A 112,915-nucleotide genomic window follows, 5' to 3' on the forward strand; every position below is an offset into this window, starting at 1 on the left:
CACAGGATCTGGTTGGGAGAAAGATTATGCCTAAGGAGCTGCTATACTTTGAGCTGCTTTCACACTGACTCCCTCTAGACCTGTTTCTGGCTCCTTGTTACCTGCAGAACCAGGACCAATCCCTTAGCCTGTCACCCAAAGCCTTCCCTCTGACCACCTGGCTTTGGGATCTCTTCCCAAAGCCTCCAGCTCCACAATCCACGTCTACCTTCATCCTGTCCCTCCTAAGTGAGCCACCCCCCCCCCTACTTCCCCCCTTCCCTCCATCTCACTTCCCACACCTCAGGCCTGGCTCAAACTGACAACCGCCACACAGATTGCTTACGCCCTTCCAGAACCCTGCCACCCAGAGGCGGATTAAGGTCAGTTGAGGCCCCAGGGGCAGAAGAAAATATTGAGCCCCTTAAAAAAGAGACAGGGAAAATAAAAATACATGTTAACCATATTTTTTAATAAATAAAAAATATTATGTACTATTAATGTTAAAATTGCACATATGAAACCAAACTTGGTGTCATTAGAAAAAAGTGTAAAGTTGGGGTTTTGCGGGGCCCTTCAGAAGTCGGGGCCCAGGACGCATGCCTGGTCCGCCTGCGTTAAATCGACCTCTGCTGCCACCTCCTATGTCCTGGGAGCCTCAGTGCTGAAGCCCTCAGCCAAAGCTCTTTGGACTCTCGCCATAGCTTGCTGGAGCAGTGGGCTGGGTGTGTGAGGCAAGACGGAAGAAACAGGACTTACTAAGCTTCTGCCGTGGTATGTGCCAGTGCTAGGCACTGAGCTGGGCATTTCACATACACTGCTTTTCTCATCTGGTCCTCACATGTCTCTGTGAGGCAGCACTGTAATTATTTCCATTCTATACATGAAGCAACAGACTAAAGGTCAGGTGACCTGCCGAGATCACACAGGGCTGGGACTTGAACCAGGTCAGGTTGCCTCTGGCACTGGCCCTTCCCCTCCGAGTCTGGCAACACAGCTCTGAACAGAAGGAACTCAGGTCCTGGCCTCGGGCAGCCATGTATTTAAATCTTGGGTTGGTCCCAACTCTGCCTCTTCTAGTTACAAGATTCCCTGAAAATTATCCAGCACTCAATTTCCTCGTCTGTGAAACAGGGAGAATTAAAGTGTGCATCTCACAGTCTTTGGGAAGCTGAAGGAGCTGGTGTGTGTAAAGTGCTGGACCAGCGCTCAGCACAGGGCACACTCAACATGGGCCCCCCACCCCACTGCACAGACGAGGGAGCGGGGAGCGGGGGGTGATGGGATGTGCCTGAGGACCCAAAGCAGAGGTCCAGCTGAGAGTCCTCTGCTTCTGTGTGGTGAGAGGTCGGGCCAGGACTGGATATGAGACCAGAGATGGGGAGAGAGGGGGTCTGCTGACAGGTCCTGGGGTCCTCTTCCCTGAGGACTGGAAAGAAGACTTCCCCCAGACCCTGCGGTACCCAGCCTGCGGGCCACAGTGGGCTGCTGGATATAAGGTGACCTGGGTGTCTGGGCAACATGGAATGATACTAGATGGCACGCACGTGTGTGCACATGTGAGTGGCTATCTACATGACTCTACAGGGTGCTACATAGCTTATACATATACACATCTTACATACATATACATATACATATCTTGCTAAGTTTGCAGTATAAAAAAAAACGCAAGGTTCTCAAGGTTCTCAGGACCCTGGCCCCATTTTGTTCCAAGGACTCAGGTGACTGAGGATCCCAGGAATACATCCAAAGGCGGCCCATTTCCCAGGGAACAAGACAACACCAGCAGAGAGAGGCACCAAGTTCACAGCTAAGGGCCTGCTGGTGGCTGGTGCCCTAAAACGAGGACAGCAACAGTTCGGCTCTAAGAACCCCACACATTGGCAACCCCACTCCTGCCAAGCCCAACGATCCCCCTCCCGTTCCCAGCCTTTTTCTGGCTTTTGCATTTGGGCTTTGCCTGCCTCCTCCCTTCTCTCCCTTAGTGCTATTAAAATAGTCTATAAAAGCAAGTGACCAAAAATCTATAGCTCTAAGAATATCTGGTTATTTTCTGCTCTTTTGTTTTCCTGGTGTGAGTTTTTTGTTTTTTAAATGATAATTATTATTGTTCTGGGTATATCCTAAATCACAGTTTAAACCTGAAGGAAGAAAGAAGGAAAGAAAAAAGAGAGGGAAGAGAGGGAGGGGCCCCAGCTTATAGATTAGATGGCAGTTTGGATCGCATTGGCTCAGGCCTGGTCCCAGGTTCCCTCTGGGAAGCAGCAGTCAGAGAGGGACCCCCAGAAGAGGCGGCTCTTGCCCCAAACAAAGAAAGAGGAGGTGGCAAAGACCCTGAGGAAGTCTTCCGAGGCAGAGTGACGTGCTGGCCGGGAGTGGTGGCACCACAGGGCCTCCCAGGGGGACCGAGGCCCCCGCTGCCCCCGCTGCAACCCCCAGCTCTGGGGAAGACTGGGAAGGCAGCCACAGACTCCCCAGAGGAGTGCGGGGAGGCCCTGTGGAGAGTCTGTGCCCCGTCCTGGGGTAGGGCTGGCTGAGAGGCCGAGATGAGCTTGAGGTCCTGGGTGAGGCGACCTGGGGTGAGGGGTGGCGTGCCCCGGCGCTGGGGAACCTGGGGTGGTGGGGGGCTGGATATAGATGGCAGGAGCAAGGAACCATGAGAGCCAGAAGCCCAGGGTGGGGCACTTGGGAAAGTTCTTGGGGGGCCTGGGCTGTGGCCAGGGGAGCTGAGACCCCCTCGAGGGGTAAAGGCTACAGGAGAAGCACCCCCAGAGGCCTCTGCCACTGATGGCCGCTCAGGCTGCCGTGGAAGTGTCTCCGGTGTGCTTGGTGGCCCAGGAGCCAGACCTGGGGACAGCTCCCCGGGAGGCTGGCCAAGCTGCCCTGGGCTGGACTCCGGGGACCTAGAGGAGGGTGGGGGCGGCAGGAAGTGCTCCAGGAGTCCCAGGCCACCCTGGGCCCCGGGCAGTGGGGACAGTGGCTGGTTGGCCTGTGGCGAGTGGGCACCCGGCTGTAGTGGGGTGAGCAGGGGTGAGTCGGAGGAGGACAGGGACCCGCCCAGCGTTTTGTGGAAGTGGCCGAATCCGGTGGCGGCAGCCGTGCCCGCGGATGGAGTGGGAACTGGAGAGGAGCCACCCCCAAACCCAGGCTGGGGGGATGAGATGCAGGACGGGAGGAGGGGGCTCAGTCCGGCCGGCGCGGAGAACCCGGCCAGCTGCTGGATGTGGAAGGAGGAGGAAGACGGTGTGTCCAGCTGGGACGGGCTGCTGGTGGGTGAGGCGGAACCCAGAGCGGAAGGGATCAGAGACTGCAGCCGCTTCAGGTGCCGCGGCGTGTGTCCGGCGCCGAGGCCGAGCGTGGGGCCCGGGGATGGACGGAAGATGGCTGCGGGCAGGCGCGGGTGGTGGGTGAGGGCGATGGCCACAGAGGTAGTGGCGGCGGCGGCCTGCAGCGGCGCCTGGATGAGCGGGGTCCAGATGACCGGCGTGGGTGCTGGCGTGGCAGCGGCAGCGGCCTGGGCGCGGTGCGCGCAGTGCGCCATCTCGCGGTCATGCTGCACGATCTGCTGGATGATCTCGTTCTCCTGGTAGTTGAACACACCTGAGTTGAGGTCATGCTGGACTTTGTGCAGGAGGATGGAGTTCTTCTTGCCTGGGCCACATAAGGACAGCAGGAGACTCAGGCTCAGGCCAGGCCAGAGCGAGGTAGGGGCAGCCCGCTGGCCTCCCGCCCGCCCGGCCTCTCACCGATGCGGTCCAGGCGGTCCAGTGCCACGGTCTCAAAGGCCCGCCGCATCATGGGGTACTCCTCCAGCACCTCGTTGAAGTTGTCCACGCTCAGCGAGTAGAGGCGGCAGTAGGTGTCGGCCCTCACACTGGCCGTGCGCCGGCCCCGCGTCAGCAGGCAGATCTCTGCTGGGACAGCAGGAGTCAGGGTCGCCTCCAAACGGCCTCCACCCCATTCTGACCTAGGTCCCCACTGCCTGGCTTATGTTTGACAGCTGTTCACCATGCATCCCATGCCACGCCACCTCCCCCCACCATCTTTGCGATCAGACCCCTATAGTGGGCTCATAGACACCCACCTCCAGGTAGCAGCCACAAAGGACCTAAAATGTTATCCTCGGTGTCTGTCCTGCCCACTAGCCTGTGTCCCCAGGGCCCCCTGGTTGCCTCACCTCCGAAGTAGGAGCCATCAGCCAGCTTGGTCTCCTTGTTGCCCTTGGTGAGCACGCTGACCACACCGTGCTGGATGAAATACATCTTCTTGCCGATGGTGCCCTCGCGGATGATGTAGTCGCCCGGCTGGAAGACCTCGAAGCGCAGCTTGGTCAGCATGGACGTCACGAAGTTGGGGTCCGCGTTGGCGAACAGTGGCATGGAGGCCACCAGCTTCCGGCAGTTAAAGTTGATGATCTCCTGCTTCCCCGACAGGGTGGGTTAGGGAAGAAGGAGGAGATGAGGGAGCCAGCAGGCAGAGGGCCCCGCTCACCCCCACTCGGCTGCCCCGCTCACCTCCCGCAGCGGCTCGCTGAGCTCCCCCAGGATGCTATCCTCGTCAAACATCTTGCCCTGGTAGCGGTGCTCGTAGTAGTCATGGATACGCTGTCTGGTGTCGGGCGGAAGCTTGTGGAAGGACATGTATTGCTCCACCTGCTTGTACTGAGTCCCAGGACAGAGGGAGAGGCCATCAGCCCCACCGCCCCGACTGGCACCACCTGGCCTTGTCCCTGCTGGTGACTAAAACTGGCACTGACCCCATGGGCCCACTTGCATGACCACGGCTCCTTGAGCTTGAGGTCCTCTGTGAGCATATGGCTGCACTGTGCCCCACACAATGGCTCTGATGGCCAGCCGCTGGGGTGGATGGAGAGCCCCTTCCAAGAAACCTATCTCCACCAAGTTCAATGCTATGGAGATGGCTGGGGATGACAAGGACAGTCCAAAACCCAGTTACAAGAGGCCAACTGACCAGGAAGTCAATAAAGTTTCCTCTAAACATGGACCTTTTCTGTGTTACGCCACGGACCAGAGAAGCCTCTCTAGCGTAATTTACCCTCTGGGTGGGAACTTTGGCTATAAGCATCAGGCCCCCTTTGAATGCAGAGCCTCTAAAGGCAGCCTATCCCCAAAGAGTGGGGATACAGTGCTGCTACAAGAGATGCTCACGCACAGCCAGGTGGTGATATAGCTTAACGTCTTCCAGCCCACTTAGTCTCTGTCTGCTCTAAGAAGTGCCCAGCTCAGGGGACAGTGACTTTCTGGCTGGCTATGGGGACAGGGACTGCCAGAACAGAGCTGTATTTTAGGGAACTCCCTGCTCATGGAGCACCCGTTAGGGTGGAAGGCAAGCTCTGGGGGCGGGGCAGGAGTCAAAAGGCTATTAAAGTGGTCTAGGCAGCAGCAGGGATGCAGGGGAGGTAACATGTCTATGAGAGATGTGTGGGTGAATTGTACATTGAAGAGCTATTAGGAAAAGGATAAAATAGCTTTCAAATGAAAAAGGCACAAGCAGCTTGACTGCTCGACGGTAGATCCTGATACTTTTCCTAAACTGTCCCTAACCATGGTCCCAGACTGAGCCTCCATCCTGGTCACACACTGTGAGCCCTAACCTCTGACCCTGGTCACCTACTGAGCCCTGACCCTGGTTACACACTGGGCTCATGCCCTGGTTACAGGCTGGGCCCTACTGCTGGTCTACACTGACCCCTTCCTCACCTGGCCTTTCAAGCCCTGGCCTTTATAACCTGACTCCTCCTTCCTTCTCCTCCCTCGTCCCTCACTCGGAACCTTATGTTCTAATGAGGCTGATTTCTCTACCACCTGTCTATACACCTCTGACCATGCTCATCAAGGTGGCTGGCCTAGACCTTTCTTCTACCTTCTTCCTCCTCTGCCTCCCCAGAAGGACCTTCCCACCCCACCAGGGCTCTTTAGGCTCTCCTGGGCTCTCCTCTAGGTGTCATAGGACCTGGGCCGCCATCTCTCCGTCACCCAATCAGGGGACAGCACCTGAGGCAGGCAATCAATCAATCAACACATACTGAGCCCTACTATGTGCTGGACCCTGAAACACAATGGGGAAGGTCAGACCTGGCTGGCTCCCATGGAGCCATGGCCAGTTAGGGAAGATGGATATTAAACATTTGGCTACATATGATTAACTAAATAATGGCAGAAATGTGAAGTGTGATGCAGAAGAACTGGAGGGTGCCACTGGGTCACATGATGGGTGGGGCTGACTGAGTCATGGAAGGCCTCATTGAGGAGGAGTCGTTTAGGCTGGGACATGGGGGAGGGGTCAGGTGAAAAGAAAGCAGAGTTCCAGGCTCGAGTCTGTGCCAAAGCCCTGAGGCAATGAGGCCTGGCAAGATTGGAACAGAGGGCTAGAGGAGGCCCAGGGCGTGTTCTGAGCATGAGCAGGGAAGGGCCTTCACACGCCAGGCTGAGAACACACTTTGCAGCTCATGTGCACCTAGGAGTAACGTGAAGGCTCTCAGCAGTGGTGTGGTCAGATCTGTATGTTCAAAATGCCAATGCTACTTGCTGTCTGAAGGACAGCGTGGAGGGCAGAAGGGAGCCCGCCTAACTAACAAACATCGAATGGCTTCCTCTGTGGGGTCGCTCCTCACAAGCTCCATGCTTCAACCCCCGTACTGTCCCCATTTTACACACAGAAATGTGATGTTCTGTGCCCATGCCCAATAGAAGCCTTGTCAGTGAAGAGCATATCAACGGGGCAACTGGTCTCAGAACCCAGGCAGCCTCACTCCACACAGCCTCCTGCTTAGGAGGACTCGGGCCAAGGCCAGCCGGGATGATGGGAAGGAAGGGAGGCATTAAGGACTGAGAGACCGGCAAGGATGGCTCCTAGTTTCTGGGCTGGGTACCTGTGCTCCTGTATCCACTAATGGGACAGGCAAGGTTGGAGGTATGGAGTCAAGAGGGTGAGGGGGATGGTTCTCATTTTGGACACACTGAGACTGAGGAGTCTAGGGAGGCATCAACTGGACAGTCCTTGGACTGAGAAGTTGGGGCTGGTGACAGCACTCGGATCCCACTGCACAGAGGTGGACATGGAGTACAGGGTGGAGGTAAGTAAACCAGTAACACCCAGGAAGACAACAGAGACAGAGAAGCAGAGAGCTGAGCCCCAAGCACAATGGTAATTGTCACGTGAAATGCCCAAGACTCCAAGCCAAGATGCGGACCCAGCAGGAACTACCAACGTTAGCCACGCAGATGGCACCAGTGAACTTGATTCTCTGGGCTGAGATACGGGTTCAGCACCCAGAAACAATGTGGGGGGTTTTTTTGTCTTTTTTTTTTTTTTTTTTTTTTTTACAGAGGCAGAGATAGACAGGGACAGACAGACGGAAACAGAGAGAGATGAGAAGCATCAATCATTAGTTTCTCATTGCGACTTCTTAGTTGTTCATTGATTGCTTTCTCATATGTGCCTTGACCGTGGGCCTTCAGAGTAACCCCTTGCTGGAGCCAGCGACCTTGGGTCCAAGCTGGTGAGCTTTTTGCTCAAACCAGATGAGCCCGCGCTCAAGCTGGCGACCTTGGGGTCTCGAACCTGGATCCTTCCGCATCCCAGTCCGACGCTCTATCTACTGCGCCACTGCCTGGTCAGGCTGTGGGGTTTTTATTTTAGAAAAATTTTAAAAAGGAATAAAAAGAGCCTGTGACAGAAAAGATAGCAGCTGAAGCCCGATGACAGTGGCAAGCTGGGCACACGGGGGCTGGCTGGGGCCCGCTGGCTGGGGGCCCGCTGGCCGGGGCCCGTGCTCCCTAGGGACCAACTGGCAGTTCTCCTGAGATAGTTCGGGCGGACCACAGCCTCGTACCCTACCTTCTCCTGGTACTGGCGTCGGGAGGAGTCCAGGGACTGGATGAGGGCAGTGGCATGGCCAATGAACATGGCGTAGCAAGTGGCACCCACAATCATGCTGAGCATGGTGAGCCAGACGTCGGACATGCCCACAGGTGCCTGCCGTCCGTACCCGATGCACAGCATGTGGCTCATGGCCTTGAACAGGGCATAGGAATACTGCTTTTCCCAGGAGCTGTTCTGTGGACAGGCACACAGATAGACAGAGAGTGGTGAGGTGGTAGTGAAGGCTCACGCTGCTGAGTTGGCATCTCACCAGCACCTAGGAAAAGCCCCCACCGCCTCCCACCCCTCAACCTCATTCCCAGCTGCTGAGCCCAGGGCTTCCCCCAGCCCCCGCTGGTGGCTGAAAGTGTAGGAGAGGGCAGGGAGGCCCACACTGGCGACCTGTGGTGACCGACTGAAGCCCCCACTTGGGCCCTTGTCCTGCAGTGGGGGGCAGGGGTCAGATAGGAAGCCCCAGCACAGGGATGGGAGCTGGCATGGCCCGTCTGACCTTTCACCCCCAAAGGGCAGCCTGGGCCTCCTGAACAGCTCCGGGCTGAGCCAACCTGCTGTCCCCCGCTTGCTGAAATAGCTCTACCCATCCCTACCCAAACAACTGCCCAGTGAAGCCCATTTCCCCACTGACCTCAGATATAAAAGCAGATATGCTTCCCCTGGGGGAACAAGCACTCAGACTGAGCCAGAAACACTGTCCTCATTTGGGTGAGTGAGAGCTAACAGGCTGCTCAGCCGCCTGCCTCTGTCCGGGCCTGTGGCCACCAGGTCCCCCTCCCCCGGCAAAGGTGGACTGTCTGGAACACACAATGCTCAGGGTTGAGAGAAGAGAGAGCTGGAGAGAGGCAACCATCTATTTTTGTCTCCAAAGCCAGTTGGTGTCTCAAGAAAGCCTCAGTGTGGGAACATTGGGCTTGGAAGGGCCATCACCCGAATTTAGTGCAAGGGTGAGCCTGTCATCCTCACACGGAAGAAACTGTCCCAGATGAGGGCCACCAGACGAACCCTAGTGCCAGCCACTTCCCCAGTGCCTCTCTGCTCACACAATGAATGTTAGCAATGATGTGGAACCCATCCTACCCCACAACCCACGGGACCCCTGCTCAGAGCCTCAAGCACTTCCAGGGTGACCAGGCTGTTCCCAGCGCCTGAAGGAAGGCACAGGGGTGGCATGCTATATTCAAGGTCACTGAAACTATCTTGGACAGAGCTGAGCTAGTATGGAGCTCAGTCCAAACTGAGGGGGGGGGGGCTGGGGACTGGGGGAGCAGGGGGGACCTCCAACTGCTTCCAGTCAGGGCTTCCAGCTTCCTGCTCAGCCCCTGGGGACCCGGGAATTCAATCCATACGGCTGATTAGTTTATACTTAGCTCATCAGAAGGCTGTTTTGTAAAGGCCTATTTGATGCTTAAAGATGGCTCAGGGTCTCTTTCACCTCTTTCAAAGCTGGCTTCTTCTGCCCTGGGGCCCTGGGGTCCTGCCTACAGTCCAAACTGACTGGGAGGAGAAGGAAGGAGCCAGGGGTTCCAAGACCCAGAGAGAAGTTCACAAGTCCAGAGGGGCCTCCATCCCTCCTGACGGCCACCCGGTCCATGGCGGCGAGGGGCTGTGGCTTTTCTAGCCCCACTTTCAACTTCTCCCACCCATATGTCTGGAAGGGTTCCAGTTCTATCCAGTCCTCCCTCCACACACAGGACCCCCACCTGTGACCAGGATGTGTGTATGTGGGGTGGGAGTGAAGGGGTGATAGGAGTATGGGGACAGCAAAGCTCTGTTTGGCCTTCGCTTTTAAAGGTGGGTCGGCCTGCTGAGCAGAGGCAGGAGGGCAGGAGCCAGCAGCCCAGCTCGGCCACACCTGAGAGCTCTGAGAAGCCTGGTCTTAGTCTTCCTGGGGGAATCAGGTCCAAATATCCAGGCCCCCAGCCGCAGTGAGGTTGCAGAGTGTGGCTACGTGCTCTGTGACAGACTGGTGCTGGGTAAAGCCATGTGCCTCAGGTGCCATGCTGGACCTGCAGGTCCGACATGTTGGCACTCAGGAGTTCCAAGTCATGGACCTGCTCTGCCCTCTGTGCCTCATGAGTCTGCTCCGCCCACACCGGGGTCCGGCAGGGCACTCACCACCATGTTGTTGATGGACACCCAGCAGTCGTTGGGAAAGTCCTGCAGCATGGGCACCAGGAACTGCAGGCAGCCGTCCCAGTGACAGAGCAGCAGCATCATGCCGATGAGGTTGACAATGCGCACCACAGCGCTCGCCAGGTCGTAGGTCATGTGGAATATCTGTCAGCAGAGGGGAAGACATAGCCCAGACAGGTGAGTGACCAGGATGGAGACAGCCTCTACTGGCCGGACCCTGCAGCTGCCTGTGGACCTGCTGGCACACAGGCAGCGGGGTGCCCATCCGCAGCAGGTCTGGGTTGGGATGGGGTGGGACAGTGGCAGGTCCTGGAAAAAACAGAACGCAGCGGCAGGGCCCCGGGGCAATGCCTCCAGGGGCCCATGCAGGTGTTGGGGGACCACCCCTCAGAAGTTCAGGGTCCCTTTCACTTCCTTTAAAGTCAGCTTCTCCCACCCTGGGGTCTGGGGATTTGCCTACACACCAAACTGAACTGACTGGGAGAAGAAGGAGGGAGCCTGAGGCTGGCCAGACCTAGAGAGAGAGCAGGCACCTGGAGCACCAGGCAACCCTGACGTGGGCAGAGAAACTGCTCTACCAGCTTGCTTGGGCTGGGAAGATGACAGGAAGAAGAGCCAGCCAGTCTGGGGCTCCTCAGAGGTCCACCTTCCGTGGTCACGCCAGGGGCGTGGTATTTCCTGGAAATACCAGACTCTTAGGACTCACCTAGGGCCAGTGGGCTCTGCCTGCGGCCGCCATGGAACTGCAAGGAACTGCCATGGAACACACAGGTTCCAAGTCCACACAGACCTTGATCCCAGCCCCCATTTCTAACCCGATTCCCAGCTGTGTGACTTTGAGAAAGTCTCCACACTTCTCTGATCATGTTACCTCCCCTGGAAAATGGTGATGAAAATTCTTACCTGAGTGGGTTGTCAACAGAATTAAATTATACACACAAAGTGCTTTGAACTGGATAGAGAAGTGTCCAACAAATTGCAAACCATTACTAACTGATGAGTTGCTAGCAGTAGCTCATCTCTATGATTAGTTAATAGGTATCAGTAGTAACGCTCTCCTGTACAGGGTAATAACGGCCAGCACTCCCAGCCGCAGCCCACTGCCACCTGCCATCTCTGTCCTGTGGCTCCAAATGAGAGGCTGAAGTAAATATGGCCAGACAAGGCCAAGGGTGGGCACATCCCAGCACCCACAGCCCACCTTCCTCCTCTCAGTACTGCCACTTGGTCCAGTTTCAGCAGGGAGCACCGTGGTGGCCAGGCAGTAAAGCGATGGAGAGATGGAAGGAAGTCTAGAGGGAGGTCTCTGGAAGTTCTGGCCTTGGCCCTGTCCTGTGACTTTGGATGGTGCCTCCACCCCTTGTTCTGGTCCCTCCATACTATTCCCAGGCAGAGTAACCTTCCTAGCAAGGGGCTCTGGGCCAAAATTACAGACTTGTCAAATGCTTGTTGGCTTAAAAAAGAGTGTAAGCCCATTTCAGATAGGGAAACTGAGGCCCAAAAAACAGATCCTAGATATTTCAATCCCCTTCTAGTGGTCTTCTAGCTGCAGCCCTGTAGCTGGTGGCAAGATATTCTGAAACTAGCAACCTCAGTTTCCCCTTCTGAAATGTGGGCTTAGCCTGGGCCCAGGTTTTGAACGACCAAAGATGAATACGACTTGTCCATCAATCACCCTTAGGGTTACACCCTCCCATGGCCGCCTTTGTGGCAGGACCCCGGATGTTCCAGCAGAAATGCAGTGATGTCTTTTCAGGATGAACTAGACCTTGGAATGGCTCAAGGAGGCTAGCAGCTCCAACTTGTCCTGTCACCCTCCATGGTTCCATGACAAAGGGATAATGACATCACACCTGAGGGTGGGCATGAGGTCCCACAGTCATTGTCTCACTTAAACCCAGCCAACTCTGCTGGATGTACTGTTATCTCATTTCACACCGAGGCTCAGAGAAGCAAAGCCCTTGCCCACAGTGACGGCGGCACTGGAGGCAGACCTGAACCTGGGCTGCCGGCAGATTCTCAGACTGGTCCAGTAAGAGCAGGGTGATTTTCACAGTTCCATTTTGCAAATAAAACAACATAAACCCAAAGTGGCTGGGCGATGTGGCCAGAGTCACACAGCAAGCTGGACACAGGGCCGGGTGGGACTCCTAGGTGTCTGGCCTCCACTGGCCCAATGCACAGTGTGATGCTTTAGGCAGAGCTCTGTGCCCTCCAGCCTGGCCCCCCTGGGGCACAGAAACCAGACCCGGGGCTGTCAGTGGGCTGGTTTCAGGCTAAGCTCACACATCTCAGGTTGAGGAGTGGTGTACACAAGAGCCCGGCAGGGCAGTTTGAGACTATAGCTAGGGCTCAGTACATCTAAGCATGACGCTGGTGTACCCGGCCATCCCTTGCTGCCAGCCATGCCCCAGGGCTTGGACCCTGAACCTGCAGGCTCCCTCAGTCTCCCCCCCTCAGTTCCACAGCAGCTCCTGAACACAGGCCCCAAGCTCTAGCTCTGAGAGAAGACCTCACTTCTACCTCTTCAGTACAAAGGTGAACATAACTCTATGACCTGGGGCAAGTCATGAACCTTTCAAAGTCTTGGTTTACCAGGATGTTGTTGGCTCCCCTCAGTGACATGGGACCAAACATGAGGAGGGCCAGTGACATGGGACCACCTAGTCTCAGAGATGGCCAGCCCCTGCCTCCACTTCTACCAGACCTCAACCTCCCTTCAACTAAGAGATGCTAGATACCTGCCCACCACTTCTCAGGGTGACATGACTAAGAAAGTGCTCTGTGCCCTGGATACATGCTTAGGCAGAGTCATTACTATTCCCTTCATTTCCCAGCCATTATGGGCTGAATGTTTATGTCTCTTCAAAATTCATATGAAACCCTAATCCCCAATGACAGTATTAGGAGGTGGGGCCTTTGAGAGGTGATTAGGTCATAAGGGTGGGGCCCTGTGAATGGGGTTAGTGCCCTTATAGGAGGAGCCACAACAGAGATGGTCTTACAAACCAGGAAGCAGGCTTTCACCAGAACCTGACCATGCTGGCCCCTGACCTCTCCCCTTCCGCCTTCCAGAGCCATGAGAAATAAACATTTGTTGTTTAAGACACCCTCCTCCCCTCCCCTGCCAGGCTGTGGTATTTTGTTATAAAAGCCTGAGCTGGCTACTAAAGGAACTAAAAGAAGACTTCGACTACTTTTAGAAAGCATCTCAGATGGCCACAGCCCCCAGTAACTGCTTTTCTTCTGTGCCACTATGAACCTGAACGACAGAGTATCCAAGTCGGCCTGTTTTTATGCAATGTATCCTTTTCTTTTTGTATCACCTGTGTTTCTCTTTTCTCTGTAACTAATGTTCCTTCCAAGATCGGATCCTTGTCTAAGTTTTCCTTTACTGTGCCCTCAGCAGTGACTCTGGCGCAGCACAGGGGACGGGCTCAGGAACTGAGAAGTGCTTAGTGACAGCAGTGGTGATGGGGAGGGTGGTGATCAGGCCACCGCAAGCATAGATTGTGACATCTGAAAAGGCCCCACTCTAGGCAGGAACAGCCCACAGGGGACCTGCCTTGGTCTTTGCTAGGAGAAAGGAGGTGCCTTTTTTGGCAGGCGGGCACAGACTCCTGTGCCCTACAGAGAGCGTGTTGGGGTGCTGCCTGGTATTGGGATGAAGGAGGCACGTGCTAGGAGGAGAAAGGAGGTGCCTTTTTTGGCAGGCGGGCACAGACTCCTGTGCCCTACAGAGAGCGTGTTGGGGTGCTGCCTGGTATTGGGATGAAGGAGGCACGTGCTAGGAGGAGTGCCCCTTGGAGGTAGGAGGCAGCTGGTGGGGGATGATGGGTGTCTGAGTGGTGGGGAGGGGTACCGTAGGTAGCTCTCAGGCACTCCAAAGCCAAACACACCAATACGGCAAGGTTATGCCATACAGAGAGTGCCATTCAGACCAGGAGGGGTGCCCCCGATGATGTGAACCCAGGCATGGTTGCTGAGAGCAAGGCTGATTGTTGCTGGGAGAGGTTGCTAATCACGTGTGTCCCACTGTGGGTTGCGCCCAAAGGCCACCTGCATGGTTGCCGCACTGTGCAAATATTTGCCTCGCTCTTTGTACTTCATTACAGCCCCTTTCTGTGATATTGGTTCTGACCACGGGGGCTGAGTACCTTCATTCCCAGGCCCCGCAAAGCTTGCTGGCTGAGCAGCCTGAGCAGCCCATTGTCCGTGGCCTGAATGGCCCTGGGAGGAGGCTCCACTCTCACCCCTTCTTCAGTGTTGTGACCACAGTGCCAAGACAGCAGTGGTTCCACTTTGGGTGAGTGCCTTCTCTGCTCCGAGCCTCAGTCTCCTCATCTGTATAATGGGTCAGTAATTGCCAGCTGTCTTTGGGATCAGGGGAGACACTGTCCACAGCTGGCACACAGTAGGTACCTAGCACCTGTTGTTTCCTTTCCTTTCCTCTCTTTCCCAGCCCTCAAAACAAAACGTTGATTCACAGTCCGGTGGAGAGCCCGAAACCTGGAGCTTCTGCCAGCTGCCTCTGGAGCTTGGGTTGAGTGCCCTCTTGGGGACTTGTTTTCTCCTCAGGGAAGAACAAACTTCTTCCTGTGTCTCGGGAACAAGGGGCCATGGGGAGGACAGCAATGCTAGCCCCAAGGGAGTGGCTGCCACCTGTGTATCTCAGGCACAGCCTGGAGGTGACTGAATGAAGGTGTCACACTGGGTCCCTTCCTGGAGCCTGTAGAGAGGGCCAGGTCTCCCAAGGCCCACACTTCTGTGCCTTCCAGAACCCCCAAATCTGAGAGCAATAGAGAAATTGAGGCCCACAGGGGAAGGAGGCTCATTAGGAGTCCCACAGTCCCTAGGCCTGGTGCCTACCTGCAGCCCTCCTCCCCACCGCTCTAGGCTGCTAAAGGAATCGAGGCTTCTGGGATGGGTCGCTGGGATTCTGGGCCCTGCAGGTGAACACCCCAAGGGGGATGACCAGGGTTTCTAACAATAGCCTCGGTGCCTGTAACAAGCTTGCACCTCAGAGGGAGGGAAGAGGCTTGGCTATGCGGGGAAGGATACTGACCCAGATCGCCCAGGAAGGAAGCAGGAGCCAGTATCCTCTGTAAGGCCACCTGCACCTGCCAAGATCTTCTACCTTCCCTGACTCCCAAGACCTGCAGCCAGTGCTTGGGAACTCTCAGACTGGGCTGGGCTGGGAGGCAGCAAAAGCCTAGGCTCAGAGGCCAGCATCTCAAGAGCTTCACCAGGGGGCCTCAGGCAAGCTGCTCCCTCTCCATATGAGGCTGACTCCCCAGCTCCCATCCAGCTGTGACAATGTCTTCAGGACCCAGTAAGGTGATCCTACCGAGGGAGGCTGGAGGAGGGACTAAGCCCCAGTGTCCAAGAACACCAGAGCATGTCTGACAGTAGGGGAAACTGAGGCCCAAACAAGGAAAGGCATTCACATAGGAAGTTGGAGAAGAGAGGGCAGGGTTTTTCCCACTAAACACCTCCGTCCCCAGGTCTCACGCAGACCTGGGGCCTTAAAGGGTCTTCCTACTGCTGCCTCAAGTCTCCCGGAGGCTAAGAGAAACCCTAGGGCTGCAGCAGGCCATTAAGGATTAGAAACAGGGTTCCTAGGGCAGCTAGGAAACCCCAACCTAATTGTAGGGGTCTAGTGGGAGCCCTTGGCTGGGGAGTGTGCCCGGCTGAAATCACACAAAGCAATTTCCTCCTCAGCTGGTAGGCCAGGAAGGGTGTATGTGAGGGCCAGGGAGTCATCCATCTGGCCTCCTGGGGTCTCCCTTCCTGCTCACAAGACTGGGTAGCCATGTCCAGTTTAGAGCCCTAGTCTGAGGTTCTCTGGAGCCTCCAAGTGCCCTAGGGAAAGCCCAGGGTCAGAGCCTACCTGACCAGTTCCTGCCCCCCCCCCCATAGCCACTGGCCTTTCTCAGCCCTGAGCTCAGACCCACCTCCCTCTGCCCCTAGATGTGCCCCAGGGACCTCAGACCCAACCTGTCCCACAGAATTTGTCACCCTTAACACCCTTCAACCTACTCTGTTGCCTACCTTCCCAGTTGCAGCTGAAAGCTGTCCCTAACAGAGGGACAATAACAGAATTAAACTCACCTTCCTTTCAGGCCCCCTGAACAAGAGGCACAAGGAACCTGGAGTCAGGAAGCCCAGGTCAACAACCCTGTCAGTGGCAGCCTCTGACCTCTGTTTCCTCACCTGACAAATGGGAATAATGAATCCCACCCTACTTGCTGTGCCAGCTAGGAGTGGGAACCAGTGAAATAATGGGTAAAAAGCATTTGAGAAAAGAAAATGCCTCGTACATGTATAGGGGATTACTAAAACAACTGGGAGAGGACAGCCTTTATTAAGTGGTTGTTGGCCCTGGCCAGCTGGTTCAGTGGGTAGAGCGTCAGCCCTAACGTAGGGATGTCCCTAGTTCAATTCCTGGTCAAGGCACACATGAGAAGCGGCCATCTGCTTCTCTCCCTACCTCTCCCCTTTTTCTCTCTTTTCCCCTCCCACAGCCAGTGGCTCAATTGGTTTGAACATTGACCTCAGGCCCTGAGGATAGCTTCACTGGTCCAAGGGCCTCAGGTGCTAAAGATAGCTCAGTTGATTCAAGCATTGACCTTAGATGGGGGTTGCCCGGTAGATCCCAGTCACGGTGCATATGGATATCTGTCTCACTATCTCCCCTCCTCTTACCTAAAATAAATAAATGAGTAAATAAATAAGTAAATAAATAAATGGCTTTTTGCACTAGACTTCTCAGAAAGGGTTTCACATCTATCATCTCATGTAAACCTCACAACAATGCAGTGAGGAAGGTCCTACTTACACTTACCCTGCACACAAGGGTCTGAGACTCATGAGAGGCAAGATGGCATCAAGGTCACACAGCAAGGCAGGGTGGAGTCAGCCTTTTAGTCCCCAGTGTGTCATTCTAGCTCCAAAGCGCTCACACACAGCACTATGCCAGGCAGGGACAGCCACACTGCTGGGGCCCCAGAGCACCAAGCAGGTTCTGCCCCAGCTCTGCAGGATATCTGCTGCACAGCCCTGGACAAGGCATTGCCCTTTCTCTGTCAACAGAAAGAATTTGAATGTTCCAAGCAAAAGAGAATTTCTGCCATGGAATGATTCTGCCAGGCTTGGTGTAGCATGTTTGTGGCATAGGTGGTCAGGACACCCCTGACCTGAATCTGCCAGTGCCCCAACCATCTGCATGGGCACTGCCAGCTAGGCTGCTGCTAGCAGTGGGAAGTGGCTTCGCATCCTGAGCCTGGAACTTCCGCCCAGTCCAGCAGAGATCCTGGAGACCAGGAGAGCAGCAACGCGGTTGTGAGCTGTGGCAGGGAAGGCACGTCTGTGGAAGCTTCTGGCCCCCTGGGTGGGCCATCACACAGAGCATGTCTCCCTCAACCCCCAATACCTCTTGGTTGGCCAGCCTGCTGCTGCTGCCAAGTGATGTAACTTGGGTGGTGGCAGATATAGACCCAAGGGCTTGGCCAGGTCACCTGCTGCTCTCAAATCCCAGCTGGTAGTCCTCATCTCCTCCCACCCCCAGCCCCCGGGCAACTGCATTCAGCTCATGGATGACGTTCAAATCGGTGTTGGCTTATTTATTTTTATTTTACAATTTACTATTTAGTTCCTGTAGCCCGTGTTCCACCTGGGGCCCTAGAACCCCTTCATACTTTGTGCACACAGTATAGGCCCCCAGTACTCTCAATCCCTGGAGCCAGGCGGCTGGACACCACCTGGTCCATTAGCACTGAGGGTAGGAAGGCCCCTGAACCAATAGCTGGAAGGTAAGGGGACATACACATTCTAACTCCTTTGCCCTGACTGGGGCACCTGTGAAGCATGGTATACGCTGTCCCCAAAGCTCCCCATGGGATAGGGCCCCGAGTCACCCTCCATGGGACTTTGCTTGGTATCCATCCTTGCTTACATTCCTTCCTTTCCTTTTCTCTCCCCTAATCCCTTATGAGATCTTCCTGGAAACACTTCTCCCTAGAAAAATCACTTATATGCAAATCCTTATCTCAACATCTGCTCCTGAAGAACCCAACCTAAGACAGTTGCCAATGAAATCTGCACATAAATCCAGATTCTGCTTCTCGTGACGAATCTGTAGATCTATCAACTGTGGGCCCATTCGTACTTGGCAACATGTAGCTAGAGCTGAGTAGAGATGACCTCATACAGATGGAAGTGTTCACCAGTTTTCCCCAGTCCACCACACTACCGACTGCCTTTCTACTGGCCCTATTCAACATTCACATTCCCTGCCTGGCCTCTACAGGGTTCTGAGTTTGCAACCTCTACAACATAGTACGGTGGTTACCCATGCAGGCTCTGGAGTCTATGTTCACCAGTTATTGATCCTGTGACCTTAATAAATCCCTTAATCTTTCTGCCTCTCAGTTTCTTCCTATAAAAAATGGTCCCTGCATGTACCTATATGGTACCTTCTATGGATGTTAGATACTCAAATAAAATACTGCCTAGAAAGTGATTTGCACAGTATCTAGAGCATAATATTAAAAATTACTAATGTTTGTCCTCTTGGAATAGGTATGCCTGCTATCACCTGACAGCCTACCTCCAACTATTTGAAATTACCTGCTGGCCCATTACTACCCCTGGGGAAAGACGCCTTTCCACCAAGAGGTTTGGTTCTCATCACTCACCTCTTCCCACTGGTGAATGTATCGAATGAGACGGGAGAGACGCAGGAGGCGCAGGAGGCTAAGGATCTTGGTGAAGCGGACGATGCGTAGGGCCCGGGCTGTCTTATAGACCTCTGAGTCAATGCGTGTCTCCACAATGAGGAAGATGTAGTCCACGGGGATGGAAGAGATAAAATCCACCACAAACCAGCTCTTGAGGTACTTCATCTTAATCCGCTGTGGGTCCAGGATGATCTCCGTGTTGTCTTCCACCACGATCCCTGTGCGGAAGTTGAGGACCAAGTCGATGAGGAAGAATGTGTCTGACACCACATTGAAGACAATCCAGGGTGTGGTGTTCTCATCCTTGAAGAAGGTGATGCCGACAGGGATGATAATGAGGTTCCCCACCATCAGCAGCAGCATGGTTAGGTCCCAGTAGAATCTGCCCAGACACAATAGGGGCAATAGGGGTCAGTTGCCAGGAGGAGAGAGAGAATGAGTCACAGACTGAGAAGGAAGCTCTGTGGGAGAGGGAGAGGAAAGTCTTAGGGGGTTCTGCGACACTGCAGAAGGGAGACACACAAGGACCAGGTCAAGACGTGGACACTGGCAGGGAAAGAGGCTCTTCCTTCACTAAGGGAACCCTCTGCCTGTCCCTCTGTGAGCTCCCTGACGACAGGCCTCCTCCCGGAATCCTCACGCCCCGGTGAGAGGCTGAAAAGCAAAGCAAACAACAGTGTCCAGAGAGAAGTATAGGGTTTTCTCAGCAGCAGAAGCAATTCACTCAGAACCACCCCAGGCTCAGGCCAGGCTGCTCCATCCTCCCTGAGAGGCAGCCGTGGCCTGAGACGTGGCTGGTAGGCAGACATGCCACAGAGCATGCCCAGAGAGTGGAGGAGGTCCAGACACCCAGCAGGCGGGAGGTGCAGGTTCCAGTCCTGGCATTGTCACTGATGCTATATGACCATCAGGCAGATGCCCTCCCTGCTCTGGGCCTCAGTTTCCCTACTGTGCATTGAGGTGTGAAGCCTCAACACTAAGCCTTAGAATTCTGGTCTGGCTCCCTGGGAGCGCCCTTTAGCCTATACTCTATGGTCAGAAAACGCCTGGCCATTACAGGTTTTCATTCTAGCATGGCTGGGGAGGGGCAATGATATGTTCAAAAGCAGGAAGCGTCAATGGGGCAATTTCAAGTAACAATGAGGTACCAACTCAATGCAGTGGAGTGAGACCAGATGGGGCTTCCAGCAACATTCTCCCTGAGTGAGGGAGGCAAAGCCTGAGAGGTTGAGCAGTGTGAGGAGGTAAGAGCCAACTCTCAGGTCTCCCACCGGGCCCACCAAGGCCCCTCTGCAGTGTGCAAACAGCGCAAACATGCACAGACCTGTCTAGAATGTATGAGCTATCATTCCAGGGAGCCAGCTCAAGTACCTGTCACCCCAGACTGGCCTCAGGACCAGAAACCCTTGCACTGCATTCACCTCTGTTATTAATTTAATCAGTTACACACTGATAGATGAAGATATTAGTCTTTATTAATAAAGAAATATGGGCAGAAATAAGCATGTCTTCTTTCAAGAGAAATGACCTTTCAGCCATCTTTAGTTCTCTGCTGCAGGGAATGGAGGGAGGGAGGAAGAAAGGGAAGAAGGGAGGAAGGGAGGGAAGGAGGGAAGGAGGAAGGAAGGAGGGGGACGACAAGGAGACGAGTTTTCCCTGAGTCTCCAGAGGACCCAACCACAACCTTGCATGAAGAGTTCCAAGTTTAAAAAAAAATTACTTCATAGCAAACTGCTTTCTTTGCCAGGCTCAAAATGGTGCTATGAATCAAGGAAAGGGCAGGGCCTGCTTCACGGAAGGTGGGCGAGACATCTGTCCTACATCAAACAGCTCAGGGCAGCATGGCTTCCAGAAAGGCCGCTCCCAACAGCTCCTTTGAGAGCCAAGCCCTTCGGGGTCTCCAGACAGGACTCCACATCAGAGACTCACTAGGCTAATGCTCCTCATCCTAAAGCTGGTGCCACAAGGCCAACTTCAGCTCCTTCCCTTCCACACAACCCTCGAGCCCTTTTCCAGCCCCAAGCCACCACCTAGGCCATCTGGGAGAACCCAACCTAGTACCTGAGAACCCACCCTGGCTATCATGCCGTACACAGAACACAGCATGTCCTACTGATGACTTGGGGGCCCCAGGTGAATGGTTTCAGCATCTAAGGGGTGTTCCTGAGCTGCATGCATGCTCTATGCAGCCTCACTCACCTCATTCAAAGAAAGCTGCAGGCACTTATTAAATGCCACACACAGGTATCCCCATTCACAGGCAGTGTGCAAACACCCCTCTATACACATGGCTGTCACTCTTTTACATTTAATCTCGTGGGGAAAACAAAACAAAACAAAAACATATACTGTGGCACAGAGAGGCCACTAAGGGTCCTGAGGTCCTTGGGAGATAAAGCTAATAATATGCCCAGGCTGGAGGAGTTTCTAAAATTAACAGAGTGGGCACAAGCAGCTGCGAGTGCTGCCCTTTCGGCAGGTGTCTACACTCTCCCAGCGCTAGTTCTCTCAATTATAGACCAAATTTGAGATGGTAATTAATAGGGGAGAAAATGTGTGCATTGAGAGGTATTCATAAAAACCAAACTACATGAGGCAAAAACACCCATATCCTTGCATTCTGACTAATTGTTCCAGTTGTGCATTTCTAGATGCTAAGGGGTATTTCTGGTGCCCGATCTGGATGGGGGTGGGAATACTGGAGTGCTCCTCCCCACAAACCACTATGCTGGACACCTCAGAGCTATTCAAAAGGCAGCATAGTAGGGAGGGAAAACAGAAGCACAGGCTCTCAGAGCCAGCCAACATGGGTTCAATTCCAGGTTCCGTCACTTACTAGCAAGTCACTTTAATATCTTCATGCCTCAGTTTCCTCATCTGCCAGATGGGCATAATAACAGTACCTTCCTAGCAGAATCACTACAAGGATTAATGTTTATAAAAAGCTCTGACTTATGCCTAGCTATATAATCAAATGAGTCAATAAGTAATTCAAAACTCGACAAACACAAGGCCCTGGCCAGTTAGTTCAGCTGGTTAAGAGCATCATGCTGAAATAACAAGGTGCGGGTTCTATCCCCAGTCAGGGCACACACAGGAAGCAACCAAAAAAATGCATGAAGGCCCTGGCCGGTTGGCTCAGTGGTAGAGTGTCAGCCTGGTGTGCAGGGGTCCCAGGTTCGATTCCCGGCCAGGGCACATAGGAGAAGCGCCCATCTGCTTCTCCACCCCTCCCCCTCTCCTTCCTCTCTGTCTCTCTCTTCCCCTCCCGCAGCAAGGCTCCATTGGAGCAAGGATGGCCCGGGCGCTGGGGATGGCTCCTTGGCCTCTGCCCCATGCGCTAGAGTGGCTCTGGTCGCAACAGAGCGACGCCCCGGAGGGGCAGAACATCGCCCCCTGGTGGGCAGAGCGTCGCCCCCTGGTGGGCGTGCCGGGTGTATCCCGGTCGGGCGCATGCGGGAGTCTGTCTGACTGTCTCTCCCTGTTTCCAGCTTCAGAAAGTTAAAAAAAATAAATAAATAAAATAAATAAATAAAAATGCATGAATGAGTGGAACAGCAAATGCTTCCCTTTCCCCCTCCCTTTCTCTCTCTCTGTCCTTCTAGAAATCAATAAAAATTAAGCCCTGGCCGGATAGCTTGGTTGGTTGGAAGCATTGTCAGAGCATTGTCCTGGAGCATGGAGGCTTCCAGGTCAATTCCGTGATCAGGGCACATACAGGAGCAGCTCGGTGTTCCTGTCTCTCTCCTCCTGACTTTCTCTCTCTCAAAAAAAGTCGACAAATACATAGAAAAAAGGTGAAAAGGAAGATCTATTTTTCAGGGAAGAGCCAAAGCAAAGCATCTACTAAGGGTGGTGTGGAAGGAATTCATAAAAATCTTGCAAGAGTCAGCAGTGGAAGCCCGTGATCACAACACTCTAAACAGTCAGATGACAGAACCTCTTCACTTAGCTGACAGATGCCCTGACCTCAGGGAGCTCAAGGCCCAGCAGGGGACAAGGCTTATCCACTAGACAAATTGGGCAGTAATGTAAGAAACCATCCCAGGTGGCAGCCCAGGCAGCTGAAAAGGCAGGCTTCTGGTGGCCCAGAAGGGTGAGGCCACAAGTGTTTCTGGAGGAGGTGAGAAGTTGGGCTTTGGCAACTGCCCTTGGTCTCACAGACTACCTTGCCTTCCTCTTTGCCAGACGGTTGCACGGGTTCCTGAAAGCAGAGCCCAGTCAAAGGGAAAAAAATTTAAAAAATAAAAAGACGTTCAGCACAACGGACAGCGCCTGGTGAGCCTGCCAGTTCTGCTATGCTGGTCCAAACAAAGAAAGCTGGCAACAACCTCCCCTTTGGCATCCTCAGCTATGTGGCCCCTCTTCTCCCCCAATCCTAGTAACCAGAGGCATCTCAAGTGATGCCTTTATGTCCCTGGGGATTTTCAGTGGGGATTCCTGGGTGACTGGAAAGTCTTTATTCCTAAAAACAACAACAACCAAACACTTCTTTCTGCTTACTTTGTGCTTGCCATGCATTACTTCATTGAACCCTTCACACTGTGGGCTCTGAGATGGCTGCTATTATCTGTCTCTCACAGATGATGATACTGAGGTTCAGAGAGGAGCAAGCATCTTCCCCAAGACAACACAGCTAGTGAGGAGCAGACCCAGGATTCAAAGAGGTCTGTGGGACCCCAGAGTCTGACCTCTTGGGATTTTTGGCACCTCCATGGGATTCAGGAAGGTGGACAAGCCTTTCTTTGCACCTTTGCATCATACTGGGGAGATGGTCTACCACAGCAGGTAAAGCCTCTGTCCCATAGACAGGAGAAAAGGTTGCAAAGAAGTTTCAAGAGGACCCATCCGGAGCCATATGAGGTACTTCCCAGGGTGGGAGAAGAAGATCCATCCGGAGCCATATGAGGTACTTCCCAGGGTGGGAGAAGAAGATCCATCCGGAGCCATATGAGGTACTTCCCAGGGTGGGAGAAGCAGCACACCTTTCAAGTATTCAAGTATCTGTCACCAGCAAGCAGTGGGGCGCAGATGTGCCCATCTTGCAGAAGGGAAAATTAAGGTCCACAAAGAAGGGAATGATAATATTTTCAAAGCCTCAAGCCAGATACACTCCCCTAGCTCCACACTGCCCCTAAAATCATTCATGAATAAATCCCACCATCCTGGGCATGCATCCACAGTAGCGGGTGTCCGGCTCTGGCAGGGAAGCAGTGGATAGCCATGCTCGGACACGGTGGAGTCAGCACATGTCTGAATTAGAGGCCTTGATCACTCCAAAGCCATATGACCCTCTCCCGCTACAGTGATCTCGAAGCTGAGAGGAAGTCCTAGCTAGCAAGACACCAGTTAGGCTCTGGAGGCCCTGTACCAGGTCCAGTCTCAAGGCCCCAGACCCATCCTCCCTCAATCTAAGACCTTACTTCCTACCTGGACCCACAGGTTCCCCATACAGGTAGGTGGCCTCTCAGCAGGAGAACATGGCCTACAGGCCAGCTTCAAAGGAGCAGGTCCCATGCACAGAAGGAATGGGGGACAGTAAAAAGTCCAACAGCCCTTTTACACTGACCCCTGGAACACTTTATGGTGTGATTTCAGAGGAAAGGCAAGGCCTCAAGGCAGCTGAGGGGACAGAAGATAAGTAGCTTCTGACTCTAAACTCAGAGCCTTGAGGACCAGACCAAAGTCCCTCTCCTTCCCTGCAGGCTTCCCTGGCTGGGCCAGAAGTGGGGTCCTGGAACGGGAGAGCCTCTTTCAGCCTCTTGTCCGCACATGCCATGTGCCTTCGAGCACATATACTTAGACACATGCACATGTACACACACACACACACGTACACACATGTACATACCTGCACACACATATACACACAGGGTGGGACAAAAGTAAGTTTACAGTTGTGAGGACGTGAAATACAGACTTTATTCTTGTATCATTACTAGTTATTATATTATTTTTCATACGAACAACTGTAAACCTACTTTGCCCACCTTGGACGCACACGCACAGACAACCCCAGGGACACGTTTTGTTCACATGCCCTCTTGTGGATTTTGCCCTCATACATGCACCCATTTTTATACAAGCATATGTTCTTGCACACCACTTGCATATGTTTCGACCCAAATGACATCCACTGGGAATCCCGTCAGCTGGAAGAAAGAGAACATCTCCCTTTTTTTTGTTGTTCTCTAAAGATTCATCTGAAGTGCTATGTTTTCTAGACCTCTCCAAACTGTCACCAACTGAGCCTGTGCCCAGTCTGAGCTCTGGTTTTGGATGTCCCAGATTGTCGCAGGCTCCGGGCCTTGTCCCATACACGCCTATGTCCCAGCAGTGTGGACTGAGGACCAGGGTCCCCACGCTCTCTCCCAGGTGACTGGCAGACCCAAGGTCCTCTTTTACCCACTTCAACTATGCCGATGGTTCCCACTTGGACCCCACTCCTAGCACCAGACCTGCACTACCACTGTCACCTGGAGGACCCAAGTCCACAGGTGCACTCAGCCACTTCCTCCCCAAAGCTGAATGGCAGAACAATCAATAACCCCAGCCCCAAATCTCGAATCTTCCTCAGCTTCTTTCTCTTTTCTTCCTCCCACCCCTGAAGGGCCCCCAAGCTGTGACCAAATCTTGCTGGCGCTTCTATGACAGCTCCTGTTAACAGCTGCTCTATCCCGGACTGGTTCCTCCCCATCCCCCACCCAGACCCTCTCCCCTGCCACCTACCTTTCTCTTTCCTCCAACTAACACGCTCTCTGGGTTTCCGTCCTGGACAGCACTGTGATCGCATCACCTCTGCTTGAACCCCTCTGGTGCACCTTCAATAATAACTACAGAAGAGGGTCTGAGCTCCTTAGTCGGGCATGCCTGACCCGCCTCTGTCTTCTCCCTCCTGCTGCTGCTTCTGCAGTATCCAGCTGGACACTGACCTCTCGTTCTACATCCATCCTGGCTTCTACTGAAGCACTCAGCCGCCTGAGCTTTCGTATTCTGAGATTGCTTCTCTCATCCAAGGCCTTGATCTGCTGCTTCCTCCTCCATAAAGTCTGCCCTACTGCCTGATGAGTCTCTGTTAGTGACTGTCACATCCTGCCCCTTCCATCCGGTATCCCTCCCAGCCTCCAGCAAACCAGTGAACCGAAGGATCCAGGAGAGTTCATGTCAGAGAAAGAAACGGGACCTGGGAGACTCTCCCTCCGTGTCTAATCTGCCCCGTCGTTCTCCAGGCCCCGCACAGGGGCGTGCCCACGGCGATCCTGGAGATGACGAGAATGGAGAAGTGCAGTGCAACACTTCTTGGGTGCCTGCTATATTTCAGGCACTAATCTGAGTCCCTTAAGTGAATTATCTCATGTAATCCTCATTAACCCCCCCCAAAAAAAAAAAAAACAAAATAAACCCTATGAGATAGATACTATGATTATGTCCACTTTACAGATGAGGAGACTGAGGTACAATTGAGAATTTTTTTTACATATGGTGGATCAAGATTTCAAACCCAAATAAGCCTGACTCCTTACTCTCACCTCTAACCACAGAAATATAAATCCAACCAAAAGCACTTTCTCTCACATGCTCACTGGGTGACTTCACAAACTCCATGGCTTCGTTATTTTGCTGGCTTTCAAACCAGACCTCTCTCCTAAGCTCCAGCCCATGTGTCCACTGCTGGCTACACATCGATGCTGGGATGTCTCATGGGAACCTCACTCTCAATATCTTGCGACAGAACTGAACAGCTTCTCCCACAAACTCATGTGGTCCCAGCAGGTGGTACCACCAGTCCTCCGACCTGGGAGTTATCCTCAGCCCAGCATCTTCCTCACCCATTAGCACTCAGTCAATGGGAACTAGTGAGTGTCATCAACTAACCACCCACAGTTTCCTAACTGGGCTACCAGCCCTCCCAGAACCCCACAGACCTGAGGGTTTGAGGTGGGGTCCACATCCTCTCTCTAAACCCTTCTCCACACCTGCCAAGCCCAAAGTTCTTCCACACTAAAATCCAAGTCCCTCACTGTCACCCCCAAGGCTCTCCCTGAGCCAGACTTGGCCTCCCTCTCCTGCCTTGACCCCTTACCACTCCCGCCCTCACTAAAAACTGCCAGAGCCCTGAACACACTGTGCTTTCATTGGCTGCTGGGTTGTCCTGCATACTGTCAGCTGCCTGCAGGTCTCCTCCCTCCTGGCCTGCCCCCACCCACTTGGTCAGAGGAGGTGTCACTTTTCCTAGGAAGCCTCCTATGGACCCTTGGGAAAGCTGGTGTGTGTGTGTGTGTGGGGGGGTGCCCGCATGTGTGCTGCCCCAGCACCACATCTACCACATTGTGATGGACGTGTGTGTGTGTGTGTCTGTCTGTCTTATGGTCACCTGACTCTGAACTTGGCACAGTGCCTTGGCACATGGCAGGTCCTAACAAAAGTGTAAATGAGTAGAGACACATGACTGAATGACGATGGCCTCAGAGGCAGAGGTGGCAGGGGAACCAGCAAAAGCTACACGGAATGGACAGCCCCGTGAGACCCCGACTTCTTCCCATGAGTCTTCCACAGGCCTCTGACCATCAAAGAGAAACGTAACCCATCCGGGCCCTCAAGACTCTGAGGTTTCCAGCAACATCTATCAGCAAACAGCCCCCACTTGGTGCTGGAGATTGTGGTGGGGAAGTCACAGAGCAGGAGGGGAGGCACTGGAAGGGGGCGGAGGTAGATGAACAAGAGGTGGGTCAGGAGAAGCAAGGACCGGGGCTCTGACAGAGTGGGAGGGGAGGGGCTAGGGAGGGAAGATTTTGGCCAAAGACTTCAGCTGAGGCCAAGACCGTGTTACCAACCTGATCACCACAGGCCCTGTTATAGGCATGCCCCTCAGTAGGGGCCTTAAGGATTCTTCCTTTTCTCAAAAAAGGCCAAGATGACGAGAATGGAGAAGTGCAGTGCACTTCGCCCCCTCTGGCGCCCTCACCCAGCAGACCCAGGACACATCTCACGCCCCCAGCCCTGCTGTGTGCGTGGTCCCCACAAGGAAAACTAATTTCTCTTCCTCATCTGAGATGGGGCTGGTTAAACTGTTAAATGGAGGGGCGGCTTAAAGACTGTTGCTGGGGTGGGGGCTGTCAAAAGGAAAACTAAAAAAAATGCTAAAGCATGGATGCCAATTATTGCTAGGTGGTGGGATGATGGGTGATTTGTGTTTTCCCCATCATACCTTTCTGTAATCTCTAAATTCCATAGTTTCTAAAAAAGGGGGATAAGGGAGGAGCAAATACTATCTTTATCATTAGAAAAATAAACCCACCTTTAACCAGTGACCCGTATCCCACACTGCAAAAAGCCCCCCAGCACATGTCAGGGAAGAGGTGGTGGGTCTGGAAAAAGCCCCATGTGACGGAGCAGACACAAGAAGGGTGACATCAGGACGGAAAGGTCAGGAGCACAGAACTTCTGGAGGAGGCCAGTGATGGAGAGAAGGGCAGGTGTGACTGGCAAAGAGGACCACGTGACTTGCCTGTAACCCACTGAGGACGCACACCTGTGGGGCACCTTACTCGCTTTCTCTCCCTCAACACATAAAAACTACTTCTGGCCTGACCAGGTGGTGGTGCAGTGGATAGAGCGTCGGACTGGGATGCAGAGGACCCAGGTTCGAGACCCCGAGGTCACCAGCTTGAGCATGGACTCATCTGGTTTGAGCAAAGCTCACCAGCTTGGACCCAAGGACCCAAGGTCGCTGGCTCGAGCAAGGGGTTACTCAGTCTGCTGAACACCCACAGTTAAGGCACATATAAGAAAGCAATCAAAGGCCCTGGCCGGTTGGCTCAGTGGTAGAGCATTGGCCTGGTGTGCAGGAGTCCCGGGTTTGATTCCCGGCCAGGGCACACAGGAGAAGCGCCCATCTGCTTCTCCACCCCTCCCCCTCTCCTTCCTCTCGGTCTCTCTCTTCCCCTCCCGCAGACAAGGCTCCATTGGAGCAAAGCTGGCCCGGGCGCTGAGGATGGCTCCATGGCCTCAGGTGCTAGAATGGCTCTGGTCCCAACAGAGCAACGCCCCAGATGGGCAGAGCATCGCCCTCTGGTGGGCATGCTGGGTGGATCCCGGTCAGGCGCATGCGGGAGTCTGTCTGACTGCCTCCTGGTTTCCAACTTCAGAAAAATACAAAAAAAAAAGAAAAGAAAAGAAAAAGAAAGCAATCAATGAACAACTAAGGTGTCGCAACATGCAAAGAAAAGCCAATGATTGATGCTTTTCATCTCTCCGTTCCTGTCTGTCTGTCCCTGTCTATCCCTCTCTCTGACTCTCTCTCTGTCTCTGAAAAAAAAAAGAAAAAGAAAAACTGCTTCTGGCCCCTAACCTGTCCAGCCCCCTATGTATCACTCTCTGAGGCAGAGCTGCTGCCCACCTCCCTCCCTACTCTCCACCCATCCGAAGGAACTGCTGCCAGCCTGGGGTTGGGGATGGAGTACTCAGGAATCCACCCTTCTTGGGCAGTTGGGGCTGGTATTGTAGCCCCCACCCCCACCCCGAGTAGAAATCTCCTACCCACACCTTTATGGGCCACTCTGGGCCCTCAGCTCTGACCTCTGAGGAATATACCCTCCACGCCTCCTACCACCTAGCTCTAGTCAGGCTTCCCCTGCACCTTCTCCCTGACACCAGGGTCTCCTCCCTTCCTCAAATGAAGGGCTCTTCCTCCCGCCCCCACATGGACACTCGGGCTCTATTTTTAACCCACCTCAAAACCTCTGAGTCAGAATCACAGGGTTCCCAGATAGTGGCTCGGTGCTCCCTCAGCCCGGGGCTGCCTCCAAAGAAGCTGATTCAGAGCGAAGGGCAGCCTTGAGTGGTTGGTTTATGGGTGGGCTGTGTGGTTTGGGATCTGTATTTTATAACTTTTCTACAATGATCAATGGCTTCAGGAACAGAATTTGTTTTTGTAGACCCAAGCAAAGATGTCCTCTGTATGCCTGCCTCTTCCACCTCCCTCTCAGTCCTTGCCTAAGGCTGAGTAGCCCCTCACCGCACAGTGAGGGCTAGTCTCAGCCCCTCCCCAGGGGCAAGGTGTGCCATCTGAGGGCTGCAAGGGACTGAGCTTCCAGTCTCCTTTGTGCGCTTTTGACCACACGGCACTTTACAAAGTACCTGGAACAGACTCAGGTTCACAGGTGCAGGGTGACTGCTAACAGGATCCCAGGTGATGCTGAGGTTGCTGGTCCAGGGACCAAGCTGTCGCCAGGCTACCACGAATGGTACGGTGGTCAGCCATTCTGGCAGGTGAACACTTGGCTATGCGGGCTAGGAGAAATCACTTCACCTCTCAGCCTGTTTTCCCCATGTGAAATAAGAGCATTAATCCCACCTCTTAGGATCCTGGAGAACTCCACAAGATGACGTTTAACATATGCTGCACAGTGTATAATATATTCATCCTCACTACTGGAAGCTGTCATCACCATCGTTCTTGTTTTCTGTAACCTGGCCTGAGGGCCACGGCGATCCTGAAGCGTGTGGACGGAATGCACCTCCAGGATTCCCTCCAGGAGTCCGCTGAGTGATGGGCAGGCCAACGCCACAGGGCAGCTGAAGATCCAGGCCAGCTCCAAGGCAGATGGGGCTCTAAGCCAGGGGGAGGGGAGGAGCTCAGTGGGCTGGGGACAGCCAGGGGAGACATGCAGTCAGGCTAGAGACCGTGCTTAAAGAGGAGCAGAGAACAGCTTGCCCTACTGGATGCTAGAGCCCCAAAGAGGAGGGGCCCTCAGTGTGTTCACTAGTGGAGAACATTCGTGTTGTGGTTACAGGAAGGGAGCCATTCTATAAAGCAGAAGGAATCGAGGCCAGGGGTGGGGTGGGGGGGGCGAGAGTCTTGGGTTCTTGTCCCATACCCATCTCTAAAATGCTGTGGGTTCATGAACAAGTCCTTGCCTCTCCCACCCCCTTCCTCACTTCCCCACTGGAACAGCGGGAGATGGAGCTAGGTCATCTCTAGAGACACAGCAACTCCAAGAGCATCACAGAGGTTGAAGAGGCCAGATAAAAGCTCGCTGAGGGAGCAGTGCCACATCTTAGAGAAGTCTGACACCAGGCCCTGACCCAAAGCTGGCGTGAAGAGAAGTCAGGGTCATCTCAAATGACAGATTGTGTAGTTCAGACTCTTCTGGGGACGTGGGGAGCCATGAAGGTCGCAGAGGCAGAGTTCCTTGGGGGAAGGGACCGTTATAGCACCTTTTCGATGGCACAGATGAATGCAGGCCTGGGCACAGGAACACCACGATATCAATCAACCTCTTGCCTCTCTGATGGGCTGCAACCTCTCTGGAGTCTGTGCACGACAGTCATGCCAATCTGCACAGCAAGAGCCATCTGGTGCACAGCACCTAGAGGCTGCCAAGATGCTGTGTTACCTCAGACTAGCAGCCCAACCTCTCTGAGTTTCACCCAGCTGACAAGGCCATCTGGGTGAAATGGGGGGAGGGAAGTCGAGTGATAACTTCCCCGCCCAGAGCCCAGATAATAGGAAACAAAGAAGGCTCCAAACATGGCTCTCCCTGCTCTCTTGGGAAAACGGAACAAAAATAGGTCACTGCTGTGAAGGAGTCCCTGAGCAATCTCGGGGGAAGCTAGGTAGGGGAGCTCACCTGCTCCTGACAGCGGGAGTCAGTGCGAAGGAGGGAAGGAGATGGATTTGAGGCAGAATCCTAAGGCCAAGTGGCATTGGTGGGGAAGGGGGTAAGGATAACATTGTGGGAGGCTGTGCCCCCAGAGAGGGCAGCTCACTACTGACCCTGAGAGGACATACAGGCCCCTTCTTGCTGGGGTGGAGGTCGCCCAGGGGTGCCCACGCTCTGAGAACGAGCCCGCCAGGACCCTGCTGCCTTCCCTCCAGAAGTCTGACCAAGATGCTGAAGGACAGCCGTGCTCCCTGAGGTCCCGCCAGCCTCAGAGTTTGATGGTTCTGTTTGCTATCAACATGCAAAGAAGCAAAGGGGACCAACTCCCTGGAGATAGGCCCATCACGAATGAACTGGGGTTTCACTGTTACCCCAGACTCTGGGGAACACTGCACAGCAAACATGGTGCTTCCCAGGACCTGCAGACCATTTATGTGGAAGGGGCTTCCAGGGGGATGGAACCAGATTCACCTGGCTGCTCCCCAAAATTACACCCCCTGGGCCTCACCAGGGAGGCCTGGGCATCTGTAACTGCATAAAGCTCCCTGGGGACTTTATGGACGCCCATTTTGGCTTTGGCATCTTGCTGAAACTAAAACCCAACTCCTCTCTGGTCTCGTTTTCAGATGAGAAAATCAAGGCCCTAGGAAGTGAGGCATCAGCTCAGTCCACAACGCTGGATGGGGCCAAGACCTTACCTGGCCTCTTGTTCACCCCCCCCCCCCGGCTCTGTCCCCAGAAGCTGTGGAGGGACTCAGCAGGATGGTGACTGCCCAGAGCCTGTGGGACAGAATGAACAGCTTGCTGAGTTCCTTCCCCTGCCAACTGCACAGTTGATGGTTCTGCTGGCCTGCCCCTCGGAACTCCTCAACCGTGGACTGCCCAGTGTGACCTGAACTCTTCAAGGCCAGGTCTGAGCTTCCAGAAGACACTGCCCCTGAGGAGAGGCGGCTAGGAGGACAAGGTGGTTAGGACCCTGTGCCCAGGGAACAAAGAAATGAATGTCTGACTTCCACTCCCAGAGGCCACATCTAAGGAGGGAGGGAGAGAGACCTTGACAGAGCACACCAATACTACACAACATGCTGGGAGACCCCAGCCCCACGCCCAGGACAAGGGTTGATGGAGCCTCAATAGAAAGATGCCCGGAGGTAAGGAACCCCACACTCCAGGAGCACGTCAGGCTGGGCCAGGCTGCACCCCAGAAAGGAGGAGACTCTCTCAGCTCTGCGTGTGGGCAGCTGTCCTTGCTCCGCTGGCTCAATTTGCACTAAAGGGGTCAGGACTACAGGTTCAATACCTACAATATTTGGCCAATTAGCATTGCTCTCTTCTCAGATACAGGCTGAGAACTGACCCTGAACACAGAGAGGAAAGGGCTTTGCCCAGGTCACATGGCAGAGCAGGATGAGGGTCTGCAGGGCAAGCTTGCGTGGAAGGGGAGGGGCGTGGAAGGGGAGGGCCGTCACGAGCCAGGAAAGCCTGAATGAGAGGCCCCAGGCTCTGGGCCAACCAGCCCTGATGTCCCCAGACAGCCCAGCTGCAGTCTCTTCTGCTAGACCAACTTTCTTCTAAAAGGTGCCAATGGCATCGAGGAGACCTGTGGGGGCCGGAGGTCTTTCTTCCTTTCCCTGGAGAAGGGAATAGAACCCATATCCTCTGACAAACTGTAGGTAGGAGAAGCCAGTGTCTGGCTTTGGTGGTGAGTGGTTGGGGACTCACGTTAATTATTGACAGGGGCTGTTCCAGCCTGCAATGGGGAACCACAGGGTAATTACTCTGGGCTCTGGGCCACACGCTCAGCAATATTATGGCAGAGGCAATCCGGCCTCGTATGGTAGGAAAATGGGTCTTTTCAGGTAGTGCACCTGGAGCCATGGCCCCGAGGAGCTCCTCGGGCTGCAAGGACACCCAGACACATATGCAAACACAAGCACTATGTGGGACAGTGGGGTCCAAGTCCTCCCAGGTGAAGGGCAGAGCTTTAAGGAGAAAAGGTCCAAAGTGCAGAATCTGAGGAGCCTGCCCTCAGTGCCTGCCAATGCCCACCCCAGTCAGGTGGCCCCTTAGCTCACACTCCCAGGGTAAATGCTGCCGGGAAATCATGCAGATCCAGCTCTTATCTGCCTCCTCCAGGAAGCCTTCCCTGACTATCCATCCTTACTGGTCTACGTTTCCTCTGCCCTCCCCTAAAGTAGACCTGGGGACCCTAAGAGAAGCTGAATCCTATCTCCTCTTAGCCTGGTGAATAGTGACCCCCATCTTCCATAATGGGTGAAACCGTCTCGGAACACAACATCTGGTCTTGGGAGGGCACAGCCGCCCCCTTGGCGTGCCCCTCCGCAATCCCAGAAGACAAGGTTTTAGCCAGACCTGTATTATGTATCTATTAATTTCTGAGAGCCTCATTCATGCAGACACAACACGTCCACCCACACGGGTAAATGCTTAGACAGACACAAAATCAGCAGCCACCAATTATCAGGCCCCCGCAGCTGCTGCGAGCAGACCTGGAGGTCCTGCTGCTTGCTTTGCAATTTGTGGGAGCCCAGCGCTAGGGGTGCAGTAGGATGCTGGGTGTCCCTCCACAAGCCAGCACACTTCCCCGCCCAGCCCCGAGCACTGTCTACAAAAGCCAAGAGCAGGCTGCCTGGCTGGGCCGACAGACACTAGCCGCCAACGACGAGAGGGCAGAGTGGGGCAAGACTGGTCACGTGTGGGATTTGGTGTCCGGCAGTGGCAGCACCATTCTTTATTTGTAACTGATACTTTATCTCCCAGAAAGGACCAGAGGCAGCTGGCTCAGATGCTAAAAGGTGTAGGAGCTCAGGGAGCTTAAAGGAAGGAAGGGCTCCTTGCAGGTGAGGGCACAAGAGAGGGGTGGGCACCTGCCCACACTGCCCAAGCCCTGGGGTCTCATCTCAGGGAGGCACTGGGTTGGCTCAGAGGCTTTGTTCAAGGATTCCCATTCCTGACCTCAGACCAAAGCTTTACCTTGGTTGGTTCCAGGCTCAGCTGACCCTGAACATACACTGAGCCCTAATTCTGGTCACAATCTAGGCCCAGACTGTGACCTCATATTGAGCTCTAACCCTGTTCAGATACCAAGCCTCAACCCACTCACATCCTGAGCCCTGACCTGCTAAGCCCCAACCTGCTTACAACGAGCCCCGACCTTGGACAGAAACTGAGCACCAACATCACTCACATGCCAGGCTCTAAACCACAGACTGACTCCACTTCTTCACTTCTCTGTAGGATGTAATAAGCAAACCATGTGACCACATCTTTCTCCGGTGGAGAGAACACAGACACCACAGTCTACTTGACCCCTTCCCCTTTGAACCCCAATCACTCCTACCAAGAAAAAGGGCGCCAGTAGCATTGGACATGGTTCCAAAATCCCAACGGTCTCCACTACAATCAGCACCCTCCGGGGAGGAGTGGGTGGGCAGGTGTCCTCGTCCAGCATCCTGGGAACGCCGGCCCAGCACAGGGGCTTGGACAGACAGGTCTCCGCCTCCAGATTCTGCATCTCAGACAAGGAAAGACTCCCTTCATGTTGGATGAGCTTAAGTTAAGAAGGGACCCTGAAATATCTGTCATCCCAAACTTCAGGCTGAAGCTGGGGAGACAAGAAAATAGCCTTGGTGACAAGAGCAGAAAGGAAAAGCCTTCCCTGGTGGGGGTCTCACGAGGGACTGCAGGGTGTTCACACCTCTGTGGGCAGACGCTATGTAACCCACTTGGGTTCTGGTTTCACCTCTGACACAGACTTATCAGTGACCTCAGGCCAGTGGCTTGCCCTCTCTCGTTCTCTGCTCCCCGATTATTTAAAAAAAAAAAAAAAGGTTTTAGGCCAGGAGCTGGTTAAGGCCTGTCCAGGGCTGGTATTCTGTAAGACTGGCTACACTTCCTGGGCTGGCCAAAACCCAGCCCCTCACAGCCCCTCCACACAGATAATATGTGGTCAAACATTATATGCAACATTTTTATTCTCAGGAGAATGCTTTCTTGAACTGCCTTAGTAATTTCACCTTTTAAAGTTAACCAAAAATGGAAGGAAGGGAAGAGGAAGGGAGGGAGGGAGGGAGGGAGGGAAGAAGGAAGGAAGGAAGGAAGGAAGGAAGGAAGGAAGGAAGGAAGGAAGGAAGGAGAGAAGAAGGAAGGATGGAAGGAAGAGAAAGCATGAGATTCTAGAGTCCTAGAATCCAGGTTCAAATTCCAGTTCTGGAATTTCATAGCTACATGACTTGGGGCAAATCTTCCCCATCAAAGCCTCAGTTTCCTTATCTGTAAACCGGGGACAACAGACCCATTTTAATGAAATACAAGATATAAAATGATGAGCACAGCCTGGCTCACAGTCAGTAGACGGTTCGTGAGCGGTGGCTACTGAGCGGTGTCGGCCTGCCTGTCGTCTGCACTAGTTTGAATATGGGGTCGTCAACCGAGAAGTCTACAGGGGTTCGGGCAGCTAAAGGTGCATGAATGACACTGCCAGGTGTGAGACAGGTAGGGACTGTGGGCAACGGGAGAGAAGGAACCAAACTAACGAGTGTGGCCTCCTGTCAGCTCCAGGTCCCTGCTGCAGAGTGGAAATGTGGGGCCAGCACTGCCAGAGTTCCCAGTTTTCTAAGAGAAATCCCAAAAGCCAAACTTTCATGTTACATCTTTTCAGTTTAAAACATCATCTCAAATTTGTTATATGACACATTACGCCAGCCAGCCAGAACACATCTGGGCACTAGGGATGGTCCATCGCATGAATGCTGCTTAGCAAGCTCTGGTCTAAGGCAGTGGTCCCCAATCTTTTTTGGGCCACAGACTGGTTTAATGTCAGAAAATATTTTCATGGACCGGCCTTTAGGGTGGTACAGATAAACATATCACATGACCAAGACAAACGTCAAGAGTGAGTCTTACTAAGAGACATGGACAAGAATGTGGTGGTTACCAGGGGTGGAGGGAGGGAGGACATAGGAGGGAGGGAGGGAGAGAGTTAGGGGGAGGGGGAGGGGCACAGAGAACTAGATAGAGGGTGATGGAGGACAATCTGACTATGGGCGAGGGGTATGCAACATAATTTAATGACAAGATAACCTAGACATGTTTTCTTTGAATATATGTACCCTGATTTATTAATGTCATCCCATTAAAATTAATAAAAAATTTATTAAAAAAAAAAAAAAAAGAGTGAGTCTTAGACGGATGTAACAGAGGGAATCTGGTCATTTAAAAAAAATAAAATCGTTCAGACTTAAATATAAATAAAACGGAAATAATGTAACTTATTTATTCTTTCTCTGCGGACTGGTACCAAATGGCCCCTGGACCGGTACCAGTCCGTGGCCCAGGGGTTGGGGACCACTGGTCTAAGGTACTCTGTCTCACCTTTGATGCCCTTGGTGATGGGAAGCTCACCACCTCCCTGTGCTGCCTCCCTCCCCCATTCTGGGCAGGTGCTAATGACACAGTGTCTCTGAGCAGCCTCCTGGGCTTTGGGTTCACAGGGTTCCAGGGCCCTGGCAATGCTTTCTCAGTAAAGCTGGGCTGGCAGAGAACATCCTCTCCAAAGCCAAGGCAATGCTCCTGCCATCCCCATGGCCTGCTCTGGCTTGGACATGTGGATTCTTCAACATCTCCTGGCCACAAGCAAGATGGCCTGGCCAGCCTCAGTAGCCCTTCTATTAATTAGCCACTGGCAGCAGCAGCTTTGTAACAGCCTTAAGCCTGGGAGGGGGGTGCTGGCTACCTCCTCAGTTTTATGACAAACACCCGAGGGACTGAGGCTGGACCTTCTGCTCTGGGTGAATGACCCCAATGGTGACCAGTGTTATGAGAAGCACAAGGGCCACTCTGGCTGTTATGACACTAGTCAGCCCCATCATCTGTATGTAGACTGGGCAGCCTTCCTTCCAGGGTAGGAGGAAGCAGAGAGAAGTGACAGGTGATCCCAGACCACAGGGGAGACTGCCAGGCATGGTCTGGGCTGGGAAGGAGGCATTAAGATCCATACAACCCCCCCCCCCAACACACACACAGACACACCTGAAGGTGCCAGAGCAGCTGCTCTTACAGGACGCCTCTGTCCCTCTGTCCTCCAAGCCAGCCAGCCGGAGACCCCTCACCCTGGCTATCCTCCCCCCATACCTCTGGGTTCTCACTGACAGTATCTGTTCCTCCCCAGGAAGTTCACTGCAGCCCAGCAGTCCCTGCCCCTTCTCCCCCAGCTGGACCCGCCCCTCTGGCCCTTAGAATGGGAGAGGAGCATCCAAAGCAATGGGGCAGCATGGACTAAGAAGGGCCCTCTGGCCACCTGGCCTCCCCTCACTCACCCCACCCCAATAGCCAGCACCCAAGGCCAGCAGGTCCAAGCAGCCACACAGGATGAGGGGAGCCCATGAATGTGACATCCCCAAGTCTGTGGCCTACCTCTGTGGCTGGGGCTGCTCAGCCCAGTTCACAGCACTCACCCTCCTGTGCTGCGCACCTGAAGCCAAGGGGAGGCCAGAGTGCCCTTGGGGAGCACAGTCAGGGAGCCCAGGCTGAGCACAGAACAGACACAGGGTCTGAGCTTCCATTTCAGCTGGGTGCCAACCCCTTCGCATGACCTGGGCGCTTGTCAGAAATGCAGAATCTCAGACCTCGCCCCAGACCTAGTGAGTCAGAATTGGCATTTTCACCGGACCACCAGGTGAAGTGGATGGCATGACAGTGTGATAACAAATGCCACCCAAGCTCCCTCCAAACGCTATGGGGTGCTCAGGGTGGGAGGGGTGAGGGTGGCCACAGTGACCTGAGAGGCCATCCCAGAAAACCTGGGTTTCTAAAGTGTGGGAGAGGACAGATAGACAGGCAGGTGGGCCAGCACTGTGGGAGGCGTGCCGCCTATAGTGGCCCACAGCAGCTAAGGGAGTTGATGGAGCAGGGAGAGGCCCCAGTCTCATCATGGAGAAAGCCGACCAGGACCAGAAGCTCACGACAGGGAGAACCTAGAGTTCAGGCCTTCCGCCTTGCAGCATGACGGTATGGGCCCCGTGGGGTTTCTGTGCATTATCAGCATCCAGGGAGACCCTGGCCTGAGCACACCTTCCTCCAGCCCCAGTCAGGTCAGAGTGAGCACCTCCTCATTCCCGGACAGCCCTGCTGCCACTGTGCCCATGCCGCTGACAGCACCACCCAGGTGGCACACCTTGGAATTCCACTTTGTACCAAGGCGTCTTCCCCCCACACTGGCACCCCACCCACAGCCCCTCTCAGAGTGGCTTTCTATACTGATATCAGATGCTGCATTTCTGGGCAAGGGCCCCAGGAAGGGCAACCCTCGAAGGGGCCTCAGAAACCTGCAGCCCCAGTGTCCCCCAGCAGAACAGTCATTCCCACGGCTGGAAGGGACAGGGGAAGGTGTGGGACAAAGGAAACCGAACAAAAACTAGTCCCCGAGCAGAGCACCTTTCCTTCTTCAGGCTCTGGCTCGGTCCTTGTTTTCGCTGCCCTCCTGCAGGCGCTGGGAGACTGAAGCCTCTGGCTAGAGGCCTCAGAAGCCAGCTCCAGGAGGCTAGCACCTGCCCCTACCAGGCCAGCACTCTCTTCTGCTGGAGCCTAGAGTAAGGTTCACAACCTAGATGGTCTTCAACTTAGGGGGTCCACAAATCCCAGAAACTAGAGTGTCACACTGTGTCTAAACATACACATATTTTTAGGGACAGAGACTCTAGATTTCCAGCAGGTTCTCAGGCCTCTGACACAGGTTCAGAGACCTATCCAGCCTGCCCAGGACTAAGAAAGGAGGCCCTGTGGGCTGGGGCTGTGTGTTTCGGCACAACACTGCTGTTCTCTGACAGCACGCTGGAGCTTCTCGCCTCCACGGGTGACCGCAGTCCTACGATCTGTGTCTGACATGGCAACAAGATTGCTGTTTTTCTAGGTGGGAGGCTCAGAAAAGGCTCCTAACCCAAGCAGGGCCCCACAGCGGACAGGGCTAGGAGCTGACATGAGGTGGGCAATGACAGTACCCAGCCCCAGCACAGGAAGTTGGTTATATGCTACTCCCAGGACCTACCAAGCTATCAGCCAGTTTCCGGGATTGTGGAGCCCAGCGATTTTGTCCTGAGGAATAGACCCCTTAGGGCTCTCCCTTCCCTTCCCCCGCTCACAGCTGCTCAAGGCTCAGGTGAGTAGAGACAAGGGACAGAGGGGTCAGAAGGGCTAAACCAAGAGGCTAGAGCACAGGAGTAGTCCCCGAACTGACATCCCTTTCCCTGCCAGCCCCATGTCCACCCACACATGGCCCGGACACCTGCTCAGACACCTAGAAGTACACACCTCTCCACTCTACTACTCTGGCCCCTAAAGCCTGACATGGTCCCCACTCCTCTTCTCTCCTCTTGGAACAACAAGATCATGCAGATCCCACTGCCAAGCCTAGCTTCCAGAACATGGCTCATGTAGAAGGAAGGACCCACCCAGGACCCAAGAACCCAACCGACCCTAGGCGAGAGCCTGGGGACAATGTCCTGAGGGGCTGTAAGTCCTGGCCTCTTCCCTTACCAAACCTTAAATACAAGTTTCAAAGGCAAATGGGGAGTGGAAGGAGAAGGAAGGGGAAGCCAGATGAGCCCGAGGAGCTGGTGGCACAATGGGAGTAGCCAGGGCATGGTGTGGGCATGGTGGGTGGGTGAGGAGAAGCACAGGAGGCCAAGAAGCACCCAATCATGTAGACATAGCCAATATGAGGGTCCCACAGAGCACAGCCCACTTCAGCCCTTAGAAAAGGCACCAACCTTCCTCCCCCAGGAATAGGACATGTCAGAAGCAGCCCATGACAGCAAGCTCTGAACTCCAAACCACAAACTCTGTCATGGTTTGCTAGTGATTCTCTATTAAACCAATTCTGCTGGATCAATGCTTCCTGCCTGTCAAAATGATGGATCCACCCCCAGCTGGCCCCAGCAATGCTCACAGAAGCTCTTGTGAAGCCTGAACTGGGCTCCCTAGGAAGGCCCAACACCAGTGGCTGAAACTGGAGGGACTGAGGCTTGGGATGCTGGGTCAGGGGCGTGGGTGAGGCCGGGTTGAGTGGTGGGGTTTCTAAGCTTAAAAGACTTGGCTAGGTCTCTGCCTCTTGCACCTTCTGGAAATAAGAACAGCTGCTCCGGCCCAGAGGCAGAAGAGGCATGACCCTGCCCATCTAGAGGCTCACAAAGATGGTCTTTCTGTATGTCGTTCCCCACACACCACCCTGCACCAGGCAGGAGACAGGCTGTGCACAGAGGAGGTAGGCTTCCAGCTCCCAGTCTTCATTCATTGCTTGTTGCACAGATTCAAAGCCCAGTCTGACCATTTTCCTGTTGCCCACTTATCAGTCCTGCCGCATCCAGCTCTCCCTCTCTATCCCATCCCCTTGCCCCTCCGCCATGTCCCAGGCATCCTGCAGTTAGTAGAAGATTCTGCAGCAGGGGGACTGCAGATAGATGTGCCAAGATAGGCAGAGGCAAATCAGGAAGGCAGAGCAGTCCCCACTGATGCCATCCACTCAGTCCCAGTTCTTCACTGTCCACGGTAAGGGGAGACTGTGAAGGCATAGCCCCATACCTGGGGGTGCTCAATCAATGCCCGCTGCTGATGGAGACCAGGTGTACCTGGGCCTGGTCTCTCACAGCCAAGACGGTGGAGGGTGGGGGTGCTGAGAAAGGGAAGGGAGGGCACCTCAACAATCACAACTGGTTCATACTGGCACCACCAATCTGCCACCACCACCAGGGAGTTCGTAGGGAAGAGGAGAAACCCAGTACACCCAAAGGGTTGCAGGAGCTCCTATCCACTCCTCCCTAGCTCAGACTGGGGTCCCCAGGTCAAAGTACTGACCAGAGGGGAGGCCTCGCTTTAGGAACCTGCCACTGGGAACCAGGCACAGTTCCTGATGGGAAGGTCCCACCCACATCGGGACCCTGGACATCAGGGTTAGAAGGAGCAGTCCAAAAAGGAAAGCAAAAGAAAGAAAAAGCAGAGACAAGAAAAGGGAGGAGGGCCCTCTCTGTTCACCACCTATTTTAAGCCATTGAGTGTTGCCTGACTGGTCATTCCCAGCCCAAGAAATCTCTCTCATTGGATGAAAACGGCTTTGCTCTCATTACAAACCTAGCTTCCCTGGAGTTTGCAAAGAGGGCTCTGGGTTGACAAAATGCTCATTTATACCAGCAGACAAGCAGAACAGACAGGTAAGAAAGCTCAACAGGAGCAGGGGCCAGAGACAGAGAATGAATTAAACCCAGCTCAAAAGGTGACCCTTTTTTGACTGTCACTTCAATCCTGTGTATCAAGAAAGCCCAAGGGAGCACTGGGGGGCACAAGACCTTGATTGAGGAAGGGGCATCCCTGACCCCAACTTAGAGGCAATCACTAATTTCTCTTTTTGCACAGATAACCCCTGCAGCAGGCCCTGAGTGGGATCTACTGTGAGGTAGCATCTGGCTCAGGGGATGGGGGAAGAGGCAGGGTCCCTCTCCTTGGCTGGCAGTCACACTGTTGGTGCGGGACTCACAGCTGACCCATGAGAGACCTAGCAGCTGCTGAAGCCTGGGCCACCGGGGTTGGGATGGTACACTGGACGAATGTGGGGTCACAGGACAGGTAGTCATCAGTCAGGGTACCCGGTTATCTTCACTGACTATGGTGAGCAAGGTCATTCTGTCCTGCCACTCTGGATACCAGCTACCCAGAGTATCAACTGCTGGCCTACCACTTGAAGGGCTGGACCCAGAGTTAAGGTGAGTGCAGAGGGCTTTCACCCTGGGCATGAGATGCCAGTGACCTCAGTTCCCCAGGGGCCCAGCTCTCCCTCCCCAACTGCAGCTTCCCAGGGAACCAGAAGGCAGATATTAACAGCTAGGGGTCAGCACCCATGGAGCTGGCCCAGCTTCCAGGAGGTCTGTCCCCCTTCAAGGGCCTGCTCTGCAGGATGAATGACCTGGAACTGCCCCTAGGATGGCCATGCTGACTCTGCAGCCCAGAAGACAGAGGGGGATGTGTGGCTTAAGGTGGCAGGACTAGGCCGGGCTCAGCACACATTTTCAGCCTGTTCCTAATCCAGCCAGACCTCAAGAGGCGGAGGTCTGCAGCCTGGAACACAGAGGCAAGTTCCTGCACAGCGCAGGAGGGAGGTCTGGGGGTGTCTCGGAGCCTAGAGACGCCCGACTTCTCTTGGAGCTCCCAGCATGAGGAAGGAAAGTAAGTTAACTCGCGCTAAGAGGCAGAGCCTAGAGAGGCAACACGCCTGCGACCCGCTCAGGACACGCACAGCATCACCACCACCAGCCCCCTTACCTAAAGTCGCTGTAGGGGTGGATAATCCAAAACCCGGCCGACTTGACCCTCTCCTGCTCCCGCTCCACGGCTTTCTGGCTGCCAAACATTCTCAGGGAGAATTTGTTGACCCCGGGCTGGAGCATGGCCCCGAACTGGCGCTGCATGAAGCCGGCTTGGCCCAGGCGCACCTCGGCCTCGGGGAGGATCTGGTCGCCGGCGGCCGCGCCTCCCTCCACTTTGATAGCAGTGTCCACGGAGGGCTGCTCGCAGGAGGCGGAGGCCGACTGCGGCGACTGCTGGTGCGGCGGCGGGGAGAGTGCGGACTGCGCCGAGGGGCAGGGGCGCTCAGACTCTCCCGCCAGGCCTGGGGGCGTCCTGTCCTCGCCGGGGGACGCGTCGCCCTCAGCAATGAGCCGCCGCTCCTCCGCGGAGTCATTCAGGTGCCCGTGACCGCTGCCGCCACCCGCTCCGCCGCCGCCCCGGCTGCCCAGCGAGGCCAGGCTCCCGCGGAAGCGCCTGCAGTCGCCGTTCGTACTGGACTTGCCCGCGCCACGGGCGGGTCCCTCGCCGTCCGCCGCCCCGAGGGCCGCGCCCCGGGACCCCGTGCCGCCCTCAGCCGCGGAGGGCGAGGGCAGCGGCCGCAGACGGATGCTCCTGCAGCTGGGGTCCTGGCGATCCCCGGCTCCTTCCTCTTCGGCGTCCTCTTCCTCGTCCATGATCCACGCCTTGGCCCCCACCTGCTGCGGAAGACTATAGAGCCGCTTGCGCATGGACGGCGGCAGCTTGTCCATGGCGCCAGGGGCGGGGGCAGGGGCAGGGCTAGGGGCACCGGCGCGGGTGCGGCGCCGCAGACCCGCTCCAGGTCCGGGTACCGGTTAGTCCGCCTGAAGGGACGCGTCCTTCGCCGCCGGCGCTGGGCAGCCTCAGGCACCCATGCTGGGGTGCGCTGCGCGTCGCGGGGGGCTCCCAGTCCGGCTGCGGGTTCCCGGGCTCGCCGCGTGGCGCCTCCTTCCGGGCCGAGCCAGGCGCGGGGACCCCGCACGCCAATCTTTCTTCCCTCTGCGTTCAGGGGCGCGGCGCGCCGCGGGGCTCTGGGCGCCCCGCCCCCGCGGGGAACAATGGGCGCCTGGAGGAGCGGCGCTTGGGCCACCAAGTCTGGAGAGCCGCTCCGGAGCGCAGAACGCACGGCCCGCGCGCCTCCCCGGTTTGCGCCCCGCGGACAGGCGGACGGGCGCGCTGTCCTTCTGTTCCGCCGCTCGGGCTTAATGGCCAGCCACTCGCGGGTTTGCCTCTTCTCCTATGGTCGAGCCCGGCGGGCCAGTCCCAGCGCTCCCACCGCAGCCGAGCGGAGCCCAGCTGTCCGCCAGGCTTACATCAGCAGCCGCCTCCCCCAGAACGCCCTCCGGCAACGCTGGGCTCCCGCGCCCCGGAATATTCATGAAGCCACCGCAGCTCGCGGGTTGCCATAGGAGCGGCTCCTGCAGCCGGGTCTGCCTACCTGGCCTTCTTAAAGGGGCAGCGACGCGGACCAGGGTGGAGGGGTGGCTGGGTGCACCTTGCCCCACCTAAGGGAAGGGGGTGAGAGGCGTGCTTAAACGTAAATCCTCAAATATCTTTCCTCGCCCAGGGGTTGGGAGCACAGCCCAAGTCTAGGGCTCCGGTTGGAGTTGCCAATCGCCCCCGCCCCAGATTGGGGGGGCGGGGTTTCCCGGTCTTTCCGAGCTCTGGGTTTTCCTTTCCCCCTCGCGGCGTGTTTGCTTCTCAGCTGGGTGTTCAACACTCCTCAGGGTAGGCGGGGCGGTGGTCTAGATTTGGAGCCCAGGGCCTTCCCGAAACTCGCCTGGAGAGAGGGTTTCCCGGAAATGCGCTGCGTGGAGACTGCTCCACGGTTTTTCCTGTGAGGAGAGGGGGTGGGGATTGGGTGGGGGTGGGAGGCGGGCGATCCCCCCAGTCTGTCTTTCCCCTGCGGAGCCTCACAGCGGCAAGGCAAAGAGGGCGCGGGGAAAACTCCGGGACCCATGCATAGGGCGCGGGGATGAGACCCAGACCTTCGAGGTAAGATTTCTAGGAAATGTGTCTGCAGCAGCCACCGCCGTGAAGTCTAGATACCCGCACGCACCTCTCTCGGGGCGGTTCCGATGCGGGGTTTCTGAGACCAGCCGGCTCCTGGCACTCTGAAGCTAGATGGGCATCTCCTTCTACCTGGACTCTCATCCAGATTGTGACCCCTATGTGGACCACTCTAGGGGTGTTCCTGCTCTTCTCCGGCCCTCTACCCACAAGCAGCAGCACAGCCTCCACCCACTCCGTTTGAGCCTGCTCTCCACCCCAACCTGTAGGCCCGCCTGCAGTCCTCTGTGTCCACGTGCAGCCTCCCAGCTTGTGGGTGAATCCCAAGCTCAGCCAGAAGAAATATAATACATCTCTACTCCTCTTCAACACCGACAGAACCTGACACCTCTCCTCAGCACAGCCGGAGCTGCCAGACCGCCTTTCTCTGGCCTGGGGGCCCCAAGATGGGCCAGGGGTTACTCAGGTCCTCTCAGAAGTGGACATGCAGCGTTAGAGGGGAGGGGTTGGCCAGAGAAGGCAAGAGTTTGGGTCAAATCTGATAGGAGGAAGGCAGTAAGGTCCCCTAGCTCCCTGGTCGGCAAACTGCAATTTACTAGCCACAGTCTGCTTTTTGGCCCCTTGAGTGTGGCTCTTCCACAAAATACCACGTGTGGGCGCTACCTCGATAAGGAATGTACCTACCTATATAGTTTAAGTTTAAAAAATTTGGCTCTCAAAAGAAATTTCAATCGTTGTACTGTTGATATTTGGCTCTGTTGACTAATGAGTTTGCCGACCACTGCTCTAGCTCTGTCATCACCTTGAGGAATGACATGAAGTTTTTCTTTGAAGGATTTTTTTCCTCATTCTTAGTCCACTTGTGGACTAACCACTTCCCCCCCCCCCAACCCCACACCTGCACATTCAGAGAGAAAACTTGGAAGCCCGATAGAGGGAACTGGGTAACCTACTCTACCCACTGGACCACAGGACCTCCCATAGAGGGAGGGAAGGACTAGGGTGATGACATCACCACAACTGGCATTTCTACTTTTGAGCAGCTCTGAGCTGACAGTTCTCCACACAGATTCTGGGAGGCCTAATCCCTGCGTGTTCTTGGGTCTCCTTGAAGAGTGTTCTTAATGGGCTGTGCACCCTGCCTGCCCTGATATGCCAGCCACAGGGGGGAGACTTCCACTTAACTCACATCTGTGGGCTCTGTGTCCAGCAGGGAGCTAGTCTGCCTCACCCCAGTTTCAGGAAGCCAGCCCAAACTGGCTTCCCAGTGACCCACAGTTGGGGTATCCCCTTCTAGAGGAGCCCTTCCCTGGCCACCCAAACTTTGGCCATGTCCTCACGTTTGCCTCCCATCAGCCTGAGCATTTATTACACAGCACAGTCTATGTCTCCTTCAGGACTGAGCACCCCAAGGATAAGACAGTTCTGACTTATCTCAGAGACCTCAGCACTAACACAGGGTCGACAGAGAGCAGATCAGTACATGGCAACTCTATGCATGATTAGGGACCCTGGAAGGTGATCTTCGAATGGAATGGAGGACATGACCAAGGCTCTGCTTCCTGGTATTTGCTGCCACAACTGACCGGGGTCAAGGCCCCTTAACTCCTCCCTTCTAGAACTTCACCTGCCCTCAGTTTGGTCAGCAATACCATTCAGGACCATCTAGGACCACCCTTGAGTGCAGAGGTGACACTAGGTAAAATAAGCACACAGTAATCCCCGAGGAGACCTGGTCTCTTTATGTCTTCTATGTGAAAATCCTAATGGTGGATGGTTGTGGTGTGCCAGCATGCTGGGGAATAGAGAAGGAGGAGGCCCAGGTCTTCCTCTGCTGGGCTCCAAGTTGGAAAGAACCTAGACCTATTGAGACTCAGGAAAGAGCAGAAAACTCAAGACAGGAAAGAACTGTGTACTAAATAATGCCTCAGCCTATGAGATTGGAGAAGGGGGGCCTCCGTGAGCTTGGGGTAGCTAGGGAGGACTTCCTGGAAGAATAGGTCCTATTTGGCTAGAAATATGTGTCCAACATTTCTTTTGTTAAACTATGTGAAATCTTGTGGGCCAAAAATGGTTGCACTTTCTCATGGCTCAACCTAACAATTTGCAAACAAGAGAACCAAAGCATAGAGCTATTAAGTGACTTGCCCAATGTCCCACAGCCAGGAAATGGTGGAGCTGGAACTTCAACAAAAGGCTCCCCAAGCCTAGTTCTCCTCTTTCACCCAGCTGGCTGGGTAGGCAGAGGGGAGGAAGGGAAAGGTGGCTCAGAGTCTGGCATGGCTAATGAAGAAAGAAGGTAAAGAACAGAGCCTCCCTCTTCTGTGTGCTCCCCATTGCCCCACCGGGGTCTCAAATCCTCTCCTTTCCAGTGCTTCCAGAAAAGCCTGGGGTCTGCTCTGCTTCATCTGTTAATATAGTAGATGGGAGCGGAGGACCCCAACAAAGGAAGGCTCTGTCTCTGGACTGAGGGAGAAGACCTGCAGCTCTCAGCTTTGGTGGGGAACCTAGTGCCTCCATGACAGGTGCTTCCTGCAGGGCTGCAGAGGGACTGTGTGCTCCCGGGATGCAGACCCAGAGAAGATTCTGGGTCTCTGAGGGAAAGACTGGGGAGGGTGGGCTTTCTTCCCTGGAAGTGACATTCATACTACCTGCTGGGAGTCGAGGGGGGATGTGGCTAACCATTATATATCAGAGCCAGACCTTATTTGTTGAGGACCTGGAAGGGCAGAAGGGGTTGGGAAATTCTGGAAGTATTTTTGCTTGTGTGCTTAAAGGGGCCGCTCTGGGGTAGGGTAGTTGGCTCCCACACCATGTAATGCCAGGGTTTGGGACGGTTCTGCTTGAAATTTAATGAGAGAGAGAGAATGTAGGATATTTTCGTGTGAGGTTGTCAACTGTCCTTTCTTAGAAGGCTGTCTATATTCTAATGTTATAGTCTCCCTGCATTTCCTGTGTTAAAATGCCATTTTATGAAATTACCATGCTAGGAGATGGCTTTTTTTTTTTTTTTTTTAGGCCCTTGGCTAAATAAAAAGTTGGCATAAAAAATAAAAATAAAATAAAATAAAAAAAGTTGGCATAAGGTTCTGTGTTTATTTCCAAAAATCATTGTTGGGCCCTGGTTGGGTGCTCAGAGGATCAAGCATCTTCCCAACAGGCTGAGGTCATGGATTTGATCCAATGAATGCATAACTAAGTGGAACAATCTCTTTCCCTCCCTCCCCTTCCCTCTCTTTCTCTATCTTCACTCCTCTTTCTCAAATCAATAGAATTTTTTTTTTAAAGTTATTTTTGAAATGTTGTTGGTCTGTGAATTCCGTAAGTCTGGAAGCCCATGCTGTTTAAACAATAGGGCGTGAGACAGGAAAATCAAAGCTCTAGAATTAAGCATTTCCCTGTCATTACTGCCTGCACATACCTCAGCCTTCCTCAGGTATAAACTATGCGTAATGACAGGGGCCTCAGAAGTTACTGTGAAGACCATCCAAGGAAATGAATGCACCAAGCTGGGTATCTCACATATGGTAAGTTCTCAACAAATTGGGTGGTGGAAGATTGAGTGGAACCTGCATTGGCCAGTGGAGGGGGAGACGTTTCACCTCTGATTTCAGTCATATATTTGTCTTAAAATTGCGGTTGGGAGGAAGGGGACATGCTGTCCTCCAGGATGGCTCTCTGAATCCTCCGCCCTGCTATATATATGGCTGATCTCCAGTCTCTGGTCTTCTGAAAGCAGGCTTCCTTCTGCTGGTGTGGGCACCTTCCCAGCTGGGATCAGAGAGGACTGACTCAGAGGCCACACTTTTTGCCCTGATTTTAGACTCCCACCACACATAGGTGCAGCCTGATCTTTCTCTGTAGATGTGGTCTTCTCAGGGTCTGCTCTGCTCCGAGGAAGGTTAGCTCTGTGGAGCCCTCACCTGGGTGACACAGGGAGCTGCCACACTCCCTCGGGTTTCTGTCCCAAGACTTCCTGATGGGGAAGCTGGGAGTGGAGGGAGGGCACACAGGAGCAAGCCCTATGGGGTATGGACATGTGGAGAGAACAAATCAGCCACCCAGCCTTGACCAAGCCCTGGGTGCCCATTCCTGAGCACTGCCACACATGAATGGAGGCTGGGAAAGCAAACATGCCTTCATCTGGGCGTTTCCCAATCTGATTGAAACAGCAAAAGACCATCCCAGAGGTTTGTAATCAAGGGACAGAGTAAGTGACTCAGAAGCTCAGAGCTATGGTGTTCCTGGGTATGATCAAGGTGGGCTTTCTGGAGAAGTGGAAAATGAACTGGGTTTTCAAGACAAGAGGTAGCACACGCTGCATGTGTGCATGTGTGTGTGTCTGTGTTTCTTAAGGGGAAACAGTAAGAGGAGCAGCCTTGTGGGAGTGAGGCCTGCCACATTCTCTCAGTGGGATAGATGAGGAATTGTATTGCCAGAGAACAGGGCTAGAGTAAAGGTCCACCATAGGGGACCACTAAGTTGTTACCCTATGCTGGCCCCAGGAGAGAGTCTGCTGTCTCCATGGAAAGAAGGTATTGGGTCCTTCTGATCCCCTTCTCCCCACACCATCACTCCCAGACTCTAGCTGCATAAACTGCTGGGAGCCCACATGCCCATCTTCCCCCAATGACTTTAGGGCACCAGTGAAAGAAAGCTCCCACAGGCTTAGTTAGTTTCCAGATGGGCTTTGCCAGCTGCTTTTTCTCTCAGTTCTGCCTGGTTTCTTTAAGATCTGGGAGCACAAGCTGTTGTATTGTCCTTTCTCTACTTCCTGCCTCTGTGCAGGACCCTACCTGTGAGTGCTGGGAGCCCAGCAGAACCCAGAGCCCTTTCATCTCCAGGCCAGCCCCAGCTGCACTGCCCTTGATGTCTCCGCACTCCCAGCTTGCACTCCGGGCTGTCCCTGCGGGGCTCTGCCAGGCAGCCACTGAGACATCACATCCCTCTCCTCGTATGGGGAGGCAGGAGGAAGATGTGCTGACAGCTCGGCCAGGTCTGGACTGTGTCTCTGTGTCCTGCTGGGGCTCCAGGATGTCTGGGCCGCCTGGACTTGGAGCCAGGCTAGAGAGTGAGGTGCCTAGGGTTACGGGAGGCCCCCGAGGTGCTGGCTGATCAGAGCTGCCAAGAAGTAAGTACCCGAGACTCCTGTGTCCCAGTCTGGAAGCGACCATATCTCAGGGCTGGAGTGAGCTCAGACAGGGGCCCGCTGGGCAGTCTCTGCAGCCTGGGCTGGAGGCGTTAGTGAGTGAAAGGCACAGACAGGATGGCCCACAAGAAGGGGACGAGGTTTGGCAAATAGTACAAAGTGGAGGAGGGTGGAGGGAGGGATAGTAATGATGTCAGGGGAGATGGCCTTTCCTGAGAAACCCTGAGGTGACCCAGGGGCTGAATTCGGCTCACAACCCCTCCTGCCCCTGTGGACTCTCTCCTAAGCCTGGCTGGTACTTTGCTCCCTGCTGAGCCCTCATGCTCTCCCCATCGCCATCTCTACATTTTCTTCTACCGCCAATTTTTCATCATTCTTTTACTTGTTTGATTGTTCACTCCTTTATTTATTTAGTCAACTTGCATAGTACCTGCTAGAGGGTGGTGCCCCTCCTCTCCAGGCACCTCCACCTAAGGCAAGAAGGAGTCGGATATAGTAACTCACACACAGCAGATGGGGGAAAAGGGTCATGTGATGTGAGCAAGCGTCTGGGGAACAAAGGAGGGGCAGGAAGAAGAGCACCAAAGAGGGAAGTAGGATAGATGGTCGGGTTAGAATTGGCCTCTGAACCGGGCAGATGCAATTTGGAAGAGTGGAGGCAGAGAGGTGGGGCACACCAGGCAGAGGACACAGTGTGGGTGGGAAACGGGCAGAGGTGAGCCTGTGCACGGCAATGGATAAGCTGTCTAGGAAGCTGCAGCCCTAGTAGGTTGGTTCTGGAGGCAATGGGGAGCACCAGGAACTGATTTAGGACAAGCCAGGGCTTTGGGGAGTACCATCAGGTCATGCCCCGGGAGCCCAGCCCTGTGCTTAGCTCTGCAGGGAGTGAGCAAGAAAAGAAGGCAGAGTCCCTGCTGTCGGAAATGCCCAGTGGGGTCAAGGAGATTAGAGTAATGCCATGAAACCATTCAGACGTCCTGGATCCGGCCCTGGACCCGGGGGTACATGGGGTGAGCCTCAGCACTGGTCCGTTGGCTGGTTTCTCTGGCACAGCCCCGTGGCACAGCCTCCCTTCCACAGCCCTGTACCTCAGGATAACTTGCGATTACACAAGACTTCCACTGACTGCCTTCCAGAGAGACAGTTCCGCTGTGTAATGAGGGCTGTGTCCTGCAGGGTGCCCTCCAGAGCAGAGAAGAGTTAGGGAGGAGCTGTGCCAGGCTGTGTTAGAGATGGTGCCAGGGACTGTGAGAGAGGCTATAACGGGCTGTGCCAGGGGTGGTGCCAGGGATGTTGCCAGAGCTATGACAAGGGCCATGCCGGGGGCTGTGCCAGGGATGGTACCAGGATAGTGACAGGGGCTGTACCAGGGATGGTGCCAGGAATGGTGACAGGGCTGTGCCAGGATGGTGACAGGGCTGTGTCAGGGAGAGTGCCAGGGATGGTGACAAGGACTACAATAGAGGCTGTGATAGAGACTAATAGAACTGTGACAGACACTGTGACAGATGTTGCGATGAGGCTGTGACAGGGACTATGGAGGGACTGTCACAGAGGCCATGACAGGGGCTGGGACAGAAATGTGACTAAGCCTAGAACCACAGTTAGAGCTGGACAACATCTCCGGAGCTAGGGGGCCCACACTCACCAGTCCACAGGGCAGTTGGTGGTGACTGCAGTGACACACAGCTAGGCTGGGCCATCGCAGGCTGTTGCTGCCCCAGGGAGAGAGCCAGAGCGAAGTGGGTGAGTGGGTGAGGCTGGTCGCCACCGCTGTGCCCTGTGTACCTATCTGTGCACGGCACATTTCTGGGCCTCAGTTTCCTTGATAATGCCTGCCTTGGAAGAGTTCAGAGGCAGAGCAAGGTGGGTGCAAATGCAGGCTGACCGAGGGTCCCATGAGACTCCAGGTACCATGAAGGGTCCTTGACTCACCAGCCCCCCCAAGCACAGCCTGCTGATGGAGTGAGGAACGTGCCCTCTGTGTACACAGACGGCCATGTTCCTCATGTGTGGACGCTAATGTTATGAAAACACCAACTTGTCTTAAAGTCTGGCTAAGCTTGGAGTTGTGGTTGCTAATATCCAGGGAGAGCTAGCTCTGCCCCAGCACAGTGCCAAGTACTTAGCACAGATTAGTTCACAGGATCTCTACTAAACACTGCCAGGTTAGTGGTATTATCCCCATTTCACATATGACTAACTTGAGGCAAGAGAGGTTGACTAATGGGCCCAGATTCCCACGGTTCGCAGATAGGGATGTCCAAACGTGGTTCGATCTTTCCCCACTGTCGGCAGCTGTCCCAGTCACAACTGCTATGTCAGATGGAGTTTGAAGTCTCGAAGTCAAAAATTTTTTCAGCTAAAAAAAAAAATCAAAAAACGTTTTCATACACAAATGGCTGGGACTTACTGGGAAGCATTCCTCTAGTTCAAGGGCAGTTTTGGATCTTGCCTGCTCCCTGCCCCCACTCCGGGCACCAGGCTGAGCACGGGGAACCAGGGACAAGCAAGACGTGATTTTCTGCCCAAAGAGAACACAGAGTGGCTACGTTGATGGCGAGGGCTGTCGTCGTCATTGCTGCTTTTGACCAGGCTCGTGCCAACCAGCCTGGGTCCCAAACAGTTCTGGCCAGGCAGTCCTGTCCCCTCTCATGCTGTGCTGACTCTGAGCCTATCCTGATGCCCCTGTCCTGTCACCCTTCTCTCGTCCTATTCAGAAGGGAAATTCTCTGCCAGCCCCCTCCCCGGCCTCTTCACAGAAGGTTCTTCCTCTGCTGTTTTTTGGGGATGGCCCCTCATTCTCCCACACTCCCCCATAGTGGGGAAGTGAGGTGGTTGCTCCCTGTGACATCCTGTACACCATCGTCCCTCTACTTCCAATAGTACTCCTGCCATACCCCGCTGAGGCTCCATGTGGGTCATCTCATGGCTGTCACCCAGAGATGGTTCCCACCTAGCTTCCTCTCCATCCCAGAGAAGGCTCCACAGAAACTTGGGCCCTGCCTGGTTCCCAGACACTTTCTTCTCAACTCCAGCCCACCACTCCCATGGCTACCACCTAGACCTGCTCCACCTCTTCAGGCTGATATTCAGGTTTAGTCGTACCCCAGAGGCCACGCCCCCTCCCACCTTCCCATCATCCCTGCTCTTCCTTGGGAGAGCAGCCCTGTCCACCTCCACCTTGCCTCAGTCCCTTCCCTCCCTGGTTCAGACTACAGGACCTGCCACCTCAGCCTCCACACCCAGTGTCCTCTACACCTTTGTCTCAGACACATGGTCCTTTTGTTTGTCCACCTGGAAACTTGAGTCTTGGATCAACCCAATCACTGCCCATCTCTGAGGGTTGCAGGTTGCAGCTGCCCTGCCAAGGCAGCTGGAGAAACCCATACAGCTGCACAGAGCTGTGCTTTCTCAAGTTCACCATCTCTGATGGGCCTTGGTGCTGCCCAGCAACCCCACTGTACTTTCCTGCCTGCTTTGTCCTCGCCCCTTCCATCACTTACACTTCTCCCAAATTTTCAGCTTCTCCTTAAAGCATCCTTCCCATCAGCATTTAGGCCTGATCAAATTTCCCATCCAGAAGGGTCCCTCCTTGAACCCACTGTCCCTTTCTCTCCTTCTCGTCACATCTAATCTTCTCCAATGTGCTGGCTTCTCTGGCCTTCCTCCACACCCATGCATTCCTCAGCCCTGGCAATCAGGCCTCGCTGCCCACTGTGTCTCAGCAAGACCAGAGTGCCTCTCATCTCTCTCCTCACTTGGCCTCTGAGATGCCCATGACATACTGGCCTCTTCCCCCTTCTTGAAACGTCCTCTTCCCATGACTTCAGGGACACACCCTCTTCGATTTTCTGTCTATGTCTCTGGTCAGTTCTCAGTGTTCTCTGTGTAAGGAAGACAGCCTCCTCTCCTGTTGGTGTAATTCCTGATTCTTTGGTAGGACTTTCTTTCCTCTCATGTGCTCTTTCCTGCTGGCCACTCTCACCGAGGCCCCTGGCTTCAGATCTTTCCAATGCTTCAGCTCAGACCTCTCCCCTGGGCTCCAGACCTGGTAATTCAGTGGCCTCCTACAAATGCCTCACACCTGCCCATGCTCTTGTCCCAAAGCCCTTGCTCTTCTTAATCAATGAAGGAGAAAGAAATTTCCTTCCAGTGGCTAAAGCCAGAAATATAGGTGTCACCCCGCTCCTCCTTCCACCACACTCCACACTGCTCTCTGGGCTGCCCACCATGCAGTACTTCCTCAGTCCTCCCTCCCACCAGGGACCTCCTACTCTGGCACTCAATGCTCATACATTTTGATAGGCTCTCTACTTGTGGTTACTTTTCCATGCTGGCTCCCAGATTATCAGCCTAAACCTGTGGCCAATGTCATCCTTCTCCAACCTCAACTGAGTCCAGCACGTTGGGAAAGGAGCAGCAATGGTGACAGCGAAAGAAGGACAAGGTGATAAAGGTAACAATGTTACTGCTACCAGCACTTGGTGGGGAGACAGACAAGGTTAGCCACAGGACGGCAGAAGAGGATCTCCAGCCAGTTGTGACCCAAGCCCTTTCTTGTGACTGTCCCAGTACTTAGCTGGTGGGGCCACTCTGACCCTCGCAGAGGCTTAGCAACAACCTGCCACCCACTCTTTGTGTGTGCCCGGGACTGGGGGCGGACCCTGGTTACTTGACACTTGGTTTGTCAGGCTGGGGCTCTGACTCCTGGTATGGGTAATATCACTCTCCAACATCAGCATTTATTTGCATCTATAAATATGCATGGAGGCTATTTACCTAAACTGGGAAGGTATCTGGAGGCTAGGAAGAAAGGAGAGAGCAGTCTGGAAGATGATGAGAAGGCATCAGCCCCTGGAGCCTTCTGAGTCATTGTCCCCAAAGATAAGGCCTCATCCCTGGAACCTGTGAATGTTACCTCACCCTCACATAGCAGAAGAGACTTTGCAGATGTGACTAAGGATCTTAAAAATGGGGAGATGACTTTGGATCATCTGGGTAGGTCCCAAAGGCAATCATTAGTGTCCTTGTAAGAGGGAGGGAGGGGGATACAGGACACAGGACAGGAAAGCAGGGTGACCACTGAAGTGTGACTCCATGCTGCTGGCTTTGAGGTCAGTGAAGGGGCCACGGGCCAAAGAACATCAGGAAGGCAGCGCTAGAAGCCGAAAGAAGCAAAGAAATGCACTCTCCCCTGGACCCTTGGAAGGAACACAGCCTCCTGCTCCTGGATGAAGGTCAGCCCAGCGGGACTGATGTCAGACTTTTGGCCTCCAGAACTGTGCGAGAATAAGTATGTATTGTTTAAAACAACAGGCTTGTGGTAATGTGTTACATCTGCGACAGAAAACTAGTGGAGTCCCTTTGTGCCCTCCCTCTGTCTCCTCTGTCTTCCTCTCCAGTTAGGTTAAGCCCATTGGTGTTAGCAAGGAGGTCAGACACTGAGCAGTAGAGAAGGTTTTCCTCCTTGCCTCTGCTGGGGGCCCAGTGCCCTCTGTTCCTGGAGAATGGTGGCTTTGGGGACACTGGAAGAAGCACTGTTCTAGAGCAGTAGGCACACACGGGTCACTGTCAGAGTGGCTCCCCTAGTGGCAGGCACTGAAGTAGGACAGGAGAGGAAGAACTGCAGAGAGACCATATGGGGATTGCGACGCTTCAGCACATGTGGGCTGCATTTTTGGAACTCCCAGAAATACTTGTGGCAGAGGAGGGAGAGGGCAGAGGTCCTAAAGGTGTAAGAAGAGAAACAGCAGGAACTCTGAGCAATGGATGTTAATGGAACTTTATTTATAGTCTCAGACTTCAAGGGTCCAATAACGTTTGTGATAGGCTGCTCTACATCTGATGACTCCCCTCCACTCTTGCCACCTCCCCCCCCCCCCCCCCCCCGCCTTACACAAGGTGGCTGATTGAGCAAATACCAACTGATTCCCAAGCTCTTCACACACACACACACACACACACACACACACACACACACACACACACCCCGTTCCCTGTTTCCATCCTGTGTTTATCTTTTCCTTACAGGTGTTGAAGGAGCAGTTTCTATATGGGAGAGAGTATTCTTCTTCCTATCATTTATTGCTACAAATACTCATCCCCTACTCCCCCACCCCCACCACCACCTCATTTGTTCCAGAACTTTTGTTTTGGAGTATTGGCCACACAGAAATTTCCGTTTTTATGCAGCAAAGCGTAGCCACTGTTCCCTTCATGATGTCTGACCCAGATACCACATGTACAGAGCTCTTCCCCACCTCAAGAAACATTCACTGACATTTTCATGTCTATAAATATATTTGCATATACAGATAAAATGCATCTTGCCCCTGTTAATTAGCAACGACTCTTCCCCGCCTCCACCCTGTGCACTACATTTTTACATATATGCAGATAACTGGGTTCTACCTCTGTTCCATGATTTGCTTCCCTATTCTCATTTCTAATCTACTTCCCTTCCCAGCATTACTGCAAACGTAACATACAGAGACAAGAAGAAGAAATCTCTCTCCTTTAGTGTTCATTTCCTTCAGAATTCTCCTTGTTTATGTCTCCTCAGGTTAACTGTGAAATTACTGGAGTATGCTAGAAATTGTGTTGGTATTTTGGTTGGGATTGTGCTGATTCTGGTAAATTAATTTAGGGGAGATAGATACCTTTATACCGTGGTGTCTTCCTCTCTAAGAAGCCTTGTCTGTATGTAAACCTTTTGCAGTTAAGGGGAATCCTGCCATGCTTTCATGGTTTTTTGTTTGTTTTTTTTTCATTTCTGTCAAGTTGGGGGGGGGGCATTTTGTAAACCTGCATGTAAGCCACCACGATTCAGAAGTTTGGCCAGGCCGGTAAGAAGTATGTAGCCATTCAAAATAATATTGGAAAACAAAACAAATAAATCTGATGATGTAAAAAAGTAATTTGTGACCTATTCATTGAAAAACGAATATAAACACGGTGATCTGATTTTTGAAAAGAATGTGTCCCTATCACGGCCGGATAGGAGAGTGTATGAGTACATATCAGTTAGCAATGGCATTTTCTGGGTGGCACAGTGTGGAAATAAAGGTGATTGTTCTTTTTTATTTACCTTTATTTTCTTAATCCTCTGTGATATGCTTGTATTGCTTTTTTATCAGTAGGCTATTTTTTTTTTTTTTTTGTATTTTTCTGAAGCTGGAAACGGGGAGAGATAGACAGATTCCTGCATGCGCCTGACCGAGATCCACCCGGCACGCCCACCAGGGGCGAGGCTCTGCCCACCAGGGGGCGATGCTCTGCCCCTCCCGGGCGTCGCTCTGCCGCGACCAGAGCCACTCTAGCGCCTGGGGCAGAGGCCAAGGAGCCATCCCCAGCGCCCGGGCGATCTTTGCTCCAATGAAGCCTCGGCTGTGGGAGGGGAAGAGAGAGACAGAGAGGAAGGAGGGGGGGTGGAGAAGCAAATGGGCGCTTCTCCTATGTGCCCTGGCCAGGAATCAAACCCGGGTCCCCAGCACGCCAGGCCGACGCTCTACCGCTGAGCTAACCGGCCAGGGCAGTAGGCTATTTTTTTTAAGGCTTGCCCTATAGCCAAGGAGTTGCACTCCTTGCCCTGCGGCTGAAGGAGGACTCTGTGGAGGGGCTACTCACGAGGCTGGACACTCTCTCTCCAGCTGACGCAGCAGCTCCCCTTTCTGGAGGGAAAGTGACTGGGTCAGAGCAGAGACCTCACCTTGGGCTGCTCTGAAGCCACCCATGGGACACATTCATACAGAGCTGCCCTACGTTCCCCATCTGGGGCGCCACAAACAACCCCCACCCTGGAGCAGGCACCTCCAATCCAGGTGACATCAGAGGAACTTTCCTCCTTCTCTTTGCCCTGCAGAGAACTACCTGGAGCCCATGTGGACCCGAGATCAAAGGGAGAGACAAGGGTTTAGGAAGGCCAAAATAGCTGTGGGACTCTTGGAAGGCCTGGGCTGCTATCTGCCAGGGCTATGATTCTGGGTACGTGAGTGCCGTGTTCACCGCAGTGCACGAAGCTGTGGTTGAACCAACAGCTGGTGGGCAGAGGAAATAGGTTACTGTTAGAGTCAGAGGGTCTCCACAGCTATGTGAGGGAAGGGACATAGCCAGATCAGAGCCGGCACTCAGAGAGAAGGCCCTTTCAGCTGTAGACAGAGGCCTTGACAAGTCCTCCACAACACTGTTTTGCTACTGCCAGTTTGTGGATCGGTGCTGGTCCACCAGAAATTTTGCGAAAGAGTTAACCACCCTGATGTTGTATGAAGATTCTAGACCAAATAATCTCAGTCGAATTCACTTATGCTCAGGGTGATTTCTGCCTTAGTGGTCCCCGAAATAATTCCTCTACTTTCACCTGTCCCCCATGTAAAAAGGATAAAAACTACTGGTCTACGGCATCCAATCTGAAGTTGGATGGTGGGCACCCACGTTCTGGCCTGGGTTGTTGTTCTATCCTTCCTTTATCAGTAGTCTGACTCCAGAGAAGCATCTGGGGCATTGCTGAGCTCAGAGACCTTGCTCCAGGCCAGCCCCACTGAGAGGAACCCAATCATGCTTTCTACCCACAGTGGGTTGGTGTGTGTCAGGCCCTAGTTGGTGTAAATGTGTGAGTCTCTAGTGGACCATGTGGGCAGGTCTGGGGACTACCTAGCCCTCTGCTCTTTCAAAACCCCGAGCTTTTAATCCCTGAATCAGATGTCACCACTTGCCCCATGGGAAGCCCATTAAACAGCCAGACTTCTCTGCTCAGCATATCAGGGCCATCTCTCCCATGAGAGGCATCTTTGCTGGACAGCAGTGGGAGTGAAGTGAGGTAGGTGATGAGGGCGGGGCCTCCTGACCCAGCTGCACTCCCACGTGAAGATCCATGCCATCTCTGGTACCCACAGGCTCTCTCTGAGCTTCCCACAAAGACAATGAAGGAAGCATATGGCTCATCTCTGACATGAACAGTTATTCCATGAACACATGAGTGAGGGAGTGATTTAATTAATTACCTAATTTGTGGGCACAGAGGCCTTACCTGAATGAGATAGACTCTTTTTAGACCAGGGACAGGGAGATAAAAACACCCATGGTGCTTGACCAGCTGAAAAAAGAAAGGCTGAGATGCCAAGGCTTGGGACTGTGATTCAAAAATTGTGATGTATTAATCACTTTTATGTATTCATCATGATACTTTTAAAAAGTCGGTCCTTGGCACTGGAACCACAGATGATCACATCCAACCAAGTCCAAGTTTCAAATAAGAAAACAGAGAGAAAGGGGAATGTCTGGATTCCACAAGGTTGGCAGAATTAAAGCAAGACCAGGTGTCTTGGTTCTAGCCCTGCGTGCCAGTGTGGTTGCAGATCTGCTCTGGGGTAGGGGTGGAGCCACTTCTCTTACAAATCAATGTTAATTGGGCATCTACTAGATACTACATACCTACTATGTGCCAAGCAAGTTGCTAGGTGCTCATGAGATAATGGCAAACAGACAGGGCCTTGACAAGACAGGGGACGGGCAATTATGATAAAGGAAGAACACTCAGCTTTGGAACCCAGAGCTGGGGTGAAGGGTCTGGTAGGGGAACTTGCAGTGGGAATGCTCCACTTGGGGCTTGTCCAGGAGTATCTGCACTGCATTCTCACGCCACTCTGTCCCCTGCCTGCCTGTCAGCACTCAGCTCCCAGGGCTCAGGCACCCAGATAAGAGTTACACCTCAGAGGCCAAGGGGGACAGATAAACAGGAGAGGCTGCTAGGGAGAGGGGGGCATCAGGCAGCAATGTCAGGCCCCAGGGAGGAGGCCCTGAGAAGGGAAGGACCTGCCATCCTGTTTGAGGGAATGTGGGAGATGTCGACCCTATGGCAGAGGCTTGAGCTCCAGGACCCTCTCAGCAGACCCTTGCACCCCTATGCAATGCTTTCTAACTGTCCAGTTTTGAGGCCGAAGCTTCCGTGTCTCAGCTCTGTGTCCACCTCTCTCCTCCCATTGGCTGCCTCTCCATCTCACTAACAACTCGCCCCTCTGCCTCATCAGCTCACCCTGTGCAGTTTCTCCCATCCTTCTTCATTTGGTAGCTCCTCAAATTCAATCTCTTCTGGAGACATTTGGAAGCAGAGAAAGAATTGGCAAGAGAGAAATATCCCTGATCATCCTCTCCTCTCCCTCTTCCTCCTTCTCTTTCTAGTAGTAGCAGGAGAGATGACTTAGACAAGGGCCTCTGTGTCGGGGGTTACCAGCACAGGGAAGGACGGTGACACTAGGCCATGGAGGAGAGCTTAGTAAAGAGTACCTATGCAGGGAGGCCAACAAGAGGCAGTGCAGCCCTGCCCATTGGGAAACAACAGAAAGAGCTTCTGCTTCTGGGTCAAGAGGAGCAAATGAGAGGAGCAGTTACTGGCTCCTGGAGTGATGAGGTCTCCAGAGAGGGCCACCTGACAGATGCTGGGGCTCTTCACAGAGGGACAGAGCCCATCCTTAGTGGCCTGGCAGGCAGAGTATCACAGAACAAATACCCTGACCTCTTTCTTCCCACCCTGGCCTTCTGTGGTGCCCCTCCCTCAATGGCCAAATCTAACCAGAGGCCATAGGGCAAGGAAACCCATTCAAGATGTCCAGAAGGGTCAGCTGCCACACACAGATAGGGTGGCTAAGTGTAGACAGTGGACCTGGAGGGCCAAATTGAAGCTATCTTGCTCCTCTTGACTGTATGTGGGCACTGTGCTGAGAAGTCATGCCCATGACAACCCTAGGAGGCAGGCATCATTATCCCCACTTTAAACAGAAGGGATCTGAAGCTCAAAGAACTTGGGGGACATAACCTAACACTCAGCATGTGAATGGTAGAGTGTGGATTTGAACCAAGTCTGCCTGACTACAGGCTATGGTTATCTATGTCTTTGTTCTGATTCTGTGTGTCAGATAGAACTTTCCTCAATTGGTGGTGTTAACTAGGCAGGTAGCTAGATATTGATGGGGAAAGAGAGAAAAGGGAGATGGACATTAAATTTTATAAAATTCGGAAAGTCTGCTTCTGTAAGAAACTCCAGCATCCCACTTAGTTCCATTTGCTAGAAGGCTAAAGCATCATGGACTCGTGCCGTTTCCAGGAGCTCACTGTGCCAGGTGTTTCCAGCCTTCCCCAGGGTAAAATCTGATTAAAATCCAGACTGTGGAGGGAGGTGTTTCTGTTCTTCCACTTTTAGACATACACCATGGAAGCCAGAATGGTGACCATAGAGGCCTGTTAGTCTAGCCTAGAAGAAGGATTTGATTGGTTAGTGAGAGGAACAAGCACAACCCCATGAAATTTTAAAGAAACTGATTGGTTTGCTTCAAGGAACACTTGTTCTTCCCATTCCAAAAATGTAAACATGAGCTTGACAGAGATCTGGCCCTTCTTGACCTTCTCTCTGCCTTCCTGCTTAGGAACATGATAGCCTTGGTTTTTATTGCTCTGATGTTCCATAGGCAGGCAGCTAGATGATGTCCCAAGTACGGCACCTGGACTGGACTGAGCTTTGATATGGGCTTAAACCATGGCACAGACTATCTGGATTTTGGTCTCAATGCTGAGCTTAATGAAGATAAGACTGGAATTTTCTTTGGTGGGACAGATGGAAATGTGCTGCAGACCAGCAAGGCTAGTAACTGTCCAGGTCCTGAGTGAGAATGTTGCAGAATGAAGAAATAAACTCAGAAAGAAAAAAGAACGGGATCAGGAGATCTCTGCAACCCCAATAGCTTGCAAGAGCAAGTCTCTACTCCCAAACCACTTTATTTATAAGGCAGAGCAAAGTCATTAACAAATCAAAGAGATCTCTGATACCAAGTCACATTTCCAAGGCAACCCCAAAATTCTCCCAAGTGCAGAAAACCCTCCACCCTGCCTTAACTTCACAAAACAAAGGATAAAAAGAAAACTGCCTCCAGTCTCTCCAAAGAACATGGGGGATGAGATGAGTGGAAACACAGCTAACATGGAGGTGTGGGGAAGGGCATGTAAATTGCCTTTACCAACCTAAACAAACAGAGGTTGTGAGGAAGAACTTAGCCTTTAGCAACTTAATCAAGCAAGTGAGGTGAGGGGATGGGCAGCCTGTCAGTTTACTGCCAGTCCCCCACACCTCTGTCCCCCAAAAATCTAAACTGCAAGGACCCTGTCAGCTTGCAGTCTCCAACAGAAATGAAACATTGAAAACCTGTGATCAACCTTTTATTTCAACCCCAAGTAAATCCTATTGCAACAGCTCAAACTCCTCCAAATACGGGGTTGTTTGAAATTCCTTTCCCTCCACAGGACAGCAGAACTCCATTTCCACCAGCTTCAGAGGAAACATTCTCTGTCTCTGCTGTCCAAGGCAGTCACCACTAGCCACACATAGCTACTGAGCTGTTCAATGTGATAAAGTGTGACTAACCAAGGAACTGAGTCTTACATTTCCTTTAACTTTAATTCATATTTAATTTGAATGACCACCCATGAGTACCCTTTGGACCACACGGGCCTAGATCTCATTTTGTGGGGTTTTAGCTGTTGAAACTGGGAAGGAAGAAAGGCTACCTGTCTCACTCACAAAAACTTGAGGAGGGTAGACTGAATGACAAGATCATGGGGGTGCAGGTTGGAGTAGACATGGGCTGAGAAAAGATGTGGAGGCATTCAGCTGCTCTCTCCCATCTCAGGCTGAAGAAGCTCATTAGATACACCTTTCTACCCTCACCTGGGCTGGAATAACCATGGAGGTAGGAAAGCAAGGTGCTGGGGGCATCTTGTTCTAAGGAAAAGGGGCCAAAGACATCGGGTCACCTTCCCCAGCTAGACATGTTGGTTAAAATAATCAACTGTGCTTAGTCCACGTCTCTGAGACTTTATTGTTATTGCTTGTTGGGCAGGTAAAATATATTATGCTCACTTTGTTAAAGATGGTGCTGCCCACGTGGAAGCCCGTCACCCAGGTGATGGTATTAGTTGTCCTTCTTGCTTGGGATGGGCCATGATTATGTTAATGTGTGTTGGGGGAGGGCTTTCTCATCAAAAGGTTTTAAAAGGAGAGATCACGTTGTTCTGGGAGAAGAGTGATTACGTTCTAGGAGGAGCCTATGCTGTAGGAGAGCAGAGAAAGGCCACATGGAAGAGGCCAGGAGAAGCTGCCAAGATGGCAGAATGCTGAAGGAGAAGCCAGTTTGTGCAGAGTTTGTGCAGAGAGAAGGAGATGGGGAACAGAGGTGAATAAGACTGGTGAGCTAGAAACCTTTGATTCTAGGAAACTCAGTGGCTTTGGGAGCCCTGAATGGAAAGGGAAGTGTTTCCCCACTGGGTGTATTTCTTGCCCATGGGATGCAAGCTAGGATAAAAGATGATGGCCCACCAGTTCTTGGCTTCGTTGTTTCATTACCATCTGTCCGAATCCAATGCAAACCTGCACGGGCCGGGCAGCTGTGATGATAGCCATGGCTCTTGGCTTTACATTGCTACTCTACCTGGGGCAGGCCCCTGAACACTGTCCCTGCTTCTTGGTCAGAAATTCTTAACTGAGCTACTAGAGTTCTATGCACTGCTCCAGAGTTAGTGGGGGATGGGTCTCTGAAATCCCTGGAATTGTGTGCAAAACATTGCATAATTGCATGGATGTCTTTATTTCCAGGAGAAGGTCCACAGGCTTCACCTATGACACAGAAAGATTCTCATTCAGGTATTTGAAGGATGAAGTGCCTCCTGCTCACCTTTCCTCCTTTGGGTTTCTTCCACTCCTGTGGCTCTGTGGGCAGCCTGTCCCTAGGGCCAGTGGGGCTGTGTGCCTCTTTGTTCACCTGGACATAGCACCACGCCTCTATCGACTGCCCTATTTACAATTACTGAGCTGACTGCAGAGAGCAAGTCTGCCTCTGACCTCTCCAGAAGGAGCCAGGCTTGCAGGTGTGATGTGGGCAAAAGCCCTCTGAGTCTGCAGGCTTACAGGAAAGAGCATGGGTGCTGGAGCCAAAGCCTTGCGCTGCATCCTGGACCTGCACCACTTTGACGAGATGATGACCCTCCCATAGACCATTCCCTCATTTACTGAATGTGGGGAAAGATGCTTCCCTGGAGGGTGGTATGAAGATTAGCTGAGATAATGGTTATGAAGTGCCAGGCTCTCCATAAATGTTAGCTGTTATCTGGCACAGTTGGGCCGAGAAATTTTCTTGGTGGTGTCCCTAGCAGGAAGTTGTCCAGCTCTGCCCAGGGAGCGGCCGCCTCCTGATGGGGCCCAGCCCCCACATGGACAGCTCTGGTGGTGACAAAGTCCTTATGTCAGCTAGGAAATCTTTGAGTCGAAGTGGCAGAAGTTAACTCAAATGGCTTGCCATAAAAGGGAATTTCTTGGTCTAAGAAGTTGGGAAGGGTATGCATGGGGGTGACCTCAAGGGCTCTATAGAGAGTCAAACAACATTGTCAAGGCTTCCCTTCTCTCCCTCCACAACTCCTGGCCCTGTTTCTCCATGCAATGCGGCCAACAAGCCTCAGCATACCTTATCCCCAGCCTGACACAGAGACATACATCTGTTCCCAGGGAAGGATGGGGACTGTCCAGAGACTGGATTGCCCATCCAGTGCTGACCACTGTGGGCAGAGCCATGGGCAGGTAAAATTGGTCAGGCTTTGTCACACAACCTGAGGATGGGAGACAGTGTCCTTGGAATGGTAGCCGTATTGAAACCACAGAGAATGTGGGAGGGTAGGATCCCCAAGCAGGGGTGGAAGGCAGGGAGGGAAGAGGAGAATGCTGTTTCTAGAAGCATATGGAACACCAGTAGATGCTCACTTCTCTTCTTCCTTATGTTTGGCCTGATTCTCCATCCCTCTAGCAACCTTCAGTCTAGCATCAGTCTTAGCTCTGTCCCCTGGCCTTCAAGGACAGACCTGTTTCTTCAGTGAGTCAGGCCCCTCTAAAATGTGAAGAGGCATCATGACCTCCCCCATCTTTTCTACAAGCAAAGTCGTTCTACTTCCTCCATCTCTGAGTGTGTGAGGGGCTCCCACCCCAAGCCCTCCGCTGCTTCCAGACAGAGGCAGCAATCCGGTGGAAGTTGGAATGGAGCAGACTGGAGGAGTACCTACTGAAATGCAGGTGAAAGTTTGGGGGCTTTAGTTCCCTGTGGTGCCGTCAGTGACCTGGTGGTCCCCTTAGCAACACAAGGGGATAGAACAGGGAGGAAGGACAAGGAATGAGGAGAATGTGGGTAGAAATAGGAGGAAGCAAAGAGGAGGAAGGGGGAAGAACAAAAGAGTGGGAGGAGGAAGGGAGGCAGAGGACGCAGAAGGAAAGGGGACAAGGAGTGACAAGGACAATGGGAAGAAAACTTCAGCTCTCTGGAAGCGCTTAGCCTGGGAAGCACAGTGAGAAGCTTTAATGGGTTCCCAGCTCATGCAGCTCAGACTGGACGCACAGAAGGAGCTTGAAGCTTAAAGTGGTCCCCCTAGGTGGCCAACTTGGGCTTCCTGGAAGAGGAGGCTTTAGAAGAAGATCACACAGGCTGGCTCTGGGAGTTTGTTACATGCAGCCCACACCCACCTCCGAAGGCCCATCTGGAGAGCAGGGGGCAGGCTGGCAAAGGAAGAGGCTTCTGCTCTCCTCCCTTCTCCTTCCTCTCCCAGTTGGGGTGCTCTGCAGAGTCACCCCTAGGCTAATGAGGAATCTTCCTGAAGTTTAAAACCAATTAAGTAACAAACGGCTTCTGATTAGTTATTTTTCTTGATGTGAATTTTAGTGAACAGCCTCTTCTCCCCTCCCTCCCCTCCAAGCACCCTGACGGTTAACCAGCTTTTGGTCCGCCTGGAAGAGCCTTCAGGGGGCTCTGCAAAGGCCAGGGAGAAGATGGGTAGGGTGGGCCCCTAGCAGCTTTACACAGCATGGCAAGCTCTGACAGTCAGCCTGCATCGTCCCTCACATTCCCAAGTGCCACTCTGTCCATAGGCGGGGGTTGCTCGCAGAAAGCAAGAGGCGAGGGGTGAGGGCACAGAGAGACTGGCACAGAGAGAAGGTGAAACACAGCCTGGGCCCTCCAACAGCTCATTCTGGTCAAAGTGGCTGAGCACAACTTGGAAAAAGTTAGTGCATGACAACAGCCAGAAGGGCTAGGTGAAAGCTGTGTGGCTAATTGGGTAGTGCCAAGTTGCAAGGTGGCAGAGGTGGGGACAGCGCTACTGGAGAAGACAAAATGGTGGGCAGAACTCAGTTTTCCGGGGATGTGCTGAGTGATTCTAAACAAGTGAGCCCTCCCCTCTGGCTTTCCAGGACTGTAGAGATGTTGGCTACATCCTCGGCTTTCCTCTGAGGACTCTTACGGCCCTCCAGTGCAGTGACACAGGGGAAGTCCGCCTGGGGGACTCCGCCTGGCGGAGCTGCACCTTCTCCATTGCACTGATCTCTCAGCCAGAGAAAGCCAGCAAACAGCTGCTGGACGCTTCTCAGCTACACACCATCTCACTTCACAGGCAGTGTAAGGGGGCCAGAGTTCTGAATTGCGTCTGCAGCCTGGACAAGAGGGCATGCTGCAGAGTCTCGGGGTTCAGTTCTCTTTATCCTAAAATGGGCATTCTCTAGGGTCCTCTCCTGAGACCCAGAGCGGTCTCTCGGGAGCTCTGCAGAGCTGGCTGTTGACCACCTCTCGCTGAGTACAGCTCTCTATTAAAAGGAGAATCAAGTCCACGGTGGTGGCTGGAAAAAGGATGTCGGGGAGAACACCTGCTGGGGTCCACTGATGAAAGAAATTAAGATGAATTTTTGTATGGGTTTCTTGTCACTGTCTCCCTTCTCTTTGTCCATCGCAGCAAACCTTCTTCTGCTCTCCCTCTCCTCCCCTGCCCCTCTCCTATCCATCCTTTCTTTCCCCCTTGACCCATGTGGACTCTGAGGAATGCCTGACTGTAGGTTCCACAGGGATCTGAGCAGGCCCTGGTGGCCCCCGGAAAGCCCAGTGGGTTTCACAGTGTTTCCCTGAAAGGCAGCCGTGAGGCCCAGGTCAGAGGAAAAGAGGCAGTATTTCTGGCTCAGACATCTGATGACAAATTTAGAGCAGCCACCTCTAAGCCCAGCCTCTTTGGCTTCTGTTTTGGGTGACCGGGCCAGCCTGGCCTGAAAGACTGACTTCCAAACAGGGCTCCGCAGCCCAGAGCTGGGCTGCTGTTCTAGGCCCTCAGATTCCCTTGCACCTAGGCTGCTCTGGTTGGCTTCCCTGCCCCACTCTCTGACGCATGCTAACTTTGTCCTCCTCATGCAGTGGTGATGGATGAGGGGATAGATAAGTCAGGTCTTTCTTGGTGGCAAGGGACAGAACCCAGTTCATACTAACTTGGGCACCAAAAGGGACTTTATTGGTAGATATGGTGATACCAGATTGTCCTTGTTAAGGAGCCAGGCAGCCAGAGTCAGGTATGGGATACTGGCAAACATATTTCAAGCAAAAGGAGTATTGAACAGTCAACCTAGGAAAGTGGAAATACTACTGGGCCACAGGAATATTATCCCCAGTGCTGCTGGGAATCTGTCTTCCTCCCTGTCTCTGCTTCTCCTGGACTGTAGCTCAGCTTCCTACACCTCCCAAGTATCGGCTTTCCCAACCTCAGCTCCCGGAGAGAAACAGGCTCTTATATCAGCACCGGTTCAAAATGTCCCAGGGAAGTCTGACCCTGGGACAGACTTTGGGTTGAGTTCTGTGGAGCACTTTATTGAGGTCAGAGGACACAGTAACAGAACAGCTGCTCCCGGGGGAGCCCTGTGTGTGGAAAGGGGAAGGGAGCAGCTTACTAGAAGAGGGACACCTCTTCTGTGGAAAGGGGAAGGGAGCAGCTTACTAGAAGAGGGACACCTCTTCTCAGAGCCTGAGAGGAGGAATGAAAAGACAAGTCATCAGGTAATCAGGTATCTACTCTATCTGCTCTCTCACCATAAGGACTGGAGAATGAATATATATATATATATATTTTCCAGGTCTTATTACAGGAGCTTAATGATTGCTACTCTCACCCATTCTGGTTTGCTAGGATCACAGACAGCTCGATATGCTTTCTCAGAGACTGCTCCTGTTTGTCATCTGGATGATGGCCCTGGTGACTCACACCTGCCATGTGGTCCCAGCATTCTTTTATCTTGGTCAGCTTTACTTAGCAGTTAGAGCAGAGACAAAAGATGGGGAACCCAAGCTTTGGAGTTAGATATGGCTGATTAAGTGGATGGAGTGTTACCACTAACTATCTGTGGGGTCTTAGACAATGTCTCTGAGGTCCCACTTCTTACCAGTAAAAAAAAAAAAAAAAAAATTGGAGAAGATAATAGTGTCTGACAACAGGGGCATGGTACAGGTTAAAATGATGAATTAAGCTCTTGGCACACAGTTGGCGCTCTGTAAGTGACAGCCATACCCCAGTCTAGAGTCTTCTTAGCTCCCTTTTCAAACAGCAGGATCACAATATCCAAGCAGGGGCTGTTTGCAGCAGGTGGCGGGGGGAGGGGGACTCTCTTCCAGTCCCAGAACCTCAGTCCCCATCCCCAGCAAAGCCCACACACATCTCTTTCATCCGACTCTGGGAATTCTGTTTCCTGGGAGGATGCGAAGGCCCTGGTGACAGCCCTCAGGCCTGCGAGTTGTAAAGTGACCAGTGAGTTCCAAAGAGACACCAGAGTTACAGGAAAATTTCAAGAGGAGTTTATTGGGCTAGTGATGGCATGGGGCTTAGCATCTCAAATCATGCCGCCCCAAACAAGCTCAAGGGTTTGCTTTTAAAGGCAAAAACTACACTTTTGGGTGGGGAGAAAAGAGCAGGACCCTGGCACCTAGCCAAGCAGGATTTCAGAAGCAAAGCAGGCTCCTTAAACTAAGGTTATCTTTAGAACAATTTTGGGTGTAGGGTCCAAATTTCTTATAAGTCAGTTGCAGGCCTCCTAACTGTTAAGCCTGCACAATAACTTCCCTAAAATGGACAAAAAATAGTAAAATGCTGAGGCTAAGGAGTTTTATTTCATTATAGATTAGAAGCACAAGCCAGTCCTGGGTAGCTTACAATGCAAAGGTGGGTCCCTTATAACACTATGGGCCTCAGGGAAAACAACTGGTTGCTCAGAGCTTGTCCCGAGAATGGACCAGGGGAGGGGGACCTGCATGGGACCCTGGCCACATCTGTCCTGAGGAAACTACAGCTTCTAAACATGTTAGGCCACAGGGAAAACCCTGACACAAGATCCTCAGAGCCACAGTCTACAACTGTGCTCAAGTCAGCCTTGCATATAGGCCCAGCCTGTCCCTTCGGAGGGGCTGGCCATGGCCAGGTATAGGATATTGGCAGATACACCCCAGCCCCACCCGCTCTGGGCCAGCACCCCTGAGCTCTTGGTTGGTAGTTGTAATAGTGATAGGAATGGAGGATCAAATACATGGCACACGTATGCAAGCACACCCTCAGATACACACGTACTGGCAAGCCCAGACCAGAAGCCCTACCTGAAGCCTCCAAGATGCCTGATAATGGTAATTGAGCCTGCATTTACAGAGCACTTACCACATGCTGGCCCCAGGCTAACCTCTCCCTGCTTGTTGTTATTTTCTTGAATCCTTTCCATACCCTGGAAGTGGGTATTTGTATCCCTGTCACAGGGATGAGGGAATGGAAGCCCCAGGGTTAAGTAGCTTGCCCAAGGTCATGCAGAGTGTCTGAGCCAGCATTCAATCCCCCATCTGCCTTATTCCAAAACCCTGTTGCTCTGCTGCTCACGTGGGCACCACAGCAGACACTGTTCAGTGAAGGAGAGATTCAAATTTAATGGAAGATTCTCCAGGAAAGCACCTTGGTTCTTAGAGGCCTGGAGAGGACCAGCCTCAAAACTACCGGGTGAAGTCATTGCAAATGCATGTTCTTGGGTCCCATCCCCTCCCTCCATGCACCTACTTTCTCTGTTGACTCAGTGGAGTTGGGGACCTAGGGATATGCATTGTAACAAGCTTTCTAACTTCCATGAAAAATAGCTTCCTTCTGCATTATAAAATAATCTAACACTGCTCATTGTGAGGTAATTGAATTCATATGAGGCTCAAGACTCTGCATTTTAATACGTTCTCCAGGAGAGACCCATGCTCACTGAAGTTGAAAACATTTGCTCAGGGCTTTGAACACATGGTCTTGTTCAGGTTGGTCCCAGGGTTCTGCACAGAGGACCCTGAGACCTCACAGTTCGAAGTTTAGAAGGAAGGTGCACCCCCACTGCCAGCTTGCACAAAGCTCCTCAAGCTCCCATAGGCTCTGGGGACCCAGCCTCACAACGGGGAGGGAGTAGCAGTGAGTAGGGAAGTGCAGCCCTCAGCTGCTCTGCGCAGGACCCTCTCCCAGGAAGGCCCTAGCTCCTCCCTGAGCTCCTCCCACATCATTCTGCCAGACTTACAGAGCTCCTCTTCCAAGACTGTCCTCCCCCCTGGTAATTGGACCCTCGGGCCACTGACATTTAAAGAAATGTTCTTGACCTTTTCAGCAGTTCCATAAAATGACAAAACGGAATTCTAAATATGACTGCAGACTCCTACTTGCCCAGACCTCAGTAGAGACTCATTTTCTAGGCTAATTGAAGAATGAGAGAAAGCAGCAAAATAGTTAGCCAACAAGGTGATCTTCTCAAATGTCTCTCCTTTGGTCACCACACCATTATGGACTCAGTCCCCACCACCACCCTCACCACCAACACATCCTTCCCTCCCTCCGGGGGCACTCAGGACCACTGTCCACAGCTCACCATTGTCACCTTAATCATATCATCACATTAAATGTGCAGGATGTAAGCTCTTGAATCTTGCATTGTACATATTTCCAGGATCTCCCATCCCCTTCTCCCATGGAGCCAGATGAAATAATGGAGAAAGACCAACCACCAGCTCTGGAGAGGGCACAAGGAAGGGACACCCTCTCTCAGAAAGAGAGAATGAATGTATTAAAGACAGTTTTAGGAAATACAGAAAACTTAAAAACAGATCAGATATGAAATCAGGACTGCCCCTTTACATTTACAGAGCTTAGGTCAGGAGTTAAAATTCACATGATTTCCCCATGTTTCCAAGAAAAGTTTTGTCATCTGAAACAAGAGTCCATCAATTCCAACCTGCAGGACAAATTCAGCCCTCTGCTGACTTTTTTATGTGCTTCTTGAACTAAAAATGGTTTTCACACTTTGAAATAACAGCTTTGTTGAGATATAATTCATATAGCATAAAGTTCACCCTCTTAGAGTGTGTAATTCAGTGGTTTCCACTGTCTTCACAGAACTGTACAGTCATCACCACTATTTAATTCCCCCAAAAGAACTCAGTTCCCATAGCAGTCACTCCCCATTCCCCCAGATCTCCTGGTCCCTGCAACCAGCAGTCTACTTTCTGGCTCTGTGAAGTTGCATGTTCTGAATATGCCTCCTCACTCATGTTGCATCATGTGTCCTACATGTCGCATGCATAAATAATATTCCATTGTGTCAAAATATGTGTGGTGTTTACTGCTGTCACTTCTGATACCAAATGTGTGGTTTCTCCATTCTGGTACAAAATGACATGTCATTTTTTCACACCAACAACCAATTCTCAGACGCTAACTGGGTGTCTGACAACTCAATGCAATGGTGACACTATCTGGCGTTGGCACAGACCCCACAGGTCAAGGGCTCAGTCCCACAAGACCGACCCCTCTTTAAATACCAGCTACATGTGGGATGCCAGGCTACTAACACTTCTGCCCTTCTGACTACAAATTCAGGAGCTTCCACACCCCCTCAGGTTTGACAATTCACTAGAATAATTCATAGAATGCAGGAAAATGCCTTACTTAGAGTTGTTGGTTTATTATAGAGGATACAAGTGAACAGCCAGATGAAAAAAGATGCATAGGACAAGACACAGGGTGAGATGCAGCCTCCCTGCCTTTGCCAGGTGCACATATCCCCAGCACAGGCACATCTCGGCGAAACTGCAGACTGGGTTCGAGACCACTGCAATAAAGCAAGTATCACCATCAAGTGAATTGTAATCCTTTTACTGGTGGGGGTGGGGGTGGGGGTGGGGTCTTGCCTTCAATTTGTGGAAAACACAGCATCTCTGAAGTGCAATAAAGCAAAGCTCAATATGGGCCTGAGACTGTGTGCTATATATTGCTCGTAGAATCTCAAATATATAAAATCTAGATCTTTACCAAAAGTGTTTGCAACCCTTGGTAGAGAAAATTCTAAATTATTTATTGAATTAAAAGGCAAAATACAAGTAATAATTAGTGAATACCAAGAATTTAAATCCAAAATTATGTAACTAAAGCTGAAATTTTTTTAAAGGTTATTACATTCTAAGTGTTTTTATTGAAAGCAGTCACAATTTTAGCATTCATTGTCCACCTAGTTGCCAAAGTTAATAATCAACACTGTGCTTCCAGGATACTATGTCTAGATCTAACATATACAAATTTACAAACAGCATGAATTATTTCAGTTTGCAAAATGTCCTTCAGCCGTCATATACAACTCCTGTGAATATTATGCTAATTCCCGCTTGCCTCCAGAAGGATGAGAGAGAAATGGTGTCCAGGCACTACTGGAACAGACTCTTCATTATGCAAGAATATACTGCGTTCACACTTTCTAAGAGGAAAGATTTGACAGTGTAAATAATGTCTTTTCTCTCCTGTAAGTGCCTCCGCTGCTAGAATCCTGCAGACTCTCGGCAGTGGGCCGTTTCCAGCCTTGGGAGCAGCCCAGCTCAAGTGCCTCCTGAGTCTCTGAATGCAGACACCTGTACCTAGAGGCCTGAGGACAAAAAGGGTGGAGAAACAATTCCCTGAGGAATTGTCTTAGTCACCAGAGTGAGGTAAGAACTGTGGGTCACTCGCGCGGGGCCTCAGCACGGGACCCAGAGTGACAGAGGTCCCTGTGCATTCTGTAATAAATTTATTTTCTGAGTGTTTGAGATATGTGGGAACCACTAAAGAACAAGGTCTTGCTCGGGTCTGAAAGTAATACTGTATTATTTTATTAGAAGATATTGGGGGGATTAATATTAATTTCTCTAGGTATGCTAAAGGTATCATAGTAATTTGTTAGTCACCCATGAACACTGAAGTATTTATGGAAGGAATGGAATGATGTCTGGAATTAGCTTTGTAATGCTGCTGTCAACAAGTCATGAGATAAACTAGAAAAGTTGTCAGATTATTAATATTAATAATTGTTGAGGCACTGGCTGGTTGGCTCAGCAGTAGAGTGTCAGCCTGGCGTGTGGAAGTCCTGGGTTCGATTCCCAGCCAGGGCACTCAGGAGAGGCGCCCATCTGCTTCTTCACCCCTTCCCCTCTCCTTCCTCTCTGTCTCTCTCTTCCCCTCCCACAGCCAAGGCTCCATTGGAGCAAAGTTGGCCCGGGCGCTGAGGATGGCTCCATGGCCTCTGCCTCAGGCGCTAGAATGACTCTGGTTGCAATGGAGCAATGCCCCCAATGGGCAGAGCATTGACCCCTAGTGGGCATACTGGATGGATACCAGTTGGACGCATGTGGGAGTCTGTCTCTCTGCTTCCTTGCTTCTCACTTCAGCAAAATACAAAAAAAAAAAAAAAAAGGTTGAAACGAGGTGATGAGATGAGGGTTAATTTTACCCTTTTCTCTACTTTATCTGTGTTTGAAATTTTTTAGTATGCAACATTAAAAATAATAAAACAAAATGTAAAAGGACCAGAAGATTATGGGGCAGAGAAGAGGGTGCAGAGATGTTCCTTGTCTCCTGGGAGGGTGGCCACATGTTTCTTCCCAAGAGTGATTGGGCAAGGCCGCAAGAACCCCCATGAAGGGAACTGAGGCCCCAATACAAGAAACTTTAAGTACCAGCCGGCTCCATAACAATGGAGGCTAGCATTTAGACCTGAAGTAAAGGACTCACTAAAACATTCCAAGATTCTGGTTGGGCATGTAACCAGCTGATGTTATGGACCACCTCAATCCTGCCTTCCACTGATAGGGTCTCTTTAGGGACAGGCTTCCCAATGAAGACTGCGGGTGAGAATACGATCAAAAGTGCCTGGGGTGACAGAAAATCCCTCAGAACTCTTCCTACCCCAGGGTATTTGAAAAAAAATCCTCTTAGCACAATAAGAATAGGGGGAAGCATTCTCACCCTGTAGAAGGATATTAATCAATAACCTAAAGGAAATAAATGAGAACCATTCCTTTTAAACTCGGAAGTAAGACAAGGATGCCCACAAATATTACTTCTTTTCAGTAAGGTTATGGAGATCCTAGCCATCACAGGAGCAAAATAAAAGATGTTGGAGAGAAAAAGAAAATATAATTAACAGTTCAAATGCTATAGAAATGTTTACCTGAAATCTATGTACTCTTATTGATCGATGTCACCCTGTTAAATTTAATTTTCTAAATTAAAAAAAAAAAGAAAATGTTTCTCTAGTAAAGCATAAGACCATTAAGGCAGAGCTGTCAAACACATATTGAAACTAAAGAAGGAAAACCATAATTATTTGCAGAATATTGTTCGCATAGAAAAATTCAAGAACTAAAAGTAGGGAAGGTGAGAATAGTCAAATAGCAATTTCATTCATATGCAGCAGCATTAAATACTTTTTTTTTTTTTCAGTGAGAAGGGAGGCAAAGAGACAGACTCCCACATGTACCCTGACCAGGATCCACCCAGCAAGCCCACCATAGGATAATGCTCTGCCCATCTGGGACGTTGTTCCATTGCTCAGCAACCAAACTCTTCTTAGCGCCTGAGGCAGAGGCCATAGAGCCATCCTCAGTGCCTGGGGCCAAGTCACTCCAATCAAGCCATGGCTGTGGAAGAAGGGGAAGAAAGAGAGAGAGAGAGAAAGGAAGAGAGAAAAGCAAGAGGGGGAAGGGTGGAGAAGCAGATATGTGCCCCAACCGGGAATTGAACCCACGACATCCACACGCTGGGCCAAGACTTTACCACTGAGCCAAGCAGCCAGGGCCAGAATAAAATACTTATAAATGGGGGCTGATATTTTCCACACATATAAGAGACAATAAAAGGCACCTGCCAATCAATGAGAAAAAGGCAACAAAGTTTAAAAATAAAAAATGGTGATGTCTCTCAGCCCAGAAATCAGTCCTCAAAAAGGCATATCACAATAAAGGAAGTCTACATGGTAACTACACTTAAGCAAAAGGACTCAATCTTATTAGTAATCAAGGAAATGCACATTAAAGCCACAATGAGATTCTATTATACATCTATCAGCTGAATAGAAATATTTTTAAAAATCTGTTGTTACTTGGCACTGGCTACGCAGAGGTCCCCAAACTTTTTACACAGGGGGCCAGTTCACTGTCCCTCAGACCGTTGGAAGGCCGACACATACAGTGCTCCTCTCACTGACCACCAATGAAAGAGGTGCCCCTTCCGGGAGTGCGGCGGGGGGGGGGGGGGGGCAGATAAATGGCCTCAGGGGGCCACATGCGGCCCGTGGGCCATAGTTTGGGGACGCCTGGTAGTGCAGGGCACTCTCTTACACCATTGATGGGAGTGTAAATTGGCACAGCCCTTTTGGAAAACTGGCATTTTCTAGTAAGTTTAAGACATGAGTACCCGATGATTCAGAAAATTCTGTGTAAGAATGGAAAAATAAAGAATGTACACAGACAGGAATGTTCCCAGCAGCATTGCCTACAACAGCCTCGAACTAGAAACACCCCAAATGTCCATCAATGGAAGGATAGATAAACTGTAGCATATTTTCAAATGGAACAAAACAAACCCAGCTACAATCAACAATGTCAATGAATCTCACAGGCACAATTTTGATCAAAATAAGCCAAATAAGATACACAGGAATAAACACTATATGATTTCATTTATATGATATTTAAAAACTAGTGTAACTACACTACCTCATCTAGGCTTGCATTCTTAAATTGGATGTGAGTACTCTAAGTGTCCAGATAATGGATGCCACTTGGGAACTAAAGGGGTGCAGTTAGGAAAGGGCATGCATAGGTGCTTCAGTGGTGCTAGAAATAGTCTTTTTTTTAAATTAATTTTACTAGGGTGACATCAATAAATCAAGGTACATATGTTCAAAGAAAACATGTCCAGGTTATCTTGTCGATCAATTATGTTGCATACCCATCACCCAAAGTAAGATTGTCCTCCGTCGCCTTCTATCTAGTTTTCTTTCTGCCGCCCCTCCCCTCCCCTTCCCCTCTTCCTCCCCCCCCCCCCCCCTGTCAACCACCACACTCTTGTCAATGTCTCTTAGTCTCATTTTTATATCCCACCTACGTATGGAATAATGCAGTTCTTGGTTTTTTCTGATTTACTTATTTCACTCCGTATAATGTTATCAAGATCCCACCATTTTGTTGTAAATGATCCGATATCATTATTTCTTATGGCTGAGTAGTATTCCATAGTGTATATGTGCCACATCTTCTTTATCCAGTCTTCTATTGAAGGGCTTTTTGGTTGTTTCCATGTCTTGGCCACTGTGAACAATGCTGCAATGAACATGGGGCTGCATGTATCTTTATGTATCAATGTTTCTGAGTTTTTGGGGTATATACCCAGTAGAGGGATTGCTGGGTCATAAGGTAGTTCTATTTTCAGTTTTTTGAGGAACCACCATGCTTTCTTCCATAATGGTTGTACTACTTTACATTCCCACCAACAGTGAATGAGAGTTCCTTTTTCTCCACAGCCTCTTCAACATTTGCTATTACCTGTCTTGTTGATAATAGCTAATCTAACAGGTGTGAGGTGGTATCTCATTGCAGTTTTGATTTGCATTTCTCTAATAACGAATGAAGATGAGCATCTTTTCATATATCTGTTGGCCATTTGTATTTCTTCCTGGGAGAAGTGTCTGTTCATGTTCTCTTCCCATTTTTTTATTGGATTGTTTGTTTGTTTATTGTTGAGTTTTATGAGTTCTTTGTATATTTTGGATATTAGGCCTTTATCTGAGCTGTTGTTTGAAAATATCATTTCCCATTTAGTTGGCTGTCTGTTTATTTTGTTGTCAGTTTCTCTTGCTGAGCAAAACCTTTTTATTCTGATGTAGTCCCATTCATTTATTTTTGCCTTCACTTCCCTTGCCTTTGGAGTCAAATTCATAAAATGCTCTTTAGAACCAAGGTCCATGAGTTTAGAACCTATGTCTTCTTCTATGTACTTTATTGTTTCAGGTCTTTGATCCATTTTGAATTAATTTTAGTACAAAGGGACAAACTATAGTCGAGTTTCATTCTTTTGCATGTAGCTTTCCAGTTTTCCCAGCACCATTTGTTGAAGAGGCTTTCTTTTCTCCGTTGTGTGTTGTTGGCCCCTTTATCAAAAATTATTGGACCATATATATGTGGTTTTATTTCTGGACTTTCTATTCTGTTCCATTGGTCTGAGTGTTTATTTTTCTGCCAATAACATGCTGTTTTGATTGTCGTGGCTCTATAATGTAGTTTGAAGTCAGGTATTGTAATGCCCCCAGCTTCGTTCTTTTTCTTTAGGATTGCTTTGGCTATTCCGGGGTTTGTTTGTTTTTTTGTATTTTTCCAAAGCTGGAAACGGGGAGAGACAGTCAGACAGACTCCTGCATGTGCCTGACCAGGATCCACCCGGCACGCCCACCAGGGGGCGACGCTCTTCCCACCAAGGGTCGATGCTCTGCCCCTCCGGGGCGTCGCTCTGTTGCGACCAGAGCCACTCTAGCGCCTGGGGCAGAGGCCAAGGAGCCATCCCCAGCACCCGGGCCATCTTTGCTCCAGTGGAGCCTCGCTGCGGGAGGGGAAGAGAGAGACAGAGAAGAAGGAGAGGGGGAGGGGTGGAGAAGCAGATGGGCGCCTCTCCTGTGTGCGCTGGCCGGGAATCGAACCCGGGACTTCTGCACACCAGGCTGATGCTCTACCACTGAGCCAACCGGCCAGGGCTATTCGGGGTTTTTTATAGTTCCATATAAATCTGATGATTTTTTTGTTCCATTTCTTTAATAAATGACATTGGAATTTTGATAGGAATTGCATCAAATTTGTATATTGCTTTGGGTAATATGGCCATTTTGATTATATTTATTCTTCCTATCCAAGAACAAGGATCTTCCATCTCATTGTATCTTTTTCGATTTCCCTTAACAATGCTTTGTAGTTTTCATTATATAGGTCCTTTACATTCTTTGTTATGTTTATTCCTAGGTATTTTTTGTTGTTGTTGTTGCAATCGTGAAGGGGATTATTTTTTGAGTTTGTTCTCAAATGTTTCATTGTTGGCATATAGAAAGGCTATGGACTTTTGTATGTTAATTTTGTATCCTGCAACCTTACTATATTGACTTATTGTTTCTAGATTCTTTAGGGTTTTCGATGTATAGGATCATGTCATTTGCAAAGTGATACCTTTACTTCTTCTTTTCAGATATGGGTGCCTTTTATTTCTTTCTCTTGTCTGATTGCTCTGGCTAGAACCTCTAAATTAAATTAGAGTGGAGAGAGTGGACAACCCTGTCTTGTTCCTGATTTGAGGGAGAAAGCCTTCAGTTTTGTGCCATTTAATATGATGTTAGCTGATGGTTTATCATATATGGCCTTTATCATGTTGAGATATTTTCCTTCTATACCCATTTTGTTGAGAGTCTTAAACATAAAATTGTGTTGTATTTTATCAAATGCCTTTTCTGCATCTATTAATAAGATCATGTGGTTTTTGTTCTTTGTTTTGTTGATATGGTGTATTATGTTAACCGTTTTACGTATGTTGAACTATCCTTGAGATTCTGGAATGAATCCCACTTGATCATGATGTATTATTTTTTTAATATGTTGTTGTATTTGATTTGCTAGTATTTTGTTTAGTATTTTAGCATCTGTATTCATTAGAGATATTGGTCTGTAGTTTTCTTTTTTTGTGCTGTCCTTGCCCGGTTTCTGTATGAGGGTTATGTTGGCCTCATAAAATGTGTTTGGAAGTATAGCTTCTTCTTCAATTTTTTGGAAGACTTTGAGTAGAATAGGAACCAAGTCTTCTTTGAATGTTTGATAGAATTCACTAGTATAACCATCTGGGCCTGGACTTTTATTTTGGGGGAGGTTTTTAATAGTTTTTTCTATTTCTTCCCTACTAATTGGTCTGTTTAGGCTTTCTGCTTCTTCTTGACTCAGTCTAGGAAGGTTATATTGTTCTAGGAATTTATCCATTTCTTCTAGATTGTTCAATTTAGTGGCATAAAGTTTTTCATAGTATTCTACAATAATTCTTTGTATATCTATGATATCCGTGGTGATTTCTCCTCTTTCATTTTGGATTTTGTTTATATGAGTCCTTTCTCTTTTTTCCTTGTTAAGTCTTGTCACAGGTTTGTCAATTTTGTTGATCTTTTCAAAGAACCAGCTCTTTGTTTTATTAATTTTTTCTATAGTTTTTCTGTTCTCTATTTCATTTATTTCTGCTCTGATTTTTATTATCTCCTTTCTTTGGCTGGTTTTGGGTTGTCTTTGTTCTTCTTTTTTCCAGTTCCTTAAGGTGTGAAGTTAAGTGGTTCACTTGGGCTCTCTCTTGTTTGTTCATATAGGCCTGAAGTGATATGAACTTTCCTCTTATCACTGCTTTTGCTGCATCACATAGATTCTGATATGTCGTATTGTCATTTTCATTTGTCTGTATATATCTTTTGATCTCTGCGCTTATTTCTTTTTTGACCCATTCATGTTTTAAAAGTATGTTGTTTAGGTTCCACACTTTTGTGAGGTTTTTTTCCTCTTTTTTGCAGTTGAATTCTAGTTTCAAGGCTTTATGATCAGAAAATATGCTTGGTACAACTTTGATTTTTCTGAATTTGCTGATATTATTTTTGTGGCCCAACATATGGTCAATTCTTGAGAATGATCCATGTACACTGGAGAAAAATGTATACTCTGTCATTTTGGGATGAAATGTCCTGTAGATGTCTATCATATCCAGGTGCTCTAGTGTTTTGTTTAAGGCCACTCTATCTTTGTTGGTTCTCTGTTTGGATGACCGATCTAGAGCTGTCAGCGGTATATTGAGGTCTCCAAGTATGATTGTATTTTTGTCAGTTTTTGTTTTAAGGTCAATAAGTAGCTGTCTTACATATTTTGGAGCTCCTTGGTTTGTTGCATATATATTAAGAATTGTTATGTCTTCTTGATTCTGCGTCCCCTTAATCGTTATGAAATGACCATTTTTGTCTCTGAGTACTTTTTCTGTCTTGTAGTCAGCATTATCAGATATGAGTATTGCTACGCCTGCTTTTTTTTGGATGTTATTTGCTTGGAGTATTGTTTTCCAGCCTTTCACTTTGAATTTGTTTTTATCCTTGTTGCTTAGATGAGTTTCTTGTAGGCAGCATACAGTTGGATTTTCTTTTTTTTTTTCACTTTAACTGTTTTTTATTTTTTATTTATTTATTTTATAAATAAATTTTTATTTTAATGGGGTGACATCAATAAATCAGGGTACATATATTCAAAGAAAACATTTCCAGGTTATCTTGTCATTTAGTTCTGTTGCATACCCATCACCCAAAGAGAGATCATCCTCCATCACCCTCTATCCAGTTTTCTTTGTACCCCTCCCCCTCTCCTTCCTCCCCTCCCCCCAACCCCTGTAACCACCCCACGCCTGTCCATGTCTCTTAGTCTCGTTTTTATGTCCCACCAATGTATGGAATCCTGCAGTTCTTGTTTTTTTCTGATTCACTTATTTCACTCCGCATACTGTTATCAAGATTCCACCATTCTGCTGTAAGTGATCCGATGTCATCATTTATTTTAGCTGAATAGTATACCATGGTGTATATGTGCCCCATCTTCTTTATCTAGTCTTCTATTTTTTTTTTTACAGTGATTAAAAGCCTTTAAGCAAACTCTTGGCCAATACAGCAAGAATCCATAAAAGAGTAGTGTCCTTAACATGTTCACCGAGTCCAAGTTGGCCCCATCACCATGCCAAATTCCTGAAAAATGCAACCCAACCACAGTTCAATCTGTTAGGAGCTGTCACAGGGAGCAGGAGTCCAGGAAAAGTCCACATCCAGGAAAAGTCCTCATGGCATTGGAATTGTTGTCACCATTCTATACTTTGCAGCTCATGTCCAAGTCCCAATGACCGCTGCTTCTAGCTGGTAATGATTCAGGTAGACTGGAAAAGCCATTTGCAACATGCGTGGATATGGAGCTTCTGTTCTCCTCTGCCTGGAGAGATGAGACCAGGTTGCTTTTCCCTGGAGCTCTGCGACTGTGGCATGGTAAAGAGAACCTTGGGGTACACTAAGCTGGGTGGCAAAGGCAGATTCATAATAGAAGTTGGCAAAAGGGGGAAAGAGAGCTCTAAATTAGGAATAGGTCCCAGCCTGAAATATGAGTGGGGCATTGAGGTAGGAGGGATAAAGGAAACACTATATTTTAAGCAAAGCAGCAAAAAATAGGACTATCAACACCCACAACAGAGATCTTTGAGGGAAGAATAAAAAACCTGACTATTCAGGCAAAACATAGTTAGGTGGCCCTTGTGCAAATGAGATCAGTTTACCTGCTTCTTGGAAGAAATACCCTAGGCTCGTCCACAGTGTCATAGATGGGGCTGACGGCCCTGGGCACCTTCAGCCTTCAGTGGCTAAACCCAGCATTCTGGGCAAGGTTAGGTCATAGGTGGCTGGAGCAGGGCTGGAAGAGACTGAACCCTCCCTTAGAGGAGCGAGGGGGAAGCCTACCTTCCAGTGTCCCTGTTTCCTCACAGCAGAGGCATGTTAGCCTGGCAGGCTTTAGCTCAATGACCTTCCTTTCCACTATTGAAGCAGGACCCAGATGGCATCCTATGAGACCCCTTTGGGGTATTGGAGCCTTTAAGGGTGTATCCTAAAAGCTGGTAGTTCCCCTGATCTCTATTGGGCTTTTTCTGCCTCTAGGTATCTTAAAAGCCATGCTTAGAAGATCTCGCTGAGGGGTTTGAGGATCCCCATCCGCCTATATAAATCTTTTCCATATATCTGGAGCTATTTGGAAAAAGACAAAACAGTGTTATTAGCTGGATCTAATAAAGAAGGTAGTAGTTTGCAGGCAAAAAAGATTTGGTGTCTCCTGTTCATCAGCATTCAAAAGAAATGTAAATTTTTTTTTTAAGTAAAAAGCATGATATGGTAGACCCGTAGGAGTTCCAGGATATGACTACCCCCTTTTAAATTTTTTTTTAAATTGACCTTAAAATGTTTGCTGAGTACACTTTAATAATACCTTAACTTTAAAGATTGTAAGCATGACAAAATACAGTAAATGCTTTTGCTCCATATGCAGGAGCATTTTCAGTTTAGCCAGTTTAGGAAATCCAATAATAGAACAATGCATACAGACAATGAGCTATAACATGCTTAGCAGCCTCTTCTGTTCTGACAGAGGTTACTATAGATCCAGAATATGTATCCACTGTAATGTGGACATACGACTGTTTGCCAAATGAAGGTATATGAGTAACATCCATCTGCCAAAGTTGTCCTGGTAGGGGTCCTTGAGGGTTAACTCCAAATGAAGGGGCAGTATAGGACCCCTTGGACAGGATTTCCCAATCTGCCGTGCTGCTTCTCGAGAAAGTTGAAACTGTTTACACCGGGCTGCAGCGTTCTGGTGATGAATAGTATGAGACTGACTTGCTCGGTCTGTCATGGTTGCTCCATATAATTTTCTTTTGGGTAGCTTGATCAACAAGGGCATTCCTAGGCCCTGGCTGGTTGGCTCAGTGGTAGAGCATTGGCCTGGTGTGCAGGATTCCCGGGTTCAATTCCCAGTCAGAGCACACAGAAGAAGCGCCCATCTACTTCTCCACCCCTCCCCCTCTCCCTCCTCTCTGTCTCTCTCTTTCCCTCCCTCAGCCAAGGCTCCACCAGAGCAAAGCCACCCCAGGCACTAAGGATGGCCCCATGGCCTCCACCCCAGGTGCTATTATGGCTCTGGTTGCAACAGAGCAACACCCCAGATGGGCAGAGCATTCCCCCGCCCCCCCCACCCCCACCCCCCGTAGGCATGCCAGGCAGATCCCGGTCAGGCGCATGCGGGAGTTCGTCTGACTGCCTCCCCATTTCCATCTTCAGAAAAATACAAAAAATAAATAAATAAAAGAAAAAATACAACAACAACAACAACAACAAAAAAAAAAAAAAAAAAAAAAAGAAGAAGAGAGAGGGAAAGAAAAAGGGCATTCCCTTGTGCTAAAGCTCCAGGGAGCATGAAGTGAGCTTGAGTATGTCCTATGAAACATGGAGCTCTATGTTGACATATAAGTCTTTGAAGAAGGAGGAACTGCTGAAATAGTTCATCAGCATTTGTCCCTAAGACAGCAGTCTTTATAGTGGAAACACCATAAGTAAATATTTGCTGTCTGTCTATAGATTAAGGGGGGAATATGGCAAATGCTGAAAAGCCATGATCTTTGTGACCGTTTCCTCCCCCAACCCCCTCCCTCCCTTCCCCCCGCCCTGTAGCCCCAACACTGTTGTCCATGTCTCTGAGTCTCATCTTTATGTCCCACCTATGTATGGAATCATATAGTTCTTAGTTTTTTCTGATTATACTTTCGCTCAGTATAATGTTATCAAGGCCCATCCATGTTGTTGTAAAAGATCCTATGTCATCATTTCTTATGACTGAGTAGTATTCCATAGTGTGTGTGTGTGTGTGTGTGTGTGTGTGTGTGTGTGTGTGTGTGTATATATATATATATATATATATATATATATATATATATATATATATATCTCAAAGCTTTTTAATCCACTCGTCCTCTGATGGACACTTGGGCTGTTTCCAGATCTTTGCTATTGTGAACAATGCTGCCATAAACATGGGGGTGCATTTCTTCTTTTCAAACAGTGCTATGGTGTTCTTGGGGTATATTCCTAACAGTGGTATAGCTGGGTCAAAAGGCAGTTCGATTTTTAATTTCTTGAGGAATCTCCATACTGTTTTCCACAGTGGCTGCACCAGTCTGCTTTCCCACCAGCAGTGCAGGAGGGTTCCCTTTTCTCCACATCCTCGCCAGCACTTATTCAGTGTTGTTTTATTGATGAGCGCCATTCTGACTGGTGTGAGGTGATATTTCATTGTGGTTTTAATTTGCATTTCTCTAATCATTAGTGATGTTGAACATTTTTTCATATGCCTATTGGCCATCTGTGTGTCCTCTTTGGAGAAGTGTCTATTCATTTCTTTTGCCCATTTTTGGATTGGATTGTTTGTCTTCCTGGTATTACGTTTTACAAGTTCTTTATAAATTTTGGTTATTAACCCCTTATCAGACGCAATGTCAAATATATTCTCCCATTGTGTAGTTTGTCTTTTTATTCTGTTCTTATTGTCTTTAGCTGTGCAGAAGCTTTTTAGTTTGATAAAGTCCCATTTGTTTATCCTGTCTTTTATTTCACTTGCCTGTGGAGACAAATCAGCAAATATATTGCTGCGAGAGATGTCAGAGAGCTTACTGCCTATGTTTTCTTCTAAGATGCTTATGGTTTCACGGCTTACATTTAAGTCTTTTATCCATTTTGAGTTTATTTTTGTGAGTGGTGTAAGTTGGTGGTCTAGTTTCATTTTTTTGCAGGTAGCTGTCCAATTTTCCCAACACCATTTGTTGAAGAGGCTGTCTTTACTCCAATTGTATTTTCTTACCTCCTTTGTCAAATATCAGTTGTCCATAGAGCTGTGGGTTTATTTCTGGGTTCTCTGTTCTGTTTCATTGATCTATGTGCCTGTTCTTATGCCAGTACCATGCAAGTACAATGGCCTTATAATATAACTTGATATCTGGAAGTGTGATACCTCCCGCTTTATTCTTCCTTTTCAAGATTGCTGAGGCTATTCGTGTTCTCTTTTGGTTCCATATAAAGTTTTGGAATATGTGTTCTATATCTTTGAAGTAAGTCATTGGTATTTTAATCAGTATTGCATTGAATTTATAAATTGCTTTGGGTAATATAGACATTTTAATGATGTTTATTCTTCCTAACCATGAGCACGGTATATGTCTCCACTTATTCGTATCTTCTCTGATTTCTTTTATCAATGTTTTATAATTTTCCGAGTACAAGTCTTTAATCTCCTTCGTTAGATTTATTCCTAGGTATTTTATTTTTTTGGTTGCAATGGTAAAGGGGATTGATTCCTTGATTTCTCTTTCTGACAGTTCATTATTAGTGTATAAAAATGCCTCTGATTTCTGAGTATTGATTTTATATCCTGCCACCTTGCCGAATTCATTTATCAGGTCTAGTAGTTTTTTGACTGAGACTTTAGGGTTTTCTATATACAATATCATATCATCTGCAAATAATGATAGTTTTACTTCTTCTTTTCCAATTTGGATGCCTTTTATTTCCTTTTCTTGTCTGATTGCTGTGGCTAGAACTTCCAGAACTATGTTGAATAAGAGTGGTGAAAGGGGGCACCCCTGTCTTGTTCCTGATCTTAAGGGGATTGCTTTTAATTTTTTCCCATTGAGTATGATGTTGGCTGTGGGTTTGTCATAGATGGCCTTTATCATGTTGAGGTATGTTCCCTGTATTCCCACTTTGCTGAGAGTTTTGATCATGAATGGGTGCTGGACTTTATCAAATGTTTTTTCTGCATCTATTGAAATTATCATGTGGTTTTTCTCCTTTCTTTTGTTTATGTGATGAATCACATTGATTGATTTGCGAATATTGTACCAGCCTTGCCTCCCAAGAGTAAATCCCACTTGATCATGGTGTATGATTTTTTTCATATATTGCTGGATCCGATTTGCTAATATTTTGTTGAGGATTTTTGCATGGAAGTTCATCAGGGATATTGGCCTATAATTTTCTTTTTTTGTGTTGTCTTTGCCTGGTTTTGGAATCAGAATTATGCTCGCCTCATAAAAGGAGTTTGGAAGTCTTCCTTCCTCTTGAATTTTTTTTTTTTTTTTTTCATTTTTCTGAAGCTGGAAACGGGGAGAGACAGTCAGACAGACTCCCACATGCGCCCGACCGGGATCCACCCGGCACGCCCACCATGGGGCGACGCTCTGCCCACCAGGGGGCGATGCTCTGCCCATCCTGGGCGTCGCCATATTGCGACCAGAGCCACTTTAGCGCCTGGGGCAGAGGCCACAGAGCCATCCCCAGCGCCCGGGCCATCTTTGCTCCAATGGAGCCTTGGCTGCGGGAGGGGAAGAGAGAGACAGAGAGGAAGGTGCGGCGGAGGGGTGGAGAAGCAAATGGGCGCTTCTCCTGTGTGCCCTGGCCGGGAATCGAACCCGGGTCCTCCGCACGCTAGGCCGACGCTCTACCGCTGAGCCAACCAGCCAGGGCTTGAATTTTTTGAAATAGCTTGAGAAGGATAGGAGTTAGTTCTTCTTTGAATATTTGGTAGAATTCACTTGTGAAGACATCAGGCCCAGGACTTTTCTTTTTTGGGAGTTTTTTGATAGCTGTTTCAATCTCATTTGTTGTAATTGGTCTGTTTAGGTTTTCTGATTCTTCCAGATTGATTTTTGGAAGATTATATGATTCAAGGAATTTGTCCATTTCATCTAGGTTGTCTAGTTTTTTGGCGTACAGTTCTTCATAGTATTTTCTTACAATGTTTTGTATTTCTGTTGTGTCAGTTGTTATTTCTCCACTCTGGTTTCTAATTTTATTTATTTGAGTCCTCTCTCTTTTTTTCTTGGTGAGTCTCATTAAAGGTTCATCAATCTTGTTTACCTTTTCAAAGAACCAGCTCCTGGTTTCATTGATCCTCTGTATTGTTTCTTTAACCTCTATGTTATTTATTTCTGCTCTGATCTTTATTATTTCCTTCCTTCTACTAGCTCTGGGCTTTACTTGCTGTTCTTTTTCTAGTTCTTTTAGATGCAGGGTTAAGTTGTTTATTTGAGCTTTTTCTAGCTTCTTGAGATATGCCTGTAATGCTATAAACTTCCCTCTCAGGACTGCTTTTGCTGTGTTCCATAAATTTTGAGTTGGTGTATGCTCATTATCGTTTGTTTCTAGAAATTTTTTAATTTCTTCTTTGATCTCAATGTTAACCCATTCATTATTTAATAACGTGCTATTTAGTTTCCAAGTTTTTGAATGTTTTTCAATTTTTCTATTGTGGTTGATTTCTAGTTTAATGCCATTGTGATCAGAGAAAGTGCTCAATATGATTTCAATCTTCTTAAATTTGTTGAGCCCGCTTTTGTGCCCTAACATGTGGTCTATTCTAGAGAATGTACCATGAGCACTTGAAAAGAATGTATATTCTGCTGTTTTAGGGTGAAAGGTTCTGAAGATATCTATTAAATCAAGTTGATCTAATATGTCCTTTAAGTCTGCTGTTTCTTTGTTAATTTTCTTTCTTGAGGATCTATCTAATGATGTTAATGGGGTATTGAAATCCCTACTATTATAGTATTGCTGTTGATCTCACCCTTTAAGTCCATCAAAGTCTGCTTTATATATTTTGGTGCTCCTATATTAGGTGCGTAGATATTTATAATGGTTATATATTCCTTTTGGATTGCTCCCTTTATCATTATGTAGTGACCTTCTTTATCTCTAACTATGGTCTTTGTTTTAAAGTCCATTTTGTCTGATATAAGTATTGCTACCCCAGCTTTTTTTTCATTTCCATTTGCGTGAAATATTTTTTTCCATCCTTTTATCTTCAGTCTGTGTACATCTTTTGATTTAAGGTGTGTCTCTTGTAGACAGCATATGTATGGGTCCTGTTTTCTTATCCATGCAGCTACCCTATGTCTCTTGATCGGATCATTTAATCCATTAACATTTAAGGTTACTACTGATATGTAATTGTTTATTGCCATTTTTTTTCTTTAAAACTGTATTCCTCTTTTGCTATATTCTTTTTTCCTTTGATCTGTTTACAACAGGTCCCTTAGCATTTCTTGCAGCCTTGGTTTGGTTGCAGTGAATTCTTTGAGTTTTTTTTTTGTCTGTAAAGCTTTTTATTTCTCCTTCAATTTTAAACGATAACCTTGCTGGATAAAGTAGTCTTGGTTGTTGATTCTTGTTCTGCATTACTTTGAATATTTCTTGCCATTCCCTTCTGGCCTCAAGTGTTTCTGTTGAGAAGTCAGAAGTCATCCTTATGGGGGCTCCTTTGTAGGTGATAGTCTTTTTTTCTCTAGCAGCTTTTAATATTTTCTCTTTATCATTTAGCTTTGGTATTTTAATTATGACGTGTCTTGGTGTTGGTTTCTTTGGGTTTCTCCTTAATGGAGTTCTCTGTGCTTCCTGAACATGTGAAATGTTTTCCTGCCTTAATTGGGGGAAGTTTTCTGCTATAATATGTTTGAACAAAGTCTCTATCCCTTGTTCTTTCTCTTCTTCTTCAGGAACCCCTATGATGCGGATGTTATTTTTCTTCATGTTGTCACAGAGCTCTCTTAGAGTTTCCTCAGACTTTTTGAGTCTCTTTTCTTTTTTCTGCTCTGCTTCCATGTCTTTATTTATCGTGTCCTCTAACTCACTGATTCGATTCTCTGCTTCATCCATCCTGCTTTTAATTCCTTCCATTGTATTCTTTATTTCAGATATTGTATTTGTCATTTCTGACTGATTCTTTTTTATTATTTCAATGTCCTTTTTTATATTTGTTATCTCTTTATTTAGGTTTTTGTAATGGCCATCTATGGTTGTTCTAATATCTTTGAGCATCCTAACAATCGTTATTTTAAACTCTGCATCTGGTAATTTGGTAATATCTGATTCACTTAGGTCCTTTTCTGGGGATTTCTCTTGGTTTATTTGTGTTGTATTTCTCTGCCTCCACATTTTCTCTTCACGGGAGTGGCTGTGATCACGCGCTCGGGTGCACAAGCGTTGGTGGCCTTGGCCTTTGCCCCGCCCCCGTGTGTGATGTTATGCTCGGTCCTGAGGGCACTGGCGAGCACCTTTGCTCAGCTGCGGGTCTCCACCTATTTCTAAGCTTTCGCCCTGACCTTGCAGGAGTATCCCACTCAAGGAACAGCTGCTAGCCTTGGCTCTCTCGCCGGGCAGGGCTGCGTGCCCAAGCTCAGCCCCGTAGCGGAACTCCGCCTCTTCTGGGCTTTTGGATCCACCCCTGCGGGAGGAGCCGGCTACCAAGTCAGACCGCAAGCCTAGGTTGCACAGGCGGGGCAGGGCTGTGCTCCTCTGCCCTTGCTCAGGGGCTGGTCTCCACCCTTTCCAGGGTTCCCGCCCTTCTCCCGCAGGCTGGATTACAGGCTGCTGGCAGCTGAGCTTGACCGCTTTTGCATGCCCCCTTCTCCCCAGCCGGGCAAGATTGAGCTCACACCTGAGCCTAGTGGTGGCCAGCTGGCTTCCGCCCCTGCCAGCAGAACCACGCTTTTGTCTCCCGCTGCTGCCCGCCCTCCGGCGGGCCCTCAGCCGCGTGGGTAAGGGCGTTGCAGCTCGGACCCTAAGACTCACTACTGTAGACCCGAAAGCTCCCTCCTTCTATGTGACTCTGCTCTGAATGCCGCGGGGGAGCTTGTTTGGCTGCTCTCCTGCTTCCCTTTGCTGGTATTGCTTGTTTCTGGGGGAAATATTCACTTCAGCTTTGGGGAGTGACTCGTCCCAGGGGTTAGGGTGGCTATCTCCCAAAATGTTTCTCCCTGTGCCTCCCAGATTACACTCTCTTCCTGTTACTCTGGTCCTCTCCTCTCTCCCCCGCCCCGTCCCCAGGAGCCCCAGGTGAGTGGTTATGAGAGAGATGTTCTGCGCGGTCCCTTTAAGAAGGATCCTGGGTCTGAGAAATCAGACTCTTTCTCACAAACAGTATCCTGACTTGTTTCCAGCTAAATACTGTCCTTATGCCTCTTCTGGGCTCTGGGGCTGCAGGCTGGGGCTTTGTTCCTGGGGCTCAGGACCCTTTCCCCTCTGCTAAACTCACTTCCCACCACGCGAGTCTCTCCCTGCTGCCGTTCACTCTGGGGAGCTGGGCAGCCCTCTCTGCGTTTCCGCGTTTCTGCTTTTCCTACCAGTCTCGGTGTGGCTTCTTCAGTGTTCCTTGGTTGAAGAGTCTTCTTAGTTTCTGGATTTTCCTTTTTAATCCATTCTGCTACTCTGTGCCTTTTTATTGGTGAATTTAATCCGTTTACATTTAGTGTAATTATTGACACTTGTGGGTTCCCTATTGCCATTTTATACATTGCTTTTTGTTAGTTTTGTGTCTTGTTTGATTCTTCTCTTTTGTTTTTCTATCCTTTGTTTGGTTTTTTTGGTTGTATTCCATACTTCTTTCCTCTGTTGCTATCTTTTTTAAATCATGTGCTTCTGTGGTGGTTTTTTCAAGGGTGGTTACCATTAAGTAATGAAAAGGGCTCCTACCCTGTTCACTGTAGTGCACTATCTTGTGAGTACTGCTGCACTCCATTGTCCTTTGCTACTGTTAATCTCCATCCTCTCCCCCTTTTTTTTGCTTTTGTTGTCACAGTTTAAATTTGGTTTTATTGTGTTCTTGGTGGAGCTTTTACTTGTGGTTTTGTTTTGTTTTGTTCTTTGTATCTGTTTGGAAAACCCCCTTTAGTAATTCCTGGAGTTGGGGGTTTCTGATGATAAATTCCCTCATCTTTTCTGTATCTGTAAATGTTTTTATTTCTCCTTCATATTTGAAAGATAGCTTTGATGAGTATAGTATAGAAATAGTCTTTTGACCTGTGTTGATTAGCTAGGTGCTCAGTATATGAGAACAATTAAATGCCACATTCATGTTTTAGCTACTTTCCTGGGTATTATATTTCAGAATAAAAAGGTGAATATATATATACATATTCCCAGTGTCTGGTATGGGGTGGGTGCAAAGAGGGAGCTCAAGCAACACTGACTGGTCACATATTAAATGGCCAGCATGGGAGGGCTGTTGGGAGAGATGGAGCTGGGAGTGAGAATGGGATTGGGGGAGCTAAGTAAATGTCCCATTCTTCACCCACCCAAGCTACCAATGCTTGGGGAAGGGCTAGATCAATGTGAGCTATCTGGTCTCAAAAACATGTTACATTTTAACTGAGTCTTGAAAAATAAACAAGATTGATAAATGGGGGAGGGGGAACAGAGTTATTATAGCTTGGGTGATGACAGTAATGTGGGAAATGCTGACGTGTTAGCAAATGATCCACACTGGAGTGCATCAGTTGGAATTCAGTCAGTGTATTGCTCTGCCTTTTCTTACATGGCATTCTGCAGGTGTTGCCCACCGCTCTACCCTTATCAGCGCAGAGGCTCTTGTAGGGCAGATGAGGCCATGCCTCCACCATGGGGCCCAGCCCAGAGCACTGCACTCAGTGGCTTTAGCTGAATGCCCCTCCGCTCATCAGCTTCTCTGTCAGCAGTGCTCCTCTCTGTGACCATCTGGGCTCCAGGTGGCGGCAGTTCTCCCAGATGTCCAGGTTGCAGTTGTTTCACAAGTTCAAGTACACTATTCCATCCTGGCTGTCCCATGAGGCCCCAACCCTTCTTCATTTTGTTCCCCTTAGTCCCCCATACTTTCAGCAACCCCCATGCAATTAATGTGCCGTGTAATTTGTTTCCCTGGAACTGTATGATTAAGCGCAAGGTATCGCAAAGCCTTTTACAGTAATTACCGGGGAGAGGCTTGGTGGGTATGAACGGTGCATGTGGAGGGAGGTGTAATCTGGCTCTTGGACACTTTGTGATTAAAAATCTCTCTAACTGCGCCTGCCTTCATTTGCATTTCCAAATTTTCAGGTTAGAGGGTGTTTGAGTTGATTGGATAATGGGTTAGCAGTGTCCACTCTCTAATTGAGACCAGGTTGTGTCTTTGTGAAAGTGCTCACGTAATCGCCTCTATCTGAATCATTCTACTCTATCTGAATCATTCTAATTGCATTTTGAGGGTGCTGCAGGGGCCACTTTGAAGAAGTGGCTGTCTTGTATAAGGGAAAAAACTCTGAGCAAGATGGAGAGAAGCAGGGCCAGGCACATTCGGAGGCTACTTAGTCCCATGTGCTGCCATAATGTAAACCTCAGAGGAGCAGGGACCTGCTGTCTTGTTGACCATTGTATAGCCTGGGCCTAGAAAAATGGCTGCCACCATTCTCAGTGCTGGCCTTTGAGGCTCCGTAAGCAGTTCTTGAATGCACCAATGAGCCAATGAACAGATGAATGAATGAACGAGTGAGTGAATCATTCAGCTCTGTTGTCATACTGATGACTCAATGAGGTAGTCTGCATGGTCACTTAGATAAGTTTTAATCCCATATTTCAAAACATGAGATTGGGATAAATTGAATTTAGAGGATGAGAAGGTTCTGGACATAGGAGAAGTGAGGTAGAACAGTTCTCATGTTCCTCCAAGCATATGCTTTCATAACAAGCCTCCCATTGCGACTGGGAAGGCCATCTCCCAACAAATATTTGCTTTTCTAATTGCCATCTCATTTCTACATCAGTAATTCCACGTGTTAAAAACTTTAATGTTGTCCTGGCTGGGTGGCTCAGAGGTAGAGTGTCGGCCCTGCATGTGGATGTGCTGGGTTTGATTCCTGGTCAGGGCACACAGGAGAAGTGACCATCTGCTTCTCCACCCTTCCCCCTCTCCCTTCTCTCTAGCTCTCTGTTCTCCTGCAGCCATGACTCAGTTGGAGAATGTTGGCCCCAGGTGCAGAGGATGGCTTCATGGCCTCGCCTCAAGCACTAAAATAGTTCAGTTGCCAAGCAATAAAGCAATGGCCCCAGATGGGCAGCTCACCACCTGGTAGGGGGCTTGCCAGATGGATCCTGGTCGGGCGCATGCGGGAGTCTGTCTCTCTGCCTCCTCACTTCTCACTTAATAAAAAATTTAAAAAAACTTTTATGTAAAATTCTCTCCTCATACCAACTCTAGCTCATCTAAAACATACTCCTCCCTCTAGCCATGCATCTCTATGCTAACTCTAATCTGTTTCTTTTTCTCTTAAATCTAATAATAATCCTGACTGCAGAGAAAGACTCTGTGTTATGGCGGGTAAACAATCTTGGGTATATTCACTACAAACACTTAGACATAAAATATAACAGATATTTTTTTTTAATCTATGGTCAAGCTTACAAGACAGAAAAGGGAATCTTTCATTAGATATAAGAGACTTAAAAGCAAAACCACAATGACATACTATTCTACTAAGGTGACTATAATTTAAAAAACAACAACACAGAAAATATGAGTGTTGGTGAGGATGTAGAGAGATTGGGACCCTTACATATTGCTGGTAAGAATGTAAAATTATGCAGTTGCTGTGGAAAAAAGTTTGGCAGTTTCTCAAACATTAAGCATAGAATTATTACACGATCCAGCAACCGCACCCAAAGGAATTGAAAAAACACATGCTCAAACAAAAACTTGTATGTGAATGTTCATAGAAGCATTGTTCATAATCACCAAAAGGTATAAGCAATCTAAATGTTCATCACATCATGATTGGGTAAACAAAAGATTGTATAGTCATGCAATGGAATATTAATACATTTATCTCAGGCCACTTTTCCTGCCATAAAGGTTGGTGACCAGGTACCCTGCCTGGAGTTCCATCTTCCAGGAGGTTTTATGGTCTTGAGTGGAGCTGTATGGGTCAGCGGTCCATCTCTGGCTCAAATCAAGACCGCTACAAATCAAGACATTCCATTCATGTATCAGATCCAATTTTTTTCCTGCATACGTTTGCTGATCATACAGGACTTCCCATGAGGTCTGAGGTCTGTGATGATGGAGAGGTATGGGTGTAACGGAGGGAAGTGGCCTGGGTTTTGGGACACTTGGTAGTATCAATTCCTTGAACCCTCCAGTTTTGTTGGAGCTTGTTTCCACCACACGATGGATTGCGGTTGGGCCTCTCAAGTTTGTGACTTGGATATGGCAGGTTTGGATTTATGAAGGTCAGATCCAGTTACACAGTAATCTGATGCCCCCTGGTCATACATTCAGTTCCTACCAGGGCTCAATAATATGCCAGGGCTGTTCTTTGAATGGCAGCTCTCTCTGCTGCTGCTGACAGCACAGCCTTGCTCCAGAACCTTAAGGCTTTGTGCTGCTACTATTCTCCTAACAGAACTTGCCCGAGACCCCGCCCCCACACAGCTCCCTTCTCTACCATGAATACCTCCAGCCCTACTGACACTGCTGGGTTACAAGACCCCAGGAGCTTTGGCAGCAGCCTGGACCTGCTGAGGAATGCTGTCTTACTCCAGACCCCACTCAACACCAACAACCCTCTGATAAACAGGAATGAACAAGACTCCCAACCACATTATGAGCTATTCTTAAAATCCCGAGAGGCCTTTGACCAAGCCCTGTGTTCCCTTTTCAATGCTGGGGGGACAAGGGCAAGAGTCCCTCCTTTACTTTGGAGGAGATATTCCAACGTTTCTCAGGCTGTTGCACACCTGAACACTTCACAGGTGTGTTAGACCCACATTTTTGAAGGAGTTACCTCCCACCCTCTAGCACTCAGAGGCACTGCTTTACCGGGGCTTCCAGAATACTTAGCATTCCTACTTACCTGCTTTGATGATCAACGTGGTGTCATCAAGACAATGGACGAGCGGGAAGTTTTTTTGTAATGTCAGAATAATCAAGGTCCCTCTGGACTACACTGGGGAAGAGAGTAGGAGAGCTCATCGAGTTTGGGCCCAAGACTGTGAATGTATACTGCTCTCTGTCCTGGATCAAAGCAAAATGTTGTTCATATACTTTCCTCATGAAGATAAAAAATGACACCTTCACCAGATGCGTTCCCAGTACCACAAGCTGGATTGTTCTTCAGTAAAAACACTGTTATCTGTCACCATTTCCGGGACTGGGCTTACCACTTGTTTAATTTTATGATCAGCTGCCATCATTTGCCTTGACCTGTTTGATTTTTGATGTCCTTCAGAGTGACACTGGTCTCTGCTACTCCAGCCAGGAGGCAGTATTACTTCTAATTTACTATCTTGGTTGGGGGAGGGCAGGTAAGGGGCTTCTCTTTGGCCAAGTTAATAATTCTTACCCCACAAGCTAGGGAGCCAGTGGCTAAGTATACTCATCTCTCTCTCTCTCTCTCTCTCTCTCTCTCTCTCTCTTTTAATTAAGTGGGAGGTAGGGAGGCAGAGACAAACTCCTGCATGCGCCCCAACCAGGATCCACCTGGTAGGCCCTCTATGGGACAATGCTCTGCCCATCTGGGGCGTTGCTCCATTGCTCGGTAACTGAGCTATATTTTAGCACCTGAGATGAGGCCATGGAGCCATTTTCAGTGCCCGGGACCAAGTTGCTCAAACTATTTAAGCCATGGCTGCTGGAGGAGAAAAGAGTTGGTGGGGGGAGAGGGGTGGAGAAGCAGATGGGTGCTTCTCCTGTGTGCCCTGACTGGGCCTAAATACATCCATCTCAATAATGCTTTCAGAGACTGAGAAAATGAACTTGGATCAGGACTCCATGTGACACCTGGCCTCCATCCATCCAGCCCTAAGCATGATGACCATGATGGCAGATTGGGGGTCCATATAACATCAGTGTCAGCTCAGAGCTTATATCTAACAGCCTTCAAAGACCTGGATAGTCTCTTGCACTTGGCTCACAATTACTCTGAGAAACGTCTGTAGGTCCCTTTAGAGGGGAGATCGGGAGAATGCTGCGCACAGTTGACATGACATTGCCGGATTTTCCAAAGGGGATCTAGCCCCCTTCCAACCAAGTGCTCCAAAAACTAGCTCAGGTTTGGAAAACAGGTGAGGAATTACAATCTCTTCCCACTGTGGTCAACCTTCTGCTTACCCTCTCTGCATCTGTTTTGATCATGATAGTTAAGCAACATTCTCATGCACTGTCCCTTTATCTCTTCCCTGGAAACATGGCTGTCTGTTAGCCACTGCCTGATCCCTGTAGACCAAGGCCCTGAATTTCTATCTGGCCTTGTTGCTTATCATGGTAATTACACCAGTGGTGAGATTCAAATAATTTAACAACCAGTTCTCGGCCGAAATGACCATTTTAAGCATAAAAAAAGTGATATACCAAAAGGTAGTTTATTATTTCATGCATTTAATACTTAAATAAGAACAGTAAAAGAGGTACACAAAACTAGATTATATTATAAGAAATAGTTTTAAAATATTAGTGAAAAAATATTAAATAATATCTGACAAAACTGTTATTTAAGATATTTTCATGTTGTTCTTTTTTTAAATTTTTTATTTATTCATTTTAGAGAGGAGAGGGAGAGACAGAGAGAGAAAGGGGGAGGAGCTGGAAGCATCAACTCCCATATGTGCCTTGAGCAGGCAAGCCCAGGGTTTCAAACCGGCGACCTCAGCATTTCCAGATCGACGCTTTATCCACTGCGCCACCACAGGTCAGGCTTCATATTGTTCTTGATTGGCATCCTCACTTGCAATTTTTTCACCTATGGATGGAATGAACATTACTACAGGTGCTTAGAACACGCTATTGTGCAGGTGAACATTAAAAAAGAGTAATGAATATAAATTTGTGATTTCCACATTGGGCAGCTGCTCAGGCACTCTTGTTAGAGAGAAGAACCCTGATTACAAGTGCCATTTTAACTACTGGTTTGCCGAACTCAACAAAATATTAGGTATCAGTTCTGCCAAACCAGTATGAACTGGCTGAATCCCACCACCGAATTATACCTGCATTGTTTCTGAAATTTAAGCACTACCTCCTGGCCACTCTGTTCCGGGATTCTATCATCTCGTCGACACCAGGGACCCGGGTATCAGAGCATCTCTTACCACCACCAATCCTGACCTGCAGCAGACAGGCATCCCTGAGCCAGCTTACTAGCATATTCCTCATTACCTTAATGAAGGAAGTTGTCTGCTGCCTTCCCAGAAAGCCCCATCAGCTGGCAAACTCTCTGGGATTGATCAGTATAAATCCATTTTAACATGCTCCTCCTTAATACTCCACTAAGTTATCTTTCCATATTCCCTACAGACCAGTGGTTTTCAACCGCTGATCCCCAGATGAGTCTATAGTCATGGGGTCTATAATCTTCATACAACATCAGGGTGGCGAACTCTTTTCGTGGACTAGCATAAGATTTTTTTAATGAACTGGTACCGGCCTGCAGACTGGCGTTGAGAAATCACAGCATAAACCATCGTTAACTCTAAGCTTCAAAGAGCCACTATGAAGACCAACTCCAGGCATTCTTGCTGGGATTGTTAAATTTGAAGTTATAGAAGTATCGCCACAGCATTAAATCTTCCATTCCAGCCTTCTAGTCCAACTTCTTTTGTCTAGATAATTTGCAATCCATTTCTACCTATGTTCCTTCACATGCTGGCCATGTCCTACAGCTTTTTGGGGGATAACCCTTTTTGCTCCGTAGCAATAATACTTCCCCACTGAAGCCATGCTAAGACCTGATGTCGGTTCTCAGTCCAGGGGAGGCCATTGGGAGGCTGTGCTCCTAGCAAGTGTGGGGGGCACCCCTGCTGACTCAGAGGGCTCCAGGTTTTCAAAGGTATCTGCCCAAATACCTGCATCCATGTACCAGGGTCCCAATCTCACCTTACCAGGGCACTGACCTTAGCACAGACTTGTTAAGGCTGTGAATTCATCTTCCTTTGCAATAAAATCTTGGCCTAATTTCCAGCACAATCTGTCCCCTAGTGGAAGGATCACTTTAGACATTGTCATGTGGCTCTATGGCCTGCAAAATGTGTCTTGATTTGATAGTAGGCCAACATGGGCTTGGTGTTTTTTCCGTCCCGATCTCTATGGCAGTTAACAATAGCCAAACAACTTCCCTTTCAATTGCAGGAAATAGAAAACTCAGTTTGCACTCTCTTGAAAATTAAAGGACATGTACTGGCTCCCATAATTAAAAAGGTCACAGGTAGGTGAAGGCTGATTTTGGTTCAGAGGTTCGGTGGTGCCATTGGGGATCCACGTCCTTTCTTCTCTCTGATCTGCCTCCCAAGACTCCAGCATAACCTCAAGGCTGGGTCCCTTCATAGTGTCAAACGGCTCCAGTGGCTCCAGGCTGTGTATCTTACTCACCCCGTGTCCCTGAGGGAGGCCCGCTCTCCCTGTTGCTCTCTCAGAAGAAGAGGTCATTTTTTCCCCCTGTGTATGCCTTAGATACCCAGCCCAAGGCTCTGTGGGCATGTCATGTCACCTCTCCATCTCAAAGTCACTCTCCTGATCACTTCAGAATAAGAGGGCCAGCCATAGGCTACGGGGAGATGGGGAGATGTCTGAAGAAAGGCCTGGGTGTTGTTCTAACGCCTGATGAAGCAGCGATTCCACATTTTTGCAATGAACGTGTGTTTCTTTGGAAAGTTTAGAAACTATAGGTGTAAATGTATAAATAAATGTATCACCCTGGCTAGATAGCTTGGCTGATTAGAGCACTGTCCGGAAGCACCAAGGTTGCCGGTTCAATACCTGGTCAGGGCACATGCAGGAACAGATCAGTGTTCCTGGTCTCTCTCCTCTCCTCTCTCTAAAATCAATAAAATAAAAATTAAAAGAAAGGAAGAAAGACTATTAAAAAATAAATGTATCATACACCAATGTCTACATGTATAATACATTTATTTACATATACATAAATATGTTATGATGAGCTCTTTTATACTCATAATAATAACTCTTTCTATGCAGGAAAAAGTAACAAACCCCTCTTACCAGCCTTTTCCACAGTAATGTGTAGAACAAGACTAGGCTTCTAAAATCAGCCTTCACCCTGATAATACAAATCAGGGGTGATATTTAGAATATTTAATCAGCAGAATGGAAAAATTATCCATCAATCTAACTGCCCACCCAACCAATCAAGGGGTCGCTGGCCATTACACTGCTCAGTGACCTTCAGCCCTGCTGTAGTTATAACTTAGGAGTTGCCATCAACTATCAGGTGTCAGCCACCAATGCTGGGCACCTTGTAGCCAGGGACCCTTCAGCTCTACCCAGCCCATCACTGAGCCAGGACACAGGGATCCCCACTACCAGACACAGCTTCAAAGCAGGTCAGGATGGTCACTGTCAAACACTGAGGGAAGTGTGGACTAAAGGGCATGAAAATAAAACTCAGCGGAAGTCTCCCTGGTCCTCAGTTGCTTTTAGGGAAGAATGATAGCAGCAGAACCAAGACAAACCGGTGACAATATGAGCTGAGTCACTTCAAACTGTGTCATCTTGGGCAAGCCACCTCACCTCGTCACAGTGGGACACTCACATCTATAAAATAAGTAATATGAGAATTGCTTTGCCTGACCAGGCGGTGGCGCAGTGGATAGAGCGTCGGACTGGGATGCCAAGGACCCAGGTTCGAGACCTCAAGGTCGCCTGCTTGAGCGCAGGCTCATCTGGTTTGAGCAAAGCTCACCAGCTTGGACCCAAGGTTGCTGGCTCGAGCAAGGGGTTACTCAGTCTGCTGAAGGCCCCCGGTCAAGGCACATGTGAGAAAGCAATTGATGAACAACTAAGGTGTCACAATGCGTAACGAAAAACTAAAGATTGATGCTTCTCATCTCTCCGTTCCGGTTTGTCTCTGACTCTCTCTTTGCCTCTGTAAAAAAAAAAAAAAAAAAAAAAAAAGAATTGCCTTGACAACTGGTTATGAACATTTAGAGGTGGTGGAAACCCAGTGTCCAGCTCAGTGCTTGGCACATAGTAGGGAGTTCGTCAATAAATATCTCTTAGTACCATCTCAAGAGACTGGTTAAATAAAACCTCAGACAACCCAGGGACTTACAAATGTACTTGTAGGGAGATTAGCTTTCTGATTTCCAAAATAAAGAAACTCAGCCACCAGCTTCTCCATAAATCCACCCTCATTTGGGAGCTTGAACTATCCATCCATTGGCACTGCCTCATCTCTATAAATATAACGGGCTGACAGACGCGAGTGCCAAAAATCGCTTTCTCGGAGCTAGGGTTTCTGACAGCTTGACTTCCACAAGCTGTTCAAGAGTCATTTTCAGGGGCATTTCGCTGTCAATCATGTATGTGCACTGTGGACTGTCCCGGCCTGCCCTAACCCAAGATCATGAGAAGGGCAGGGGCAACATTTGCTTCTTGGGAAATTAGCACACTAATTCATGACTTGTAAAAAGAGGCTGAGAGAAAGGACTGTGGTGCTAAATGAAGAAGGGGAGCTATTTTTTTTTTATAAATTTTTATTAATGTTGATGGGATGACATTAATAATTCAGGGTACATATATTCAAAGAAAACATGTCTAGGTTATCTTGTCATTAAATTATGTTGCATACCCCTCACCCAGAGTCAGATTGTCCTCCATCACCCTCTGTCTAGTTTTCTCTGTGCCCCTCCCCCTCCCCCTAACTCTCTCCCTCCCTCCCTCCTGCGTCCTCCCTCCCCCCACCCCTGGTAACCACCACTCTCTTGTCCATGTCTCTTAGTCTCGTTTTTATGTTCCACCAATGTATGGAATCATGTAGTTCTTGTTTTTTTCTGATTTACTTATTTCACTCCGTATAATGTTATCAAGATCCCACCATTTTGCTGTAAATGATCTGATGTCATCATTTCTTATGGCTGAGTAGTATTCCATAGTGTATATGTGCCACATCTTCTTTATCCAGTCTTCTATTGAAGGGTTTTTTGGTTGTTTCCATGTCTTGGCCACTGTGAACAGTGCTGCAATGAACATGGGGCTACATGTGTCTTTACGTATCAATGATTCTGAGGTTTTGGGGTATATACCCAGTAGAGGGATTGCTGGGTCATAAGGTAGTTCTATTTGCAGTTTTTTGAGGAACCACCATACTTTCCTCCATAATGGTTGTACTACTTTACATTCCCACCAACAGTGTATGAGGGTTCCTTTTTCTCCACAGCCTCTCCAACATTTGCTATTACCCGTCTTGTTGATAATAGCTAATCTAACAGGGGTGAGGTGGTATCTCATTGTAGTTTTGATTTGCATTTCTCTAATAACTAATGAAGCTGAGCATCTTTTCATATATCTGTTGGCCATTTGTATTTCTTCCTGGGAGAAGTGTCTGTTCATGTCCTCTTCCCATTTTTTTATTGGATTGTTTGTTTGTTTGTTGTTGAGTTTTATGAGTTCTTTGTAAATTTTGGATATTAGGCCCTTATCTGAGCTGTTGTTTGAAAATATCAGTTCCCATTTAGTTGGCTGTCTGTTTATTTTGATATCAGTTTCTCTTGCTGAGCAAAAACTTTTTATTCTGATGTAGTCCCATTCATTTATCTTTGCCTTCACTTCTCTTGCCATTGGGGTCAAGTTCATAAAATGTTCTTTAAAACCCAGGTCCATGAGTTTAGTGGAAAGGGAGCTATTTTTATCCAGAACTCCCTATACGGCAGACCCTGTGTTGCCTTGCAGAATATTCCAAAGAATCCAGGAAGCAGGTAATGGGTTCCCTCCCATCTTACCGGTGAAGAAATGGAGGCTCAGAAATGCTAACTAACCTGCCTTACCTGGCAAGGTGAAGAGCTCACTTCCAAATTTAGGGCTCTTTGACAACAGGTTTCTTCCCTTATTTCTCAGAGGTAGTGCTATTGGTATTTTGGGCAAGATATGTTTTATTGCTTGGTGTATAACAACTTGTCCCTGGGCATTAAATGTCAGTAGTGGGTCCAGATCATGTAACAGTTGAAACTGTACATTTTTAAACTGCCCCTTGTGGAGGGGTGGAGTAACCCCGGCTGAGAGCCACTTAGAGAGCTAGATCTAGTTGAGCAGTTTTCCACGTGGGGGCGGTGGTGGGGGGGAGTGCGCCCGGAGGCTCGGCAGGCTGTAACCACGCCACAAAATGAATATATTGAGTTACACCACAAGCGCCATGGCTATCATTTGGATTACCATGAGAAAAAGAGAAAGAGGGAAGGTCGAGAGGCTCATGAACGTTCAAAGAAAGCAAAAAAGATGATTGGTCTGAAGGCTAAGCTCTACCATAAACAGCGCCATGCTGAGAAAATACAAATAAAAAAGACTATCAAGATGCATGAAAAGAGAAATACCAAACAAAAGAATGATGACAAGACTCCCCAGGGAGCAGTACCTGCATATCTATTGGACAGAGAGGGACAGTCCTGAGCTAAAGTCTTTCCAATATGATTAAGCAACAATGAAAAGAGAAAGCAGGAAAATGGGAAATCCCTTTGCGCAAAGTTCGTGCCCAGGGAGAAACAGAGGTATTAAAAGTTATTCGAACAGGTAAGAGAAAGAAAAAAGCGTGAAAGAGGATGGTTACCAAAGTCTGCTTTGTTGGAGATGGATTTACTCGAAAATCACCTAAATATGAAAGATTCATTAGGCCAATGGGCTTACGTTTCAAGAAGGCCCATGTAACACATCCTGAACTGAAAGCCACCTTTTGCCTGCCAATACTTGGTGTAAAGAAGAATCCCTCATCCCCACTTAATACAACTTTGGGTGTTATTACCAAAGGAAAATATGCCCAGGTTACCAACAATCCGGAAAATGATGGGTGCATAAATGCAGTCTTACTGGTCTGACAGCAGTTTGATACAAGTAATTCCTTACAATTGTTGAAGACTATGCACCAATCAGAACTCCTTTACTGTGGTGTTTCTGAGTACTATCACACAGCTTCCATGTCTCCAGTCATCCTGAGAACTATTTATTCTATTGTAAAGAACATTAAAATAACACAGTTTTACCAAAAAAAATTTTTTTTTAAAAATAGAGAGCTCAAACAACATCCTAGTTGAGAAACAGATTCTCACCAAGGGTAAGAAGAGAAAGGGGACCTTGCACACATACCTGTGACATTCTCACCGAGCGGGGGAACACATTTGAGAACCTGAGTGGCATGTTCCTCTATGCACAATGTGCATATGCAAACAAACGTGCACTTGAATTAGGTGTGCCCTTGAGTGTGCACAAGAGCGCGCAGGTCCCAGTTACCTGGGCCCTCTCCTCTTTCTCCATACGCAAACAAGTCCTCCTAAGTAGAACTCACATGCCTCCCTACCACGGGCTCCACATGGCACCTCCTCTCTCCCAGACAATGGCAATGGCCCTGCCTCTAGTGCCAGGTCCCACTGTCTAATCTGCTACCAGTACAATCTTGGTAAAATGCAAATCAGACCACATCACCTCTAACTCAGAATCCTCCCGTCATTGCCCTTGCCCACCACAATTTGAGGAGCGGACCCTGGATCTCACTGAAACCTTCAAAAAGAACACCATATGTAAAGCAGAGAAATGAAAACTGCTCTGTGGGCTCCGGAGGCTCCTCTGCCAGGCACACCTGGCCTCCAGAGATCTGTTCCCTACCCACTCTTCAGCAACATCTTTTAATGCTACAGAATCAGTGGGGTTTGGTGGCTGAGTTCAAGGATTCTAGAACCAACCTGCCTGCATTCTAGTCCTGGCCACTTAACTGGCTGTGTAAGCTTGGGCATGCTGCTTAACCACTCTGTGCTTGAGTTTTTTTTATTGATAAAATAGGGGTTCTTTTAAAGATTCGATTAGTTTATATTTGCGAAGCACATAAAACAGTTCCTGGCCCTGGCCTGTTGGCTCAATGGTAGAACATCGGCCTGGCATGTGGATGTCCTGGGTTCGATTCCCAGCCAGGGCACACAAGAGAAGCACCCATCTGCTTCTCCACCCTTTCTCCCCTCCTTCCTCTCTGTCTCTCTTTCTCTCTCCCCACTTCCCCTCCTACAGCCAAGGCTCCACTGGAGTGAAGTTGGCCCCTGGCACTGAGAATGGCTCCATGGCCTCTGCCTCAGGTGCTAAAATGGCTCCCGTTGTAATGGAGCAATGCCCCAGATGGACAGAGCATCACCCCTTGGTGGGCTTGCTGGGTGAATCCCAGTTGGGCACATGTGGGAATCTGTCTCTCTGCCTCCCCACTTCTCACTTCAGAAAAATACAATAAATAAATAAATAAAACAGTTCTTGTAAATTTAGTAAAGTGCTCAGTAAATGTTAATGTTTATGACTTTTCTTACATCTCAAGTTGCCCTGAGCTTCTCTAAGTTCCCTGAAACATTATGCTACCAGGTCTTTCACTGTATTTGTGGATGGATGTGCAGGGCTGCAAGACCTGGAGTCTTGAGGCTACTCAGAGGAAGGAGTTTTATTTTAAGGACACATGTGGGACTGGATCTGTCATCAAAAAGCCATTCTGGACCGGAGGGGACACTGTAAGCCCTAGGCATTCCAACCAGGTTCCCTCTTTCCTCTGAGCATTGGCTTTGCAGCTGGACAACCCAACCTGTATTCTCCAAATTCGTGAGGGATCCAGGCTGATGGGCTAAGTTTAATGCCTCCTTATTGGGAGAAGAACTTTGTGCTCAGGTGCTCCTTAGGACACTGTCTCCCTAACAGGAGACTACCAGTGGTCCCATCGGTGACCACTGTCCTTCAAAGGACAGCTGTGTGTCACTCCCCTGAGCCAGGTGCTGTGGATGAAGTAGTATATCTGGAAGGGACATCATGGTCACATGTCTAGCAACACATCTTGTGATTTCCACCAGAACAACCCCCTTCCTAATTCTCTGCCTAGCAAACTTTTTGGTTACCTATCTGGTTTCAACTCAAAGACAAACTCCTTGGTATCTCTTCCTAGATTCTCCTAGACAGAATTGGGCGCCGCCTCCGTGCCTGTAGGACCTGAGTACAACCCTCCACTGGAGGGCCTATCTGACTACTGTCTGTATTTCTGTCTAGTCACTTTTTCCCTTTAATTGAGATATAATTGTCTTATAACACCATAGAAGTTTTAGATTTACAACATATCCATCTGCTCCCATGGGTTCTTTGCGTGGCTCTAGAACCTGGCACACTGAGGGTGCTTAACCAAAAATAATGTATTAAACAAGTGATAGAAATCTAGATCTCTGTGCAAAGAAAGTATATTTCAGCCTGTGTTTGTTTTCTTTGCTGAAGTTCTGCCTTGTCTTCATAACTAAGACAAGTTTAAATCAAAGAAGAGAGGCCCTGGCCGGTTGTTCAGTGGATAGAGCGCCATCTGGGCATCTGGACATCCGGGGTTCAATCCCCTGGTCAGGGAAAACAGAAGAAACAACCATCTGTTTCTCTCCCCCTCCTCTTCCCTTCTCTCTCTTCCCTTCCTGCAGCCAGTGGCTCAATTCGTTCGACTCTCAGTTCTGGATACTGAGGATGGCTCATTGGCCTGAGCATCTGCCTCAGACGGGAGTTGCCAAGTGGATCCTGGTTGGGGCGCATGCAGGAATCTGTCTCTCTATCTCCTCACTTCTCACTTTAAAAAAAATCAAAGAGGAGAAATAAAAAAATTGGGAAAAACAAATGTTTCTGTGATACTTCCAAACTCTCGTCTACTACCTGGAGGCACAACTGCCTCTCATGTCTTCTTTCTCTGCTCTCTGCAATTGGAATGTCCTTCAAAAGGCTCTCACGCCTACCCTCCTGTCTATCCAGTGAGCTACTTGACACTTTAGAATGGTGTCTGAAAGCTTCTTCAGGAAGACCTCCTTGACCTTTACCTCCTTCCCAACCTAGATATTTCATTCCTCCCTGCTCTGTGCTGAGTTTGTAAGGTGTCCTGTGGTTGCTTTTGTTATGTTTACCACATGGAATAAAGATTTATTTCCTTATGTATTTGTCTTGTCTAGAAAGAAGTTCACTGAGGGCAAGGAGACAGATTTACCCCTCCATATGGCTCCCGTGCAGTCAGGATAGTCCTTGGAATGGAATGGGTGCTTGATACACGTTTGTAGAATGAATGAATGAATGAATGAATATAGGATGTGTAGCCATTCAAAACAGCAGCAGCAACAACAACAAAAATCCCTACATCCTTTAGCTTAGTTTTCGATGTATGATTTTTCTTGATGCAGACCTCCTTCTTCTATTGTGTTTAATTTGGACTGAAGCTACACCTTTCCTCTTCCCTTAGGTTTCACAGTTATTTTTGAGCAGCTTTCAACTGACTAATGGGGGTAAGGAGATCCAAAACATTCACTAATGTGCCACCATAGGCCACTGAGACCCACCACAACCTCTTCAAGGCTGTTTCTGAATGATTGCTTTGTCCACACATGGTCTCAGCAGTAACATCTGGATGAAATGGAAAATCACTCTGCCATCTCGGCTTTCTTCACACTTTCCCTCTTTTCTCTACCTTCCTGCCATTTCCAGGTCTGGCCAAATGTGAATTATGAAAATGCCAAGATACCTCTGCAATGAGCATTCTCAAAGCAAAGGAAAGCTTCTTTGAGCTAGTTTGCTCAAAAACACTGCTTCCTCACACCAGCATAAAAATAAATTCCAGATGTATTCAAGACCTAAATGTAAAACCAAACTGTAAAACTATGAGATGGGGAGAAAAATAAGTAACTTATCATTATGAACTTCTACAAAAGGAAGGATTTCTAACATAAGACATAAAAACACAAACAATAAAGGGTGGGAAATAAATTTGATTACATTCAAATGTAAAAGAATTACCTGGGCAGAATTAGAAGTCAAGTAAACCACAGGGAGAAAATATTCACCACACGTTTAACTGATAAAGGATTGGTATCTAGACTATATGAAGAACTCAGGCCAGCGACCTCGGGGTTTCAAACTTGGGTCCTCTGCATCCCAGTCCGACGCTCTATCCACTGCGCCACCTCCTGGTCAGGCTCTTTATTCTTTTTTAGAAAAGATTTTATTTTAGAGAGAGAAAGGGGAGTGAGAGGAGCAGGAAGCATCACTGATGGTAGTTGCCTCTCATATGTGCCTTGACCAGGCAAGCCCGGGGTTTTAAACTGGTGACCTCAGCATTCCAGGTCAACACTATATCCACTGTGTCAAGACACATATGAGAAGCAACTACCATCAGTGATGCTTCCTGCTCCTCTCACTCCCCTTTCTCTCTCTAAAATAAAATCTTTTCTAAAAAAGAATAAAGAGCCTGACCAGGAGGTGGCGCAGTGGATAGAGCGTCGGACTGGGATGCAGAGGACCCAAGTTTGAAACCCCGAGGTCGCTGGCCTGAGCGTGGGACCATACACATGACCCCATGGTCACTGGCTTGAAGCCCAAGATCGCTGGCTTGAACCCAAGGTCACTGGCTTAAGCAAGGGATCACTGGCTCAGCTTCCCCCCCCCCTCAAGGCACATATGAGAAAAAGCAACAATGAACAATTAAGGAGACAAAGGAGCTACAATTAAGAATTGATGCCTCTCATCTCTCTCTCTTCTTGTCTGTCTGTCCCTATCTGTCCCTCTCTCTGTCTCTCTCTGTCACACACATACACACAAAAAGAGTAAAGCAATTTTTTTTTGTAATCATAAAAAATCTGGGAACCTCTTTATGTAATAGCCTAAATTTCCCCAAAAGAAAGGTCAAGACAAGGTCTTGCATGCAAGGAGTTTATTTTGGGAAGTGATCTCAGGAAATAGAGGGGATGACTGGGAAGAACAAAAGAAGGAAAGAGGAAAGGCCAGTCCAAGGGTGTGTACCTGGCTGGTCATTATCTTAGGTAACTCTAGTGAGGGCTCCATCCTAGGAACCACAGAGAAAGCACCTGTTTGCCCCAGGGACAGAAGGTGACCACTTACATTCACTGGTTGAGGATTGCACCTTGGGTAACTCTCTCGCATCTCTAGGCTGTACACCTACTAGACTGCTCTTACGTTTTCTTTCATGTGCTCTGTCTCTTTGACTCTTTCTTTTACTTTCTGGGAGAGTTCTTCAACTTTATTTCCAACTCTCTGACTTTCTTTTGTATTTATCCAACACGTCTTTTATTTTCTGAGAGTATTCTCTTCCTCCCCTCCCACCCCCATAGCAACCCCGTTCTTGTTTTACAGCTTTTCACAGCTCTCTGAAGGTTTTGATTATCTTTTTTCCTTCTCTCTCTCTCTGTTTTCTGTGTTCTTTGGGGTCATTTATCCTTTCTTGTAGTCTCTTTTCTATGGTGGAGAACTTTCTCAAATGTCTGATAATGCTAACTGTTGGTTGTTATTTAAGAACGAGGCACTAAAAAGCTGATTGGAGCTATACAATGGGTTTGGCTTCAGAAACGGTGAACTTTGCTTTAGGTTATCAAATAGGATGTCTGCTTCTACTGTAAGTGCCCCCTACCCCCAAATTCCAGGTGTATAAGAGTTACTCAGTTTCTCCATGAAAGAACCATCTGCCTGGGGGAAGGTATGCTGTGGTTAGGTGTTTTATGTTCATGTTGTAAGAAGGTATTCCGTTTACTGACTTTCAATTAACCCATCTGTTTTCAGCTCCATATCTTTCTTACTCCTGCCCTCTGGGAGTACATGCCAGCTCTGTTGGGGCTGTTGGCTTTCTTAGACTATATCATCCTGGCAGTATGTCCAGGCTGTAGTTTCCCTTGCCTTACTCTATTGGTTACCCTTTCTTATGAAATTTTCTCTTCAGAAACTTGATGAAACCTCTCTTCCATTTTGCTTTGTGATCAGTGTCTTTTTTTCCCCCTTGGGAGTAGATGTCTACATATATTAATATGGCAAAAACATTTAGTAGTTTAAATTATTCCTTTGCTTTTAATATTTTTTGTGACATTTTACTATATTGACATTTCACTTTATAATCTGTGATTACTTTTCTGGGATGTGTGTGTACTATGTGTGTTGGATTTTCACCTGGTAATCTGAATGCTTTTTAGTATAATGGTCTTTTAGGTGATAGCTTTATAACTCTAATTTTATATAATATAATTAATTCTGGCATATAGCTAGATTTTAAAATACAATCTAATAAGTTGTTTTAATAAGTGTGTATAATCTATTTTCATTTTAAATATGAATTTATTTGAAATTTTAGTACTAGCTTATGCATCATTTCTGTTTACCATTTACTATTATTTCCTTTATTTTTTCTTTTTGTTGATAGATTTTTATCACATTCCTCTTTTTCAGTCTATTCATTTGGAGAGTATAAATTGTACTTCCATTTTTTAGGAGTTTATTTTTTTAACACATATGCACTTAATTACTCACTTTCCTGACAAAACTGTTATTAAATATGTCAATCCTACCTTCAGACATTGTCTTAATTTTTACTCCTCTTTGAGCACTTCTCATCTTTCATCTTATTATAATTCTTTAGGGTTTCTAATTTTACCTTTTTTTAACACAATATTTTTATTAGTGTAAACAGTTCAATTTCTCTACATTTTTATTTTAAACAAATTTTGTGCTGTCATTATATATATATATATATATAACATCTAGTAAGTATTTTAGTGAGTGTCTGTAAGTATAAACTCTCAGTTGTTATTATATTGAAATTTTATTTATTGTTTAAATTGAGCACTTAATTAATAAGTACCAAACTATTGTTCCTGTATATGTAACACGACTTTTCACAAAGTTAAGGCATCTGTGTAACAAGTAGCCAAGTTAAGAAATAAACCTTCCCTAACCGGTTGGCTCAGTGATAGAACATCTGCCTGGCATGTGGAAGTCCTAGGTTCGATTCCTGGTCAGGGCACACAGGAGAAGCGCCCATCTGCTTCTCCACCCTTCCCCCTCTTTTCTCTGTGTCTCTCTTTTCCCCTCCCACAGCCAAGGCTCCATTGGAGCAAAGTTGGCCTGTGCACTGAGGATGGCTCCATGGCCTCCACCTCAGGCGCTAGAATGGCTCCGGTTGCAGCAAAGCAACGCCCCAGATGGGCAGAGCATTACCCCCTGGTGGGAATGTCAGGTGGATCCCGGACCGAGCGCATGCGGGAGTCTGTCTGTCTGTCTGCCACCCCCATCCCCGCCCTTCGCACTTCAGGGGGCGGGGGGGGGGAGGGAGAAACCTGACCAAGTGGTGGCCCAGTGGATAGGGCCTTGACCTGGGATGCTGAAGACCCAGTTTGAAACCCTGAGGTTGCTAGCTTGAGCGTGGGTTCATCAGGCTTGAGTGTGGGCTCACCAGCTTGAGCATGGGATCATAGAAACGACTGATATGAATTGATGCTTCTCATCTCTCTCTCATTCTATCTGTCTTGCTCGCTAAATAAATAAATAAAACATTTCCAGCATCCCTTGGGGCCCTCTTCCAAGGGTAACAACTGTCCTGATTTCTAATATGGTAGATTGGTTTGTCTGTTTTTTCACATTGTATTAATCTAAGCATGGTTGTGTACTCTTGTACCTGACTTCTTTCATTCAATATTATATTAGTCATCTATATTGTTGCAAGTCGTAATAGGACTGAGCATTTTAAGCATTTTTCTAGGTCTGTTCTGTACAATTAATTTTGTCTGAAGTGAATTTGTATTCCTATTGTTGCTTTTCTTGTCTTGCCTAGAATATTCCCCCATCTGTTTTAGGCCTCTGATTTGCAAAGTCACTTTAAGTGGGAATCTTTTTGCTTCTTCATCTTTATCTTATTTTCTAATGATGGAGTGGGTATGCTGCTGCCTTCTCTTGTCCATCCCTGCCATGCTCCAGTCCAGAAACAAATCTTACAGGGATGTGTTTCAGCATACCTCCTCTGGCAAAAGGTTGGTGATATCCTGTCTCAGAGCCTGCTGGAGACTTGGCTCAGATTCTGCTCATAAGGCTGTGGTTGTCCACCTGTCTCCTTAGGTACCTATTTTCTTGGAAACAGTTACACTAAGTAGAAACATAGCAGCCTTGCTAAGCCCCCTTGGAAAGAGAGGCACCCCACTCCAGCTCTTGGCTTCATGTAGAGTGTAAGGTATTCCCCCCACCCCCCAGGAAGAAAGAAGGGCGTATTTACCTACTGGAATAACAAAAGCTTTATTCAGAGAGCATCTCGGGCAAAGTTCTCTGGTCTGCGAGATGGGCCAGAGAAGTAGCATGAAGGAATCCGCATGGGGGTAATTTATAGCGTCTTTAGGGTGGTAGAGTTGACATGAGGTGGCGAAATTTCATTGGCTGACAGATGGTTGCTCTTTTCCAAAGGACTCCTGGAAAGTTTCTTTGGCGCGCATGGGTGTGTGCGATTCTAGCCAAAGTTCCCAGGTCTGGTTCCTCACGTGACCATCTCCCATTGCCAACCGACCTCATATTCCAACATTTTATGTTAGATAGGGATGCCACTGTTTTTTTTGTTTGTTTTTGTTTTTGTTTTTTTTTTGTATTTTTCTGAAGCTAGAAACGGGGAGAGACAGTCAGACAGACTCCCGCATGCGCCCGACTGGGATCCACCCGGCATGCCCACCGGGGGCGATGCTCTGCCCACCAGGGGGCAATGCTCTGCCCCTCCGAGGCGTCGCTCTGCCGCAACCAGAGCCACTCTAGCGCCTGGGGCAGAGGCCAAGGAGCCATCCCCAGCGCCCGGGCCATCTTTGCTCCAATGGAGCCTTGGCTGCGGGAGGGGAAGAGAGAGACAGAGAGGAAGGAGAGGGTGGGGGTGGAGAAGCAGATGGGTGCTTCTCCTGTGTGCCCTGGCCGGGAATTGAACCCGGTACTTCTGCACGCCAGGCCGACGCTCTACCACTGAGCCAACCGGCCAGGGCCGGGATGCCGCTGTTTGACTACTTCCTACTGGTTAGGGGCATCGTGGGAAGGGGAGGTCGGAAGGTGGTGGCTCTGAGGGGAGTTGTGAGGAACAGCTGTTTGACCGTGACTCGAGAAACTTCGCAGATGTGGTCCTGTAAGAATTTTAAAAAGGGAGCAAATATGAGTAATATGTTCATAATTAGAAGAGGACCTAGGATAGGGGCAGCCCAGGTGAGGATGGGTGGCTGCCACCAGGAGTTAAGCAGGTTGTAGAAGGAGAGGTCCTTGTGCAGTTTCTCTTGCAGATGGTGGAGGACCTCAATGCTTTCTTCCATCAGGCCAGTCTCATTGAACAGCATTGCTCCCTGCTTCAGCTCACTCTGGCGGCAGGTTCCTGGGAGGAGGGACAGGAGCAACAGGGGGGATCTGCAGGGCCCAACCTTTTGGTGAGCGGAGACAGGTGGGGCCCAGTGGTTCTGACTGCCAGCGGTCTTGTTCGAGGGCAAGCTTGAGGTGAGAGACATGGTAAGGTGTTTGCCCTAGGAGCTTGGCTGCAGTAGGAGTAGTCAGTATTACCGTATGGAGTCCCATCCACCTGGGCTGTAGGGAGCCAGGCTGGAGCTCCCTCAGAAGAACCCTGTCTCCTGGCTGGAGGGGGACTGCTGGGTTGCTTCATCTGAACCCACTATGGGAGGAAGAGTCTGGTCCGTATGTTCCCTGAGAAGATGGCAGAGTAAAGACAGAAAGGGGAGGTAGGTGGCAAGAGGAGGGGGGTTGACAGGTAAGTTGTGATTGATTAGGAATGGTCTACCGTAAACCAGCTCAAAGGGTCTGAGTCCAGTGGGGTTTTGCGAGGTTTCTCTGATTCTGGTGAGTGCCAGGGGGAGGAGGTTTGGCCAGGAGAGTCTGGTCTTGATGGAAAGTTTGGTTAGCTGACCCTTCAGGATGCCATGGGCCCTCACCACCTTACCCGACGATGAGGGTGATAGGGTATGTGGAGCTTCCAGGTGATGTTGAGAGAGGTGGCAACCTGCTGGACTATCTGGGCAGTGAAGGCCGGGCTGTTGTCTGACTGGATGGTAGTCAGCAGTCCAAATTGCAGGATGATATGTTCAACGAGAATGGAGACAACAGTGTCTGCTGTCTCTTGAGAGATGGGAAAGGCTTCTATCCACCCTGAAAAGGTGTCAACAAAGGTTAAGAGATAACGGAGTTTTTTGTGAGGGGGCATGTGAGTGAAGTCAATCTGCCGATCCTGGCCTGGCACGTGCCCCCTCAGCTGATGAGTAGGGAAGCGGGGACGGAGTCCCCCTTGTGCAGATGTTTTGGAACAGACAGCACATGCTGCGTGTACCTTTTCGATAGTCTGCTGGAGGCCTGGGAAGAAAAAGAGTGATTGCAAAAACCGACAGAGAGCTTTTGGCCCTATGTGTAAGGAACAGTGGATATCAGAAAGGAGAGTTTCAGCCTGTCCTTTTGGTAAGGCAATTCTATCTCCGAGAAATATCCATCCCTGGTTGCACATGTCTCCAGCTTTTCTGAGGAGGGCCTATTCTTCCTCAGGAGTGTAGGAAGGTTTCA

The 112,915-nt window shown here is 49.4% G+C and overlaps 1 protein-coding gene and 1 pseudogene across 1 annotated transcript; one reads left to right on the top strand and one right to left on the bottom strand.

The window, feature by feature from the left end:
- Positions 1 to 509: 509 nt before the first annotated feature.
- Positions 510 to 44,145, bottom strand: HCN4 (hyperpolarization activated cyclic nucleotide gated potassium channel 4). Its single transcript, XM_066343188.1, has 8 exons — positions 42,749 to 44,145; positions 18,714 to 19,137; positions 10,000 to 10,161; positions 7,843 to 8,061; positions 4,497 to 4,643; positions 4,160 to 4,400; positions 3,729 to 3,893; positions 510 to 3,633 (listed from the first exon to the last, which is right to left on the bottom strand). Exons 1-8 carry the CDS (start codon positions 43,519 to 43,521, stop codon positions 2,180 to 2,182), a joined length of 3,585 nt encoding a protein of 1,194 aa, XP_066199285.1. The 5' UTR covers positions 43,522 to 44,145; the 3' UTR covers positions 510 to 2,179.
- A 4,107-nt stretch (positions 44,146 to 48,252) lies between these two features.
- On the top strand, positions 48,253 to 102,500 carry LOC136377167 (ribosome biogenesis protein NSA2 homolog pseudogene; annotated as a pseudogene).
- Positions 102,501 to 112,915: the final 10,415 nt, after the last annotated feature.

This window comes from Saccopteryx leptura, chromosome 6 (genome assembly GCF_036850995.1).
Source record: "Saccopteryx leptura isolate mSacLep1 chromosome 6, mSacLep1_pri_phased_curated, whole genome shotgun sequence".
Taxonomy (NCBI): Eukaryota; Metazoa; Chordata; class Mammalia; order Chiroptera; family Emballonuridae; genus Saccopteryx; species Saccopteryx leptura.

What these genes read in the sequence shown, in the direction of transcription:
- HCN4 (XM_066343188.1), bottom strand. Translation starts at nt 43,521, where the DNA reads ATGGACAAGCTGCCGCCGTCCATGCGCAAGCGGCTCTATAGTCTTCCG. An exon ending in ACATTCACCAGTGGGAAGAG is followed by an intron (nt 10,162 to 18,713) that starts GTGAGTGATGAG and finishes CTCTGCTGACAG; the next exon opens with ATATTCCACATGACCTACGA. An exon ending in GGACCGCCTGGACCGCATCG is followed by an intron (nt 3,634 to 3,728) that starts GTGAGAGGCCGG and finishes TATGTGGCCCAG; the next exon opens with GCAAGAAGAACTCCATCCTC.